The 144,179-nt window shown below is 43.0% G+C and overlaps 2 protein-coding genes and 1 long non-coding RNA gene across 4 annotated transcripts; 1 reads left to right on the forward strand and 2 right to left on the reverse strand.

Moving 5' to 3' along the window:
* Positions 1-1,676: 1,676 nt before the first annotated feature.
* On the reverse strand, positions 1,677-100,334 carry AATF (apoptosis antagonizing transcription factor). Of its 2 annotated transcripts, XM_004434829.2 has the most exons (12): positions 100,118-100,334; positions 98,945-99,136; positions 96,227-96,652; positions 95,644-95,781; positions 66,012-66,126; positions 64,323-64,524; positions 63,618-63,782; positions 62,142-62,225; positions 35,617-35,684; positions 33,717-33,797; positions 24,809-24,880; positions 1,677-2,022 (listed from the first exon to the last, which is right to left on the reverse strand). In XM_004434829.2, the coding sequence occupies exons 1-12, from the start codon at positions 100,206-100,208 to the stop codon at positions 1,959-1,961; spliced, it is 1,698 nt and encodes a 565-aa protein (XP_004434886.1). In that variant the 5' UTR covers positions 100,209-100,334; the 3' UTR covers positions 1,677-1,958. The 2 variants fall into 2 exon arrangements, with proteins under 2 accessions (XP_004434886.1, XP_087296983.1); XM_087440857.1 differs by lacking the exon at positions 24,809-24,880 and having other exon boundaries at positions 100,118-100,326.
* Positions 100,335-104,741: 4,407 nt separating this feature from the next.
* LHX1 (LIM homeobox 1) lies at positions 104,742-112,507 on the reverse strand. The gene is made up of 5 exons (XM_004434828.3): positions 110,968-112,507; positions 108,846-109,072; positions 108,472-108,749; positions 106,923-107,088; positions 104,742-106,589 (listed from the first exon to the last, which is right to left on the reverse strand). Exons 1-5 carry the CDS (start codon positions 111,135-111,137, stop codon positions 106,210-106,212), a joined length of 1,221 nt encoding a protein of 406 aa, XP_004434885.1. The 5' UTR covers positions 111,138-112,507; the 3' UTR covers positions 104,742-106,209.
* Positions 112,508-112,710: 203 nt separating this feature from the next.
* LOC147914962 (uncharacterized) lies at positions 112,711-121,554 on the forward strand. Its single transcript, XR_015554587.1, has 4 exons — positions 112,711-112,758; positions 120,095-120,261; positions 120,821-120,935; positions 121,387-121,554. It is a non-coding gene; the product is annotated as an uncharacterized LOC147914962 (long non-coding RNA).
* Positions 121,555-144,179: the final 22,625 nt, after the last annotated feature.

A 144,179-nucleotide genomic window follows, 5' to 3' on the forward strand; every position in this document is an offset into this window, starting at 1 on the left:
AGGTCTTCAAGGTCAGCGGTGTGCGAGTGTCGTGTGTGAAGTCATCAGCTGGGCAAGAAGAAAATAAGCAAACTCCACACAAAAGGAGGAATGCTTCAGTCAACACTGAAAAAGGGCTCTGGATGGAAACTCTCAATAACAGTTCTCAACTCATTTAAAAATCAGCATTAGCTACCAAAATGTAAAGTATTAGTTTTATTAAAATGCAAATCAATCAACTAATCTGTCTTTCTAGTAACAGTTGAATTACAGTATCCGTGTCAATTAAAATACTTTCCAATTTATTCTTGGCTGGAAGGAGGGTGGTCTTCTGAATTTTAAAATGCAAGCCTCCCTTTACTGAAAATTGTCTGTTCCTTCTCATCTCTCCTGATTTTAATTCATTTATTTAAACATGTTGGACTCCAAATATTTTGAAGTACCTGTTTAAATCTTTTTCTTCATCAGATAAAGAGTGACTCTGACAAAGGTTCTATCTCTTCAGGAAACAAGGGTTAGCATCAGGCCCACTGGAAGTTCCATATGGAGAGATTACCTACTTGCTGTTCTAACGTACATTATCCAAACCCTCAGGCTAGATGGACAGGATTGGATGTTCTCTATTTTAACAAGTGATCATTTTGAAGGGAATGAATGTGGGGAACTCTCCTATTTCTGTTGATTGGTTTAGGTAACTGGAGACACACTGAAAATTAAACATTTCCCTGACAGTTGAGCCCAAGAGGTAACCACTGAGACAAGAAAAACAAATCACCATGTACCAAGGTCCAATTAATGTGAGGTGGAGAAACCCTCCTCCCCGTATGTGCCCCGCCCTGCACTCACAGACACACTGATGTTAGCACTAGACTGTGCTGCACGTTACATTCAGGACTCCCTTCGTCTGCAGCCCAGGCTTCAGGCACCAGGCCGCAGTCCCCAGACACCAAGTCAATGATACGTGGGACTCCTGGGCACAAAATCTGTCACTTGGTTTTGACATTTTAAAATAATATCAAAATCTGACTTTAAAAACAATGACTAGATATTAACTACAACTGCACTCAGTTGCCTGGATGCAACGTTTCTTCTCCAATCTCATAGCCCTAAAAAAGGTTTGGGCAAAGGACCTAGGAGGTGGTCAGTCTCCTATGCTGGTGCGCACGCATTACTTATGCAAGATAATCTCCATTGCATATTGACCACAGCAGGCCAATAAATCCCCCTTATGGGGATTTAATTTCCAGCTTTTGACCTTTGGATGAAAAACAAGTGAATCATTTCCTCCTGCTAGATTTACACCAGAGCTAATCTCAATAAAGTGATTCAGGAATGGTGAGAAGAGAAAAGGACTCTGGGAAGTATCTTCATGGGTGAAAACAGGAAACAAAAAAGAAGTCAGAGATTTGTACCTAGCAACAAAGAGGCAAATACCACCAAGTTACAGAGTCTCCTGGGCAGAGCTTATAGGTTTTCTGGGATCCCTGCTCCTCAGAGCCACGACCAATCACTAAACATTATCCCCCCAGAAAGCAGCACACCAGTGGCCCCAGAATTGTTCCTTCTGTGAAGTCTGATATTGGAAGAGGAGACCATTTGGCTAGAAAAAAATGAAAACCCTCCCAACAAACCTGTCAGCCTCCTAGAGCTCTAGATCAGATTTACACCGTGCTGCTTAAGAAATCACACGCGGCGGCGGCACAGTAACAGTACTCTTTATTTGTGATGGTTGAGAAACACAGGGGACGGGCCCTTGGCGCACGGAAGCACCGGAGACACGACACTTGATTCCAGGCTTCCTGGGCTTTAGTAGGCACATGTTCTGAACAGCAGGTCTTCCCAGGGATTTCCCGACTCGCTCAACCCCATAGGCCAACAGGCTCATCCATTCCAGGCAGGAGCAGCAGCCAACCAGGCCAGGGTGTCATCGGGTGTCCCGAGGGCCTGCCTCAAGGGCTCGCAACAGCAGAGACTCTCGGTCAGTTCCTATGACCTTCCTCAGGGGGGTTGAGTTGGCCAAAAAGTGATCGATACAACTCTGTCCTAGAAGACAAACAAAAGACATTGGTTAACACACTGGTTAACTTTTCAAGGTTAAAAAAGAACTAAGGAGCTGGGAAATACCCTAATCTGTGTCTTCAATTGAAAACACAGCCATGTAATTAAAAATGCATCCTGCAGCTCGTATTCACAAATATAAAGGAAGGATGAAACCAAGAAGCAGCCAGTCAAATAGTAAGATATGTAAACAGTCCAGTGTGGCTGGATACCCTGTGTCTAGGGAATGAGTTTTCTGTAAGTTTGCCCTTTACAGACAGGCTCTTCATGTAAGAAAACAAGATTGAATATTTTAATAGGATGTATGAGACTGCCACACGATGAGGAGGATTCAATCAGACATGGGATGGAGGGGATATAATTTAGTTTTCATACATTTTCTTGGACTTGGCAGTACTTGACAAACAATGAAAATGACCCAGCAACAAGAGTCCAATTACTATCACACATGCAGCTGTTCAGTCGTGAACCACGGTTCTTCCCACTCCCCTGGCTCCTTTTCTCTAGTCTCAATCTAATAATTTGATTAGCTAATTTATTTCTAAAGTTAGATTTTGACGTTAAAAAAAATCGTAACACGCCAGGGTCTGGGTCCTTAAAAATAAAGTTAATTATCACTTCCGACCTCTGTTTCTGCTATCAGATGCAACATATACACAACCACCTGGCCAAAGTCACCTGTCAAGGCCCGGAAAACCTATAAAGGGGTGGCATGGGGAAGGATACTTCCCATCATTGTGACAGAAGCTCCGGACCCTGTGCATAGAGAACAGAGTCTCCCTGCAGAGATATGAGGAGCCACGAGGGTCCAAGCAGGTCAAACCCACTAGGGAGGTTGGGCCATGGAGGACACACAGCCAACTGAGGCAGATGGTCCGTGGCTGCGCTCTGCGTGAAGGTCCAACCACCAACCCTCAGGGAAGGAGGGTGGGCACACACAGGCTAAGGTCATGGGCCAGCGAGTAAATGACCCCAGAAGAAAGCTGTGCCTGTTCTGTTCCATATTTTCAAGATCTAACCATAAAATATAGCCTGCTGTCCTTGTTAAGAAAACTGGCTTTTAAAAGTGCTCTCATTATCAGCAAATCTGACTTTCAAAACAAACAAAAAGCAACCAACCAACCAAAACCCACCATTCAAACAGCTGTTTTGCTTCGGCAAGACTTCCACACAAAAACGCATTAGTCTGTTTTTGAAGTCACCCTGCTACAGTTGTGGGTAGGAAGAGAGGTGCTAGAATTAGAACACCCAGCACTAGGAACAGCATATTACAACTTTTTAAAAAGGAAAAGCCTTAAAGAGGAAACTGCAGAAGCCAAGAATGTAAACTAACCTTGTCATGCTGGGGACCCCAGGGCAGGCAGGGACAGTGCAGGCCAGAAAACAGAGGGTCTCCAGATTATTACAAGAATTCTATCGCAAGGATTTGCCGGTACCCCCAGCCAGAACTACCGACCAGCCCCTGGGCCTACAGACAAAGGAGGCAGGTTCACCCTGAGCTCCATCTTCCCTTTTGTTCCTCTGCTCTAGATGCCCGCCTGACTCGCCCTCGGCCCAGACTGGAGTACAAAGGTGGGAGGCAGCTTCAGACCAGATGCAAATGAGAGGCTGGAGCCTCGCTTCGAAAGCACCAGCTCCATCACATGCAAGACAGCAATGCCCTGCCCAGGTTTCACTCCATCATGCCGTGGCCTGCCTATCTGCCAATAACTACAAGTCTCTCCAGCCATTTCAACAAAAAAATTAAATGGCATTAAGGGGAGAGTCGCCGTGACAAAAAGGACAGTATGACTTTAAGGCTGCACTGTCTGATGAGAGGGAGATGCGCAAGCACGATGCTATTTAGCCCCTTGCAATCATACCCTTTCCAAGCTCGCCTTGCTTGCCTGCACCAGACCCCGTCATTACCACTGAGCAAATGCTTCCACTCGGCGCTGCACTATCAGCGAAACGCCGGGGCCAGGGCAGCAGTTACTGTCCGCAGCAGGGTCCACGTGTCAGGAGCGGAGTGAAATGCTGAAACCCATGTTTCGATAGAACATCATTTCACACTCAGGTGGGCAAAGCTGACAAACATGCAGCTGTTCACAGCAAAGCAACCTGGAAAGCTGAGTGGTCGGGGTTCTTAAAATATTTTGAGAGAATATGAGTAAGGGACTATTCCAATCTAAAAATCCCCAAGTAATTTCAACTCTACGTCCTTCACCGACCACCACCCGTCGGTGACCGTTTTTACCTTCCAAGCCTCTCAAACTTCCCTGCTCCTCCAGGCCTCCACGACTGCAGCCCGTACCACCTCTGACAGGAATCTGGCGACAGACTCCTAACAGACTTTTCTGCTGCCTTCTCCTCCTCCCCCCTCCACAGCCCTCAGCCCCAACTCCAGAGAGGACAAAGCAGACCCTCCTGGGGTCCAGAAGCACCCCCAGGATGAAGAACCCCAGACTCCAACTGCTCAGTATGGCCCACGCGTCTTTCCCCACAGAGGCTTCGTGCTGCCCGCGCCTCCCACTCGCTGGCCGCCGCGCGGAGCTGCGGCAACCAGGCCACCACCGGGCAATCTGGGGGCCTGGTCCTTGAGCCTCGCTGCACACCCCCGACACAAGTTTACAAAATCACGCAGCCCCCTTACACATTTTTAAGCTGACATATAAAATTTTTCTCAATAAATTTAATCGTCACAAAGGATGTACCAGAATATTGTGAATACTAACTTTTAAAATAAAACTCTTACAACCCTTTTGTAATACACCCAATGGAATTTATATACCGTACCGATTTGACACCCATCATCATTCATTTAAATAACACATAAACGAACTCTTTAACTTGGAAATTTTACAGCATCTTTTTCTTTTTAAACTTGTATTTCCATCTGATTTTTCCCTACAGATTTTTGTCCTAATCTAATTGTTTCATGCTTGAAAGTCTTTTATTAATCACCTGATCATACTTCTTGGCCACAAAAATAAGTATGCAAAGTGAAACACTTTTTGAAATTTAGAAAGTTGAAATGAAAATATTTTAATTTCTTGAGACCATAAGGCTCTAATTAAAAAAAAATGACTTCTGGATTGTATTATCATTACAATTATTAGTAGGAAACAATCAAAATATGCAATAATATAATCAAATGTATTATAATTTTAGTAAAAATTTAATATACATAAATATGTAAAGTTCCATTTCCAGTGAAATGCATCTCTGAATGATACAGATGAGACCTTCCCTCCATTCGTTCATGTATCCATGGAGGAATATTATTTACTGCTAGAAGGAAAGAGCGTTCAGCATCGATTCTCTTCCTACTTTTTGGATTTGTAGACTTAAGTGCTGAGAAACCTTGTCATGTAAACAAGTAGATGGGAATGGGAGAGTTCTGTTACAATAATGTCACTCAATTCTTTTAATTCCTTCTGAATTATATGCCCCCTAAAAAAGTCACATAGTGATCTACCACCCAAAATTTGTTTTAATGATCTACCAGCTGACAACTGAATTAGGTTCTCCTGCAAGTTTGTTGCAAATAAAGAGCCAGGAACCATCTGAGCCGCAGGGACTGTTATCCAGTCCGGAGGCACTGCCCTCCTCAGTCCCCGCGCCAACCTCCGAACTGTCCTTCTGTTTGGTGCCCTGGAGGTCTTCCCACTCCGGGGCCACGTCCCATGTCAGAGTAAGGAGGGGCTCGAACTGGGCTTCGTGTCAGGTGGGAGACAAATGTGAAAGGCCCGGGGAAAGGAGAACCTCGGCTGCAGCCCAGAACATTCTCAGCAGATCCACTTCAGGAGCGAGCACACATCTGGAAATGGACTCCTGACAACTCTGTGTCTCCCTTCCTTCCCCCGGGAAGTGTCTGCGCTCCCCAGGCTGAGGATGAGGCCTAGGGAGAACTGAGGTCTTCCCTAAACCCAGACAGGTGCTAGATCTGGTGCCGATGCTCTGGGCAAGGTAAAAGCATCTGAAGAGATGCAGAACATGTCCACACCCTTTACCCCATCCTAAGGAAAACAAACTAAAACTGAAACTAGGTAACAAAAAGCCATGTGGGACAGAGGCTCAGACTGCCTTCCGCAGCAGGACACCCCCCCCCGCCCCCCCGCCCCGGCAGCAGCACTCCTAACCCCGATTTAGCCACGCGGAGAAGCTCAACTATCAATCCTTCAGGTTAACCTTGTCTCCGCCTGATCTTCCAGGGTAAGTGTATAGTTTAATACTTGAGGTCACCCTAAGGCTATGCATAATGAACTTGGTTTTTTTAAAAAAAAATACATAATTCCTGCTCCCTATCACATTAAGAATCAAGATTTGAATCACTGAGCTGAAATGCCTTCCCCTTTCCTACCCCTCCCCCACACTTCTGGCCTCGATGGCCAGTGGGAATGTCCACTGTAGAAACGTATTAATGTTGGTATCATGCAGGAGAACAGCCTACGGAGTAATTAACACTACTTGGACCTAAGGTAGAAGGTCGATAGCAGGGGCTCTTCCTTGAATTAAAATTTAACTTACCCTTTATTGCAACCTACAAAAGCAAGTAATGAGCACTAACATTTTTATTTCTTTTAAACTGTCATTTAGGCTGTAGAGGGGATAATTACCTATCTCTAGTGTAGTAAGGTTTTATAACCCTTAGTGAGGCATTTTCTAATTTAATATTTTTACTATATTATCATAAAACCTGTTTCTGGAAAAAAAAATGATCATGGATTAGGAGCCATTTTCCATAAAGACAGAATGTGCGAGTGTGTGTGTGTGTGTATTAGGATTCGGCTTATTTATTATGTGATTCTTCTGAAGAGACTTCAAGTCTGCAGTCTAGCTGGCTGTGAAATGCAATCACTTGATGGCGGGCAAGGCTGTACACAGCCCTAAATGAGAGGAGGTGGACGTGTCTGACAATGCAGCCCAGACGTGTGCACCCAGACGTGTGCCCTTTGGCTGCACACGTGCACCTCCTCACCGGCCACAGCCCACCCAGTGTCTTTCACACTGCTATTTGGGCAAACAGTACAAAGGAGCACACTAAACCTGCAGATGATCTGTGTGGGGCTTTCAATTTGCTAGGTCAGTAGCTTGCAGCATCTGGGATACTGAGGAATTGTACCGGCTGTGCTCCAGAACACGTGCCCCTCCTGCTCTGGCCCAGAAATCCCAAGCCTCCAAGACATCCCTGAGCTGCACCTACTGGTCCCTGTGGCCAAAGGCAGGCAGAGAGCAGAAAGAAAGCAGCAATGCCACCACTCCCTAAAGAAACCTGTACAGCCTCCAAAAGTACACCACGTTCTCTGAACAACTACTACACGCAGGAGTTTTGAGCCAGTCTTCCAATGTGCCAGTGGAGACATTGCTGCTTTCTTGATTAAAATTATACACATAGGGCCGGCCCCGTGGCTTGGTGGTTAAGTGAGCGCGCTCCGCTGCTGGCGACCCGGGTTCGGATCCCGGGCTCGCACCGACGCGCTGCTTCTCCGGCCATGCTGAGGCCGCGTCCCACATACAGCAACTAGAAGGATGTGCAGCTATGACACACAACTATCTACTGGGGCTTTGGGGGGAAAAATAAATAAATAAAATCTTAAAAAAAAATAAATAAATAAAATAAAATTATACACATAATTTGCCCTTGATTAATTTGAAATTGTTCATTTGTTGCTTCATGGGGGCAGGTGTGTGTCTCCAGAAATATATAAGACATATCCTGGCCCCTCCTCCATTCTAATCCTCTCCTCCCTGCACACCCGAGGACCCTCGTGCTGCACACACAAGGGGTGGAGCATTTGTTTCTGCTGAACTCAATCCCTCAGACATACATTTAAGAATCAGAGGATGAAGAAGCACACAAAGGGGAGGGGAGACTGCGGGTTCCAGCTCCAACATTGCTCATGTCTAGCAGAGTCTTGATTAAATCCGAATCCTTATGAGTCAGTATAGACGCAGCCCGAACAGAAATTCACACTGACCAGCATGGTCACTGGTTTTTAAAAGCATGGTCACAGACACGTGTTACTGATGCCTGCCTTTTTTCACACGTTGGTGTTTTTGAAAATTTATTTATTAATGCTGTGGAAGCTCACAGCCACACATGTATGGTGTCTGGCTTCAAAGTATAACACCAAGGTATAATAAATTCATAAAAAATATTTGAATGCCTATTTGAACTTTGTTAGATTTGGTGGAGGATTATGAAGACATGAATGACCCAGCAGAAGCTGAGTCGGGAAGGTGAACGTATCCAGTAAATCTGTCCGGGACAAACCACTCTGTTCAGAGAGACACATGAACATTCTTCCTCATGCTGGACCCAACTCTGCTGTTCCAGAGCTAGGAGGGGAACCGGTCAACTGCTCTTCCCTGGGGGCGGCACTTCAACAATCTGATGTCTTCCCTTGACTAAATCTGTTCTTTTCTAGGTGAAATGAAACAGTTCACTCGGGTCCTGCCATGACAAAGCCTGGAGTTCTCTTGCCATCCTTACTGAACTCGGAGCCCTCCCGTTTGCCAAAGAACCGACAGTAAGGCCCTCAGACTCCTTGCTTCCCAAGACACCTGAGACAAAATGGCACCTTTCTTTTATCTTTCATTCCTTCTGCTTCTTCTGACCCAAATCCATGCTACTCTTTATCAATGACTTTACAGGCGAGAGAAAGGTGTTTAAGAAATATTTCTATGACCTAAAAGGGGAAATATATTGATCCAAACGGCAAGCCACTGCCCGGCACTCCTTGGGGGCTGTGTGGTAGAGGACAAAGCTACGTATGGCATAGGAACGAGATTGGAGGCAGATGACACACGGAGAGCTTCATCTCTCAAGAAGACTGGATTGTTAGGGACACAACGCAAGGGAGGAGACAGACGCAGTTCTTCACTTAGGATGACACACAAAAATGATGACAGCAGGAAACTGAGGATTCCTGAATGCAGCCGAAAGTTCAGCACTTAACTCTCCTTTACTCTCCTCCCAACACTCCCCAGCAACAAAATGTGGATCACAGGCTTCTTTCCTGAAATCTCATCACAATTCCATGCCAAGAAACAAAACACAAAAACAAAGAAATGAGGTAAAAAGAAAACCAACCTTCTCTCACATAACACTCACTTCTTAACGGGATCAAGTTAGCAAAGTAACAGTGACTCAGAGAATGCCTCATCACTAATTACCTAAATCTGGGTACGAGGCGTGTCTCCTATCAGACACTGGCTGCACTCTTCAGGAGCTCCCAGCCAAACCGCAGCTGCCTGAGTTGGCCACGAGGTGGCAGTGCACGACGCCTTTCTGAGTGGACCGGGCAACTGGCATGGCCAGAGCAAACTGCGCCCATAAATTACCTCGTGTGTCTGCTCTCATCACATTCTCCCCAGTGCTTGAAGGAGACTCTAGAAGGTCTGTTCCAATTCACTCTTTTGGTCAGGTCAGAACCAGGTCCTTCAAACCTCTGCAAATGCTTTTAGCCCTACAGCCTTAAATTACAGATGGTGACGTGCGGCCTTTGGCCTGTCTCCTAGAGATCAGACAGACTCAAGATTTATAAATGTTCCAAGAAGCAGGTTCAGGCCCCAAACAAAGGAATGGAAAGGCTGGGGAAAGAAGGGCAAGGGAAGAGGGGTAGAGAGGTGAGAAGGGAACTAGGGCCACACTGGGGCAGGGTTTCTCTTCTCTTGCACGCCTTCCTCATCCCCAAGTCAGTTACAGATCCACTCCCCTCAAACAAAGGAAGACAAATACTCAAAAGTTCCATCATCCCTACCACTAGCTTCAAGTCTTTCCAATTCTTTTAAAGAAAAATAATTTACCTTGGTGGACTTGCAAAAAAAGTGTGGTATGTGGGGGGGAACAGGAGCACTCCAGACAAAAGGGATGTGGCCTCCTCTCCTGTGCATTAATATTCCATATTCCTGGGATGATTTCCACTTTCACAGTTTGTTTTATAACAGATTTGATGCGAGAGAAGACAAATGGCCTCACAAAGGAAAGACGACAAATCATCTCACCGCTTTTAGCAGGGTTTTCTCTTTATTTTTATTTATTTTTACTCTGTAGCTGGGCTGCGGAGCTCTCTGCCTTGCTGGAGATGTTTAATATTAACGTCAAGCCACCGCGATCTGGCAATAGAGTTGGCCGGTGTCGTGTTTACGGTTTTGTGACTGCTGGCTTCAGGAAGATGAAGCTCCTGTTCAAACAGCAGCCCCGCTAACAGCTTCTGTTAAAAGCCAGGGGATGCTTCACTGCTTGGACGTGAATCACTTCCTTCAGCCGCACGGAGGTGAGACTGACACTCGAGTTACATTTGTATCCCTATCCAGACCGCTGCCTGACGACTGAGCGCCCGGGGGCGGCGGAGGATGCAGCTCTCAGCTCTAGTTTAACTTCTACTTTTAGGGGGTGGAAATACACAGAAATTTGTGAGGGTATTTATGGTCAACCCACCAAGTTTCAGCAAAGCATTCTATTACTTCTGGTAATAAGTTGGAGGACTTATTTTACTTAAAAACCCAGTACCAATCTAATCAAAACAGCAGCAGCTATGGAGCAAACAAACGTAAGGCACCACCCCTGCTTGTCACTGACTCGGCTTGGCCAGTGACACAAAGGAGCCACAGGATCCTCAGAGCGCGTGCTCCTAACTGCTAACCAGCCCGCTGTCCTGACACCCTCTGCCCTGGAGGGACCCGCTCCTGTGTTCTCCTCCTGTCTTCTTGATCTTCCTCCCGGCCTGGAGTAGACCTTCTCCTGGGTTCTGTTCCCGCCCCCTCTCTTCTCTCGACATCCTCCTGGCACTCGCATCCCTGCCCTCAGCTCTAACAATCTCCTCTGTGCGAAGGACGCCCACAGCCTCACCGAGACACTGCCACCGACTCACGCACCCCCGATGCTGCAAGGCCATGCTGTCACCTAAACTACCATTTCTGCTAATAATGGCAGCAAAATCTTTGTTATTCAGGTCCCACACTTAACTGCTTAATGCCAGGAAGCTATAAACAAAGTTACTGGTACCAATACCACATTTTCTGATTAAAAAATAAAATCTATGCTGAGAAGGGGCTCTTGTTTAGATAGTTTACTTATATTAATTGATAAAATGCAAATTGATGTCCTTTATCTGTCAATCTTTGTGGTTCTCAACAGTATTCTTGAGAGAATTTCCTCTACTCTGTAAATCAGAGAGAAATTTGGAAAAAAGGAAGGTTTGTCCCAGACACATGCCAAGTAAACCTTTCCCAGGAGTAGTGACCAGGACCCCTCAGCTTCTGGATGTCTCCAACGGGGCCATCTCTCCCCCACTTGGTTCACCAACTAGTCACTGAAGTCAGCAATTTGATGACCTTGACCAGTTATATGACTGGCTTTAAAAAGCCTGATTGCTGGGCGGCCCTGTGGCTTAGTGGTTAAGTGCGCACACTCTGCTACTGGTGGCCCGGGTTCGGATCCTGGGTGCGCACCGACCCACCGCTTCTCCGGCCATGCTGAGGCCGCGTCCCACATGCAGCAACTAGAAGGATGTGCAACTGTGACATACAACTGTCTACTGGGGCTTTGGGGGAGAATTAAAAAAAAAAAAAAAAGCCTGATTGCTAAGTGGAAAATGAGTAGTTTGCATTTCTGCCCCTGAAAGCTGGTGGGTCTGTTTCGCTGCACAGCTGTGCCTCCCCTGCAGGACCGGGAGGTGAAGAAGGAGGCAGAGAGCTGCCAAGTGCATGTAGGAGAAAATGTGTATTGATTTCTTCTTTTTTATAAAGGAGCACAAAGCATTGAAGAACAATTGCTCGTCTTGGCAGTATTTCACATTCCACACGAGACAAAAGGCCCAACCCCCAACAGCCTCTGAGAAGCAGAAAGGGGAGCTGCACAGAGCAGCGTCTCCTGGGCGTCAGCGGCCACCACGCTGGCCGGGTCCACTGCTGGGGCTCCAAACACCCTGGGCCACGAGTGCCTCGCCTGCCTCTGATCAAGTCATTTCCCTCTCCAGGCTGATGTTGCCTCATCTATATTGGAGAAGAAAGAGCCTTCAGTCTTATTTACCTTTTAAGTGCAGGTGCCCAGAGGGTAAAAGAGTTAATGTTTATAAAGTGTTCTGCTCCCCAGAGGGAGACGAGGGATAAAACACAAGGTGTGGTTATGGCTCATTCCAGAACTCATTTCCAGGGCAGTTAGTAATAGCTTCCCGTTACAAACGCTGTGCTTACCAGCACCTTGAACTCAAAGTACAATGAGGCAAAATGCCCTTTACCTAAATATCCTTTTTTGGTTTGACACTTAATACCAACACTAAAAATAACAAAAGGTAACCAGAGGCTATTATGCCTTGTTAAGGCACATAACAGAATCCATTCCAGAACTGTCTCCTTAAACCAAACAAATCCTGAAAGCCCAAAAACCTGATCTAAAGCTATAATTGGTCATCACAGAGCCCTGTCTGTATTCCTCATGTTTCCACAGTAACTAATAATTTGTAGGAGGGCCACCAGAAACCAAATCCAGTCTAGATATCACAGCCAAGATGGGCAGGAGAAAACCTATGGTAAAATCCAAAGTTTGTGGTGTACACTCTTGGAAGGAACGGAAATGCAAGAGTGCTCTTGACAGATCTTTTCCCAGGGTTCATTCTAAGTAAAAACGATCTCAAGAACTCTCTAAGTAAAGGGTTGGGAATGAGCAGTCCCAAAGCTGGACTCTTCGTTTCTGGGGCTTTTCCAACATGGCCAAGAGCTAAGAACAAAATATGGAGCGGGCCCTCAAGCAGTGCAATGTTCTAGCATGGAAACATAACCCACAAACAATTAGGACATGACGTGGTAGGGAATGCTGTACATAACATGGACGTGTAGAGTGCCACGGGAGCAGGGGAAAGTACATTAGAGGAGTTAGATGATTTGGAGAGATTTCAGTAAAAGAGGCCTAAAACCTCCGTTCATCCATCTTATAGGACTGTTTGCAAAAATAATCTTACCAGCAAATTGTAAATAGACTTATAAGCTGAAGGCCTTTCAAGACATTTCAGACAGGAGACCTACAGCCAACTTTGTTCAGGTTTGCACCTGAAATGGATATGTCTGTGTTGCAGGCAAAGGGACAATGACATAATATATACATACATGAAAACATAAATTTTATTTAAAAATTATCTGTACAGGTTACATTTAAAATAGTTCTTCTCAGGAACAAAACATTTAAAAGAACATTTCATTCTCAAGAATCTAATGAGCAAGAAGGACTATTTTCATTTTTTAAAGAAGAAACTAAGGCACACAGAGAAGACTTCTCCAGATCACACTGCACATGAGCGCCAGGGCGTGCCACACGCTCAAGAAGCCTGAATCAGTTCTCTGTCTTAGAGGAGGTGGACAGCAACTGGGAAACAACCCTAAATAAATTGTTTTGCAAATAATACTTGTGCCACAAAAATGCTATATAATAACGCAAGATACAATTGGAATCAAAATATATTATTCCAACTGTATGAGCATAAAACCTTGATAACGCCAAATACAAGATCACAGTAAACATATGCATATGACTTTGACTTCCAAGTTAAGCATTCTTAGTAAGGAAAAAAACCTAAGAAGTGCTTTTGTGAACTGTAATAAATTCTGTTAGAGAAGAACAAATAAAATAGGGGTTCAAGGAAGAACAAGCCCCCCAATTCAGTGGGGGGTGGGGAATCATAAAAGTCTCTCTGGAAAGGCTGGTGTCGGCCAAGGACTATGAATATTTCAAGGACAGAGGGGAGGCTAGGGTGAGATGTTCCAGGTTAAGTGAGCAACAGTAAGAGACACAAGTGGGAGGAGCATGGGGTGTGTTCTGGGGATCGCAGGGGCCAGTCTGGACGGTGTGATGGGGAGAGAAAGGGAGCAGGGCAACAAATCACCGCAGGCCTTGAGTGGCAGGTTTGAGAGCATTTACTCCACAGGCAATGGGGAGGAGCGTGCACTAAGGGATATTTCAGGGAGGTTTAATCTGGCAATGATGCACAGAACTGATCAGATCAGACTGGTGGTTAAGAGGTGGTTAGTGCAGTAGTCTACGTGGGAAGTATAAAAAAAGATCTGGACTCAAAAAGAGGCAGCAGAAATGGAAAGTAGAGACCACTGAACAATATATTGCAATAGAGTTCCAAGCAGGTTAAAAGAAAAAAAAGATATCAGACAAAACTAAGAGAAAATACAGGGGAATAACTGATCCTGGGATACAGGAGGGATTGCCCAAGCATAAAAGCTATGAAAAATACTTAAAAGGAAAAAATTTTATATATTTGATTACATTAAAAAGTAAAACATATGTGACCAATAAAAATCATTAAATCAACAGGCAAGCAAAATGGGAAAAATCTACAAAAAAAATGAAATATGGTGTATAACCAAAATATAAAATATATATAGAATTCATGTAAACTGCAAAGAAAAACTAAAACTCAAAGAGAAAAATGGGCAAAGCATAAAAAGAAGAAATACAGGGGCTGGCCCGGTGGCATAGTGGTTAAGTTCATGTGCTCTGCTTCAGAGGCGTGGGGTTCACAGGTTCGAATCCTGGGCGTGGACCTACGCACCGCTCGTCAAGCCATGCTGTGGCAGCAACCCACATACAAAATAGAGGAAGATGGGCACAGATGCTCACTCAGGGCCAATCTGCCTCACCAAAAAAAAAAAAAAGAAGAAATACAAATGATTTATAAATATACAGATTCTCCAAGTTCACTATTAAAGGAAAAAATAATTATTAGATACTTAGCCCAGCGCCCAACAGATTGTAGGTGCGCAGTAAGGTGTTATTTGTTATGAACTTACAAATAAAAATAAATGATAACTGTTAGCATATCAAAATAGAAAACATTTTTGGAAGATAAGTCTTCATATTAGCAAAGCTGCAGTGACACAGCCTCAGATGGCAGGGCGGCGGGGTGGGGCATGTAAAGTGCAACCCATTAAGAATCATTAGAAACTGAGCCAGGAATTACCCTTCTAAGAACCTATTCTAAAGACAGAAGCAAAACTTAGGATACAGATTTTTGTATAAATATGTTCATTGCAGCATTACTTACAGAGAAACAAAAATAATCAGAAACAACCTAATGTCCAACAATAAGTATTTCATAATTGAATATTATGAAGTTATTGTCTTCAAAAATGGCATTAAAATGCTTATACTATAAAGTTAACTGGAAAAAGGGATTTAAACAAATATGTATATATCTTTATAAAATATACACACAAAAACTTCTGCAAGAAATCATATAAAAGTATTAATGTTCAACACTTAATAGCACATAGATGAATTTTTGTCTTTTCTGGATTTTCCAAATTTTCTTCCATAAGCATGTATGGTTTTTATTATAGGGGAAAAAGATATTGTCTTTAAGGACAGTAGGTGAGAGGCCGTGAGTAGGGCAGAGGCAGAACTATAAGAGCAAACTGATGAATATACTGCATCAGGTTTCAAAGGTAATTATGAAGTGTAGGGTGTTTGTAATCAGAAGAATGGTACAACCATCAGAGCAGGTCTGGAAATTCAGCGATTCACACTAAAATGTGAATGACCTGATAGGCAAAAACTTTCTATATAGAAAACATCTCCATTATAAAAGAAAGAAAAGGAAAAAGAAAAAATTTTAATCCAAACAAGTTTTTTTGTTCCCCTCCAAGCAAGTTTTTAATTGAGAGAAAGGCTCTCACATGTGTACTGGAGGTGGGAGAAAGCAGCTTTCCTTCAGCACATTATTCCCACATATTTCTAAAAGCTTGCTGATTTCCTGGAAACAGTGGCAGAGGTTAGGATTCACACTCCTAAATGCATATACCAGCTCCACTACTTACTTCCCGTTGAACTTGGGCAAGTTACTTAATTGCTCTATGCCTCAGTATTCTTATCATAAAATGCAGATAATGTCAACCACCTCAGTAGTTTCTTATAAGGATTGAATGTGCAATGTCTGGGATATAGTAAATGCTCAATAAGTGGAATATGATGTTATTATTCTATGTCATTTCATTGCCAATCAGAAATAGGGCGGCAGACTCAGGGTGGATAAATCAGAGCAAAGGATGAACGCACTTAGAAACAGAAACGGTCTTCACATATTAGCAACCTAATGTCAGCTCAGTGATCATCGCAGGAGATGTATTAACAATATGTATGAACGACTAATCTAAATGAAGGTGAAAAATATTTAGCTATTGCCTAACCCCCTGCAAGTTACTTAGTTGTGATTAATAGAATATTTGTAACATATTACAATATACTTTAAAAGACAATAATAATAAAATACAAGAACTTAAAAACAGTAAGTCTTTAAGAGAAAACATTCACACACATTGACTTTAAAGAACATGAAACATCCTTTTGGGGGAAAAAAAGGATTCACAATCCTTTGAAGAAATGATGGGAATTTGACTGCAGAAATGAGAACTATAGTCAAGAAGCCCCATTCTGAGGAAAGATTTATCTGCTCAGCATCTACAATCTCTTTCCAGAAGATGTGCTGTTATCACTCCACGTGCTGCTTGGAACCAAGGCTTCAATGTGAGAATGCAAATTCTCTAGAACTGTATAAGACTGAACAGCAGCCAATCAGAAGAAAACAGAAGAAACAACAGCAGTGCTTTCTTTTCAACCCAGTTTTAAAATTGGCCCAAGTCTCAGGTTTGAACTTGAGAATGTTTCCTTTGTCCTTTCTGACGTTACTGGACGAGGAGGCCCCACGCCTCCTATCTCTGTGCTGGACACCATCTTTAATGATGATATATGGGGGTCCTTTCCCCTCAGCACTGCCGGGGGCTCAAATGTGTGGTGCAGCCTGCCTGAGCATCAATAAGCGAATTATAAACTGTGTCAATCCGAGTTAATGCAAAGCTGTAATCCTCTTTAACAAGAGATCAAATCACTGCCATGAGTTATGTTCATTCTGTAATCTGATAAGGAAGAGAGGGGACCTCTAATAAAAGAGTAATGGGAGCCTTTAATGACGCTGGTAAAAGGCAGCCCCGGTGAACATATGGCTCTGTCCCTGCTGATCAGATCAATGCTGCATATTTGCCCGGACTTGTTTCACCTGTCAGAATCACCTGTGTCTTTTAGGAGATAAGAAGCCTCAGAGAAACATCTGTATCTTAACCATTCTTGCTTGCAAGTTTTTAACCAACAAAAAAGACTCTATGGAGATGGTATTTCTGGGGTTATTAGCTGATGTGCTCTCAAACGCTGAGCAAACTATACCAGAATATTCACCATGACCCAGGGCATATTTCTATTAAATAAAGGGGTAAGTTGGCATGGGGGAGTCAAAAATGGTCTAAGTAACCTCTAGGTTACCAATTAGGGGGAAAGAATATCATCAGTAGAGTGGTAGAATGTGCCCATATTTAGGGTGCAGACCCACACACAAAAATGGCAAGCCAAAGATAAATTGCGTGTACAAATTCTATTATACCAAGGCACCTCAAGAACGTGGCAGTGATGTTGACAAAGCACTTTATAAGGCTGGGTTACATTTGTATGTTTCTTTTTTAATACTCCAGATGTAAAACAATAATGTATTTGGAGCTTAGTAGTTATTAAAAGATCCTCTCCTTGTTCTGTTTTAATGCCAGCAGCTTTATAAAAGGGGAGGGAAAAGTGGTTTTCTATTTTGGGGCAGAGAATCGGGGGCTGAAACGGAAATTCTTGCTGTTCTTATTGAGAATTTCTTTAAGTTCTTTGAAAAAGAATGGAGTACCTATAAAATATTAATATGGCTACCATTTTTTTAATAAGGAAAAAAGCTTCTTAGGAAAATACAATAACCCACTCTTTTAATGAACAGTACCAGAACTTGGTTTATCTAATAGCTGCTCTCTGAGCAGCAGTTAACGCAAGGCAAACACGGAGTTCCCTGCTGTACATCGAGCTGATGGTTGCCACTCTGACCTGTTCCGTGCCAACAACGAAACCCAGGCCAACAGCGGAAGCAGTTCCCACGGCCTCCCTCTCCCACAGCTGAGGCAGGGCCAGTTCTGAGGAGCACATCTCAGCCTGTCTCAGGTCTTAGAATTTGCTTCTCCTGCTTGTCACTCTAGCATTTTACTATCTGACCTACATCAACACAACAAATGAGAAAGAATTAACTTCTTTAAAAGAAGCCTCAGAGGGTCTTTCAAAAACACAGGCAAAAAACAGATGATTATTTCCACAACCTCCAAATTCTTCATTTTGTTAGAATAAGATCATCTGAATTTTTACTTCATCCTCCCTCTGCTCTAACAGCACTCCAGGGGTGAAACACCATGTAACCAAGCTGTTCTAAAACATCCTTGATAAGCTTAGAATAACTTCAGTAGTCAGAGAAGTGAACAGCAATCCTGTATATCATGCAGGTAACATAGCGACCTGTTCTTGGTGGTGACAATATGCTTAGAGGGATTCTCTACCAACGAGACATCAGGCCTCCTCCCCCTCAGCCCACTGATAACTCTGTCTCTACAGTATCACACAGGACTTGGCCCTAGTAGCAAAGATGACTCTGAAGGGCAAACAGTAGCTCTTCTGGGAGCTGAGCTGCCCCGTGCCGAGAGTATTGAGGGTTTAACAAACAGCGATCTAAAATTTTTAGGCTTGTGGTAATCTCCTCCCTTGCATGCAGACACATAATATCCGGGCAAAGTGGGATTTCTTTTGTTTTCCCTCAACACTGGGAATGTTCATCAGGCCTGCAACAGAAACCACCTGCCTGCCTCATAACAGAGTGAAGATCTACTAGACAGGCACACATCAAGTATCAGGGGTTACAAGAGACTTTCACCAATAAAAGAGACCTGAAGGCACCTAAAAGCATTTAAATCAGTATCCAAAATTTATCTAGAAAGAAATGCCCCTAAAGGGGAATTTGTTAACACAGGGACCCAAACGGGGCTCCTTTGCATTTAAAAAGGGTTTTTTAAAAAATAGATCGCTTGAAGAGAAAAATTCCTAGCATGAGAAAAGAATATGTATCAGCAGAAATTAACTAAATAGGTAACACTATACAGACCACACCACAGGAAAAACAAAATGAAGACGCCAATAGCTTTTTAAAGATCCTTTTAAAGATAGTACTTTCTCCACTATCGATATTTTAATACTCTGTGTTAAAGATCTCTTCTCTCTCTCTTAATGAGAGCTATACTCCAGTTTCAATTGTATTCGACCAAGTGCAAATTTTTTGAGCTCAAACTGGATAAAGGATATGGGGGATTCAAGGATGAGTAACAGCACTCGGATTCCACCCCCACTCCAAAAAAACCAAACACTGGGTATTAATCCAACTTAGGTGTGGTATGGAACAATAAACTGGAACCAAGAAACCAAGCAAGAAAAGAGAAGGGCTTCTCTCTCCAGATCCGGGTAAAGTAGGAACCATAGGCAGAGCTGCCTCTGGGAACAAGAAATCAAAAGGGCTGGAAAATTTATGTTATGTCTATTTTACCATGATTAAAAATGGGGAGGAGGGAAGCTAGTCAGGTATTAAAAAGCCAGTTTTATCCATATGGTCCGTAGGGCAGAAACCATAAGGAGAGAAGATCTTTCATTTATATACTTCAATAGAGAAATAATTAGGAGCTTTCCCACCTCTTCTCTACTATATACATAATTTTCAAAATGAAAATGTCCTTTTTTCTGTTGATAAAAAGCAATACAAGCTTATTGTAAAAAAATCCAAACACCACAGAAAGACATAGACTAGAAAGTAAAATGTGTCTTCTGCTCCACCCCACTCAGCAATAAACAGAGAAGAGTTTGGGGTACACTGTTGCAGCGCTGCTTCTTTCTTATTTTGTGAGGAGACCAGCCCTGAGCTAACATCCATGCCAGTCCTCCCCTTTTTGCTGAGGAAGACTGGCCCTGCTAACATCCGTGCCCATCTTCCTCCACTTTATATGGGACGCTGCCACAGCATGGCCTGACAAGCGGTGCATTGGTGCGCGACCGGGATCTGAACCTGCGAACCCCAGGCCGCCGAAGTGGAGCACGCGCACTTAACCGCTGCACCACCGGCCGTCCCCCAGAGATTCTTATTTTTTTAACGACAACTCACACAAATGCATGCATTCTCATGGCAGAAGATTAAAGCAAAATAGAAATATAAAAAATAAAACACTGAAAGTCTCCCTTCATCCTGTTCCTCATCCTAGTCCCTTCTACGTAGGGTTATTTATTTATTTATTTTTTGGTGAGGAAGATCAGCCCTGAGCTAACATCCATGCTAATCCTCCTCTTTTTTTTGCTGAGCAAGACCGGCTCTGAGCTAACATCTATTGCCAATCCTCCTCCTTTTTTTTCCCCCCAAAGCCCCAGTAGATAGTTGTATGTCATAGTTGCACATCCTTCTAGTTGCTGTGTGTGGGACGCCACCTCAGCATGGCCAGAGAAGCGGTATGTCAATGCGTGCCCGGGATGCTAACCCGGGCCGCCAGTAGCAGAGCACACACACTTAACCGCTAAGCCACGGGGCCAGCCCGTAGGTTTATTTTTAATATTATGACATATGGTCTTCCCAGGCATTTTCCTAAGCACTACAACATATACATACATATGTGTACGTATATATCTGTTTAATTTTTATTTTAAAAACATAAATAAATCATATTATAAGAACTGTTTTTACTCAAAAAGTGGGATTGTAATATAGCAGTTTGTAGCCTACTTTTTCCTCTTCATATTATGTTAATACATAGAGCTCCACTTCCTCCTTTAACAGCTACTTAAAACTTCATTGAATGATTTTTTGTGATTTATTTAATTAGTTCCCTACTGATGGTCATTTGAATTCTTATTTTTCCCTATTATAAACAATATTGCAATAAAGATCCTTGATAGGAATATATTTGCCCACATGCTATTTCTTTAGGTCAATTCCTAGAAGTAGATTTTTCTGGGTCAAAAGATACACATACATTTAAAATGCTGAAACACATTGCCAAACAGCCCTCCAAAATGATTTTGCCAATTACATTCCCAACAACAGTAAATGAAAGTGTCTTTCCTCACACCGATTACTAATCTTTTAATGTTTTCCAATTTAATAAGGAAAAAATGAAATCTCACTGTTTCAATTTGTGTTTCTTTGATTAATGAGGTCGACAGACTTTATGTTTTTTGGCCATTTGAGATTTTTCTTTTATGATTTCTAAGTTTGTCTGTTGACATGCTTTGCACATTATTTTCATTGGGATATTCTTAGAGATTTGTAAAAACTCTTTACATAGTATTATTACATAGTTAAGTAATATGTCATATATTGAACTTTTTCTTTCCAGTTTCTCATTTACTTATAACTTTTTTTTTGTCTTTTTCAATGTGACTTTTATGTAGTCAGATCTATTAATATTTTCCCTTATGCTTTCTGGCCTTGGTGTCGTGCTTACCAAGTCCTTCTCTACCTCAAAATCATAAAAAATTCTCTATTCATACATGCACACCAAGAATGCCATATCTGTAAGTTAGCAAAACCAAAACTATTCACATGAAGAAAAGCAGTATGTGCTGATATTGACACTCTAACAATTATGAAAAGTTCCCCTTCCTCAGTGATATTTTGTGGTTTACAAAGTGGGACACAAAATGTACAGATTATTTCCACAAAACAGTACTGGACTATTTCCAGTTATGGAATTAGCTAAGGAAAAAAAAATAGGCTAAGCTGTGACTGCCTCCTTCTTAAGATAAAGTAACCATACCTACTGGCCCTGGAAGTTTTGGTACTAGAAGTAGAAAGAGCTGATACTCAGTCACTCTACCCACAGTTAACCTGGCCTGTTCAGAGCACGGAGCATGAGCAGTAATGTGGATGTATACCTCTGTACCCTCAGGAAACACAATGGGAATGGAGTGGACTTTGGTAAAAACAAATGCTCAGTTCTCCAGCTGCCAGACTTTTATTAAATTCCTTGTTAAGTGGCTAAAGTAACTGGAGAATAATGCTGATAATTAGCAATCAGTTTACAAAGGATAGTCTTTTTTGCCCCAAATACTGAATGCTACAAGGACTGTTACTCAACAAACTTCTCCCAGCCCCTTCTCCCCGCCTGCTCTATCTGAAGGGGCAATGTAACACAGTTCTGGCCAACAAGATAGAAGAAGTTTGTTGGAGAGGATTCTGGGGAGCTTTTACTTTTCTGACAAAAGAAAACAGGTATGGCTGACACTTCTCCTTTCTCCTTCTTGCCTCAAAAGCATGTTTGATGGCTGAAGCTGCAGCAGCCGTCTTGGGACCACAGGGGAAAGACCAAGAGACATTGGCCCTAATATCACTGAGAAGGGAAAACCATTGCCAATAATTGCCTGCCACCCCTAGAATTATTCTGTCAGAAAAATAAACTCATTTGCTTATGCCTCTGTAGTCAGGTTTTATGTTTCTTGCAGACCAAGCCCAACATAATCCTACATAATACAGTCATTTTCAAATAATCTTTATGTCTAACATGTAGTAGACCCTCAAAAATTATGAATGAATAAATATAATTCTGGAAAACTAAGTGCCCCTGGGGTATTAGGTGATTCAAGAAAAATCCTGACTAAGAATGACAAAAACTTGATTTCCAAATGATCTAGTAGTATTCAAAATAATTTGATTCAAAAGATGTTACTAATATTTAAACTAGGTTTCACTTTATGCCTGGGATAAAAATGTTACCTTAATGGGTTTGTTTTAGTTTTTAAGCATCTAGTTTTCCTTTCTTGCTGAAGTAATTTTTTTATGTCATCCTAACAGAGAATCTAAGATGTGCTCATTTTACTCTCTAATTTTTAAAAACAGACTAGATCCGGAAATGAATGAAAAAAAACAGCCAGGCGTAAGCATTCACTTGCAAAGCACAGGAGAGCATATGAGGTCACGAAGTTCTGAATATAAATGTACTCAGAACCATCCATAAGCTGTTTTGTAATCAAAGCACTGAACAAAAGCAAACAAAAAATTAATAATCGCTGTGGTCACCTAAGCTTTCAGATCTGCTCCTTTTTTAAGCAGGGTTGGGGGTGGAGAGGAGTCTGATGGGGTTTAGTAGCAAACCAAATACTCTCAGACAAAAAGGTTAAATGTAGCTTGACGGATAAAACTGGCAAAACCCATATATGCCTACCTTACGACCAATAATTTCACTTGGTAAAGAGTTATGTTTAAAAACGTCTACCACAACATTATTGACAAATATAATTTAAAACAATCTAAATTTCCAACAATTAGTGAATGGCTAAATAAGTAATATTATAAAAATATTACATAGTCATTTAGGGCCAGCCCCGTGACTTAGCGGTTAAGTGTGCGTGCTCCGCTACTGGCGGCCCGGGTTCAGATCCCAGGCACGCACCGACGCACCGCTTCTCCGGCCATGCTGAGGCCATGTCCCACACACAGCAACTAGAAGGATGTGCAACTATGACATACAACTGTCTACTGGGGCTTTGAGGAAAAAAGAGGAGGAGGATTGGCAATGGATGTTAGCTCAGAGCCGGTCTTCCTCAGCAAAAAGAGGAGGATTGGCACGGATGTTAGCTCAGGGCTGACCTTCCTCACCAAAAAAAAAAAAAAATTACAGTCATTTAAAATTTTTGAATAATTTTAATGACATGAAAATGCTCACAGTATACAAAATATTTAAAGAAAAAATTCACAACAGTAGAATATAATTTTAATTATATAAAAAAGAAAAACAAGAACATAGTGACAGGGGACTCATAAAGACTGAAAGGAACTATTCTGAGATGTTGACAGTGGTTCTCTCCTGTGCATGTGTATATGCACACACACATTTCCTAGCTCTGTACCCTGAGAGGGCCTACAAACAACACCCAGTAACAGAGAGCACCCCAAGCACCCAGATCTTGGTTTCTAAACACCACAATCCACTAAAAAGAATCAAGGCTCCTTGCAAAAAGACTGATTGATTCCAGGGCTGGAACAGGGAAAGTATAAGATGAGCCTAGAATACCATGTTGTGCCAGAAAGTAAGGAAGTACCCAAAGAATGATCACAACATCTCAAAAGGATACAACCCAGCTTGAAGGGGCTTCCATTAATCTGGGACAATTTTAAACGAAAATAAATAATGACAGTAACAGATTATGATTAATTGAATAAAACAGGAAAGCATGAGTCTATACCAATATAAATGAATGGTAAATAAATGACGAAGGGATATGGCTACACAAGTAATAGTATAAAAATATTATGTTGTAGTAGAATGCCAACTAATTAATATAGAAAGAATTAGTCTTCAAAATATGCTTATCTCTGAATTGTAACATTATGAGTACACTTTTTTCTGTATACATTTCTATCTTGTTTCAGCTTTATAAAATGAGCATGTACTTCTTTTATAAAAATACTCAAAAAAAAAAAAAGAAATCCTCAACAGCAACGTGAACAAACACAACCTAATGCACATCTCTAAAGCAATCTCTAGAGCCATTTGAAAAAGGAGAGCATATGCATAAAACCCCCAAACACATAAAGCAAGTGCACGTGCTGTCCTGACCCATCTGTTTAGAGAAGAGCTCAGATGTCCTAGGCAGGTGGCTAAAGTTAAAAACAAAACAAAACAGCAAAAACAAAAACAAACCACCAGAGGCACGCTGAGATTTATGGAAATTTTGTTTTGGTTTTATAGTAATTATGGGAGTGAAGAGATGTGACAAGGACCCTTGCTATGATGCCAATGACAAATGGTCAACTGATAAGAAGAAATGGAGAGGGCGACAGGCCATAGAACAGGTCAATATCAGGCTGTCATGAAGCCATTTGAGACATACAGTTAATCTATTACCCACCTGGCATCATCATTCATTGTCGTATGGTCAATAGGTGCCATGAAGCTCAGTAGCTTGCTAAGGACATGAAACCTAAATAAAGCAGGAAACAAACAGGCAGCAACATTAGTAACTATTAACCTAGAAAAGGAAACACATTCTGCTAACAAAGTCCAGAACCGATCACAAGAACATTTGGCTCCAGAGTGGAACAGGGAACAATTCACAGGCACGCACCACTCACAACTATATTTCCCCCTTTTCCCTCAATGCTACAGGAGAAAAGTCGGATAACAGCACATTGTAAATGACAGTTATTCAACACAGATCATCTGTATCACAGCGCCCAAAAAGAGGAGATACACTTGTGCCTGTGAGCAATATACTAACCCTTAAACATTACTCTAGGCAAAAGACAGTGAGGACCTGACTCCTCCATTTTCCTCCTCTACATACATCTTAATCATTTTTTAGTCTCATTAAAGCCACCTACCGGCAGTAGCACAGGCAGAGGTATAACATTCGAACGCAAAACCTCATCACCACCATCACTCACTAGCACTGGTTCCCTGAGTCAGAAAAGGCTTCCAGAATTCCACATCATCTTTCCTCATTAGCTCCACTGGGTCTTTCATTTCCCTCCTCTTTAAATGAAGGAGCACAATGAGTGCATAAGTTTGATCCCTAGATCTACAGTCAAGGTGTAATGGAAATCACCTCCACATTCTACCAATAGAAAAAAAAAGGTATTTTTTTTTTTTTTTTTTTTATAATTTTATTTATTTATTTTTCCCCCAAAGCCCCAGTAGATAGTTGTATGTCACAGCTGCACATCCCTCCAGTTGCTGCATGTGGGACGCGGCCCCAGCACGGCCGGGAAGCGGTGCGTTGGTGCGCGCCCGGGATCCGAACCCGGGCCGCCAGCAGCGGAGCGCACGCACTCAACCGCTAAGCCACGGGGCCAGCCCCAAAAAAGGTATTTTTGTATGAAGTGCTTTGAGATCCTTTGGTGAAAGGGGCTGAACAAACATGTGACCTTGCACAGACCAATAATACCAAAGAGAATTTAAAGAAGGTATCCATTTCTGTTCACTATAATAGAAGAGGCTGTATGACAGTACGCATATTATAAAATTCTAACCAAAAAAACTCTTCTTGGGCAAAAGACTATCCACAAACAAAAACATGATAAATATTTTCACGTGCATAATGTTTTACAGTTTTAAAAACACTTTCACACATATCAAATTTGATTCTCTACTCTACCAGCCACCACTAAGCCTCCCAAATTTCATTCTTGTTTTTAGCAAATGAATTTTACAAGAATAACAGTGATGACATTTTTCACATTACTAGAGTAATAGAAAAAGTATAAATTAATTATAGAAAATTTGGAAGACAAACCAACTAAGCACACACAAAAATGCATGAAGTTCCTCCACCTACAGACAATTGTTATTAACATTTTGGTTAGCTATGTTTGTTTTACATAGTGATCCTGTTATATACACACACACACAATTTTGTATCCTCTTTTTTTCACTTAGCATTGTATCTGAATAGCTGTACACAACTCCAGGAGCGGAAGTACCATAATATGTTTTCATATTTTTGAACATTTATATTACTTCCAATTCTTCACTTTTTATAAGATGCAAAAACAAAATCTCTGTGCATCGTATTTATTTTTATAATAAATTTTATAAAATTTATTATAACATTTTATTATAATTTTATTATAATTTATTATAACATTTTATTATAATTTATAATTTATTTTATTATAATTTATTATAACATTTTATAAATGTCTTTATCTCCTAACTAATAAATAATAAATTATTATTTATTATTTATTATTAATATCTCCTAATTAATAAAAATATATAATTTTTATAAAAAGAATTCAAATACAGAAATGTATAGAGAACTAACATGTCCCCTGTAGTCCTATCTCCCAGAAACAGTCACTGTTAAGTTTGACTGCAGCATTTTCCATATAAAGACAAATATAAACTTAAGACATTTTTCACATAAAAATGAGATTGTAATATACTTAATATTCTGCATTATGCTTTTTTCCACTGAACCATATGTCATATTCTATTCTTTTTCACAGTTGTAGAGTATTCCATTGTGTCAATATAATTTATTTAATCTCCTATTGATGGGCATTTATACAGCCTCCCCCTTTTAAAAACCATATTTAACAGTGCTCAAGTGAAGATTTGTATATGTAGATTATTGTATATTTGTTCACATATTTCTGTGGGATAAATTCTGAGATATGAAATTGCTAGTAAATCAAAAGGTGTACACATTTTTTTTTTTTTTTGTGAGGAGATCAGCCCTGTGCTAACATCTGCCAATACTCCTCTTTTTTTTGCTGAGGAAGACTGGCCTTGGGCTAACATCCGTGCCCATCTTCCTCCACTTTATATGGGATGCCGCCACAGCATGGCTTGCCAAGCAGTGCGCCGGTGCGCACCCGGGATCCGAACCGGTGAACCCCAGGCTTCCGCAGCCGAGCGCACGCACTTAACCACTTGCGCCACCGGGTGGGCCCAAAAGGTGTACACATTTAAACTTGAAAAACTGAGCCAAAATGCCCTCCCAAAGGTTAATGTATAAGAATATAAGTATTCACGTAACCTTTCTACTTAAGTATAAAGCATAAGTATTGTTAATAAATGCATTTTATTTCATTTTATTTTTTTGCTGAGGAAGATTCGCCCTGGCCTAACATCTGTTGCCAATCTTCCTCTTTTTGCTTGAGGAAGATTCACTCTGAGCTAACATCTGTGCCCATCTTCCTCTATTTTGTATGTGGGTTGCCACCACAGCATGGCTGCTGACGAGTGGTGTAGGTCCACTCCCAGGACCTGAACCCGGGCTGCCAAAGTGGAATGCACTGAACTTAACCACTAGGCCACAGGGCTGGCCCCATTTTAACATCTTTAGACTTCACCAAACTTTGTTGTCTACATGAAAAAATGAGTACTATCCTTGGCTGTGTCCAAAGACAGGTTTAATTCACCTTCTGGACAAAGACTACGAACTATACTCTACAGCTGTGTTGTCTAATCCAGTAGTCACTCACCACATCTGGCTACTGAGCACTTGAAATGTGGGTAGTCTGAACTGAGATGTGCCAAACTGAGATGTGCACCAGATTTTGAAGACATAGGATGAAAAAAAGAATGTAAAATATATCATTAATAATTTTTAAGGGGCCAGCCCGGTGGCTTAGCGGTTAAGTGTGCGCGCTCCGCTACTGGCGGCCCGGGTTTGGATCCCGGGTGCGCGCTGACGCACCGCTTCTCCGGCCATGCTGAGGCCGTGTCCCACATACAGCAACTAGAAGGATGTGCAACTACGACATATAACTATCTACTGACAACTATCTACTGGGGCTTTGGGGAAAAAAAAAGGAGGAGGATTGGCAATAGATGTTAGCTCAGAGCCGGTCTTCCTCAGTAAAAAAAAAGAGGAGGATTAGCATGGATGTTAGCTCAGGGCTGATCTTCCTCACAAAAAAAAAAAAAAGAAAAGAAAAATTTTTAAAATAATCAATTGTTAAAATAATATTTTTATACATTGTGTTAAATGAAGCATATTATTAAAATTAAGTTCACCTGTTTTTATTTACTTTTTAAATGTGGCTACTAGAACATTTAAAATTACATATGTAATACATATTTTTATTGGATGGCACTGCTCTGTGGAATACCTTTACACTTTAATACAATATATTCAATAACTATTAACTGCATGATGAAAGACAGGCTTTAAGAAGTTATCAGATTAAAGACAATTTAGTAATGTGTACTTAATGCACTGCATTTCATCTATCTCAGTGCTGCTGAGGATGGATGCATGTTTTAGCATTAAAACACCTTTTCCCAAACATACTAAGAAAAGATAAATGCAATTTTGTTGTGGAAGAATAGAAAACACAGTAAGACATCTCATTATGAAAGGCCTGAGAGCTTAATTCATTTACATTATGAAGTCTGATTAAATCATGATCAGATCTACTTATATATAATGCTGAGTAAAATACTAATAATCAATAGTTATAATTATGTCTAGAAACCAAAATATTTCTTTTTTATATAAATTATTTTCTAGCATCCAACTAGCAAGTCTCATCAGGCTGATGCCACTGACCCGCTATCATTTAAACTAATGTTTCCACAAGGTAACGTTCATCTTTGCTGTGACATTTCTGGAAATCTTATCTCTCCAACCCTATTACAAACCAAGAGCAAAACTTGCTCACTGGTGAAACCTGGTGTCAGTGACGACAGCTGGCACACCCTACCAACTCTCCCTGAGGTCTAATTTAAGGAAGTTATTTATAATATTCTCATGCAGCTGGGGCCATGTGTTTAATTCTTCAGGGCAGGATTCTAACGCAGCCAAGATACCATTTTGGTGCCTGTGTAGGCCAGGTGGTCCTGACCGGAAAAGCAACTCAACAGTCACAGGTTAGAAGCATGGGCTCTGGAATCAGACCAATTAGCTCAAATCCCAGTTTGCCACTTAGTAGCTCTTTAACACTGTGAGTTACTTATCTTCTCTAAGTACTTTATATAAATTAGCTAATTTGGGGCCAGCCCGGTGGTGTAGTGGTTAAGTTCGCATGCTCTGCTTCAGTGGCCTGAGGTTCACAGGTTTGGATCCCGGGTGCAGACCCATGCACCGCTTATCAAGCCATGCTGTGGCGGCGTCCCATATACAAATAGAGGAAAACAGGCACAAGTATAGCCCAGGGCTGATCTTCCTCAGCAAAAAGAGGAGAATTGGCAACAAATGTCAGCTCAGGGCTAATCTTCCTCACCCATAAAATAAATAAATAAATAAATAACTAGCTAATTCAATCTGCATAACAATCCTGAGACGTAACTTTTTATTATACTTTTTCACAGATGAGGCAATTGAAGCACAGAGATGTAAAGTAACTTGCCCAAGGTCTCAAGGCCACTAAGTGGAAGAGTCAGATTTCAAGCCTCAACAGTTGAGCATCAGAGCCTGTGCCTTTTCTACCTCTGCAGGTAAACTCCTTAACAATGCTTGACGGAGAGTTTTATAAATGTTAGTTATCACTACTGCTATAAATAAAGATCACTCTGATTCTGACCACATCCCACACATTCATGGTCACAAGGAGAGCCAGGCAAATACGGATGACACAACTGCAAAACAATTTAAGACACATGACCTTTTATTACCTTTCTCTTTACTTTTTATTTTGCAATAATTTTAGACTTATAGAAAAGTTGCAAAAACAGTGCAGAGACTTCATGTATACCCTCACCCAGCTTCCACTAGTGTTAATAACTTACATAAATATAGTGTAATTATCAAAATCAGAAAATTAACATTGGTACAATGCTATTAACTAAACTATAGACCTTATTCAACTTTCACTCATTTTTATCCTAATGTCCTTTTTCTTTTCCAGGATACAATCTAGGACCCCACATGGCACCCAGTTGTGTTGTGATGTCTCCTTAGTCTCCTCCAATCTGTGACGGCTCCTCAGTCTTCCTTGTTTTTCAGTAACTCACTACACTCTAGAAATGAAGTCCAAATTCTTAGCATGGCCATGATCCAGCACTCACTCATTCATACAGCCTCCCCTCCTGCCATTCCCCAATATCCTCTCTAAGTCTCTGCCAAAACAAACGAATTGCAGTTCCCAGAAGGGCCATGCACACTCTCAAGTCTGCATTTTTGCAAACGTTATTCTTTTTGGACCTTCCCTAGGCTAACTCACTTCTTCCCAGCCTGCTCAGTGTAAAGTATGAATGTCGCACCTTATAGAAAGTCTTCCAGAGCAGTCTGCATTCCCCGAATCAAGTAACCCGACACCAGGATGATCTCTACCACAGCACTTCCCCCACAGCGTCACTGTCTGCTTATTGTCTGCCATCCTCTCCAGACTACATGCTCCTTGAGGTCTTAGCCAGCACCTAATATTGTTTCCAGAACTTCAGAAAGAAACCTTCTTATATTTTAGTAAACCACTTCTTATATTTTACTGTTTAGCCCCTGTTTAAATAGAATGTCTCTTTCCTTCTTGCCTGTTGCCAGAATAAGATTTTAAATGCCTCTGGATTTACGGGGATATGGGAATCTAAATCACTATCAAAATGCTACAAAAACAGAAGTATATAACTGCAGTGACACACACCTCTAATGAACAGTTTAATGAGGCTAGTTCAATAAATTAATATAAGACCAGCAGTCCAACGGCTAGGAAAAGAGGCTTGCAACCACCTAACTTGCTCTCTATTAATGATGTCTCTCCCTTTAAACCTTGTTATGGACCGGGAGAGGCAGAGCAAGCCCCAGAGCCCACACCTTGGTGGTCATTAAGACGTTAAACTTTGTGCTGAAAATTCCTGGTGATTTAATCAATAAAGTGTAATTTCTAGAGAAAGAAATAAAAAGACTTTGTTGAAAAAAAAAAAAAAGTAGTTGCTATTAAAACAAAATCTTTTTAATTTCAACCTGATAAATAACAACTCTCATAAATTTATTTTGATTTGGGAAACAACAGACTCACGTTCTCCTCGCCATGTTAGAAAAGTACTCACTTCTCCAACACTCATCCAGATTTCTTTATCTGTGTTATGTTTAAAGCTACAGCCATTTCTCATCACCTGATGGGCATATTAATTCTACTGTCATAATGATCCAAAAACATTTTCTGGGGCCGGCCCCGTGGCTTGGCGGTTGGGTGCGTGTGGTCCGCTGCTGGCGGCCCGGGCTCGGATCCTGGGTGTGCACTGACGCACCGCTTCTCCGGCCATGCTGAGGCTGCGTCCCACATACAGCGACTAGAAGGATGTGCAACTATGACATACAACTGTCTATGGGGGCTTTGGGGGAAAAACAAATAAATAAAACTATTAAAAAAAAAAATTTTCTGGCTGACTAAGGTCTACAAGGCACCACAGTAGATAATAAGATAGGAACTGTCTTAAAGGATAAAGCTGCACAATTCTTGCCCTCAAGGGGCACACAAATATAGCTACTTGCCCCAATAGTTTTAAAATTCATAACAACACAATAATGTGGAAAAGGCATTTTTTCCTCTCTCAATTCTTTTGAATACTGTATATTTGCAACAAATGCCAACAGATAAACACAAGAGAAACCAAAGAAACTAACATTTCCGAATGTTTACTATGCACCAGACATTTACACATTATTTTAATCTTCAAACCAAATCTATACACTAGGGCTTATTATCTCCACTCAGTAAATGAGAAAGTGAGGCAAAGAGAATAAAGAACAGTCAAAAATCATACAGCCAGACAGGGCCAGTCTCCTGATTTGAAATCCTGGCTCCTCCCTCGAGAGAACATGTATAGCCTTATAAAGCTATAATTTTAAAAGTACAGTATTGGAGAAAACTTTGATCTCAAAATTAAGGAATAAAGTACTCATTCAGCCCGACCAATTATAAAGTACTATTAGTAACACTCTTCTTTAAATCCTTACAGGGGTGGGGGTGTAGAAGAGACAGGCACAAAAGAGGCATGTATGAGAGTGAGCAAGTAAATGAACACTAGGCCAGGAGGCTGACCTGGTCTTGGAATAATAATAGCAACAATAATGATGGTAATAATGGCAACAAATACTTCTATAGTGCTTACTGTGTAGCTGGCACTGTTCTAAGAGCTGCACATATACTTACCCACTTAATCCTCACAGCAACCCTATGAGTCTGGTACTATCATCACCCCCATTTTACAGATGAAGAAACCAGCACAGAGAGTTTAAGGGTCTTGCCCAAAGTAACTACCAGCCAATGTCAAAGCTGGGATTCAAACTCAGGCAGCAGGGCTCTCGAGTCCATGCTCTTAGCTATTACACTGCAACGAACCTGGAGATGTACGAAGATTGGAAATTTCAACATATAAAAAAGTTGAATTATAACAATTTAGGCTGAGATTTAAGAAAAGTGACTTTGAATCAAAAGATGATGAAAAGCTACTTTGCACTTCCGCAAAGTTAAAGAAAAATAAGCATTTCCTGATGAGTTTTGTTAAATACTAAAACAGGTTAATTATAGTTGTGAAATCTGCTTCTCTGAAGATATTTAAAAATGAGATAGATCCACATTTGTCTAAAGGGAATTTAATGACAGGCAGGCTCTAATAAGGATGTGGGATTAGCTATCTGCCTAAAACCGTCCTAACACAATGAGTAAGATTTTTTTTAACACGCACCTGAATTTCAAGTAGTTTCTTTGACACTGAGGCTTTGTGTGAATGATACCATGTAATATATATATAGTCACAAGGAATCTAAGTCTAAAAGCATCACAATGTCACTTCCTACTCTTGCTCCTTTTTTCGTCTGCATACCTGTAAGACTCCTTAAAGAGCTCACAGGGTTGAGGGGTTTCCTACAATCAGAAATTTCTCTTTTTTCTCACAAAAATTGTATTTCTTGTCTCATTTAAGCACATTGTTAACCTTCTCTGGAATCCCTCATTTATATCTTTTCAGCATACTGTGTACATGTATGGCATTATGAAAACAGACCAACATAATCCTATTATAAATAAGACTCCAAAATAAAAATTTTATATTGTTCTACAAAAATCACTTTTTAAAACTAAGACAATTTCAACTCTCATCTTATTTTCTTATTATTTCTCTTTCAGGGAAATGCAAATATTATTTAACCCATCCATTCACAACAGGAGAAGAAAAAGTAACTGAAACTCTATTTCCATTTTAGAATAAGAAAAACTGAGTCTCAAAAAAGCCTCAAATATTGTTTTAGTTATTTTTCTGACCCTTAAAAATAGAATCATCAAAAGAAACAGAAAAATGACATAATAGCCAAAATGCAAGAGAAGAGATGTAACATATCATGTTAACATTTTTCCTAAAAAGTTACTCACCGAAGTTTCCTTCCTTTGCTGGCTTTCCTATCTACTTTCTTGTGGATTTTGCTTCGTAACTTCTGGATTGCAAGCCATTGCCTGGGAAATTCACAAGCAATGTTATGCATCATCACTAACAGAAATAGTTATACGTATTGACAAATTGGAATTTTTCTCACTAACAACCTTGCAGGAAGAAATCATCAACCTATATTAAGTTCCTCAAGATAGTCTGAGGCCAAAGTGACTAATCAATTGAAGAGGATTTGTGCAATGGTAAAAAAACAAATGGCAGCTGGGAAATTCTACAGCAAATTTGGTTAACAATGCTCCTTAGATTTGGAGTTGCTGTGACAAGCACTAAATCTACCAGTCTGCAGGAAAACACATCAAATTGAGTATAGCTGCTTGGGTTTGCTTTTAATGTTTTAGCTATGCAGCATGTTCTTTTACTAATATTGCAACTGCTGCATGGTTTGAACAAGTGAATCCTTCAAATCTAATTTTCCCTTTGTTAATATCTGCTTTTGCTTGTGCTTTCCAAGTTTTGCTAAGTTTTAATAATTATCCACTACTGATACTAGTTTTACAGTCATTTTATTTATTTAATTTTCATTTCGTCTATAATATTTCAGAATGTGTTGCTAAAAGGTAAGGGCTCTTTCCCCCCAATATAATCTCAATACCACTGCCACATCTAAAAAAAAGTTAACAATAATTCTTTACTATCAAATATTCAGTCAGTTTTCACATTTCCTGCATTGTCCTAATTTTACAGTTGGTTTGTTTGAATCAGGATCCAAACAAGATTCATATATTCTGCAGTCATTTTAGGTTAAATGGAATTAATTTTTCAAATAAAGGATACTGGGCTAAGAAAATCATCATAAATTGCTCATATGAACAAATGTGAAAAAAGAAGAGGAAACAGCAGCAGCTAGTCATCTTACCTGATTTATACAACGAAAACTCAACATCAGAAAAGAAAAATCTAGGGAAATCCAATTACTGTAATCTTAATATAATCTTAATTACCATAATCTATTTTATTGTAAAGTCAGATAAATGTACAATATAATCACCACTTAAATGCAATTTGCTCTATCACATTAAATTTATAGTGAACAGCTCTCTATAGCATTCCAGAGACATACAAAATATCAACAACATCCTATCCTAAAATTCAAATAATGTTTTACTCAAAATTATTTCATCAACACAAATTTTTCACTGCATTCTCAAAACGCTGCTCTGCCCAGAATCCCATTCTGGCACGTGCAGCTTTTGTTTCCTTTCATGCTTTTGCAAATTATGGCTCATGGCTATTTAAATGTACACTATTCATTAGGTAGCACTCTAAATGCCCTTTTTATTTTCCAACCACAGGATGAAGCATACACACAAGAGCCTTCCTTCACTACTTTACATTCTACCCTGACATCTGGGTAATGCTGCCATGTTCCATTTCTAATTGTGCTGAAGCTTTTACTGAAGGGGTGGAGGTCTAAATTAGGGCAGACTCTAACAAAGCAGATTCGACTGTGAGCAAGGAACTTGTTGTGCACAGTGCCACATTCTGACAGCTGAGAGCACACATTTGGATGGTTGCTTTTTATCCACTGGTCAGAGATTGATACAGATACAATCACAACCGAAACCAGAGAGCAAAGAGCATAAGAAGGACTTTCTAAAACAAACACATATAGGTGTTTTATAATCTCTTATTCAAACTGCACTTAAGGCAATGTAGGGTAAACAATAAGGATTTCCATCACTTTGTCTTTCTAGTTTTTATTATCTTGCTTAACTTTTATAATTATAGAGCCAATCTCTGCTTTGGAGACAGAATTAACGAGACTCAAAGGGAGAAACTATTACATAGGCTGCTTGCATGAACAGAAAGCCATATCTAAATTACCTTCCCATGGCCACCTGATCATTGGGATCCAAGGAGCTGGTCTTCCGTTCTATGAGTTCTCGAAGGAGCTAGAGGAAAAAGGAAAGCCACTGATTTATTTATCATCTCCCAGCACCAACCGACTTTAAAAGGGCACAGTAGGAATTCTGAATGGCATAGTGACAGCTCTAAAACTACAATCAATAAGGGACAACCCGGTGGCAAGAGCACGACTGAATTCCCATTAACCCTTTCATATTTATATATCTTTAAAAAGGTGGCTATGGCAATAGCTGAGCACAGAAGTCCATTTGGAAGACTTATTGTACTGCAGTTCATTTCAAATGGATCAATGAGTGTGCAACATTCCCTTCATTGTTTTTATGATTAGTTTTGTCCACCTCATCGATATCAATGGAGAATCTTTAAAAGGTCAGGTGGGAAGGGCTGTGTGGCAAAAAGAAAAATGCATCAGCTTCTCACCAACAGGATAATGGTACATGGTTAACTTCTGACCTATAACCTCTAGCAGTCAGCAAGGTCTTCCGCAGGCAAAAGCCTTTATTATATATAATTAAAAGTGTGGACTTCATCCTCTTGCTTTCCATAGCTGGTACTCTACCATGCTTACTATTAAGTGCTTTAACCATATATGACACCAACACATTCACAGCCACAACAATTTTGAGACGGAACTTAAAGAAAGTTGTATGTGCGTACTGCAAACACAACACAGAGGACCAGTCTCTCATCCTATACAATTAACTCCATGAGAACTCTAAATTACTCTCCTGCTCTCCTCTTAATCCTGGGTAGTCCACTGCACGCAATCGAAGTCTAAATCTATATCTTTCACAGAGACTTAAGAATTTGCATTGGATCTTAAAGTCCCAGGTGAACAGAAGCAATGGATTTAAAAGTTAAACATTAAAGGAGAAGAATTTTAAATTACAATAATAAAACTAGATGTCATCTCTCCTGTACAAGTGGTATATGCAGGGAAATGGCAGCAGAGATTAAAATTCCAAAAATCTTCTGAGAGAAATCTAAGGGAAGACACTAAAACTAGTTCCTGCTAATCATCTGTCAATAACACAGGTTTAACTCTAAACTTGTTTCTTCACAAAAATAAGTAATTATTTTGTGGGTAAGGCATGATAGCAATATAATTATCTCACCACGTTAAACAGCTGAAGTCTGTGGGAGGATAGAGAAGAGGGAATAAATTCCTATGAAAGTAGATCACTCTCTAATTTTCATTTGTTTATGTAAGTAGGCACTAGAAGAAGTAAAACAAATGTATAAAAATATTCATTTCCATATAAGATGAATCTTTATTGCAAAATGGAAAAGGATATCTCAGTTGCAATTAAGAAATCTCCTGTGATGTTTTTTCATTTGCTTATTTTGGACATTACTACAGCAATTACGTTTAAAAATGCGGGGACCAGAGGCCACTGGTTTATTATCACTAGAAAACAGCAAGCTATTTCTCTACCCTGTTTATCTGATTGATTCCCAACATCTTTCTGGCAGCCAATCTATCAGTTTATCTCTCCTACTTCATCACAGTCACTTCTGACAGCTAAATACAAGATCCAAATCCAGTGTTACACAGACACACGACACAGTAAACCTGTGTAGCACTGCTACTCTGTGAACACCTGCCCTTAAGGCTAAGCAAAAATGGGCTTCTGGTTCCTAGTCAATGTTCTGTCAAAAGCAAGGTTGGGAGGGAGAAGTGGGAGAGGTTAATAAGAAAAGAAAAAAAAAAAAAACAAACCACAGAAAAAGAAGAGAAAGCAAATAATAAAAAGGAAGGAAAATAATGGAATGGCTGCGTCTCAGTGCCCTTACATCGTTCCAGCCCCATAAGAGATTTTTTACAACAACTGTTCCTGTTTTCCTAATTGTCTCTGATCCCTGGAGACTGGGAGCGTCATGGCCACGGGGAGCAAGTGCTCATGGAAGGCTGCCCCAGCACAAGAGGCTGACCCTCTGAAGAAAGCCCCATGCGCCCTTCCCAAAGGCTGGAAGCCGGAGCCGCACACCTGCAGCCCATCTCTTCCACTTGCAGTGGCCTCTGCATTCAAACACCAAGTTGCTGTGGCACTGACTTGCAAGTGCTCTGTGTACTTGACATATTCTCGGTTGCATTTCCACTGCCCAAGTGCCTTGCACAGCTATTCTTAGTCACTCATGATTAGGACAATGGTTTTATTAGTGTATCTGGCCAAGTCTAGTTTATTCAGTCCAATGTTTCAGAAGATCCTGTTGTGTACAAGGTAAGAATAAAAAAGTAGCAAGAAAATACAAATAAACAAACTAGTCCCATGGTGACCGCTATTTCCTACAGCTATCACTATCACTGGGGTCAAATTTAATTAGGAAAACTTTCAAAAAATTTGCTGAAAAATGAAGCTTTAGGGATACTGCTCAAGAATTTAATTTTTCTTCTCAGTTCAATTTTTATAGCTTAACTTTACGAACAAACTTTTCCATTAAAATTCAGGTTTCTGTTAGTTATTAGAGTTTTTTATTTCGACAATGATGACACAATACGTTTAATTTTCTATGGGACTCGGAAAATGGAGAGATGTATGAAATATTTTTGTTCCAGTCTGTTATAATTCCTCCAGGGAGAGAGTTAATTCAGAAAGGCTTGATTGTTTCTCTAGTTCTAGGGGAAAATCATAGATAGATGTAGTTAGGTTTCCAGGTCAGCCCACAAAAACCTATTTAACCCATAACAACATATGTGAGGAATAGCACTGATAGCTCTATTCAGCATCTAATCAGCATTTATAATACATTGTCTAGAAAAATGCGTGCCAGAATAAGTTAAAAATGGCAGCTTGAACACATTAGTTTATCTCTTCTCCCTTCTCAACCCCTCTATAAGACAGTAGAGGAATAAAATAAATGTATTAACCCACAAGAAAGAGGAGAAAGGGAGAGCTAATGAGAGCAGATTTTCATAAATTTTTCAAAGACAGTCAGGAGACGGAGGAGTAAAAGGAAGTTATCACCCAAGTGCCCAGGGGGAATAAGGTGAGGGTGGAGCTAATTAGACCCACAAAACCCTGTGAGGACGAGCTCTCAGAGTGGCAGTTACCACGACAAGCGGAGAAGGGGGAGGGAGCAGAACCACCAGGCCTTCTCCATTACCCCACAGCCAAGTGACTAACCCCCTCTACCACCTCCTCTCACGGCAGAACAAGTTTTATTCTCTGGAACAACTGAGCCACAGACGCTCCAGACTGAGGGATATGAGGCAGAGGCTGGATGGCGTACAAGGGAAAGGCGCTATGCTCATCTCTGGGGCCTTCTGCCTCCTCCCCCACCCTATCCAGTAGTCCCTCCCTATCCACGGGGGATACATTCCAGGACCCCCAGTGGATGCCTGAAACTGCGGATAGTACTGAACCCTATGTATACTATGTTTTTTCCTATACATACATACCTAGGACAGAGTTTAATTTATAAGGTACAGGAAGAGATTAACAACAATAACTAATAACAAAATAGAACAATTATAACAATATACTATAATAAAAGTTATGTGAATGTGGTCTCCCTCTCCCTAAATATCTTATTGTGCTGTACTCATTCTTCTTTGCTTGTGATGATATGAGATGATAAAATGTCTATAGGATGAGATGAAGTGAGGTGAATGACATAGGCATTGTCACGTAGTGTTAGGCTACTACTGATCTTCTGATGATACCTCAGAAGGAGGATCATCTGCTTCTGGGCTGTGGATGACTGCAGGTAACTGAAACCATGGAAAACGAAACCGCCGGTAACAGGGGACTACTGCATACAGAACGCTAGCACCCAGATACAAAATTTCCTAGGCAGGAGAGCAGAGGAGTCTTTTCTGGGGAAACAGCAGGGTCAATCCTCCCTCTCTCGAAAAAATAAGATTTCCAAGTTCTGACATTTCAGAGTATTCCCAACCAAGAGGTTAGTTCACAGCATAATTACAGTTAAAGGAGCCAAAAAGCTCTGCTCAGGTTTCAGAGTTACTTTTGAATGCCATACTCTTAAATATGAAGAGACAGTTAAGGATCACCAGCATCTGAGGAAAGCCTCAGACACAGACCAAAACAAACAGAAAAAAGAGGACTCAAGAAAGCAATGCAGAGAAAGAAAAGAAAAGAACTTAGAATGGACACCCTTAGAGAAGTGAAAGACGATATACTTCCATAAGAACAGGATGTTATGAGAAAAGAGTAAAACAAGAAATTAAACACAAAACAGAAAAAAATTTAAATTTCAATAGAAGAACCAGAAGATAAATATACGAAAATCTTTCAGATATAAAACAAAAAGGCAAAAAGATGGCAAATCTTTGCTTATTTGTGAGAGAATGAAAAAATTTAGAGGACAATCCAGAATGTCAAACATTTGACTAACAAAGGCTGGGAGAACTTGATCAAAGAAATAATAACAAAAATTTTCCCAAATTGGAAGGACAGGAATGAGCCTACAAAGATCTAGTACAACGAATGAAAAAAGACCTTTCAAGACACATCATCATGAAATGTGGAACACTAGAAGTAAAGAGAAGATCCTAAATGGTTAGAGAAAAAATAGGTCACATATAAAGAGGGTGACTGCATATCCCAGTTTACCCCAGAGTCCTGGTTTACCCCCGCTGTCCTAGTATTCTTTCAGGCTAGCACCTTATATTTTGACAGTAAATTATATAGTCACCCTACGTATTAAGGAATGAAAATGTAAATGGGATTAGACATCTCAACAGCAATAGCAGATACCAGAGGATAGCAGGGTAATGCCTTCAAAATTCTGAGGAAAATGATTTTCAACCTCAAATTCTATACACAGCCGAAGTATTAACCAAGTATGAGACTTACATAAAGACATTTTCACACATGCAAGGACTCCACAATTTACTTTCCACACACTCTTTCACAGGAAGATGTGCTTCAGTAAAACGAGAGCATATAGCAAGAAAGAGAAAGACATGAGATGTCAGAAAACAGGTCTAACTCAGGAAAGAAGCAAAGGCAAGTCCCAAGACTGACGGCAGAGGCCCAGACAGCAGGCGTTCCAGAAAAGAACTGAGTCCAGGGAGCTCCAGGAGCGAGGTCCCTGGGTAAAAAGGCAGAGGGAGGAGGAAAATGATAGGTTAATTTTATATATTCAAGGCATTTGGTGTATGTGGGGAAACATTAGCAAAAGATACACAGAAAACTAAGCAAATCTTAATTTTTTTATTGAGGTCACACTGGTTTGTAACTTTATAAATTTCAGGTGTACATCATTATATTTAAACTTCTGTACAGACTGCATCATGTTCACCACCAAAAGTCTAGTTTCCATCTAGTTTCCATCTAGTCTAGTCACCGTACAAATGTGCCCCTTTACCCCTTACCCTCTGGTAACCACCAATCTGTTCTCCATATCTATTTATCTTCCACATATGAGTGAAATCATACGGTAACTGTCTTTCTCCCTCTGACATATTTCCCTTAGTATAGGTCCATCCATGTTGTTGCAAATGGCAAGATTTCATCTTTTTTATGGCTAAGTAGTATCCCATTGTATATATCTATACCACATCTTATATATCTATACCACATCTTTATCCATTCATTTGTTGACGGGCACTTAGGTTGCTTTCAAGTCTTGGCTATTGTGAATAAGGCTGCGATGAACATAGGAGTGCATATATCTTTTCAAATTAGCATTTTCCTGTTCTTTGGATAAATACCCAGAAGTGGAATAGCTGGATCATATGGTATTTCTATTTTTAATTTTTTGAGAAATCTCCATACTGTTTTCCATAGTGGCTGCACCAGTTTGCACTCCCACCAGCAGTGGATGAGGGTTCCCTTTTCTCCACATTCTCTCCAACACTTGTTATTTCTTGTCTTTTTAATAACAGCTATTCTGATGGATGTGAGGTGATATCTCATTGTAGTTTTGATTTGCGTTTCCCTGATAATTAGTGATGTTGAACATCTTTTCATGTGCCTGTTGGCCATCTGTAGATCTTCTTTGGAAAAATGTCTGTTCATATCCTCTGCCAATTTTTTTTTTTAATAATTTTATTTATTTATTTTTTTCCCTTCAAAGCCCCAGCAAATAGCTGCATGTCATAGCTGCACATCCTTCTAGTTGCTGTATGTGGGATGCGGCCTCAGCATGGCCGGAGAAGCGGTGCAAAGGTGCGCGCCTGGGATGCGAACCCGGGCTGCCAGCAGCGGAGCGCGCGCACTTAACTGCTAAGTCACGGGGCCGGCCCATGCCAATTTTTTTTTTATTGTGAAATTTTTGTTGTACATTATTGTTTATCAGTCACCATATAAGTGCATCCCTCCACCCCTTGTGCTGACCCCCCACCCCTCTAGCCCCTGGTAACCACCAAACAGTTCTATCTGTCCATGTGTTGGTTTATCTTCCACATATGAGTGAAATCATGCACTGCCTGTCTTTCTCTTTCTGGCTTATTTCACTTAACATAATACCCTCCAGGTCCATCCATGTTGTTGCAAATGGGACAATTTTGTCTTTTTTTATGCCTCTGTCAATTTTTTGATCAGGTTGTTTGTTTTTTTGTTGCTGAGTATGAGTTCTTTATATACTTTGCATATTAACCCCTTACTGGATATATGATTTGCAAATACTTTCTCCAAGTTGGTGGGTTTTTGCAAATCTTTTAAAAACAGGCATTAGCTCAAGCAAAAAACAAATTTGTAAGGAAATGTAAGCATAGTACATTACTTGTGAACAATATTTATTTAGTCATAATATTGTAAACGTGACTTGTTTTCACAAAACTGTGACAGTAAGTACATCAGGAGAATAGAGAACTGAAGTGTGGGGGTAGGGGGTATAGGAGCACTAGGGCCTCACTACCATAATGGGAAGTGAAAAGATGATTTGATAAATGACTAAAATTGACAAATCAACAGTAGTATAAACATATAAACATCCAAATATGCAAGTAATTAGAAAAAAAACTAAAAATATTGGCAGTTTTTACCCTCCAGAAGTTCTCAGCACCATAGTACTTTAACATTTCTTAGGTAATAGAGAACCCAAGAACATCAGTATTTATTTGGCAATGTCCCAAGGACAGAGTACAGATGTTTCTAAAAAATCTTCCCAGTCTGCAAATGCACACTGAGAAATTTTACAATCCCTATAGGGAAAAAAAGGGCAGGAGGATCAAGGATCTACTGATTAAAGCCCTTGGGAATATTTTTGTGTTTCCTAAAATAAAACACAGCAACACACTAGAAAATAATACCAATGACATTTATTTTGATTTGTTGCAGATAATGCCAAGTAACTGTTAGCAGCTTTACTGACAGTGTAATTCACTTACCATACAATTCACCCATTCAAAATGTATATAATTCAGTGTATTTTAGTTAATTCACAGAGTTGTGCAATCATCACCACATTTAATTTTAGAGCGTTTTCATCACCTAAAAGAAACCCCATACCTATTAGCTGTCATCCCCAGCACACGCCAGCCACATCCCCCACAGCCCTAAGCAACCACAGGTCTGTCTTTATGATATGCTCCTTCTGGACCTTTTACATAAATGGGATCATACAATATATGGTCTTTTATGACTAGCTTCTTCCACTCAACATGTTTTCAAGATTTATCTGTTATAGCATGTGCCATTACTTTATTCCTTTTTATGGCTGAATAATATTCCATCGTACAGAAATACTATATTTTGTTTATCCATTCATCCGTTCAGGGACATCTGAGTTGTTTCTACTTTGTGAATATTATGAATAATACTGCTATGGACATTCACTACAAGTTTTTGTGTGGACACATGCTTTCATTTCTCTTGGGTATATACCTGGGAGTAGAATTACCAGGTCATGTAGCAACGCTACATTTAACATTCTGAGGAACTGCCAGACTGTTTTCCAAAGGTAGCTGCACCGCTGTACATGTCCACCAGCAGTGTTTGAGAGGTCCAATTTTTCTACATTCTTTTCAGCACTTGTTATCATCTGACTTTTTAATTATAGCCATCTTAGTGGGTATAAAGTAGTACCTCGTGGTTTTGATTTGCACTTCCCTGATGGCTCATGAGGTTGAGCATCTTCCTGTGCTTACTGGCCATTTGTATATCTTCTTTGGAGAAACGTCTATTCAGATGCTTTGCCCATTCTTTAATTAGGTTGTCTTTTTATTACTGATTTGGAAGAGTTCTTTATATATTCTACATACCAGTCCCTTATTAACTCCCATTCTGTGGGTTGTCTTTTCACTTTCTTGATAGTATTATTTGCAGTAGAAAAGTTTTTAATTTCGATGTAGTCCACTTTTTTCTTTTGTCATTTGTGCTTTTGGTGTTGTATCTAAGAAACCACTGCCTAACCCAAGGTCATGAAGATTTACTCCAAAGTTTTCTTATAAGAGTTTTATAGTTTTAGCTCTTATATTTAGATCTATGATCCATTTTGAGTTAACTTTTGTGTATGGTGTGAGATAGGGGTCCAACTTCATTCTTTTGCCTGTGGATATCCAATTACACGATTTGCAGAAAGACTATTCCTTTCGCCACTGAATTGTTTTGGTACCCTTGTCAAAAAGCCAAGTAATTTTTAAAGCATTTGGTTTTATGGCCATGTATTCCTTGGCTTTCTGAATTTGTGACCCACAGTTATTAATTCCTACTTCTCAGGCTTCCATGATTCATAGCCACAGATGCTTGAGATGGAAAAAAGCTTGGGGCAACTCTCTATTTAGAGAGTTAACTTACTTAGCCTAGCTGAGTCAGGATTTTTCAAACTCCCACCCCAACACATAGAAAGCACGTGAAACAAGTACAGTCAACTCCTCTTACAGATGTTTCAGTCCCTCTCTCATTGAGACAAAAAGCAGACACACAGGCTTAGGTTTATTCTTCCTTCAGCTTCCTCTCTAGCTCCCACAAGAATTCTTAGTGAAAATATATCTATTTCTGCTCTGCCTCCTGCTTTACCATCTATTTTGTTCTCAGCTCTCCAGTCTTTTAAATTATTCCCCAAAGGAGTCACTTGCAATTTTTATATACTATATTTAAAGTATACAAAAAATAAATCCACATATACTATAATTTCAAATAGCTGGGAAGGAATTACTGTACATGCTGATAGTATAAAATTGCCATAAAATGACCCATTCCCCATAGGTAACTATTTTTTCTCTGTTTCCTTCCCACCTGGCCCACTTACTCCTCAACTAACTCTGTACCACCTAATATTTCTGCCTCCATTATTCTACTGAAACAACTCATGCAAAGGTCTCAAGACCTCCACGTCTACTGGATGTCTGTCATGACTCATCCTACTAGATATCTTGAAGCAGCAAGTGACACTGGACCTTCTCACCTTCCTAAAACATTCTTTTCTTGGCATCTTTGAGGCACCTTCCTGGTTTTACTCCATATTCTGCCAGCTCCTCTACCTAAACATTAAATGCTAACATTCCTCAAGACTCAGTTTCAAGCGTTCTTTTCTTCTCACTCCATATGCTTTCCCCAAGAGTTTCATTCTATTCTCAAGGCTTCAATGACCTAAGAGTTATCCCTGGAATTCCTTTTTCCCTACATGCAATATCTAATCTATCTCCAAGTCTTATATATGTGATCCACTAATTCATGAACCTGTTCATTTTTTCCTATCTACACTGCTTATACCCTAGCATAGGCTATTATCATCTTCATTCATTCCATAAACATTGAGTACACTGGGAAAACAATGAAGAATAAAACACACCTGGTCTCATGTGAGTTAGTATAATGATTTCCTTACAGTTACTCTTCCCCTCCTCCACTTTGCCCTCCTCATTATAGTCAGAGTAATATTTTCAAAATGCAAATATGCCAGAGGATAAAATTCTTATTGCAGCCTAAAAGCCCAATACAGTCTGGCCCCTTATCTCCCTCTCCAGCCTAACCTTCTACCTCCGTGCGCCAGTCCCACCAGCGTTCTTTCTGTACCTGAAATGCTCCCAGGCTCACTCCCATCAGGGAGCCCTTTTTTGCACATGCACTGCCTGGAACATGCTTCCCTAACCATTTACCTGCTAACATCCCACCTCCTTCTCTACTCATTTGTTAAATCTCAGCTTAATTATCTCTTTCTCAGGGAAACCTTTCTTAGCTGCACCCCTCCACACACATACACACTATGTCTTTGTTGTGCTTAATTTACATTTTATTAGTGGATTACTTGATTAATGTCTATTTCCTCCACTAGCTGACTGTATGTTTCACAGAGAGCAGAGAGTGTATCTGACTGTGCTCACCATTCTATCCCTTGCACTGGCCCAGTGAAGGAGCTCAATAAATATATTCAGAGAGGGGAAAAAAATTGTTTCTGGGAGTAAATACCAAATTTTTGTTTATTTTATCATACACGCACTCCTCTTCATTGTTTTTAAACAGAAGGAATCATACTATATAATACCCTGACTCTAATCTAGGCTACCACTATCTACGTAAGCAATTGAGGAACCTACTTGTTTTTGTCATTACCATTATCAGCAATTCCTCCTCCCTAAACAATATTCTCCTTCTCACACATCTTACAGAGGGCCTAGAGAACTGGGTGGTTTGTTTTAAGTGGATGAACCCACTCCCTTTTTTTTTTTTACCATCTCAAGAGTACCTGAATTAAAAAAACAAAAACAAAAAATTATTTAATCCAAATGAATGAAAAGATCTTACAACACTTCTCATTCTTTTACCGTTAAAATGATGTATATCTATCCTTTCTCTTGGGTCTCATTTCCCAAAGGAAAAAAGCTGGTTCTTCTCGGGAAAAGAGAGAGAAGAGATCTTCTGTGCTTCCTCTAACCCTGCATACCCTGACCCTTTCTGTAGTATCTTTGAGTTGGTCCTTTTACTGCAAGAAAGGTGTCCTGACATCTTTGTAATAAAGATCTGAATTAATTTCAATATAGTGATTTCTATTTAAATATCTTTTATCTATGAAATAGGTTTGTCCAATCCCAGTCGCAGGTTTCCATCTCCCATTTTCTAAGATCTAATGCTTCTAGATATGAGCTTCAATTACATGAATGCGTGTGCTGCATGCTTCGGTATAACTGTAAATATCTGCCAACGAGTCAGTATAACACCATGACTTCGGAGTCTGACATATCTGAGTTTTGAATTCCAGCAATGCCCCTTACTAGCTACGTAATTTGGGACAAGTTATTCAACCTCTCTGATTCAATTTCCTCATCTATAAAGTGGTAATAATTATACCTCATAAAGTTGATTTGGGATTTTAAAAGATGATAAAAGCAGGGGCCAGCCCCATGGCCTAGGGGTTAAGTTCAGCACACTCTGCTTCGGCTGCCCGGGGTCAGTTCCTGGCGGCCATGTTGTGGCAGCGACCCACATACCAAAAAAAATAGAGGAAGACTGGCACAGATGTTAGTTCAGGGCGAATCTTCCTCAGGAAAAAAAAAAATGATAAAAGTAAAGCACTTGGCAAAATGTAAGTATTCAATAAATAGAAATATTGTCAACATTAGATAATAATACTCATAGATAATCCCAAAACCCCATTTGGGACAAAAAATTCAACACCTTCCATAGCTAAATCCCCACAGCTGCTAACAATGAATAAGTGCAATAATTCAATTTTTCTTTCTACTGATTTTCAACAGTAGATAACAAATAAGATATGGAATGAAGGAAAAGCAGAATGGAAGGAAGAAAATGTAAAAAGCATAGAAAATTCACAAAAATGGTAAGTCAATACTTGAAAAGTATGCTATTATTTGCAGGACTTTTCCAAACTAGATCACAATAAATTGGAGCAAAAGTGATCCTTTCCTTTACCATTTATTCTATTTGAACAACTAACTGCTATTCCCTTTGCATGACCTGCAACTACCCCCACCATCCTCTGATCTCACAATCTCCCCTAGCTGGAAGCCCTCCCCTAGTCTCATCCTATCTAAAATCCTATCTATCCTTCATCGAAAGCCTAGAGCAAAGGCCATCTCCACCTCCCTGCAGCCTTTTCTAATTCCCCCAAACTGTTATTAATTTCTCCCTGTTCTGAATTCTTTAATACCCTCTCACCAAGCATTCTAGTTGTTTATGTTTATGTCATCTCCTTTGCTTGGCTGTAAGTTTCTTGGGGACAGGGTATAGTCTGACTCAAATTCTCACCTCCCATAGAACTCTGCACACTGCCTTGCACACAGTGATTATTCAATAATATTTCTAAAATGAAAGAGTTAAGTAGCAAGCAGTCTTCTAGATCTTGTGATCAAAGATGAAAAGCATCCAACTTCTGCAATGGCAGGTACAATACTGACAATAACAATAGAGGGAAGAAAGGAGGGAAATCAGGATATGTGAATAAAATCTAAGCGCATCTTAATACTGAAGTTACAAATAACCCACCTTTGGTTACTAAAATAAGAAAATGTACAGCTAGAGGCTACCAATGAAAAAGTCAGCCTAAACTCTGCTTCACTGCCTTTGGTCTTTAAGGATTTGATTAGTTTTTCCACTTTCTGATTCAGCATTGTACCTTGCCTCCACTCCAGAGCTAGAGCTAAGGCCTGTGATTTGGAAGGGATGATAAATTCACTCACTGAATTAAAAAACACTGGTTTCTCAGCACAAGTTCTAAAATATTTCAAAGGCCATAGTATTTCACTAGGTTTGGCCATTTGGGTTAAAATTTATTAGTCAAAACAGAAAACTTTCTCATCAGACCCCATATATTCCATTAGGCATGATATATAGTGTCTCCCAATGTCTAATGATTAACTAGAAGTGTAAGTAAATCTATCAGTATTAGGCCTTGATGTGTGAAGCCAGAGTAAGAATTAGGCAATTCGAATGCTAAAGAACTTCTTTTTCCCATATTGCTTTTCCTTTCTTTTTCCATCAAATAAAAAGAATTTTACAAGGACTAAGTGACTGAATTAAGACATTCTTCCTAACCCATATCAAAGGTAACAATATACAGACAGTGCTATTGTTTAGAATTTCCAACAGTCCCCATTTCCAGTATTCTGCCCTTTGGTCACCAGACAGATATCTTGGTGTGTATCTTCTTTTTTTTTTCCTATCTATAATAAAGGTAGGGAGAGGGGTTATATATCCTTTGAGACACCAGCTCAGTCACTGACTATTTCTGGGCATTCTTTGGCAATGTTTCTTTTAATGGCACCAAACAACATATCATTTGTATTGAAAGAATAAAGAGGAAGTCATTCAGAACTAGAGAAGATTTTACTAAAAAGGATTCACAAGAAAGAAACCGGAAGGGTAGCACTAACTTGAATTCTCTAATTGTGTCCCCTAAGGATTAAATGCCCAGCTGAAATAAACCTCAACCTGTCTTTCCAGCATTGTCCCTCTAGCATTCAGACTCCAGTAATTCTTCAGCCCCACCAGGATCAATACTCCATTGATCCTGCCACCTTTTCAGCACCTCTCCTCCTCTCCTCACATGCTCACTTCCCTCCTTACTCAGGTGGATGCGATTCCACAGTTCATCAGGATAATCACTCCTGGTAGACATCCTCAACTCCCCTGCATGCTGTCCCTGTGTCATAAAGATCCACAATCACTTGGGGATTGATGTATCTTGGTATTCAGAATTTTTAGGATTTTAGGAAGGCAATACAGTATATATACCATAAATGCCCTAGCAGAGTCAGGGGGCAGCACCCCAAAGTCAAACACATTGATATTTCTGCAACAAAATACATGAATATTCCCACTAAGTGGGATAAATAAAGCCTTATAGGTTTACATAGCTTCATGACCATTCAGATCAAATGTTGCCACTATAGTGGTTTGCCAAACTTACCAAAACAAACAAACAAAAAACTATGAGTTTTCAGGGGCCGGCCCCATGGCCTAGTGGTTAAGTTCAGCATGCTCTGCTTCTGCAGCCTGGGTTCAGTTCCCAGGCACGGACCTAGACCACACGTCGGCGGCCATGCTGTGGTGGCAACCCACATACAAAATAGAGGAAGACTGGCACAGATGCTGGCTCAGGGCAAATCTTCCTCAAGCAAAAAGAGGAGGATTGGCAACAAATGTTAGCTCAAGGCGAATCTTCCTCAGCAAAAAACAAAACAAAACTATGAGTTCTCAGAACTTTGTTAATTTCAGAATTGCAGATAAGGGATTATGTACCTGTACTTCCTTGGGAAAACCCCAAACTGTATCAAATCTCAGTACCTGCGTCCATGCCGCTGAACTGACTAGATAAAAAGACAAGATAGAGTGAACTGGTCTCACTCACTTCAAACTCATTACCACTAACCTTATGTGAGTCTTTAGTTCTACCTGACAATTCCACTACAGCTTCCTCATCCACTCACCCCCCGACACTCTCTTAGGTGACTCTGCCACACCTTCTCTTTTCTCAAACCTCCAGCCCCTGCCACATTTTCTCACTCTCAGCTTATTTCATAAAATAAAAGCACTCACATGAGAATTTCCACAAGCCCCTACCCACATCTACCTGCAACTGTACCCATACACTCTGCCTTCTCTCCAATATCTATGGGTGAACTGTCCATCAGACCAACCCCTCTCTACTTGTACACTCACCAGCAATTCTCTCCTCCTCCCTGAAATATCCATTTTCCCCTCTCTCCTGTATCATTTCCACTAGCATACATAGTACATCTCCTATCTTAAAACAAAAAACTCTCTTCCGATCCTCCACTTCTTCCAGCTCCTGCCCCGTTTCTCTACTCTCTTTACAGCAAACCTCTTCGAGAACTGTCTATACTCTACTGTCTCTAATTTTTCTCCTTCCATTCTCTCTCTTTTTTTTTTTTTTTTGTGAGGACGATCAGTCCTGAGCTAACATCTGCCAATCATCCTCTTTTTGCTGAGGAAGATTGGCTCTGGGCTAACATCTGTGCCCATCTTCCTCCACTTTATGTGGGATGCCGCCATAGCATGGCCTGACAAGCAGTGCCTCCAGCAGTGGAGCCAGCGCACTTAACTGCTACGCCATGGGGCTGGCCCCCTTCCATTCTCTCCTGAATCCACTCCACCACTCTACCAAAACAGTTTTTGTCAAGGTCACCAGTGACTTCCATGTTGCTAAAACAAATGGTCAACTCTCAGTCCTTATCTTACTTGATCCATCTGTAACATTTAACTAGTAGATCACTCTCTTCTTTAAAAAAAAAAACTTTATTCAGATATAATTCACATACCATTCAATTCACCAATTTAAATGGTACTACTCTGGTTTTGTATATTCACAGAGCTGTGCAACCATCACCACAATCAATATTAGAATATTTTCATCATCCCCCAAAAGAAACCCATTACTCATCAGCTGTTACTCCCCATTTCACCTCCAACACCCCTAGCCCCAGGCAACCACTAATCTACTTTCTGTCTCTATACATGTGCCTATTCTGGACATTTCATATCAAAGGAATCACATAATATGCGGTCTTTTGTGAACAGCTTCTTTCACTTGGCATGTTTTCAAGGTTTATCCATGTTGTAGCAAGTTATCAGTACTTCATTCCTCTTTACAGCTGAATAATACTCTATTATACGGATATACCACATCTTGTTTATCCATTTATCAGTTGAGGGACATTAGGGTTGTTTCCTTTGTGGATATTATGAATAATGCTGTGAATATCCATGTACAAGTTTTTGTGTGGACATATGCTTTCATTTATCTTGGCTATACACCTAAGAGTAGCATTGCTGGGTCATATGGTAACTCTGTGTTTCATGTTCTGAGGAACTGCCAAACTATTTTCCACAGAGGCTGCACCAATTTAGACCCCCAGCAGCAATGTATGAGGGTTATGAATTCTCCATATCCTCCCCAACACTTGTTATCATCTGTCTTTTTGATTATAACCATCCTGGTGGTATAAAGTGGTATCTCACTGTGATTTAGATTTGCGTTTCCCTAAAGACTAATGATGTTGAAATGAACATCTTTTCCTGTGCTTACTGGTCATTTAAATATCTTCTTTGGGGAAACGTTTATTTAGATGTGTTGCCTTTTTTTTATTGGGTTATTTGTCTTTTATTACTAAGTTGTATTGAGTTGTCTTTATATACTCTAGGTACCAGTCCCTTATCAGATACATGATTGCAAATATTTTCTCCCATTTTGTGGGTCTTTTCACTTTCCTGATGGTACCTTTTTTTTTTTTTTTTAAGGCAGTTGAGCATTTCTAATTTTATTTATTTATTTCTTTTTCCCCAAAGCCCCAGTAGATAGTTGTATGTCGTAGTTGCACATCCTTCTAGTTGCTGTATGTGGGACGCGGCCTCAGCAAGGTTGGAGAAGCGGTACGTCGGTGCGTGCCCGGGAGCCGAACCCGGGCCGCCAGCAGTGGAGTGCGCACACTTAACCGCTAAGCCACGGGGCCGGCCCTGATGGTACCTTTTGCAGCACAAAAGTTTTTTATTTCAATAAAGTCCGATTTATGTGTTTTTTCTTTTGTCACTTGTACTTTTGTTGTCATATCTAAGAAACTATTTCCTAACCAAAGGTCATGAAAATTTACTCCTATGTTTTCTTCTAAAAGTTGTATAGTTTTAGCTCTTATATTTAGGTATATGATCTATTTTGAGTTAATTTTTGTGTAGGCGTAAGGGAGGGCTCTAACTTCACTCTTTTGCATTTGGATATCCAGCTGTCATAGCACTATTTGTTGAAAAGACTGTTCTCTTCCCATTGAATTGTCTTGGCCCCCCTGTCGAAAATCAATTGACTATAAATGTTAGGGTTTATTTCTGGACTCTCAACTGTATTCCATTGATCTATTTGCCTAACCTTATACTAATAGTACAATATCTTGATTAGTGTAGTTTTGTACTAAGTTTTGAAATTAGGAAGTATGAGTCCTCCTACTTTGTTCTTTTTCAAGATTGTCTTGGCTATTCTGGGTCCCTTGCATTTCCACATGTATTTTGGGATCAGCTTGTCAATTTCTATAAAAAGGCAGCCAGGATTCTGATAGAGATTGTGCTGAATTTGTAGATCAATTTGGGGAGTACTGTCATCTTAACAATATTAAGTCTTCTAATCTATGAACATGGGATGGCTTTCCATTTATTTGGGTCTTTTTAAATTTCTTCCAGCAATGTTTATAGTTTTCAGCATACAAGTCTCTCACCTTCTTGTTTAAATTTATTCTCAGGTATTTTATTCTTTTGGATGCTACTGTAAATGGAATAGTTTTCTTAATTTCCTTCTCAGATTGCTCACTGTTGGTGTATAGAAACACAACTGATTTTTGTGTATTCATCTTGTATCCTGCAAGTCTGCTGAATTAGTTTATTAGATCTAGTAATCTAGATCTAATATTTTCGGTGGCTTCTTTGGGATTTTCTATACACAGGATCATGCCATCTGCAAATAAGAGATAGTTTTACTTCTTCCTTCCCAATTTGGATGCCTTTTATTTTCTTTATCTTGTCTACCTGCCCTTTCTAGACTCTCCAGTACAATGTTGAATGTTAATGGCAAGAGCAGACATCCTGGCCTTGTTCCTAATCTTTTTTTTTTTTTTAATAATTTTTATTTATTTATATATTTTTCCCCAAAGCCCCAGTAGATAGTTGTATGTCATAGTTGCACATCCTTCTAGTTGCTGTATGTGGGACACGGCCTCAGCATGGCCGGAGAAGCGGTGCGTGGGTGCGCGCCCGGGATCTGAACCCGGGCCGCCAGCAGCGGAGTGCACGCACTTAACCGCTAAGCCACGGGGCCAGCCCACCTTGTTCCTAATCTTAAGGGAAAGCATTCAGTCTCTCACCATTGACTAGGATGCTACTTGTGGGTTTGCATAAATGTTCTTTATCCTGAGTGTTTTTATCATGAAAGGGTATCAAATGTTTTTTCTGCTTCTACTGAGATGATCATGTGGTTTTTTTCCTTATTCTATCAATATAGTGTGTTACATTAACTGATTTTTGTTGTTAAAACCAACCTCGTGTTCCTGGGCTAAATCTTACCACCTGGTCATAGTGTATAATTTTTTTTACATGTTGCTGGATTGAGTTTGCTTATAGTTTGTTGACTTTTGCATCAATAGTCATAAGAGATATTGGTCTGTAATTTTCTTTCCTTGTGATGTTTCTGCCTGGTTTTGGTATCAGGATGATACTGGAGTCCTCCTTCTTGAAAGACTTTTACACGGGACCTGGGAAATCAATCTTTCTTTACTCTCTCTTACCTCACTGGTTGCTCCTTTTCAATCATCTCTGCTAATTCCTCCTTATCTCCCCAACCTCTAAATGTTTGAATGTCCTAGGACTTTGAATCTCTTCTCTTTTTCTCTCCACCCTCATTCCCTAGGTGATCTCATCCAGTCTGACAGTACTGAAGACAATCCACGTGCTGATGGCTCTCAGAGTCATACCTTCAGCCCAGACCTTCCCACGAACTCCAAAATTATATACAACTACTTCTTCAACAACTCCATATGAACGTTCCAAAGGTATCTTAAACTTACTATAACCAATTTGGAATCAAAATAATTAAAGCCAACACAGGTCCATGGGGCAAAAAAAAAGCTTAATGTAAACAAAATCAAGTTCCTGATTTCTCCTCCAAACCAGCTTCCCTCACTCTTTTTCCCCATCTCAGTAAATAGCAACTCATCCTTCCAAATGCTCAGACTAAAAACCTTCAAGTCGTCTTGGACTCCTCTCTTTCCATACCCCACATGCAATCCATCAGCAAATCCTGTCAGTTCAACTTTCAAGATTCAGAATCCAACCACTTCTCAGCACTCCCTCCAAACAACCCTAGTCTCAGCTACCACCATCTCTTGCCTGGATTATCACTAGAGTCTCCTAACTGGTTTCCTCTTTGCCACCTTGCTTCCCTATAGTTTATTCTAATGAAGCCATCAAAGTGATTCTTTTAAAATGTGAGCCCAATCATGTTACTCCTCTGTTCAAAACCCTCTAGTAGTTTCCCATCTCAGTCATAGTAAATGCCAGTCTTACAGTGGCCTACAAGGTCCTCCAGGATCTGGCCTCCTATGACCTCTCTGCCTCTCTCCTATCATACTCTTTCTTGCCTACTCCACCTCCGTGACACTGGCCTCCTTGATTTTCCTAGAACAGACTAGCCTCTGCTGTGCCTCAGAGACTTTGTACTTGCCATTCCCTTTGTCCCCAACACTCTTCCCCCAGATACCTGCATGGCTCTGTTGTTCTCTTCCTTCAAGTCTCTGCTCAAATATCACCTTATCCCCCGAATGTGCCATATAAAAATAGTAACCATTCCATCCCTACCCTAGTATGTCCTTTACCCATACCCAGTTTTATCATTTTCTATTGCAGGGTCACAATATACTTCCCCACTTCATCCTACCTCTCAGCTAGAATGAATGCTCATGAGGGTAGAACTTTGCTTTGTTCTAGCCCCTAAGAGAGCTCCAACAGAACTTTCTGTGACGACAGAAATGTTCTATATTTCCACCGTCCAATACAGTAGCCACTGGCACATGTGGCTACTTAGTATTTGAAATGTGGCTAGTATGACTGAGAAACTGAATTTTTAACTTTATTTTTAATCAATAAAAATTAAAATTTAAATAGTTACATGTGGATAGTGTCTACTGCATTAGCACAGCGTAGAACAGCAGTTACTCAATAAATACAGTCATGAGTTGCTTAATGACAGAAATACATTCTGGGAAATGCGTTGTTAGGTGATTTCGTCATTGTGCAAACATCATAGAATGTATTACACAAACCTAGATGGTATAGCCTACTACACACCTAGGCTATACGGTACTAATCTTATGGGACCACTGTCGTATATGTGGTCCATTGTTAACCAAAATCATATTATGCAGCACGTGACAGTAGTAGGTACTCAAATATTTGCTGAATGAATGAATGGAAGGATGAAAGAAATCTGAAGGCTTTTCTTCTCCTTAACTTTTTATTATAGAAAATTGCAGAAATACACAGAAGTAGGCGATAGCAAAATGAACCCTCAAATAATCATCACCAACCTGAAGGCTCTTCTAACTTGAGATAAGTTTCAGTGGATACTGGCACCTCAATCTGGCTTCTAACAATGACTCTATTCTTGGAAAATAGGGAATTTATACTATCCAGAGTTTTTCTCCCAGCATCTCTTAGGGCCTTTTATAGGTTATAGAGAAATGACTTTAGGAATTAGACCAGGTGTATGTTGAAGGAAAAACCAGTATGCTAACGAATGCTTGAGGCATATCTATGATAAGGCAACAGTAGAGAACTACACCTATGTTTTTATATCAAGGAACTCATTGCTCTCTTTCACCATTTATTTTCTCTATTTAAATTTTAATAAAGTCATATTCTTTAAGAGGAGCTATGTGACTATACGAAATTGAGAACCTTACTCTTGTTAGACGACAAATTTCTTGGGCAGGGGTTTTGTCGTAACAGACTTTATAAACCTAGCATCTGGTATAATACATGTTAATTGAATGAAGTTCATAACTGCACAAAAGTGATACATGTGAATTGTCAGAGTGCAAAGAAATACAGTGGATCTCCAATTTCCTAAACAGATATAAATCTGAAAAGGAAACTCTCAAATGGATTTTTAAACATGTCAGGTCAAAATGCATTATAATATGCTGGAAAGAAAATCAAACTGGGAGCAAGAACACTTGGGTTTCAATGTCCTAACTCACTAAGTGAGGTGATTCTATACTAGTCATTTACTTCCTCTAGGCTCCAGTTTGCAAAAAGACAGTTTGGACTTAACAATCTTCAAAGATGCTATCTAACTTTAAAGCAATTATGTTCTATTCTAGATCCACAATACAAATACATTTTTAAAGATGCTTATTAACTTCTCATTTCTGTGCTAACTCACTGTCCCCATAATTTACTTTACAGAAACTATACATTGAATATGATTTAATAAGAAGACATCATGCCTACTTTAGTGAACTGGTATTGTTCTCCATTTCTTGAGGAGTGCCAAATTCTTCACTAGGGGCTACTAAAATACTGCTGGAGTCCTGTGTTTAATTTACACTCAGCCAGCTGACATTGTGCTTATTAGTACAGAAAAGGCAATTTTGGCCACATATTTGCCTAGTAAACTCCCAAGGTACTACTTGTGTTTGAAAAAGTTTCTTCAATAGTTCTAAGCCAATTCCTACCTCTTTCTTAGCTGGCTCCATAAAATTTACTGTTTTAGGCTTTGTTGTGAGGTTTTACCTTTGTTTAAAGGAAGTAGTAGTACTGAAGTCATGCTCTGATGTTTTTTAAAGCAAGGAAACTGAAAGAAACGAGAGCCAGTGGTGGGTACCTTTCCTTGACGCTGCTGTTTGATGAAATTTCTGGACCTTGCATTTAAAATGTGGCTTTTGGCCCCCTGTTCTGTGCAGCCTCCACAATAGTGAGCCCACACTAGCGATCAAATGCCAATATTGATGCCATATTTGGGTCTAAACATTGACAGATAGACAATGGCAGCACAGAAACTAGAATGTATCTCAAATACAATTCTTACACATGGTACATACAATAATCTCGTAATGATTAAAACTGGGGTTTAACTGAACATTGGTATTTAGTTTGGGGTTTGTTTTTTTTTTTAAACACCTTTACTATGCCTCAAGAAATATGATTCTCTACTTTTCTTTAACCATAATTTCAATTTTCAAATTTACATACTTCATATATATGTCCTCTCTAAAATCACCATACAGGTCTATGCGAATGAAATAAATTTTACCCAACTTTTAAGAAACACTATCCACATCTCAAATAACAGCAACATTTTAAAGCAAAACTAAAACAAAATACTGCTCTGAACAGTAGGTATGTGTTTTCCAACAACTAATTAAAAGGAGCAGGTTCAAATCAAAACATATTTAAAACATACTATTAACCATCAACTGAACCACTGGAAAGATACATGCCAACAGTAAGAATATTGTATTGCCATTGTATTGTATTGCCATTAAGCATAGCAATGGCTTCAGATATCTCTTATCTACACTAAGATCTAAATGCATGCAAGTAAAGCCACCACATAACTGTCCGTATTAATCACTCACCAATTTAATTAAGGTAAACCATCTTGTCAGAAAGCTTGCCTCTTCTCTATTTCTTAACATTATTGACTTTTAATAGTTCATCACATTAGTAATTACTTGTTTATGGCATTATCAAATGTCTTGGATACAAAATCCAGCATGTGGCAAGGTCAGTTATAGACACGTCCTGATGGCAAATGAAAGGAGAAACTTAACCCATCAAAGTGTCACCCAAAGAGCAAAACCTATTATGCCCTTCTCTAGACACTCCTGGTTAAATTCAAAGTGACAGGACAAACCAGATCAAAACTAAACAGAGCTAGAAGCAACATACAAAATCCTAATGAACCCTTAGAAATCCAGGTATTGATCTGTCAATATCTAAGCTCAATTAGTCCTTTCAGAACAAAATACCTCATGAGGTGACAAGAAACTAGTTTGAGGTCTGGGATATGAAAAGAATAGAACCAGTCACTTTATATAGCTCATTGCTAAGTGTAGTCATATCTCAATATGGAGATCTTGTGAGAATTAAATAAAGATGTGTGTCTAGTACCTATCTACTTAGCCCCAGGGCTGGCACATAACTAGCGTTCAGTTCAGTAAATGTTAGTCCTTCCTCAATTCTTTAAGAACTCAGGCTTATCAAGTCAAAGATCAACTGATGGTTTAAAAAAAGCAAAACAAAACAAAAGAAAAACCTTAAATGGTGATATAGACAACACATCTTAAAAGAACTTAATGTTAAAAAGTAGCAAATAGGATTATGAAAATGAAAAATAGATACTGAAAACATTTCTGAATGGCTCATCCTTCATGGTCATTTACAACCTTCATGTTTTGTGAAATTGTCTTTAGGGATGAGGTTTGACAAGAAATTGGCCAAATGCAAACTAATTCTATTTGGGAATAAAACTCTGCAATGCTTATAGCAGGTGAACAGTTTCCCTCACAAAATCTTCACCACTGGGTATACTTCAAGCTTTCAGCAATTCCAGTTTCCAAACAAACCAGTAACATAACTATAAAGCTAATTTTTTCATTAGAACTGTTAAGAAACAGGAGTTCAATAAATCATTTGCCTTCTAAGGAAAAAAAAATTATTTTTTTTTTTTTAAAGATTTTTATTTATTTTTTGCCCCCAAAGCCCCAGTAGATAGTTGTATGTCACAGCTGCACACCCTTCTAGTTGCTTTATGTGGGACTCGGCCTCAGGATGGACAGAGAAGTGGTGCCTCGATGCGCACCCGGGATCCGAACCCGGGCCGCCAGCATCGCAGCGCGCGCACTTAACGACCAAGCCACAGGGCCGGCCCAAAAAATTATTTTCTAACATACATTATATTTCTTCTGGTCCTAAGAAAATGAGGCTTATTTATTTACAAACTGAAAATTGTAATACTATAGTGAAGTCTTTGTATGGCTCAAGAATGAAATATTTAAGAAATAAAGGTATGGAAAGAACAGGACTTTGTCTAAGAAGTCTTGAGATCAAGCACTAGTGTTGCCATTTACTATATGACTCTTAGGAAGTTACTTAACTTCTCAGGGATTGTTTCTTGTAAGGTTTTTTTCATCCTAAAAACGATATGATTACTTATGGTGTCTGATATTCTTCAGTGCCTCTCTCTCTGTATGTATATGTATATATACACACACATACATACATATATACATATACATCCTTTATTAAATAATAGAGACATTTTTAAAGTCGTAGTAACTTAAGGCCCATTATGAAACAAAGAGAGTGTGTGTGTGTTGGTTGCTCTGACCCTGAACATCATTCTCAGTAGTCAGGACATTTTCATAGCCTTGTGACACCTGAATTAACCAAGTAAGCCTTTAAACCCTTACAATGAAACATTAAAATTCAGTGTGGCTATAATCTCCTCCTTACAAAACACAGACCCAAAGAGTATGGCTTTAAGTATGGTTTAAAAAAAAAAAAGGTGAAATGTATTATATTCACCACCCAGCTCTTCCATATGACCACATTAAAAAAACAAACAAAAACTCACGGGCCCATTGTAATACACTGTACCACTTCTGAATGAAACACTTAGCTCAGGCTTACTACCCTGACAAATAAAGGAAAGCACTTTATGAAGCCAATTTAATTGGGAGGTGACAGAAAACATACAGCCATTTTCTTTAGCCTTATCATGGAATTGGCTTCAGCTCCAATCTCTGGCAAATCCCACTCAACAGAAGAAATTAACCAGGTCAGCAGAACAGGTGCTACGTTGTATCTGTCAAGGGCCTGGCATCGCCACAATTACTTGCACACAATGAAGCAGTAATCTTTACAGATCATCTCTCCCAAGAAGCATACTGGGGACCAAGAGGAAAACTGAAGGGAGGCGGGGGAAAGTGGGAAGAAGACGAGGAATAGGAGGCAAAGAGAAAAGGCAAGAAAAGAAAATGAATGTGCAGCTGCCTTCCAGCTCAGCAGATGTCGGGATGTGATGTACGAGGCTAGGATAAGCTGTCGTAGCCTGCTGCCAAAGAGTGGTAAGTGATTAAAGCCTGCACAGTTCTAAGCACCATATTTAGAATCTGCGGGGTTTCAAGACTCGCACCCATTCCTTGCTGTGCTGCCAGATGTTGGCAACTGGTCCAGTTCCTACTGACTGTGCATGGATGGCAGCAGTTGGTACAGCAGCAAAGCAATCTGGAATTCTTCCGGAGATGCTGTACATTAACAAGTGTCACCCATCATTCACCTTTACAGAAGGCTGAAACAACTCCAATTTGCTGCCACTTCCCCCTTGGGAAACAGCCAAGATAAAGTTGCGCCTGGCAGCCCCATTTGTTTCACTCAGGTGTTTCAGCTGCCTTGCTGACCTCTATTAGTTTAAGTTTTAATTTAGATTAACCCCAGCACCCCAATTAACCAGCAAGGGGAAAAGCTAAGATGTGACTAGCCATAACTCTGAAATCAGAATTTATCGAAGTTAAAATTATTAATTGGGATGAAGGGCCAATCAAGCAATGCTATTTCTTTTTAAACAGACCTCCAGGCCAAAAAAAAAAAAATAATAATCTTTTAGACTAAGGATTGCCAGTGGAAGCAACTTCTCCCCAGTAATTTCAGTTTATTTTATTAAGGCTATTTAATTTATGATGCACTTTCCATCGAACAATGTACATTTCAATTAATAAAGACTGAAACATTTTTGATTGTCTCCCATGATCTCACACAATTATATAACATTAATATCCCATATCAGGTACTTCCTTAGACACTCTAGAACAAAATAGAGTTCCCAACTCTTCTGACAAATGGATATAATAAGAGAAGAAAAGGAAAAAAGAATCAGGACCTCTGACTAGGAATACCTGAGGCCACACCAATCCTCTTTCCTATACCCTCTCACTGTTACTTTTAAGACTTACGGCAATAATTTTATTGAACGTTATAGAGTGAATAGAAATATTAATAGAAAGTCTCTTTCTTTTTTTAGGGCAAAGCCTATAGAGGTATCCCCTATATAGAATCACTTGTACTCCTGGCTTCACAGTGTAATTTTCCTAAGTTCCTTCCTTCATATTCCATATACATAATATAGCTGTCATGGCTAAACCTTCACAAGCAGTCGCAAATTCTTTACCAAAAGTTAACACACTAAAAATTCAGCAGAGATAAAAAATTATCTTGATAAATAATGGCTCAACAAAAACTGGTATATCACTGCTGAACAGCACCCTCGATTCTCCAGAGCTAGAAAGGGTACATCCTAAAGTACATTTCATTAAGTATGACTTATCAGGAGACCCAGGATTACAGGAAATTATTTTAGTTCTTTAGAATAGCCCAAATGTTTAGTCTACCTTAACAGTCACCTGAATCATTAAAAAGAGCAGCATGCCAGCAGATAATAATGTCAGGGAAAGAAGTGGGGGATGTTTTGTGAAGAGATATTGAGAACTGGGCCATATTTCAACTTCTACCAATTCTTTCTGTCTTCAAAGCACTACACTATTATTATAATCAACAGTAGCAGACAATCAGACATACTTAACTGATTTGAACAGGCACAAAAAAACATTAAAGACAAGAGACTTAATAGGTAATAGAACTAGAAGTGCAATTCAAGAACTCTGGGATCCCAGTCCTTGAGCTCCATATCCCAATCTTATAGTAATAGGACAAGAAACCAAATAACTAACAAAAAGTCCTCCATTAACATCATCAAAAATGGCTGAGAAAGAATAAACCACCTGACACAAAGAAGTCGAAACTGTTTCACAGATAATTTACACTCTGTAGCAACTAACAAAGTAGCCACGGGCTGTTTTCATTTCAAAAGGAAAAATATAAGACAGAAGAAAAGCAACAGATGCAGAACTACACAGTAAGGCAATTGTGAACACAGGAGTTCTAACTCCCTGTCTGACTCTATCCTCCTTCCAAATTAAGCTACCTTCTGGTCAGAGAATTCTATTAGCTGTTTTAAAATGCTAAAGCCTAATTCGTAACAAAAGAGTGTAAAAATCACACCTGGTGGTAAAAGTCATCATCATCAAAGATTTCTTCATCCAAGTCCTTCAGGTGGGCATTGGCAGGGGCTTCAGGAAGGATCTCCTATATCAAGGGAGAAGAAAGGAATGAGTGAACCCAATGGGGTTATCAAAGTAATGTAGCTACTATAAATAATGTGTATAACAGTCAAAGCACTGTTTTCCTTAAGACATAAAGAGCTCTCAAAATCAAAGAACAAAAATAGTCCAATCAAAAAATGGGCAAAAACATTAACAGGCACTTGACAGAAAAAGAACCACAAACAGTCAGTAATCATATGAAAATACGTTTAACCTCATTCTAATTAAATACATGCAAATTAAAATTAGAAGACATCATTTTTCACCTCTAATATTGGCAACACTCAGTATTGGAAAACACAGCTGGTGGGACAGGAAATTAATGCAGCCTTTTTGGAGGCAGTTTGGCAACATCTATCAGGATTTAAAATGTGTCTTCTCTTTGATTTAACATTTCCACTTCAAGAAATCTATCCATATGTTCACACAAATACACAAATATAAATGCTCAGGAATACTTCCTGTAGCACTGTTTCTAAAACTGGAGACAACATAAATATCCATTGTTTGAATAAATTATAGTACACATCCATACAATGAAATACTCTGTAGCCAATAGGAAAAATGAGGCAGATCTCTATGTAATGATATGGAAAGGTGTCTAGGATATATTAAATTTAAAAAGTAAGTTGCAAGATTTTATATATAGTTTATATATATATATATATATATAAAAGTAAGTTACAATATTTTATATAGTTATACATACACATACTTATCCATCCTATTTAGACAAAAAAAAAAGAGACAACCATATTTTTATATGTGTTATATGCAAATATATATATATATATATATAGTTATAAGAATAGAAAATACCTGAAAGCTTGTTACAACTATGAAGATTGGTTGAATGTGAGGAGTGGAATTTTCAGACTAAGGGGAATTTTACTTTTCATTTTAAATTCTTCTGAACTTAAAAAAATTATTAAGTACATATTTCTTCCATAAATAAAAGAGTTTCCTTTAAACAAAAAAATTTGACTATTCCAATTTTGGATCCCTTTCTGGAGTATTTAAACATCCAACATAAAGCCTAAAGTACATACTTGCTTCAATACTGACATTTCTAAAGAAGCAGCTTTAAAACTGAATTTAAAAAATTGGATTATGAATGCTTCCATCACCAGACTCATATCAAACTCAAAATTAGAGAAGACTACACACAAGTTAATAGCTCCATTCTTTATAAACTTTCTCCTCCTACATACTCCCAGTTTCTCCACAATCTAGTAAAGTACGTAGTATTTTTTTCCTTTCTTTCACTAACTCCTTATACCAAGAGTAATACCCACAAGTAGGTGATCTGATTCTTCAGTTAATTAGCCTCATAGAAACTGCTCCCCATAATCACCCTACAACACAGAGTTCTTACCGGTTGTCCTGGCAAATTCTCTGGGACAGGCTGTGCTGTCGGTTCAGGTTTGCCGAGAACTCGGTAGACAGAGCGCTTGGTCTGTGTCCTTCGAAGTAATCTTTCTTTGTCCATCAGAATATGATCGATCTGAGTCAAGATTGAGCGTTCAAAGGCACCAAAACCCTGCAACAACATTAACCAGTGTCAGATAATGCAGAAAGTCTGTACTGAAGGCAGCTACATTGGTTTCTCTATCTTTCTGTGTCAGCAGAGAAAAAGACAATTCTCCTTTCAGGAGGGACTTTCTGTTAAAGACTGCATTTGTGAATGGCTGTAATTGTTCTCAGAAAAAAAAAAATTAGTTTTAAGCAGGTCATATTACTTTCCTATACCCAGAGATTAACTTCTGCTCCTTTAATAATAATTGTTTTAAGATCCATTTCTTTAAAGTAATTTGTTATTTCCAACACTTGAATACTTACAAGGCCACAATTTCCAGAATAAAATATTCTTTCTAACATAGTTAAAATCCTAAGTCTGAATGGTATAAACCCCAATGGGAGGAGTTCAGTAAATTTTTCTACAGAAATGACTGATTACCATTATATCATGACATCATCCATATAAACAAGCTACAGTTTCAATTTCTTATAACTGCTTCAGGTTGCCACAATCTATATCTTACACATACACACACAAACACACACACACACACACACTTGCCTTCCCCAGTTTTCCAGAAGCCAGCTTAGTTTTATCGTGCCACTTCTGAAGTGTGCGGTTTCTATAGACTGTGAAGTCAGCAAAGCGCTTTGCCATGAAGCTGGGATAGTCATCCATCTCCAGCTTCCTCTTTGGTGGGGCCCTTCTCTGCTTCTTCTTCTCTTCTACTAGCTCTTCATCTTCACTGGAAATCTCCTCCTCACTAGAAAACCAATAAGAACATTAAGTCCAATGTAAATAAACATTAGCTAAATAAAAAGCGAGGCTCACATGAAGTTGAGAGTATTTAGGCATTTCTTATTCTGTCTACATTTTAAATAATACCACAGACGTGAGGATGGCTTTTTTGGTTTGAAAAGAATGTTCACGAGGTCAATCAAAAACTTATGTAACTTTTCAAATAAATATAAAAATAACTGGTTTCAAAATATTTTTTAAAAGGTAAGCAAACCATAAAAATAAATGAGGTTGTAAAAACATTATTAGAAATGCATATGAACCAGGCCTGTACTGTTACAAGAGGGTCTTTAAACATTAAACACATAATCATACTTTTATGACATTAATCCCCAAATCAATAAGGGAGATGTGTCTCCTTGTAACCAATTGTTCAGGAAAGCTGAATAATATTAGTCGAACCAAATGAAGAGAAGCTGAGTAGGAAGAAGACTCAAAGGGGTAAGCAACAGAATCTGTGTTAAACTGCAACATATGCAACTGACATGAGAAAGTAATACAGCTTCCAGCTATACAACCAACTGCACTCACTGGACTACCGACTCCATCACACAGTAGGTCCTCAATAAATGTCAGCTTACTGTTTATCCCTCCAACTGATTCAGTAGAAAAGAAGGGAGCAAAGGATAAGCCCAAGGGAAAATAGCAAGCAAGTAATCGTATACAGCAGGCTCAAACAAAGGGATGGGGGTGGGGAATTCTTCATCCAAGGTGATAATTTCAGTAAAGAAAAAGGTTTACTCTGATGTTTTATGAAATCTTTCCACCCTTCAAAGTAACTGCTTCTTCCCTCACTGAAAAGGTGATGGTTGTGACCAGTGATTCCAGGGTATGGGCACAAAGCACTTCATAAACATTAATTAAGCATTAATACTAAAAATATACTTTAATCTACTAATTTCAACAGATCTAAAGAGAAGGCAAGTCTTTTGCTGAAGCCCAGAAAGAGAACTAGGCATAAGTATAAAAATCCAAAACCTAATTCCCAATTTATGTGCCATCCTCGCCACCAATTAAACGTAAGAGGCTCTTTCTATTTTACTATTTACTCTTTCTATTTCTATCAGACTAACATTAAGTCTGATACCTCCCTGGAAGGATTTGGCTTTCTCTTTCATAAATGATGGGAAACTATTCAAATGAAAAGACAATCGGGGGGGCCGGCCCAGTGGCACAGTGGTTAAGTGCACGCACTCCGCTTCAGCGGCCCGGGGTTCGCGGTTTCAGATCCCGGGCGAGCGCCAAGGCACTGCTTGTCAAGCCATGCTGTGGCAGCGTCTCATATAAAGCAGAGGAAGGTGGGCATGGATGTTAGCCCAGGGGCCAATCTTCCTCAGTAAAAAGAGGAGGCTTGGCATCGGATGTTAGCTCAGGGCTAATCTTCCTCACAAAAAAAAAAAAAAAAAAGAAAGAAAGAAAATTAGGGAGTCCGTAGTTCCATTCCTTCCTTACCTTTCCACTTTGGGCTTTGTCCCATCTACTAGATATCTAGTGTCTGGGTACTGGAAAAGCAACTCTTCCTGAAGATCTACCAACGACCTCAACAATGCTTTAAGTGCCTTGTGACCTGGGAAATAAAGCACAGAAGGAACAATTAACTATCTACAATTCTCCAAAGTAGGCAATGCCTTTCACTCCTGAATCCTGAGCAGTTCTGGCTGGAGTGGCAGGCACAGGGTACATAGGGACTAAGAACTCTCCGAAATACAGAATTCCTGAAAGGAAATACTAACAGTGACTACTTCATATGGTTGCTGTGAGGGACGAGCAAGATCACATGTGTAAGGTGCTTAGAAAACTGTCTGCAATAAATTCTGAGTTCTTAAATTTAATAAAATTGACAAAATCCTTCCCTGCCTGTCATAACCAATCATTTTTTTCCTTTGGTGTTAGTTTCTCAGGTATTTTCTTTACAGGTAACCCACCAACTTCTTGGATTTATCCCTCTATCAATCAACTCCTTAAGCAATTCCTTCTCTTCTAAAGAGCACAACTTAGTCCTAAGATCTCCCAGGAGATCTCATTTTCCTCTGGTTTGAGCTGCCATCTCATTCATTCAATCTTTCAATAAATATCCTTATGGAAAGTTCCTATTCACGTATGAAAACCCAAGTTAACGACTTACTGTTTGCAGTGCTGAACTGTGTATTAAAAATTTGCATGTCAAGAATATGGTCTCACCTGGTTCTCCTCATAGCCAACAGGATGTACTTGTAATAAAGCAGTCAGGATTAAGTTTACAGTCTATGGCTAAGAACTTTCAGAATAAACACCGGCCCTCTGAGAACTGAACTCTTACCTTCTTTATCAGCATAATCCTACGAAAGGGGCTAACCAGACACTGATAATCACTAGTAATGTGTTGACAGCACTCAGACATCTCTCCTATAATCAAACTTTTACATTTTCAGCAATTGCAAGAAAATCTTCACATGGATGCTCCACCACTCCTTCAAACATAACCACATCAGAAACGGAACTCTTTTCTTTCTCCCTAACATTTCTCCCTTGTCTTTCTCTTCTCTGTTTAATGTTTCCATAGGAGATCACTGACATTCTGGTGCCCTTATTCTATATATTTAATTGGTTGCTAAATCTTGTATTTTCCATTCTTATTATTACTAACTGTTGTCCATTTATCTGTGGCCATGCTTCTATCACTCCTTCCCTCTCTCTCTTAAGTCATTGTAATCTTCACACAAGCATCCATCCCTACTTTCATTTAGCTACCCCTACCTTCATTTTTATTTTATATTCCACACTAACTTCAGCCCACACAGACTTCAGTTTAAGTCTGAAGTCTGTGTTTTATGAGTCTTATTCTATCTTTTCTGCTTCTATCTGCGCAACATAAGTGGCCTCCTCACTATTTTACATCCCAACCTGTTTCATCAATGGGACACCAATACACGAGTCGGACAAGCTCTCTATGTATATTGTACTAGAGGATTATACCTCAACATAAGGCTAAGAGCTAACCTACCTGAGAAAGCTGTCTCAGATTGGTCAGAAGGAACTCAATGACCCAATAACTACCTTGCATTCCTTCAACAATCTGCATATAAGCGATATAAATACAACTTCCTTGTTTAAAATAATATAAGACCCTTGATCACATCTTTCCTAAATTCTATACTCCAATCCTTTCGTAATCAGTACATATCCATACCACTTGGGAGGATCTGCAATACGTAAATATTACCTAAAAAATCCAAAATGCCTTGTGCTCCAAATCAAGATTCTCAACTTGTTGCTCTGAATCTTAAACAAAAACAAAAAAACTTTCCACCAAATATGGAGATGAAAAGTTACTTCTCATGAAGAAGAAAAAAGTAATACAGAATTATTATTCTGTCTGTCAGCTTTTGGGAAATGGATTAAATATAAACAAGATGAAAAGCAGGCAAGAAGAAAAAAAAGAATAAAGATATAACAATTTTAAAGGCAAGAACTATTCAGTCGAAATATGCTAAGTGTGTCAGGAGAACAATGCAAAATTATGTAAATGTATGGAAAATTTTTAAAGAAATGAGGACAGCAAAAAATACAAATGACACCTACAAATTTTAGGTTACCACAAATGATAATCTGTGAAAAGAGCTGAAGATTGCAAACAGGTATCCCACAATAGCCAAGGTTCTGAAAGTATATGTTGTAGCAAGAACCCTAAGAAAATAGAAAAGATACTAATACCTGGAAGGAAGCCCATGAAAATGCAGAAATCCCATCTCATCCAAATTCTACGTAAGTCTTAACCATTGTTTTTACCTCCTTTTCTAGAAATGGCTACATCTTAAGAGACAGAGCCCGTGTTTTCCAAAGTGAAACCACAAATCAATTTTGCATTAGCAAAGTAATCTTCAAACTTCTTAAGACCAAACCTTGAAAATATAAGGCTAAGTGAAATAAGCCAGCCAGTTGCAAAAGGACAAATATTGTATAATTACACTGATATAAGGTACCTAAAATAGTCAAATTCACAGAAACAGAAAATAGAATACTGGTTACCAGGGGTTGGGGAGAGGGGAGAATGGGGTCTTACTGTTTAATGGATATAGAGTTTCAGTTTGAATGATGAAAAAGTTCTGGAGAGGGACACTGGTGATGGTTGCATAATAATGTGAATGTACTTAATGATACTGAGATCAGTATCTTAAAAATATCAGTATCTTAATGATACTGAGATCAGTACACTTAAAAATGGTTCAAGTGGTAAAATTTATGTCATGTCTATTTTACCACAATTAAAAAACATGCTTAAAAAAATCCTAAGACCAGAGTATAGTAAATAATTCTACCATCCCAGTCATCTCTATATAGAAGAAATCACCTATAATCCTTCAATCTGGACTCTAGTCAAAAAGAACAACAACAACAAAAACAAATGGAATATTGTTCAGCCTCAAAAAGGGAGGAAATTCTGACACGTGCTGCAACATGGATGCCCCCTGAGGACATTATGCTAAGTGAAATAAGCCAGTCACAAAAAGACAAATACTGTATCATTCCACTTACACGAGGTACCTACAGTAGTCCAATTCATAGAGATACAAAGTAGAATGGTGGTTGCCAGGGGTTGGGGGAGGAAGAAAAAGAGAGTTGTTGTTTAATGGGCATAGAGTTTCAGTTTTGCAAGATGAAAAAGTTCTGGAGATTGGTTGCACAACAATGTGAATATACTTGACACTTTTGAACTATACACTTAGAAATGGTTAGGATGGGAAATTTATGTTATGTGTTTTTTACCACAGTAAAAAATTAAAAGGAACAGGAAAAGCAAGTGTCTGTCCTGGACTCCCTCCAGGTATCATGTGTCCATGATCTGAAATATGAAATCAAGAACCACACAGGGAAGAAGCTGCACAGCAGCCCATAAAGTTTATAGCTTCTTGCCCCCAACAAGCAAGTCATAATTTGACTCTAACGTGTAGCATAACCAAGAATTGTGAAAACATCCAACGAGATGACTACTACTTTTAAGGGCCCTTTCAAGTAGCCATATAAGCCCTTTTATTTTGTTCAAGTCAGTTTTAAAAAATCCATTGCAGATATATTAGACAGCATATCAATCCAACAAGAAAGCAGAGAGCCAATATCAGTAAATCAAAGTGCGCCTTTCTGTTAATACTCTCTCATATGTTCTCATTTTATACACCCCTTCACCCAGTCAGAAAGTAGCCCTGAAGTATTTAAGCTCCATTCAGGGAGAGCACCACCATGCATCAAAGTGTCAGGAGACCCACCAGAGATGAAATCTGTAATTCTGTGCTTCTAACCACCAAAAAAAAAAAATGTTTATCAAAGTAAAGTCACTAGTGGCCAATACATGGACAACTTTCCGTAAAGAGATTTAGAAGACGGAACCCACTTCCTATTTCTTTGCAATATTAGGGCCTTCTAGTAAGATTTTATGTGCAGCCTGAAGAGACAATGTGCAGTCCTTTGCTGGATGTGGTAGGCCTCCTCAAAGCCACAGCTGACAAGAGTGAGGAAAGGCTCCCTCCCTGGGGCTCAAATCCAATAGTGAATTCTTCTCAGCCGAAAAACAAAACAAAATAAAAAAATCCCTCTTGGGCCGGCCCTGTGGCTTAGCGGTTAAGTGCGCGTGCTCTGCTACTGGCAGCCCAGGTTCGGATCCCGGGCGCGCACTGACGCACCGCTTCTCCAGCCATGCTGAGGCCACATCCCACATGCAGCAACTAGAAGGATGTGCAACTATGACATACAACTTACTGGGGCTTTGGGGGAGGAAAAAAAAAAGGAGGAGGATTGGCAATAGATGTTAGCTCAGAGCTGGTCTTCCTCAGCAAACAGAGGAGGATTAGCACGGATGTTAGCTCAGGGCTGATCTTCCTCACCAAAAAAAAAAAAAAAAAAAAATCCCTCTTTATCATTCACACAGGGCTGAATTCTATTTGTCCAACGCTCTGAATAATAAAGAGAATGGAATCTACAGTTTATAATTCACCTCCAATTTTTCTCCCAATTACTGTCAGAGTTAAAAGCAGCAGAGATGCACATACTTTCTTGTGTCTCCCTCTTGGCACGTGGCCACAAAACAAATGGAGAGACTGCCAAGGTATATATGCTTATTTTGTCCTACATGGTCCATTTCCAGAGGCCTTTCTCTTAAGAGGAGATTAAAAAGGACATATGCCTCACCATAGTACCAAGATTCATCCTAAGCATCTGGGCACCAGCTTTAGGAAAATTTTCCAAGTAGAGAATAAAGGGAAAAGAGTACTTTACTAAGGGTCAGAAGCCTGCATTCTAACTGACACTATCACTAACCAGGCATTTTATACTGAGTGGACCAATTTAATCTCTTTGGGTCTCAATTTCCTCATCTATAAAATGTAGATAATCCTTTGCTTGTTTATCTCACAGAATTAAGGCGAAAAATAATAAATGTTTTTATATATTAAGGTATTTTGCGAATTTAAAAATGCTACAGAAATAGCAAAAAATCATCTTTCACATGTTGTAAGTCTTAAACTCTGCTTGTACTCATCTACAGAGCTAGGATTGAACTAGTTATTCACAGATTCCTGTATTAAGTATTCATTTACATGCTACCCATATGCAAGCATTCCATATATAAAATGTCACCAATCTAAAAACCATTTTCACCTAACAGCTTTATTTTTTTCCCTGATTCATCTAGGTTGTTCCACATAAACAAAATTGTAGGCAGAGAATAAGTTTGGAATGGGCACACAGTTCATTAATTAGATTATAAACCAATAAGTAAAACTTCTGGCAAGGGATGGAGGGAGAATGGAAGAGTAAATGCACAATGTAAAATAAAGCTTACCTTATCAGTTTTTAAATATCTATACAGTTATTTCTAAAATAAATATGCAAACATACAATTATTTATGTACATGGATACATAAACTCCCACATTCCTATTACCCCAGATAAATATATTGAACTAGAATGTACAGGATACAAGAGCATTTTTTTTCTCCTTCAAAAGTAACTCTAGAGCTAGAGCTAAACTATAGGTCAAAATGACACACGATATATTGGCCTGAGAACAATACTTTTCATTCAAATCCACACAAGCCTGCCACTTGCACTAGTCATCCCTGGCAATTAATCCCCCAAGAAAGACGTTTGATTAAATCTTTTCAAGCAAATCCTTTGCTTTGCTTTTGTTAGTTCACTTCTTGTCAACATCTATTAAAATATGCCTTTAATTCTCCCACAATCTTAAAAAACACCGATTCCACTGTCTTCAACTTTAATCAACTGTATGGCCGGCATTTTTCATTTCATAATAATGTGCTGCTTGGAATTCAAGAGGCAGGCTCAGCATCAATCATCTGGTAAGAATTTTTCCACTGCAATAAATATGCAAATGAGGAGAGCCAGTCAGTCGTATTTCAGGCCCGACTTGCTAGTGTTTTAAAAAAGACACAAATTTATTAATTGCCGGTGGCCAGAGGAATCCTATTACTTTGGGCATTGATTACAAAGCTGTGTGAGTGATTATTGTGCAACTCGCAGGCTACCCAGGCATGAGGAAAAATTATTAAAGCAAGGCAGAGATTATCAACTCAGAATAACAATAAGCCTTAACATTTAGGCCCTAACTTCTTCAACAAAGAATTACGTGAAGGCTCCACTGTATCATAATTCCGAATTCTGTCAGTATTACTGTTTGGGCTTGTTCTATATTCCCCAAGCAGAATGGCGTTACCCGTAAGAAAGAGGACTGCAGGTTACAAATTCCTTAACACCAACCATATGGATGAGTTGCTGTCATTTCCAGTGTGTGTCCAACTAGGACTGTTATATATCCATGTATGTATGCATATATACAGGTGTGTGCATTTATGCATTCCCAGATTTAGATAAATGGATGTGCTATTCTGAGGACTGCGGTTTTAAATGGAACAGTGTAAGGAGCTCTATCCCAGTGTGTTGGTTGGTTCTGTGGACCTAAAGTAGAATTTTTTTTAATGGTACAAAATAACCACCAGGATGACTTTTCAAAGCAGAGCATGGGGACTTATATTCTAAAATCATGATGGCTAAGCCAAAAGCAGACTTGGGTTTTCACACCTCCGAGGGCACCACAGTAGAAGGCGTGCAATCTACGGAGGGGTCTGTAGAGGAAACGGTTTGATAGGCTAATTCTGAATGCAAAGTGTTTTTGTGAGAAACATTCAACCCAAGACATATTAAATCAAATAAGAAAGAGGACTCAGTGGACAAAACTTATTTTTTTCTCTTAAGAGAATGATGTGGGGAATTGGGAGAGTAAGTGGAAGCTGAAATAAGGGAGAGATGAAGAGACATATGATAAAATACGTTGGGTGAGTCCCCTCACAGAAAGAAACAAAAAGAAAAAAATCCTTAACATTTTACATTACTGCCACACTAAGTAACATGATAGATGGTGTGCATTTGAGTTCTGTGAAGGGACATCCCACTCAAGCTGTAATTTCTGACCAGGCATGAATTTATAAGGAAGGGAAAAGAACTGCAGAATTTCTTAGGTTTCCCTGAATACTCTCTCAAATACCTTGATGAAGTGTGTCAATAAATCCTTAAAAAGCCCTATAGGACACAGCAATCTAACTGATCAATGTACTTCCTGAAACCCACGACAGTTACCTTCCACTTCACAGTTCCTAGACAACCTCCACTGCTCTGGAGTACTTCCCTAAAAAGGGAAATTTATTTTTCCCCTTTAAACAGAGTAAATGCTTAGAATATGAAGTACTTAAAATCCAAGTTTATTTACAAGTAATTGTTTAAACTAACAGGAGTTACCCAGGGAGAGTGGAGATCCATTCATTTTTATCCGATACACTTTTGAACTGTGTGAATATTTTATAAGCATATATTACTTTTATAATTTAAAATACTATTAAAATTTAAAGTAAACTCTGAAGTAAGGAAACATTTAAAATAAAATTAGAACCACAATCCAAGTAACCCTCTTTATTTCATATAAAATAGTCTGATCCTTTCATATTAAAAAACCTCTAAATAAACAGCCTCTTAGGTAGTGAAACTGTCCCTAACCAAATGCCCCAATGCTCTATTTAGTATGGGTCTGGAAACAACTCCTCTGAAAACAGAGATTCCCGCGAAGAATTAATCACTCCTCTCTCAGTATCACTCATATCACTGCTACAACACTTGTCATACTGAACTGGGAGTCTGGTTTCACTACACTGTAAGCTGCTTGAGAGCAGAGACCTTGTCCTGTTGCTCTAGCATCCAACACATCACCTGGGCTATAAAAAGTATTCTACATATATTTTAGTCCCAGAGAAATGATTCCTAAGTCACATGGCAGAACATCTAATTACAACACAATTTCCAAATCTAAATGCTGACAAGCAAACAAAATGTGGAGTACGTATGTGCTAACTTCAATAACTACGTATCCTCAACAAACTGACCTTTGTTAACACAAGCAAAGTAACCAAACTTTTCCTTATCACAACACACCAACTATAAGATGTACAGGCAACGCCTAAGAGTCTCGAAACCATTTTACCAGATGTAAGAACTTACAAATGTTACAATGCATTCTCGTGAAGGTTTAGTAATTATCACCAATTAGATGGAAAAATTGAGGCTCAGAAAATAAAAGATTGCTTTGTGTTTCTCTGAATATTAGTAAGACTAGCACTGTTTATTTGCCAACCCAAAATGAAACACTTTGAGAGGTTGCTTTCATGTAAAAACACTTAAACAATGCTTTATGCTTTAAAGGTGGTGTACCTATCTCCACACCTTACTAGGAGCTCCCTGAGGCAGGGACTGAGAACTATTCACCTTGGTGTGCTTGGTCGTGGCAAATGGTAGACTCTAGCTGTTGAATGAATAACTGAATAAAAAATGACATCCTAATATTTTCTTGGCATGTACTTTTTATATGTGCATTTCAAGTCTTCAAACTAACTGTAAGGACAGTTCTAGTATTTATTTACATAACCCTTTCAAGAAGAGGGAAAAAATACTGTGGCCATAAAGCTATAGCCTAAGAAAAGACTGTACTCCCATGATTAAGATGAACAGTTAGGGGCTGGCCCCGTGGCTTAGCGGTTAAGTGCTCGTGCTCTGCTGCTGGCGGCCCGGGTTTGGATCCTGGGCACACACCGACGCACCGCTTCTCCAGCCACGCTGAGGTTGTGTCCCACATACAGCAACTAGAAGGATGTGCAACTATGACATACAACTATCTACTGGGGCTTTGGGGGAAAAAATAAATAAATAAATAAAAATTAAAAAGATGAACAGTTAGCACTTATTGAGGACCTACTAACTACCAGGCACTAGCCTAAGCACTTTATATGCACTAACTCATTTAAATCCTCATAACAATCCTTTGAGGTAGGTACTGTAATTATATCACCATTATACAGATGAAGAAAATGAAACACTACTACAAGCTTAAAAACCACTGCGCATTTTTCATTTTCTAGATCAATGTATCCTTATGCGTTACATATCAAAACTATCTGGAAAACAAAGTGTAATGAAATTTTCAATTTTTAATTACTAAAAAATGACAAAACTGCCCTCCCCAATACCACTACATGGTAACACACGCTAGTGAGGCTCTGGTAAAATGTCATGCCCAAATCTGTTTCCCACGCTTGAAAAAACAAAGTGGAGAAACTAAAGGAAGCCCAAATCAGGTAGAGGGAAGGCAGGTCCAGTAAGACAAAATAAAGGAATGTTTGCTTAATTGGAAAAAGAGAATGTTAAGAAATGGATTAATGGTCTCCAAAATTCAAATGGCCAAATAAATCAGAACAGATGCTTAGCCTCACTAAAAAAACAAAACAAAACAAAACAATGTGATGTTTTTCTGATAATGCCTGGGGCTGGCAAGAATATGAGGAAAGGTGCACTCTCCATATACAACCAATAAAACTTTAATTAGCACAACATATCCAGAAAGGAATCTGGCAAAATGTATCAAAGTTTTACACATGCATACCTCTTGACCCTACTATTCCACTTCTAGAAAGTAATCCCAACGAAATAATCAGCTAAGAAGGCAAAGAGGCAGGTACAAAAACATTATTTTTAGCATTGTTTATAATAGGTAAAAACTGTAAACATCTTAAGTGCTCATTTATAGGGGACTGGTTAAACTAGTTTAGTCAGATAACTTTCTGTGCAGCTGTTGAAAAGGATAAGTATAAAAGGAACTTGGTTTGAATAAACTAAATCATAAAATACTTTTTTGGGATAACTGAAGTAATCTGAATATAGAGTGGACAAATTAGATGATTATTAGGAAGTATTATTTTGGTTAAGTGAGATGATAGTGTTATTTAAGAAACATCCTTATTTTTTAGAGCCATTTACAGAAGTATTTAGAGGCAAAATGGCATGATGATTGCAATTCACTTTAAATTACCTCAGGAAAAAGAAAACAAAGGTAGCAAAATATTTTTTTAAAGAAAGGAAAGGTAGATTTATGTTCAATAACATGGGAAGATGCAAAGCATGATCTCATTTATAGTTTAAAAAAAGTTTGTATTGACATAAAGTATCTGAAAGGATATACACCAAATTGTTAAAAATGGTAATCTGTGAAGAGCACTATTATGAGCAGGGAAAAAGAGCACTTTCACTATCCAGGTTACATGTGTCAGTACTGTTTGGGGGGAGGGGTCAGTACTGTTTGGAAAAAAATATTTTTAGTACAATTTTTACTTTTATGATTATTTTTAAAAAGGTAATGAAGATTAAATAAATATATTCAAGGGTCGGCCCTGTGGCTTAGCGGTTAAGTGCGTGCGCTCCGCTGCCGGCGGCCCGGGTTCAGATCCCGGGCGCGCACCGACGCACCGCTTCTCCGGCCTCATGGCTGCGTCCCACATACAGCAACTAGAAGGATGTGCAGCTATGACATACAACTATCTACTGGGGCTTTGGGGGAAAAATAAATAAATAAAAATTTTAAAAAAATTAAATAAATAATTTCAAGAATACAAAGCAGTCTTCTGAGGCAGATGTAATTCTCCCCGTCAACAGAAATCAAACAAGAAATAGATTAAAATAAGAGCAGGAGAAATTAGAGGTGGCCATAAGGTTGACTGACAAGGAGAGCATCTATCCCTAGAACTAGTTTAAAATTTTCCCTGTATGATTCACCAAAGAAATACCAAGGACCGATAAACGTAAGGGAAAAAATGTTTACCCTTATTAAACACTGGGAAATGTAAATTAAAACAAAAGTAAATTAAAATAAGCAGAAATCATTTTCTATCAAAGTGATAAAGATGAAACAAAATTATGATCTCCAGTGTTGACAAGGATAAGAGAAACTAACATTCATATAAAGAAGGTGAGAATGTAAACTGATACATTTCTGAAGGGCAACTTCGTGATACAGATCAAAAGCCTTAAAATTTTGTATGTTCTTAGAAAACATACTAATTCCACATCTAGAAATTTCTTTTACACAACAAAGTAATCATGGATGTGAATCAAGATTTAGTAACAATGATGTTTATTGAATTATTTATAAAAATGAAAAACAAAACAATCTAAATGTCCAACAATAAAGAGCTGGTTAAACTATCCATATGATGGAAAGTCTATGCTGCCATTAAAAATAATGCTGTAGAACAATATTTAATGACATGGAAAAATATTCATGATCTCTAAGTAGGAAAAAACAGAATATAGAATATGGTTCCATTTTTGTTCTAAGGATGCACCCAAAGGGGAAAAAAAAAACATATAGAAAAGGTACATACACCATATACCAAAATATTAAAAGTACTTAACTCTAGCTGCTGGAATTAGGGAAGATTATTTCCTTACTTTCACATCGCCATTTTCTAAATTTTATAAAATGAATATGTACATTTATAATAAAAAAAATCTACTTATCAGGGCTGGCCCCGTGGCGTAGCGGGTAAGTGTGCATGCTCTGTTGCTGGTGGCCCTGGTTCAGATCCCAGGCACGTACCGAGGCACTGCTTGTCAGGCCATGCTGTGGCGGTGTCCCATATAAAGTGGAGGAAGATGGACACGGATGTTAGCCCAGGGCCAGTCTTCCTCAGCAAAAAAAAGAGGAGGATTGGCGTTAGATGTTAGCTCAGGGCTGATCTTCCTCACACACACACAAAAAATCTACTTATCTATTTCTTTATCACTTAAAAAAGGTCTTACCTGCCTACAGGGGAGGGACTAGATCAGCTGATCTCCTGGTGCCCCTCTAGATCTCTTACTGAAAAAACAGTATGTAGGATAATCTTCAGACAAATGGAAGGATACATTTACTACTTGCACTCTAAGCCTTCTGTTTTACAACCAATTCATCTCCATATCTCTCCCACCTTCATTCCTTTAAGCTTTGGCATTTATTCCATTTCTTCATTCCCTCATACTTTTCTTTAAGAAGAAAAAAAAAAAAACCCAGATAAAAGAGTTAAACTACATGCACAGAGACTGGGCGTTATGGCCAAGAGCAGAGGTTGCGAAGGGGTCAGAAGTCGGTTTCCGCACTGACTTTGCCTCCAACTAACTGTGTGACCTGAAGCAAGTTCCTCAACCTCTCCAAGGCTGGATTTCCTCATATGGACAACATAGTTGTTAGCACCTATTTCACAGGCCGCTGTGAGAACCAAATGAGACATTTGTAAATAACTTAATACAGTGTATGGGGAGTGGTGCACAATTAACAACTGGGAGCTACTTTTATTATACTGGCATCTAGCACTGTACTTGCACAATAAAAATACCAAGATAGAAGCAAACTGATCATCCTGATTCTCAAAATGTCACATTTGATTTCTTTTCACTCACGTTCTTAATATCTTATGAATCTTACTGAGGATACCGGAAATGCTTTCTAATTACTTGAGTTGGAACGTTTGCCGCGGCTCTTCCCCCCAGCCCTCACCACTGCTGACATTTATGTAGCAGAGATTATGTACCATCTTTAGGATGCAAGACTCTCTAAGACTGTCTTTTTTTTTTTTTTAATGAATTTATTTTATTATTTTTTTTGTGAGGAAGATCGGCCCTGAGCTAACACCTGCCAATCCTCCTCCTTTTGCTGAGGAAGACTGGCCCTGAGCTAACATCCGCCAATCCTCTTCCACTTTATGTGGGATGCCGCCACAGCATGGCCTGACACGCGGTTTGTTGGTGCACGCCCGGGATCCGAAGCTGGGCCACCAGCAGCAGAGCACGCGCCCTTAACCACTACACCATGGGGCCGGCCCCTACTCTAAGACTCTCTGAACAGCTTCTCTACCTATAAAAATTTTCCTTGCATGAAATAGCATAAATAGCTAGTAAGAACTCTTCTCAAAATAGTAGCATTTTGGATTTATCCAGAGGCAAATTTACTCAACTGCCCCAAGAAAAATACAATCCAATAGATTTGAGACTAAACACCAAGCAAAACAATCAATATTATATGAAAGGTAATTAAAAATTACCAAAGAACTCAAGCTAAAGTGAAGGATAACAAACTTTCAAAGCAAATCATACAGGCACACTTATTTGGGATCAAGTTATAAATACAATAATTATAATAACCAAGAGAGAATTATATCTTAAAGTTGTCACGACATAGACTTTCTCTAAGATAATTCACAAGTAACATCATAGCCTATTTTTTTTCCTCACACCACCCCCTACCTCCTCTCCTTGTCAAACTTCCATTAAAACTTAATGGAAAAATACATATAGTGGAAGAAAATATATATAAATTAAAATGCCTGGAAGAATACACCCCACATGGTTTTCTCGAGAAGGAGGTATGGGAATTTCGGACAGTGGGAGAACTTTTACTTTTTCTTTTACATACATCTATACTGTTTATACATTTTTTACAGTGAAGTTTTTATATATATATGTATCACAATGGAAGAGCGTAAGGACAAATTAAGCTACGACCCATAAAATCCCTAGCAAGTTTCATAAACATCAGGGAAAAATGTCTCTACTCTTTTGAAAAATGCTTTGCAGCTTCACATAGTATTTTTAAAGATACTATTAAAGACACTAGGGGGGTCAGCCCAGTGGCATAGTGGTTAAGTGTGTGCACTCTGCTTTGGTGGCCCGGGGTTCTCGGGTTCGGCTCCTGGGCGTGCACCGAGGCACCACTTGTCAAGCCATGCTGTGGCAGGTGTCCCACATATAAAGCAGAGGAAGATGGGCATGGATGTTAGCCCAGGGCCAATCTTCCTCTGCAAAAGGAGGAGGACTGGCAGGTGTTAGCTCAGGGCTAATCTTCCTCACCAAAAAAATAAAATAAAATAAAGACGCTAGGTACTAATAGGAAAACACATTATGAGTAGGTAAGCATTAGCCATGGTTAACACTGGAGAGGAGGGACCTGCTGAACCTGTGATCTGATTTCATGTGTCCAACTGCTTTTTTTTTTTTTTTTTTATAATTTTTATTTATTTATTTCCCCCAAAGCCCCAGTAGACAGCTGTATGTCATAGTTGCACATCCCTCTAGTTGCTGTACGTGTGACGCGGCCTCAGCATGGCCGGAGAAGTGGTGCGTCGGTGCGCACCCGGGATCCGAACCCGGGCCGCCAGCAGCAGAGCGCGCGCACTTAACCGCTAAGCCACGGGGCCGGCCCTGTCCAACTGCTTTTACACCTGCTTACACGTCAAGATGGCTTAGACGAGGCTTCCAAAAGAAATGGTAACAGAACCCACACACTCTGGAAAGTGATTTCATGAAAAAGCTACTCAAAACAGGAAACAGCTTACTCGACATAAGCATAGGAATATGTTTGTCTAAATTTCTGGGATTATTTGGGTTATGAAAGGCAACTTCATTTATCAGTACAACTACTATTATGGAGAGAAAAAAATATGCAAATTCAGAGTAAACAAAATTACAACTCAACACTACTACACTTCCTACATTTAGCCAAGTGAAACAACCAACAAAAACCAAACACATAAATTCTCTATGTCTTCCAGGGGAATTTTCCCTTTTAAACAAAGGATTTACTTTCTACTCTTCCACTGTGGCCTCCTCATTTGGATCACTTGTTCCTATTTTGGTACAATGTATCCCTAAGGAGTTTCAATGAGTTGTGAGTTAATTGTTATTCACAGGCAAAAAGAAAAAAAAAAGAAGAAAGAAAGAAAAAGCAGGATTACTTGCAATTGCCACTACAACTGAGAAACTTGCATCTTGCACTTTTACCATGTAAATAATGCACAGATCCTGCGGGAACATGCCAAACACCAGGATTCTTAATTAATGGAGCTCTTTAATGTGCAAATCAGGAACAAATTGCAAGTTCTGACTTGCATTGATTATGAAAACATTAATTGAATGAGCAAGACCCTAAAAAAGGCAGAATCCTAAGTCTTCAAAGAGACCAAAAGAATACAAAGCTCTGGAAACCAGACAAGTCTGACCAATGTCTAAAATGAAAACCTGAAACAGAGGGCTGCTCACTAGTATACAGTGAATTTAAAAACAAGAAACAAAAAATCACCAGTTTGATCAGAAAGCAATCACTATAAAAAGCATCTATTCCACCAACATCTTGCATTAGGCAGAAAAATGAGTGTTTACTCCAGAAGCTCACAGACACTGCTTTAAGGGAAAAAAACACTTTCTATATATACACACTTATATGTATATAGGTATAACAAAACAATGCTGTCTCTTTAAAAAGAAATTCATCCCATATAAATTATAGCCATAAACTTTTCCTGCAGCGCAGCCTAATTAATTCTTGTTCTATACACAAAGGGAAATGCTGGGTGACAAATGGGTGTGAAGCCAGAAAGCTGCCAGGTCTGCAAAACATTTTCTACTTCAATTTATAAGCAATTTTGCAGTAAATCATCAACCAGAACCTGGAATCTCAGGAATCTCTGAGTGTCCAAACCACATTATATCACTTATCAAAGAGAGAAGGAAAAAGAGTTTAAAGACATCTCATTTTTCAGTTCTAACCCACATCAAATCTAGAAGCACTGTGCAATCTATTATTCTCTTCTGGGTAAGGTTTTAGTACCAAAGATATATTTTTCAAGCAAAAATGACACCATAGGTTGATGCAGCCCATTCTTCCATTCCTAGAAGTACTGTATCATGTATCCATTACCATAAGAAATATTCCCAGACTTATCTGGGAATAAGCACACAACTATTTATATATCACCCTCCCAATCCAAGCAAAATGTTCGTAATTGAGCCAAGCTGAAGGGTTCAGCAGTGAGCCACTGTGGAAAAACAGGTGGGAAACACTCCAAGGAAATGAGGCTACTGAAGAGGAAAATAGAAACTTACAGGAAACAAAGAAGAAAGCAGGGCTGCCCCTTTGTAGTCAAACCCTTCCCCCACCCCTAACCTCTACCAGCCACTGATCTGCTCTCCGTCCCTTTAGTTTTACAGAATGTTATATGAATGGAATTTTAAAGTATATAAACTCTTGAGACTGGCATCTTGCACTTATACCTTTGAGATTCACTCACGTTTTTGCCTTTATCAAGTTTGTTCCTTTTTATTGCTGAGTAATGTCCTACAATTAGTTTATCCATTGGCCTACTGAAGGATATTTGGGCTGTTTCCAGGGTTTGGTGATTATGAATAAAGCTGCTATAAACATGCATGTACCAGTCTTTATGTGGACATATGTTTTCACTTCTCTAGAGTAAATATCTAAGAGTAGGACTGCTGGAACTCGTAAATATATGTTTAACTTTATAAAAAACTGTTGAACTGTTTTCCAAAGTGGCTATACTATTTTGCATTCCCACCAGCAAGGTATGCAAGTTCCAGTTGCTCTGCATCCTTGCTGGCACTTGGTGCCACTTGTTTGTCAGATGTGTGTTTGTTTTTAGCCATTCTAATAGTTAGGTAGTGGCATCTCATTGTGGTTTTAATTTGCAATTCCCTCAACACTAATGATAAAATTAAACATCTTTTCATGCACTTATTTGCCATCATATATCTTCCTTGGTGAAGTTTCTGTTCAAATCTTTTGCCCTTTTTTCTACGGGTATTTATTAATGTTGGGTTTTGAGAGTTCTTTATATATTCTGGACACAAGTCCTTTGTCAGCTGTGTGATTTGCAAATATTTTCTCTCGGTCGGTAGCTTGTCTTTTTGTTCTGTTAACAAGTCTTTCACAGACCAAAAGATTTTAATTCTGATTTACCCCAATCATCAATTTGTTCTTTTATGGATTATGCTTTTGATTCGTATCTAAGAATTCTTTGCCTAACCCAAGGTCATGAAGATTTTTCTCCCATGTGTTCTTCAAAACACTTTATAGTTTTATGTTTTACATTTAAGTTGATGATCTATTTTTGTGTTAATTTTTGTATAAAGTGTGAGCTATAGGTTGAAGTTTATGTTTCTGCAAATGAATGTACTGCTGTTCTAGCACCATTTGTTGAAAAGACTATCCTTTCTCCACTAAACTGACTATGCACCTTCATAAAAAGTCAATTGCCCATATTTGTGTGAATCTATTTCTGAACTCTCTGCTCTATTCCACTGGTTAAAGTAACTTTTAAAAGGAATAAACCCACAAGAGAAGGACAAAGTATGAGAGAGACAACAGCAACTCTGTTTTGTGAGCTAAAAAACCAATGGACTACACAGTTATCAGAATGCCTAAAATTAAAAAGACTGACCATAGTAAGTGTTTATGAGGATGTGAAGCAACTGGAACTCACACACTGTTAGTGGGGCTGTAAAATGGTATAACTGCTTTGGAAAACAGCTTGGCAGTTTCTTTAAAAGTTAAACATATGCTTACCATGTGACCCAGCCATGCCATTCTCAGTTATCCAGGAGAAGTAAAAGTGTATGTCCATACAAAAACACGTACACAAATGTTTGTCGTAGCTTTATCTGTAACAACCAAAAACCAGAAACAAAACATATTGTGCTATATCCATGTAATGGAATAATACTCAGCAATACAAGGCAATGAACTATTGACATATGCAAAAACATGGATGAATTTCAAAATAAGTACACTGAGTGAGAGACAAAAATAGAGTTCAAACTGTATGATGCCATTTATATAAAATTCTAGAAAATGCAAATTAATCTACAGTGACAGAACGCAGTTTAGTGGTTGCTTAGGGACAGGGAGGGGCAGGAAGGAGAGATTACAAAGAGGCTGACGAAACTTGTGGGGACGAGGAATATGTTCATTTTCTTGATTGTGGTGATGGTTTCATGGATACAGATGTCAAATTGTACAAATGCTGCTGACAGGTTAAGTATGATGAGGATTGAGAATTGACCATTTAATTTAGCCATATGGTGGTCAACTGTGACCTTTAATGAGCAGTTTTGGTGGAGTGGGAGGGATATGGGCTTGACTGGAATGGGTTTACGAGAGAATGGGAAAAGGGATTTGAGATAGTGAGTATACACAACTCTTTCCAGGGATGTTGCTTTAAAGGGGAACAGAGAAATGAGACCTATAGACAGTCTACTGTATGTCAATTACACCTCAATAAACCAGTTTTTTTAAAAAGCAGATGGACAAATTAATAACTGACTTAGCAAACCTGAGCAGGCTGACTCTAGCATTAGCAGTGAAGAAAAACAAGAAGCAATCCACTTACAGTCCGTAAACAGAACCCAGAAGATCGAGGAATTGGCAGCGCTAGGCACCTCTAGAAGAGGAGAGGGAGGCAAGGCTAAAACCAGTCAACATCCCAGATCCTGTCCCTTAGGCAGAAGTTGAGAGGTTTACCCCTATAGAGTTAAACGTAGGGTCTCTGGACAGGGGACACCACAAACAGCTGAGCGCAAAGGTATAAGATTAAAAACAGAGGGAATAAGTTGAAGTTACTGATTGAATGCTGAGCTCTCCAGCCTACTCACCTCCTAGAATGTCGGCAGCCAGGCAGGAGACTGGAAGTCCTCTAGCAACTATGATCTCCTAAAGAGCAAAAATCTAAAGACACTGACATTAGGGTCTCCTGAAATATGGACTACATAGATCATTTTACAATGGAAACCATACGCAAAGAGCTCTACCTAAACACACAGAACTTCTAATCAACTTTTTGGTGCCCTACTCTTAATAGTCAACAGAGAGCAAAGGATGACTAAATACCTAAGGAAAACATCTACCACATCATACGAGGTTAAAACAAAAGAAAAGAAAGCAGCTTGGAGGAAATCGTCTATGTAGGAAGAACACTTAAGAAAATATATATCATGTATATCCTCAGAGAAATAAAATTCAAATGACAGAAGAAATAAAAATACTCAATAGAAGGATTTGAAAATAAAACTGAGGAAATGCCTTAGAAAGTAGAACCCAAAAAGAAAAGAGAGAAAGAGAACTGGAAAAAAGAAGAGAACCAGAGGAACAGTCTAACACCAAACGATAAGCCTTCCAGAAAGAGAGAAAACAGAGGGGGTTAAATCACTAACAAAATAATTTCAAGAAAATTTCCAGGACGGAAAGATATGTTCCAGATTGAAAAGGCCCTGCAACTCTCTGCACAGCAGATGAAAACAGCTCTACACCAAGGAGCAGGAATGGAATTCAGAATTCATGGAATTTCAGAATTCTGTGGACAGAGAGAAGTCCCTAGCTCCCAAAAAAAGAGGAAGAAACAGTAAGATCAGAAATCAAAATGGCTTCTGACTTATCAATAGCAACTTTAGAAGGTGGAAGGCAATGGAATATTCTATAGAATGCTATACACAAACAGCCAATCAACTGTGATGATAGAATGAAGATATTTTCAGACAATCAAGGTCTAAAAAAAAGTTTACCTCTCATGCACCATTTCTCAGCAAGCTACTAAAGAATGTGCTTCACCAAAATAAGTGAACAAGCCAAGAAAGATCCTGGAGAAGGAGATCCACAGAAGCGAGAAGCTAAGGTAATCCCCAGGATGATGGTGAAGGGAGATCTGGGCACCAGAGAAGGTGGACAGTCCAGATTAGAGCAGGTCAAAAGGCTCTGGGAGAGACTTTTTCAGGAAGATAAACCGGCAGAATATCTGATGCAACTGAATATCTGGAGGGGAGATTTCGGCAACCAGAGAAAAGCTGGGCTTGAATTACTGCATAGAAAACAAAATAAACGAAAATGTAAGAATTATAACTCTAGAAACAAAATGATGTGTGGGAAAGGAAAAATAATCCTAGCATGTATATTACACAGCTCAGCTATGAACAGTGTTTACAGAGACATAACAACGTAAACACTGACTATTGATCTAACCAAATTACAATACAACTATGAAGGGACAGAAAGTGTGTATGAGTGTAGTAGGAACAAGAGCTAAATCCTCATTTTCATAATGAGGAGTCAACAGATAATGCCTAAAACCGAAAAGTCAAGTAGAAACAAAACATGTTAATTAGGAGATGTGGCAATAAATCCATGGATTCCAAAAAAATACAATTTAAAATATAATTGTTGCTTCGCAAGAGTGGGTTATGGCAAGGCGGTGGTGTGCACAGGCAGCAGATACTGGTTTTCATAACAAGCATGGTACAATTATTTGACTTTTTAAATTATATACATGTATAACTTGGATAAAAATAAAAAAGAGAAGAAAACAGTCAAAGATAAACAGAAAAGCTGGTGGAGACAGGAACAATTCAAGGAACTAAAGTGAATATAGAACTAAGTGAATATAAAAACAAAAAAACTTTAAATGCACATAATATTTTCTAAGTATATTAACTATATAGAAAAGGAACATTCAGAAAACCAAAGACCTCTTAGAGATTAAAAATATGATTGCCAAAAAAAAGAAAACCTGGAAATCAAACTTAAAATCTTTCAGAACACAGACATGGAAAATCACAAAAAGATGGAAAATGTTAGAGAACAAACACATAAGAGATACAACACTAATCCAGGTTTAATACCTAAAAGAGAGTAGACAAAATGGAGGGAAGGAAATTATCTAAGAAATATTAGAAGAAAATTTTCCCAAAATTGAAGGATCCCAGTCTTCAGACTAAAGGGCAGTGTAAGTACTCAGTACAATGAATGAAAAAAGATCCATACCTAGATCTCTTCAGGCAATTTCAAAAAACCAAAAATAGAGGATCCCAAACATTTCCAGAGAGCAAAAACATGTCACTTACAAAGGAATGAGACTCAAACCAGCAGCTACCTTCTCGTTGACAACACTACGATGACAGAAAACAACAGGGCATGTGGCAGGCTGAATAATGGTCCCCCAAAGATGTCCACATCCTACCCCAGAACCTGTGAATATGTTACCTTACATGGCAAAAAGGGCTTCGCAGGTGTGATGAAGTTAAGGATCTGAGACGGGAAGAGTAGCCTGAATTAGCCAGGTGGGCCCAATGTAATCACGAGGTCCTCATACGAGCGAGGCAGTAGGATCAGAGTCAGCAAAGGAGAGGTTGGAGTGATGGGACTGCTGGTTTTGAAGATGGAAGAGAGCCATGAGCCAAGGAATGTAGGAAGCCTCTAGAAGCCGGAAAAGGCAAGGAAACAGAAGCCTTAGAGCCTCCGGAAGGAGTATAGCCCTACTGACACCTTGGTTTTAGGACTTCTAACCTCCAGAACTGTAAGATAATAAATTTGTGCTGTTGGTGTAGCAAGCTTGCGGTAATTGTGCAGTAGCAACAGGACACTAATACAGGGCTGTACTTTCAAATTCTGAGCGAAAGCAGTTTTCAACCTAGAAATTTATACCCAACCAATTAAGAATATATCACTGAAGAAAGAGGGGCAGGGTATTTTTAAATCTACAGGAACTCAGATAATTTAATCTCCACACGTTTGGCAACAAATTGACAAAGTGAACTGAGATAAAGGAAGACAACAGAGCCCCAGAACAGTAGCTCCATCCTAGAAGAGCAATGAAAGGAAGTCCCACGAGTACAACCAGGCACTAGGCCCAGAGAACAACCAGGTCAAACTGGAAAAATACAATAGAAGAGATGGCATGATTTAAAGTTTGGGGAAAAAACTGAAATGATAAACCAAGCTACAACAGGGGAGGAAAAAAAAAGAAATTAGAGACCTTAGGAAAAATCAATACAGTACAATAAATTAATAGTCCAAATGTGAAGCAAACTAAAATACACCATGATTTTAAGCAACTGATGGAGGATAATACAAGAGCTACTTGAACTAGTAACTTGAATTAAACTGGGAACATTCTCCAGTGAGTGGCCTAGGAGCCATGAATCTGAAGACACAGCAAAGAAAATGTAATTTTCCAATTCTTCCCTGCCTTGGTATTATGCCTTATTTACATGGTAATAACACTGTAAATGCAGTTTATTGGTTTTCAACTTCTAGGTCAACATATGGACAAAGCACTGAAATCCTGGTTGTAGCTGCAGGGCAGAATGTCAAACTATAGCGGAAAGAAGACGAAATGACTATTTGATACCTTCTCCTCAAAATTTCTACCTCCTCCCCCATTTCTCATTCGCAATATGACCTTGGTTTCTATTTCAAAGAAAATCGAACAATCAAAAGAGAATTTTCATAGACTCCTACCTATCTATGTCTGTTTATATACTCTCTTCCCATCTGTCATTATGGTTAAACTGTCCACGCTGCCACTGAAGGCCACCCTTCTTGTGCACTAGTCCCATCTCCTACTCAAGGACATTGCTACAGCAGATTCCTCCCCTCTCCTGCATCATCAATTTCCCCTCCCTGCTGGATCATTCTTACCAATACAAACATGCTGTTATTTCTCCCATCTCAAAAACAAACAAACAAAACACCTCTCTGGACTCCACATCCATCTCCATCTAAAGTCCCACTTCTCTGCTCTCATTTAAAGCAACATCCCTAGAAAGAGTTGAGGATGTTCACTATCTCAAATCCCTTTTCCCATTCTCTCACGAGCCCATTCCAATCAAGCCTGTATCCTTCCCACTCCACCAAAACTGCTCATCAAGGTCACAGATGACCACCATGTGGCTAAATTAAACGGTCAATTCTCAATCCTCATCTTACTTAACATGTCAGTAGCATTCTCATCTTTCATATCAGAGAATAAATAAATCAAGAAATAGAGATATAAACAAGTTAACTAAAATTATAGAAGTAAAACAGAAATAGAATGAGACTAAATATAAGGCAAGAGACTGTTGTCTTCCTGAATCCTTCTGTACTACTTATCATATTCATGTATGATTTCAATAAAACGATTTAAGAATAGTTTTGTTTTGTTTTGTTTTTTGCTGAGGAAGATTGACCCTGGGCTAACATCCGTGCCCATCTTCCTCTACTTTATATGGGATGCCGCCACAGCATGGCTTGACAAGTGGTGCGTTGCTCTGCACCCGAGATCCGAACCTGCTAACCCCGGGCCGCTAAAGCGGAGTGCACACGCTTAACTGCTACTGCCACTGCGCCAGCCCCTAAGAATAGGTTTTAAGATATAAATAACAACAACAAAGTAGAGAAGCATCTTACACAGTGGTTAGGTTCTAAAGTCTGAGCATAAAGCAAAAATCAAGTTCTGAGAAAACTACTTTAAAAATCCCTAAAGCTGCCCATAAAGTACAGCACCATGCTGTCTCTCTGCAAGGTCAACGCAGCCAGTTTCTCCCCTCAAACACTACTTTGCTGATTAAACACAGATGATTACATTTAGGGACCACGATGTACAGACTGTATAGTGTAACTCTGAACATGAGACTCAAGTCTGTCTGATGAGATGCTCACTGGAGAGGTCCCCGGGAACAAACAGGACCTGAGGCAACCGCAGATTCTGCCTGCCATCTCTGCTTCCTTCAGGGTGCTCTCACTGAATGATATGGCAGGAAGAATTACTGGCACTACTGAAACTGTTTCTCTCTCCCTTTTCTTCTTTTGGCCAGGCACATATAGTTAAAGGTGAGGTAATTAGATGTCCATATACAGTAAAGAGGTTCCAACATACAACGATGTGTACAAGTTCCCTGTGAATACAGTGGACAGAGTGACCCTACTATGGAACTACTACTGCCACTAGCTATTACAAGTCAGAGTTGCTTCCTTATCTAATTCATCACTACTAAAGATTGTTTCTGAGGCTGAAGACAACCCTAATTCCTAAGAAACGCAAAACAATGAAACAAATTTTCTGACTAAATTGGTTTCAGCAGTTTTCAAGCTTCCACAGCTCATGACCCATCTAGGGCTCCATCTTTTCAGAACAGGTAGAATCACTGCACAAGAATCTGACACTCTCCTGGTTCCACCATTTGGTTACGTTGGAAAACCACTTGCTCTGTGACCCAACTTTACCCTATACATAAAATAAATGCCTAACCAACCAGGTTGGACAAGTTAGGTAGTAGTTCAACAGGGACCGAAAGTCTCCCTACACAGAACTCATTCTCTAATAAAAACACAAAACATAGCATATATTTCAATGCTAAGTCAACAGGTATTATGTAAATATCAAACAGAAAGTTATCAAGACATGATTGCCTTCATTTCCCACCTACAGTTTAGGAAAAATAAGAGCTCAATAATACTCTGTGGTGGCAGGAGTGTAGGAAAACAACTGTTACAGATGAGAATTTCAATTGTTACAATTCTTCTAAGGGCCAATTGGGCAATATATTCCAAAAGCCTTAAAAAAAAAAGTACAATCCCTTTGTCCCAGTAATTGTATTTCCAGGAAAATGTAGATCTGTGCTGTCCAATACAGTATCCACTAGTCACATGTAGCTACTGAGCACTTGAAATGTGGTTAGTCCAAACTGAGGTGAGCTGTAAATACAGAACACATTCTGGACTTCAAAAACTTAACATAAAAAATATTCATAAAATATCTCATTAATATTTGTATACAGACTACATGTTAAATTATAATATTTTAGATATAGTGGGTTAAACAATATATTACAAAAATTAACTTTACCTGTTTCATTTTACTTTTTTAAAAATGTGGTTACTAGAAAATTTAAAATTACATATGTAGCTTGCATTATATTTCTATTGGACAGTGCTACTTTTAGACAAACTGCACAAATATGTATGTACAAGGATGTTTATCAAAGCATGCTTTATAAAAGTGAAAAACTAGAATAAACCTAAGCATCCATCATTATAGATTGGTTAAATAAATTGCAGTAAATCTATAAAATGGAATATTCTGTAGCCACTGAAAATGCTGATGTACATCTAAATATACTGACATAAAATGATATATTAAGTAAAAAAAATAAGCTTACAAAATAGTACATATTTATAAGATTCCATTTCTGTTTTAAAAGGGTGTGTGTGTGTGCACGCATGTGTGTATAGGCACAGAAAAAGTCTGAAAGGATATTCATCAAAATGACAACTGTGGTTACCTCTGGGCAGTAGGATTACAGGTAATCCTTATTTTCTTCTTTACGCTTTTACGTATTTTCTGAATTTTTCAAGTAAGCATGACATAATTTTATAATTAGAACAGCAAAGCTATTTTAAAAAATGATAGCCATTGGCTGAAACAGAAAGATCAATCTTACTCACATAGTCTTGGCTAGGTGGAGTCCACAGTAATATGGGTCCTCAGTCCTACACAATGCTGCACTTGGAGAAGCTTGCAAGTGCCTTCGTCCCAAGCAATACTTAAACCTATCCCTAGTAATTAAGAATATTTCAGGGTTCTACAGATCATTTGTGAGGACTCTGCCATGAACCCATAAAGTGTTAATTGAGAGAACACTGAAATAGATGTTCATGGATTTGTCACCTAAGGCAACTAAGTAATTAAAAAGGGGGGGATTTCACTGATAATAATGGTTGCCTATGGGATAGGGAACTGGGTGGTAGGGGTACATGGGTGGGAAGGAGGATTTTCTCCACATAGTCGTTAGTATCTTTCGATTTTGAGCCATGTGAATGTACTGTCTACTTAAAAATAAATAAAATTTAAAAAACAAAACAGAAACATAAAGTATCAAGACTCCATGAGTGCCCATGACTTACCCAAAATTTAAAAAGTTATTCTTTAAGGTGTCTATTAGTGCTGAGGTGAAATTAAAATTTTAGTCTATTCAAGCCAAAACAGTTGAGGGGCCGGGAGAAGGGCCACAGAGAGATAAAAGGATGAATGTGAACTACATGTGGCAACATGAGGAGCAAACAAAATGTAATTTATTAATAGTGGAATTTGTTCTTATACTCTTAGGCAAGTAAAAAATTTCAACATTTCCTCTATACTTGTATTACATTATACTGTGTTCTTGGATTTTTTGCTTATGGGAAATATCAAAATGTCAACCATTGTTTCTATTGAAGGTCTTTAATGATATTGCATTTTAGATCTGTAATGAAACATGGTGCTCACTGCAGTTTGTAGTGCATCTCATTAAATACATTTAATAACATGCATTTCACTAAAAGGTCAACTTATTATGGCTGAAGTTTGGCTTTCCTTTAATCACTTCATTTAAAGCTATAGAGCAAACTGAAAAAGACAATAGAGAGTGCCTGTTACAGAAATGCTCTCTCAATTCTCCCATCCATTCAAATCAGTTATGCTTATTAAGAAATCATTGTTAATATTCTTACGTGGGATAACGGTATTGTGATTTTTTTAATTCTTTTCTTCTAGAGATACATGCTATTTACTGATAAAATGACAGGATGCTTGTACTTGCTTCAAAATAATCCAGAAGTAGGGGGAGAGTTAGTATAAGTATAGATGAAATAAGATTGGCCATGAGTTGATAATTGCTTAGCTGGTATTGGTATATGGGTTCATTATACAATTCTCTTTACTTTTATACAGGTTTGATACATTCCATAAGAAAAAGTTTTAAATAACTCATGCTGGGGTTTCCTTAAGTAACTTGCCTTCTTCCTTATATAGCGTTGCCACCAATATAAAAGACCCGCCTCCTAAAACTGTAGAATTTTTTAAAAGAAAATCAGAGAGAAAAAGCTAACCTTTTTAAAGAAATGGTTTTGTGCATAGAAAATCCCTTAATTTTCCTAAGGTTACTTCGCGACTTACCACTTATGCAGCTACTAAAACATAAAAAAAAGTCATTGAAATTACTTCACAGTTTAAGAGTTACCATTCCCAACACGTAACACCAAGGTGACTGGGGACTAAGTGCATGTGTGTGTTGGGGAAGGAAGGAGATATTTGTTTAGTTTCTGAAAAGTAGAGTTTAGGGTGCTGAAGGTACAAAGGCATGCTGCTCAGGAGTTTACCGTCACTGGAATATAGCTGAAATCGGCTGTTTTAGAGGCTATTGTTAGGACTACGAGAGTAAATGACAGTGCCAAGGAGAGAACATATCAAGAAAACACAACCTGAGAACAGGATCCTAAATGCAATGAAATTGACATTGAGAGGATAAAAGAAGAGTCTGAGATGAGAAGAATCTGAAAGGCAGGAGAACCCAAACAGTAGATGCAGTGTCACCAAAGCCAAAGGGAAATATTTCAAGGAAAGGTTGAACACTTGAGGGAGGCAGTAGCTGAGTTGGGCAGTAAGGAAATCTCCGGTCACCTTTCCATAGTTATAAGAGGCAGAAGCTGAATTATAAGTATTATAGTGACTATACCACTACCCACTCTCCAGAACAAACAATTAACCTAATCATATAGGGAATGTGAATACTAATAAAAAGTCAAAACACACTGAAGACAGTGGGGATGATGGTTAGTTATACTGATGACCATCATTCACATGGCTGAACATTGCCAAGTGCCTCTTTCAGCAGAAAAAGATAATACCCGTCCCTAACATTTGTGGTGTGCTGTGTGTCAGACACTGTGCTAATGCCTTATATCAATTACGTCCTTTAATCCTCACAACCATATCATCCCCATTTACTGTGAAGTTAAGTAACTTGCCCAAGGTGACACACTGAATCCACTGCTGAGATGGAACCTAAACTCAGGCATTCTAACTACTGTAAGACCAAGCAAACTGAACAGAGATTTAATTAAAGACAGTAAGTTCCAGAGTTTGTTCTGGGGTCAGTACAAATTCAGCCTATACTCCACACCAGCTACGTAGTACAGTATAAACTGTTCATCCAGACTAATGTAACCAAGAAATTTTCCTTAAATTCTGTTTACCAAGACAGGGAGATATACAACATATTATATCATATTGTCATAAGAAGGTTGGAAACAAAAATTAGCTACCTTTCAGATATGCAGAGATTCTAGTTACTAGAAAACTCTCCACCTTCCCATCTTAGAATATGTGATAACAAATAAACGTTCCTTTCTTCTCCCTCCTCCACAGCATCCCACCCTCTCAGATTAATAGACATCTGTCAGATTAACTGGAATTCACCAATGAGGCAAAGAAGCAACTGATTAAGTATGAAAAAGACAGATTAAAAAGATCAGAACTGTGGCAAAATAAAACTTAAGTAACATTAAAATAGCTAAAGACACTAAATTGTATCAAAGAATAAGAATGTGTCCACTATACTTGACACTGACTAAACCTTAAAATATCAATATTTTAAGATGAATCAAAAAAACAAAAAAAGAACAATGGAAAGGCTCAAGCAAGAAGAGTAATGAGTAACAAAATAAAAAAGGCTGTATCATCCTGAAACATTTCAGACATTTAATCTAGAGCAGTCTAGGTCTCATTCCAAAGCCATACCAGGAATTAGGGCACTAGGGCATTAAAAATAGCAAAGTGCTCCAAAAATCTCAAAAATGTTGAAAACTGCCTATCTATCATTTATTTAAGGGAGGAAGGGGAAAAACTGGGGGAGCAGATATAAAAGACCCATCCTCCCAGTATCTGCAGCTTTTCTGAAGGATTGTCCAGGCATTTCACATCAGAAACAGACTTCAAGCATGGTAGGACAAAATTCTAAAGACTGGCCCCTGGGAAATAATTCCTCATTAAACCAGGTATTCTTCTACAAGAAAGGTTCACTGAATTCCCTACCCTAGAAATCTACACATTTATTTTGAATGGTTTAAAGTGATTCTACCCAGAGGCAGACACCAAATCAGATGTCCTCCTTGGGTCCCTTCCAACTCATAAAAAAAAACTTATAAAAATAAGTTTTAAAGAGCAAACGGAAACACTAAGTCTCAGCATGCAAATAAGGAATAATGATTCCAACCATAGTGCACTCACCCCAAATCTCCCTCTGCCCCAGTCCTTTGGTGCCACTGGGCACACAGGGACACAGCACACAGGAAGTAGCATGGTGCAGAGAAGACTCCTGGATTGTAAGGCAGAAAAGCTAGAGTTTGCTCTCTGAAATGTACGCCAACGTCTCTGCGACTTTGGGCAACTCATTCTCTCTGGACCTCGGTTCTCTCATCTGTAAAATGAGGGGATTGGGAACCAAATAATTTCTAAAGTCCTTTTCTCTTCTAAAATTCTCTTCCAAAACTTGCTCTCCCTCTGCAGTCACCATCTTTTCTCACTATATGCAACCAAAAGGAAGATATGATCAAGATCATCTTAGCATGTCATGCTAGAAACCTCCCAACAAAGACAGGCACCTTTTAAGCATGTGATACAACCAACTTAAATGAACTGAGTTTAGTCATTCATTCTTTCTCTTTTGTTTGATACCAGTGGGTTTTCCAATAGTGTTCTCTGAGCATTAAAGAAATAACTTTCTTTTTTCATAAAGAAACATAAAGGGGAGAGGGAGAAGTAATGAGGGCAGGTGAGAAAAAAGTGGAATAGACACGACTCAAGCACCCAACCCATTTCAATCAAAGTTGTCTTCATTTGATAAAAGAGTTATATTGCTATTTTTTTTAAAGTTAAAAACCACTATTTTGGGGCCGGCCCAGTGGCGCAAGCAGTTAAGTGCATGCGCTCTGCTGCAGCAGCCTGGGGTTCGCTGGTTCGGATCCGGGGCGCGCATCGAGGCACCGCTTGTCAAGCCATGCTGTGGTGGCGTCCCACGTAACGTGGAGGAAGATGGGCATGGATGTTAGCCCAGGGCCAGTCTTCCTCAGCAAAAAAAGAGGAGGATTGGCAGATGTTAGCTCAGGGCCGATCTTCCTCACAAAAAAAAACCCCCCACTATTTTATACCATATTATCAACTAAAACCAAATCTTCTCTCCTTCAACTCAGTGGTGCTGCAAATACAATCCCAGTGTATTCGAACGTACCCCAGTGGCTCTAAGTATCCCAATATGGCATAAGTATTCTTACTGTTTTTTAGGGCACTGGCAAATTCTGGGCCACCTTTGTCCTTGAAAATAGGGAAAACATCTGGTTGAGGAAGCTGATTGGTGGTTAACAAAGCTTTTTGTAGTTTGATCCTTCCTTCCAAGAGCTGGTCCCACAGCGCTGAGAAAGAAAAAAGGAGAATTCCATTTCTCAGTTATAAAACCTTTCTGGGGTGGGGAGTGGGGGAGGGACAAGAAATCATACCAGTCTCTAAGCAGCACAGCTTTATCACAGTTTCATGCTATGGAAACTCTCTATTATAGAAAATAAATTCAGTATCTTAGAAGCAAATATTTGCTACATGAGAGAGAGAATGCTAAAGCCCAATGAGAGGAGAAGACACTCTTCAATCTTCCAGAAGTACTAGAGCAGAACTAAGCAGCTCAGTGTAGAAATGGCTGGCTAAGCATAGAGGGTTGGGGCTTTAGGCCTCTAGGTAAGTGGGGCATGTCACAAACTAATTGGAAGGACACAGGAGAGAGCAAACAGCCAAAAACAAACAAACAAAAAGGAGATCAAACGCAGACACTCCAAAAAAGAAGCAAACAGTGAACCATGTACAAACCTATCTGGTTCTTCACAGCTCTGCCTTTCTCCACTTCCTCAGAAACTTTGACACTGGAGAAGGTCATCACCACGCCATCATCTTCACTGTTCCTGTCTTCAGCCCTGTCTTCCTCACTCTCACCCTCGAAGTCTTCCTCACCATCCCCTTCTTCCATGCCACTCTCCTCTTCATCTTCCTCCTCCTCACTGCTACCAAGGTCATCCATTCCCTCAGTAAATTTTTCAAAGTCACTGATGCTCTGGACACTGAAGCCTGGCATTTTCCCAGAGCAGCTTCTATTCTTCCTCCAGGCCAGACTACTGTCCCCATCATCACCACACTCCTGTTCCTCAGCAGTACTCACGGCATCCTCATCAGATTCCTCCAGACCCAGCCCCTCTGAATCTCCACCTCCAGACTCTTCCTCATCAGATATTTCCTTATCTAAACAAAAGGAAGAAGGAAAAACTGAATGTTACTTTGAGAAAAATACCGGGCCATATCTTTCATTTCAACTAAAAGACTTTGGCATCTATCAAAAAATATATATATATACTATTGTACTCAATTCAAGTCAACAAATATTTATCACACATCTACTATATCTAAAATGCTAAAAGAGAAATAAAGATGAATAAAACATAGGTCCTATCCTAACATAAGCTTCTAGTGGGAAAGACAGAACCATAAAAACTATAACATAGAGAAGAATTAAAAGTGCCTTGACAAAGTTTTGATAACCCAGAGGAGGGAGAAATTTTTACTGTAGGGCAAGTGGATTTATGCAAGACTATAAGGAAGAGGCAACTTTTGGTCTGGACCTTGAAGAACAGTAAGATTTCAACTGGTGTGAGGGAATTACTAGTTTTCTCAAACCTGCATCTGAAAAAATATAGTTTATCATTAACTACCCCAAACGCACAATCTCTATCACACCAGTGTGCCATATTTATTAAATACTCATTAAGCACCTATTATGAGCCAAGCATAGATAAAAGTTTAGGAATGACAAATAGAATGTAATACCTGTGGGGAAGGCTTCATAGTCTGATGGGAATGGGAGATATGCATACCAATGATTATGTTACACTGTCATCAGTACACCACGTATAGGGAAGGAACCATCTAACTCACCTAGAAGGGTGAGGGATGGTTTCCCGTGTAGGAGACATTATAATTTTACTTATTAAGCATAAGTAATAGCTGACCAGACAGAGAAGGGGGAAGGAAAAGAGAAAACAGCATATGCAAAGGTCCAGCACCAGAAAAGTGCACTGGAGCGCAGAATGGTGGGAACTGAGCCTAGAGACGTGCTCAAGGAGCAAATCAGGAAGAAGTTTGCATTTGATCCTAAAGTAAATGGAATGTTAGTTGGTTAGGCTCCTGGTTTTACTTATGCTTAGGGTATCACCTGATACTTACAGGTTTTTACTGATTATTCAATCTGTTCCATGGTAGAATATAAAGGTCTCATGTACAGCAAGCACAATTATTAGATACAGGGATCAATTACCAATAATTTTCTTCAATAAAAGATATTATGAAAACGTCATAGGTCTTCAGTATTTTTTTAGAGAACTATACATAAACTCAAGACAGAAGGCTGTCAAAAACATAAACACAAAAATGAAGTGCAAAAACGGTAAACATAAAATAATCCTTTCTTTAAAAGTATGCCATTTCTCATATTAAAAAACATTCATACAGAGTAGTAGTTAAGAGTACAGATCTTAGAGTCAGACTGCCTTATTTGAGTCCTGGCTCTTCCCACTTACTAGTTGTATGACCTTGAGCAAGTTACTTAACCAATCTGCCCCTCAATTTCCTTAACTGTAAAATGGGAATAAACGGTACCAACCTCATAGGGCTATTGGGAGGATTAAATGAGATGATACACCTAATGACAATGGTGATAACATTTTTTGATGACTTACTGTGTCCCAGGCTCTTAGAATTTAATTTAAAGACCTTACCACAGTGCCTGACACATGGTGAGAGTTCAATAAATATCATAATATTTGTCTCATGATTGGTCTCTATCAGTCGCTAGGCAAAGAATATGAAATGAGCTTATCAGAAGCCCCCAGCACTATATTAAGGACTAAATCATGGAGATCATAATCTGAATGATAGTTTCTTTTATATCATCTGTGGATTCTCAACACAGCACCTCTAACCTCTCTAAAGGAAAACAGATGGCATCCACTCAATAATCACCATATCCAGCTCCTTCTTCCACTCTGAGAAACTTATAATGCTTTAAAACTATAAGCTCACATCCTCCTAACTCTCTTGCAGGGAAGAGGGAATAATTATGTTACATTTATAATGGCAAAAAATTAGTTTCGCAAATTAATATTACACAGTAACTCAATGCAAGACTTGGAAAACTGAAGGAAAAGAGTCAAAATCTATGAGTAGCATGCTCATCAGACACAGTGCTTTTTCAACACATAGGTTTCTCCAGTATCTGATATGCACTGCCTTTTCTCTGACTCCATTTTAGGGTGAACCATCTAACATAAGGAGCATAGCAACTTAATCTCTCTGGGCTTTAGATTCCTTATGAAGCAAAATTAAGTACCTCTAAAGCCCTTTCTAATGCCAAATCAATGGTCTCTCCGAAGATAAGAGGTGGGGACACACAGACTAGTTCTGCAGAGATCATCAGAAAAAAAGGATTTTAGCCCTAAAAAATTAGGGAAGAAAGAGGACCATGCAAACATGCCTACTCACCAGACGAACCCGGCAGAGTGTGCTCCCAGTGGTCTTCCTTCCAAGCTTTTCTAGAGGTGGTCTTGCCAGAATACCTTTTGTCTGTGTCCAAGAGGGAGGCTGATGCCAGTTTTCTAATGCTACCCACTGCCAGGAAATCACCTTCCCCATCTTCCCCTTCATCAAACCTGTCAATCACTCTGGCAGCAGTGGCTGTGGGGAAGGGGGGAAAGTAATCAGAATCTCTAGGTTAGAAGAAACTTTAATGACAACCCTGTTAAATCCTTTCAACTCACACATGAACGTCCTCTGCAAAATCCCCAACAACTTCCAGCAACAGGGAACTCATTACCTCCCAAGGGAGACCACGTACTACCTTGCTGCCGTTCCTGAAGAGAAAGCTGACTCTCTGCGACTACTAGTAGGCTATATTTCTATGCCTTGGATCGTATAAAACCAGGCTAAGTCCTCTTCCATGTGTGACAGTCGCTCAAATACTGTTAGTCAGCCATCATCCTATTCTATCCTCACTCTATCCCACCTCTCAGGGAGTTTTCTTCGCTTATCCTAGCTAAATAGCCCTAGTTCCTTCAACTGATATTCCTAAGACACGGTCCACAACTCACGTTTATCCCTCCTATTCTCCCTTCCTCACACTTCCTGACTCAAGTCTAAAGCAGGATTACTCCCAACTAGACCTTGAACATCAGCTTACAGAACAGCAGTCTCATTCGTCAGCCCCTGAGCAAGTGTCTTGAGGCCTAAAGAGGCTTCAACAGCACCACGGAAGCCTACTTCTTCCCTCATTCTCCAAGTAAGCTCTTAGGGGCAGGCAGAGTTTAAAAACGGATGAGACTTCCTCCTCGTGTCTAACGCAATACCAGTAAGGGCATCCTAAAAGATAACTTCCAGCCTGCTACCAGACCGGCTGCCTGCAAGGGCCCTGGACCAACAGCTACCCCGAGGACGAGCTCCTCGCCAGAGTCCTCGGGATGCTCCGCCCACCCGAGCACCAACTCTAGAGTGCGTGTCAGAAAGACGCCGAAGCCCTCCTCCCGAGCCCGGGGGCGGCCCTCCCGGGAGGCAGTTTTCCTCCGCGCAAGGGTGAGCAGTAGGCCAGGCTGCGCGGCCCAGCTGCCGGCCCGTCACATCCCGCCGGGGTCCGCACGTGGCCTTGCCCCAGTCAGGCCTCACCCTCCTCCGGGTCGGCCTCAGGATCCGCCTCGCGCGGTCGCGGGTTCAACAACTGTTCCAGCTGCAGCGCCAGGGGCTGCGGCCCCGCCATGGTCACCAGGTCTCGCTCCGCGCCGCGCACGTGAATGTGCGGCCCCGGCCCCGGCCGCGGCCCGGATGCTCTCTCCCCGCCGAGTCCTCTCGCCGGGAGACTACTCCCCAGACAGCGGTACCGCACGGAGCCCTGCGCCCAGCTCCGGGCCGGCAACTTCCGGGAGGCGCGCGGGAGGGGCGGGGCCTGCCGCGTCACTGCGGGCGTTGCTAGGATGAAGGCGGAAGCGCCCGGAAGGCTGAAGAGAGATCGTCGCCGTGCGGCCGCGTGTGCGCGAGCGCGTGTGCGCGAGCGCGTGCGCCGAGGGGGTGTGTTGGGTGGCGCGGGAGCGCGCAAGGGCACGTGGCTGCCTCTGGCGCTGAGCAGAGATTGTGTTGCGCGCGGCCTGTGTCCCCTTGCTTAAACTATACTTCAAGATTTCCCCGAGATTTGCTTAGAAATAAAGTGTAGTGTAGCCGTGACCCATGGTGGCTGATTTGGAAAGGAGAAGCGAGTATAGGGTAAGCGTCTCGAGCCTCAGGTGCGCTTTCGGGCACGCACAGACTGGGACCAAAAACAGGTTTGGCATTTCACAATTTGGAGGAGTCTGGGGCAGGTACCCCGCGGCGGCCAGGGTTTGGGAATCCTACGTCAGGTATGTGCGTAAATTTAAGTGTGCAGCGGACTGCTGGCATCTTTATCAACGGGAATAATTAGAGGTCGCTATGGCTGTGCATAAGTAAAGATTGATTCTGTACCTTCTCCAAGTTGCCTTGTCTGAGCAGGGAAAAAGGGAGTGGAGTGGGGATTACTCTACTGCACACCCATCGGTGTTGATATCCTTGCTGTTCAAAGATGAGGGCATACTAGACACTTGAAACTGATACACAAATGCAGAAAAAGTCAGGTCTGCTGTTAGTGAGGCACAGGTAGACTCTAAATATAAAGATGATATGATCAATTTAATTGCACCCAGGCACATGGAGAGATACAATCGCTTTATATTCTCTTTGCTTCATGAAGCATTCCCTGACTGCCCACTATGTGGCAGGCACTGCTACAAGAGATACAAAGATGAGTAAGTTAGATTCTCTCCTGACGGTGATCAGCCTAGAGGGGCAGACAGACATGTAAACAGAAACTGCAGTAAGGGATGATAAGGGTGAGTACAAAGTAGTCTATCCTTCCAGTGTCTGTTTGAGGTCACCTGTAGAGATTTGGAACCCCCTAACCAGAAACTGCCTCAAAAGGATCCAGAACACGGACATTAAGGGTACCCTGTGACTTTCTTGGGTACAGCCCAGGCCAATTGGATCCCACAGCTGAACAGCCTGGGGAACCCTCAGCTCCCCAGTGTCTCCTGTGGAACCTGGGGAAAGTGAGGGTCCCTGGCTTTCACAGTTATCATATACCCTCAGCGTCAAGAGCAATGAGAGACGACCACGTTAGTGTGGCTTGTCCCATGTCCCCTTCCTAGGTGGCTGCAGAGGGAAAGAAGAACCTGTCTTAGGGTAGCCGCCTTCAGACATGGAAGGGAAAGAATGCCAGGCTAGGGTAGGCGCCCTAGGCAGGGTACTGAGGCAAAAAAAAAAAAAAAATCCCTGCTTTTTACCATCTGCAAGGAAACAGCCTTTTTTTTTTTTTTAAACATATTCCTGGTAATTGCAGTCTGGGGTCGGCGCCGGGGACTCCAGAGCAAAAGCATGCTCCACAGGATTCGACGGGGCCATTGCCCTGGGCTTCAAAGGACAAAAATGTTTCTCTCACCCGACATTTAGGAAACTGCTTCCCCCAATCCTCTTCCCTTCCTATTTTGGACACTACTGATGCTTAGAAACCTGGCCTTGGGGTAAAGAAAAGGGAGAAAAGGAAGAGGGAAGCAGGCAGGTCAGAAACTATTTCTAAGCTGTCATGAAAATTGGATACTGCTGGATAATTCTGGGCAGAAAATGCCCTATGCCTGCTTACCTACTCTTCCTTCTCTGTCCTGGTCCCCACTGACTTGGGAAGCCTTTGGAGGAAGAAACCAAGGCCTCTCTACTCCTGTCACACACACACCCCAAAATGCTTTCCCTGCTTTCTTACTCTATACTGAGAGCAAGGAGGGGACTCCAGGAGTGGAGGAAAGAAGAAAGAATTCTAGGACTTAAGATGCAACTGAAAAAGTTGAGGGTGGGGCAGGAGAGCAACCTCTTAAATGCTCTCTCTGGGGGGCCCTCTTTACTTGCATTCTAGTTTCTTGAGAAGGGAGGAGGGGTTTCCTGGTGGAGATGGGGATGGAGATGGAGGGTGGACCGTGGGAGGGGATATTTCAAGACTATACCTCCTAGAAAAAATTTAAACATCTGAGGGCTCTAGAGATGGCAGCAGATGAGAAGGGGAATGAGTATAAAGTGGAGCACTCTCCCAAAAGAACAGCCCTCTCCAGAGAAGGTCAGAGGGTCTCCCCATTCACAGTTCCTCTGCCTGCTGCCCAAGGGCTGCAAAGTGGCAGACAGATCTAGGACTAGCAGAGGATGGGCAGGGGTGACTTTGGATACCCCTCCTCATTGTCCCAATCAACTGTCTGTTCACATGACTGGGAGTTTCAAGAGCTTAGGAAAACCAGGTTCTTACCTGCCTCTCCTCTCAGGTGCCATCAAACCCCAGGTCCCAGGCCCCTGCCAATGTTTGTCTGGCTCTCCAAGCATAGTGCTCCCTCACCTTGTCTTACCCTGAAGCAGCTCCCCCCAGCATCCTCCAGTCTGGAGAAGTTGGGTGGGTGAACTTCACCTCCCTCTCCCAGGGCAGATGGCGGCTCCCTGCTGCTGGAACCCTCAGGGAAGGTGGCGAGAAGCACAGAGGTGGTGGCTTTAAGATGGCTGTGGGGAGGCTGCCAAGCTGGCCAGAGAGGAGACTGCCCTCCTGGGTGGGAGGGGGCCATGGCAGTCTCCTCCTGCCCTGGAGCCTCTCCCAGGAGCTCCCAGCCAGGCCTCATGGGGATGGTGCAGCACTTCTCTGCACCTCAGGGCCAGAGGTGGGCAGTGGGGCTCTCCCGGGATGGAGAACAGTCCCTGACAATTCTAGATCTCCTCCTCTTGGCTGCTCCAAATTGGACTGCTAAGCTTTGCCACCTATTCAGGTATTCGTTAGGGTTCAGGATACAGCACCAAGGGGGAGAGACCGCGCTGCTGCCACGGAGCCAGAGAGAAGAATTAAGTCCACACTGAGCGCCCAACTCTAAAATGCTTCTTATCAAGTACCCAATTCCACAATAAAGCTGCTAAATAATTCAGCAGGCTTGATAGGAAAATGCAGCTTCCCAATGAGCGTATGTTCAGTTAAATGAATGTCTTTAAAGGAGGTGGCTATAATGAATAAGTTGGCTATGATTCAATGTATATAAACATGAAAAGGGCAAAAACAAGCCGATCCGCTGATTGCATACAAAGCAGATAAAGAAATGTGCTGCATGCAAGGCTAGGAGTTTTAAAAGTCTCCCCTCTATTTCATAAATTTGGATTTCTGAAAGAACACTGTCAGGTTCCTCCCTGATAATCCTCCCCATTAGATAAGCCGTCATATGGATGCAGTGAAATATTGCTTATTTTAAAGCTTTCTCTGCAGGAACGATACACTTGGTTGTGTCTTAAAATATGAAAACAACACTAGAAATTACATACCATTTAATGTAGAACCTTTGGTTTTTTAAATAAGGAAATAAATAATCCAGACTGAAATCTAGGTGATATGGAAAAGAAATTCTGCAACTCTAATAGCATCTGATATTAAAACACACACACATGCTTTTCATAGTAGATAAAATATTTAAATTCCTTCCATGTTTAACGAAGGCTTGGAAAAGACTGAAGTAGTTTTCAGAACCTATTGGCAACTCTCAGTTGAAATTTGATTTCTATATTGGTTATTTTTGCTCATCTTTCAGAGAAACGTAATATATACCTTGATCCAGGCAAAATAGTTTTCCTTCTGGGGAGCTTCAAATGTAACACATACCATAAAACAACTATTTCATATCAGTTCTGTGAAAGGGATTAAAGTATTTCATTTCTAGCTGTACTGTACATTCATTTTACGTTATCTTTCAAACCACTAAATTAGAAAGCAGGATTATCTATGGGAAGTGAATTGAAACTGAAAAGGACCACCTCTAACTATGTATTTACAGGTAACTGACATTCACAAGTCCAGTTTTGCATGTACAGGGAGCTGGAGAGAGAGTGCGTGGGATCTCATGTCTAATCAGAGACTGCGACTACTCATTTTTAGCCATGGATTTGATTTCTATTTCAAATTCTATATTAACTTATCAGCAAATATCTCTTCAACTGTATCAGTTAAATCCACAGAATGCAAATCTGTAGTTAATAACAGCAGGAAGCCAGGGAGAAAAGCTTGGCTGGTTTTAGCAAAGGGGGTCAGCTATAGCCAAGGTAAAAACAGACCCTAGTCCTGCCTCTCTTTCTGGCTTCTGAGGGGTCCTTCAGCTCCGCATCAGGCCTCCCCTCCAGTTGTTAAAGCATCAAATAACACACCAATTATCTAAACATCAGATTTTCTATTTTTATTAAAAACTCACAAATTTATTCAACATGTTTTCTTTCATACAGTGAATGGTCTAATATGCACTGGAGGTCACACAAGCTTAGGTTTATCAGAACAATAAAAGACATATGAGAAATTTAATATATAAAGAAAAAAGTAGCAGCTGTTGACTGCATATTTGACCATAAAATTTAAATATTTTGGACTTTTATTTTAAAGACACAAAAATAAAACCTGTGTGGGTCTATATAAGTCATATTAACAATTCCATGAATGTTCAACAGGACTAAAAATTAGCAAAGATGTTTTTTTTAAACCTTGTAACACTTTTTTTTTTTTAAAACACTTTCTCAGGTTGTGGTGCCAGGCACCTTTACAGTATTTGTGCTATAATTATTCTATTTGGCAAGTGTCTGAATATCGTGTTTTCTCTCTGCCTTGTGTAAACAACACCTTTTTACATACTAGCACAGTGAGCTGCGAGCCCTGCAAATCTGTCAGAACATCTACAGGAAAAGAAAATGAACAATTTTGGTTGATTGCTCAAAACATTTTGTTTTTGAACAAGAGGTTTCAAAATAGGATATATTAGTAAAACACTGAACTCCTGAATTTAACATTATACGTAAACAGTTGACTGTTTTTAGTTCAATAGTCTTTTTTTTTTTTTAACATTTTGTGTGTGAAGGTAGAATACTTTTCTTGTACAGCTGATGTTCAAGTCATTTTACTGAGAGGTCTGGCTTGAGACCATCCTATGGAGTGTGTCTGTGTGTGTATCTGCGTGTGTGTTGAGCTTTGTGAAGGTAGAAGAGTTGATACTGAGGGCTTTACATTTAGAATTTTGCAATTTGGCAAAAACAAAAAACAAAAAACTCAGACAAAATATATATATATAGTCCCACCTGATGCGCAGCAGGTCGGCGTTTCTGAAGCTATACGAGTTTGTTGTCGCTGTTGCTGAACTCTGAGACAACACTAATAAGAGATTTCCCAGAGCCAGAACCCGCCTGGCTGGCCAGGAAGCGCCCTGGCGACTTTCACCTCCCTCACCCGGCTGCGCCTCTCGGCCTCTCTCCCCGCGGCTCCTGGCGTCACCATTGGCTGTGCGCCCCCGCGGCCGCCTTGGGTGTTTCTTTGACGCCCGCTGACCAGGCGCGCACACCCGAGGAGTCTGTCCGCGGATCCAGATCCAGGTGGGAGGTGGGGAAAGGTCTGCATTTCCCTTCCGGAGCCCCAGTTTTGCACCTTGCCAGCCAGCTCGCGGATCCCAGTCCTACCTCCAGGCGGATTTGGATCCTATTTCGTGTCCCCCTTTCCCATCTGGTCTCCCCAGACGGAAAATGGTCCCCGAGGCTGGAGGAAGTGGGGGCGGGGGGGTATTTGCTTTTTAAGTTTTTTTTTCTTTTTTCTATTTGTCTTAAATAAAGGTTCATTTCTGTACAACCACGAACTCTGCGGACCGTGCCAGACCCCGCTACCACACGGCCGCCTCGTTCATTTCAGGGGGGTGAGACAGGTGGTTCCCGTAGCTCGCCCCGCCATTGACGGACAGCGACGAGAAAGGCGGGCTGGGCCCGAAGACCTCAGCCGACATTGAGTGTAGAGGCCCCGGTAGGCTGGGCTCCGGACTGGGCGAGTCCCCGGGGGGATGCGCCAGGATGTCGGTGAACCGCTGCGCCTCGCTCGATGGGTGGTGGCCGGGCAGCGGGTGCTCCAGGCCGCCCAGGGGCGTCCCGGACGGCCCGGATGACGGGACAAAGGGCAGGTCCACCGGCGTCTGAGCCTGCGAGGATGGCGGGCCTTGCGGGAAGAAGTCGTAGTTGCCCCCGGGCCCGTAGTACTCGCTCTGGTAATCTGCGGAGCGGCAGGAAGGAGGATGTCAGGGCGGGGCCCTGGGTGGGGCGGGAAGGCAACGCGGGGAACTCGCCATTTTGGGGGCTCCCTGTGGGCCTGGGAGCAGGGACGAGGCTTGGTGCAAACACAGGAGCTGCTCCCTACCTGCCCACCCGCCTCATTCAGGCTCGGGAATTTGGCCCTCGGTCTCACTACCTCCCCTAGATTTACTCCTCATCCTCCCCCCATATCTCCCCCACTCTCCGCTTCTCTATAGAAAGCCAAAGCGCCTCCTGCGCTGCTACCCGCTTCCAACGAAGCCAACCCCGCCAGGCCACTCGGCAGCACACCCACCTCCGTAGAAGGAGAAGGGCCCGTTGGGGATGAGCTCGCCCGGCTCCAAGCGGTCCACGAGCGGCCGCATCCGGCGCGGACTGCGGAAGAAGGCGTGGCGCCGGGCGCCCAGCGCGCTCAGCTGCTTCATCCTCCGTTCCTTGGAGCGACGGTTCTGGAACCAGACCTGAAGCAGACACGCCGCGGGGTGAGGCCACCGAGACCGCACCCCCTACTTCGGGTGTGCCGGGCCTGGCCCCTTACTCCTCCACCGCCTAGCTCACCTATTCCGGGCTCCCAGAGTATGTGCGTGTGTGTGTGTGTGTGTGTGTGTGTGTGGTGGGGAGGTGCTCTGAGTAGGACAGCGCAGGGCTGCCCCTGAGCCAATGGTGAACAGGATTCCCTACAGGGGGACCTGGGCAAGCCGCCCTGCTCGACGTGAGGCAGTTGGAGTTGTTTCTAACAGTCACACTGTCACAGTTACAGCTTCTCTGGGGCTGTACACACATATACATTCAACCTCCCCAAATAGTGTCAGACACACAAAGCTTCCCTTTTCACATTCCTGGCAGCCCCGTTCCCCTCATGATAGTGACAGAGACCCAAACAGCCTCCTGTTGACACTCAGTCTCCCACCCATAGTGACACAAAAAACCCACAATCTTTCTCACACCCACACACAATCTCCCAGTGCCAAACACACTTATCCACAGCCTCTCACTGAGAGTGGCACAGACATGCAACCTCCCATTCACGTGCGCAAACGTTGACACAGTCTCCCAGAGGCGGCAGGGACTTCCGCGGAGGGCAGCCTGCACATGTGTGTCCACGCACACAACCTCCCAGGCACATCCACCCACACTCTCACAGAATCTCCAGGCACGGTGAACCGCACACCTAACCTTTGGCCGGAGACTCGGGGTCCGAATCACACGCAATCTGAAGTTCTCACAACGCACCAGCACAGGCGCCCAGATGGCCGCCTCGCTCCCCGTCCCATTAGGGACCGCCGAGGCAGGGCTGACTCCCGCCCCGACCACTTCTCCTTCAAACCAGGACGCCCCACCTCTCTTCGGAGGCAAAGTCTCTGCTCTGGGGCTTGTCTAACTGGGACAAGAGACCCACAAACTTGGGGTTGGGGAAGCAGAGGGAGATCACGTTGTGCAGAGAAGCTAGCGGAACTGATTAACCCCCGGATGCACAGTGACCTCTCGGCTCCTTCCGAACAGGGGTGGGTGGTGCAGAAAAAGGGTCCCAACTTTGACCGCGGGGTCCGACAGTGTCCCCTCCTCCAGCCTCATGCTGAGCTCCCCCTCCCTCCCCCTCCCCCATCACTATCACCTGCGTTGGACCAAGAAGAGGAGCCACAAGGATTTCTAGAAACACTACATATCAGCGCTTCAAAGGTCGCCTGGGACAGGGGTGTGTCTGGACCTCTCCTCTCGCCGTTCGCTGGCCTCCTGGGACTCGCTCCCTTCCTCGAAGCTGGGCCCCCGGGCTCGGCCTGGGTGCCCGCCTAGGGGAGCCATGTAAGCCTCGTGGGAACTGGGTGGCACGCCCGGGTCCTGACCTGGATGACGCGCATGTTGAGGCCAGTCTCCTGAGCCAGCTGCTCGCGGATGTGGCGCGTGGGCTTGGGCGTAGCTGCGAAGGCGGCCTTCAGCGTCTCCAGCTGCTTGGCTTTGATGGTCGTGCGCGGCCCCCGCCGCTTGGCGCCCAGGTTCTGGTCGTCATTCTCATTGCTGCCCCCTTCCTTGTCCGATACGTTAGCGCTCTCCGAGTCCTTGGCGTCATCCTGCGACGGGTCTTGGGAGTCTGGAGACAAACTGGGGTCACTGCCCGTGGTGGCTGGGGAGAGGGAAGGGACAGGTGAGCAGCGGCGTTGGCGAGCTTTCCTCCCCCAGGTCCCGCCCGCCCCTAGCGAGCCGGGAATTGGGGCCTCACCCGAGTGGAGGCTGTTCTCTTTGGCGACACTGCTGTTGCTTAGGTAATCCTCTTTGCAGACGAACTTGTTCTCGTCGATGATGTAGAGCTCCTCGCCAGTGGAGAGCTGCTTGTTACACATCATGCAGGTGAAGCAGTTTAGGTGAAACACTTTGCTCCGCGCTCTCCGCACCAGGTCGCTGGGGGAGATGCCCTGCGCGCAGCCCGCGCATTTGGTACCGAAACACCTGCAGGGGGGCGGGTTGGCGAGGCGCAGGGGAAGACAGAGGCCGGGAGAAGGACGATAGAGAAAGAAAAGTAGAAAGTGGAGGAAGTGGGAGAAGAGGAAGGGGAAAAAGAAGAGAGACAGTCAAAAAGAAAGAGGCATAAAGCCGATTAAGCAGGCAAGAAGGCAGGAGGAGAGAGCGCGGAGCACCAGTGAACAGTCAGGGAGGAAATACACTGGTTAGACTGAGAGAGCGAGGGGCCCAAACTGCCTCCACCCCTATCCTCACGCCCAGCGTTGTCCCAGAAGAAGAAAGCGCTGCCAAGAAGCGGCAAGGCGGCGACGGGAAGAGGGAGGGAGACACTTATTTTCCTATTAGATTCAGAGAACAGTCAAATTCGAATTAGAGTTCCATATAAATGCACCCCGTACTCTGCTTTTCTCTCCTATGGTCGCCTCTCTTGCACCGCAAAAAGACCCGCGCACAGGCTGGCGGTTGGCAAAGTCCAGTCCCTCCGCGCGTAAACAAACAGCGGCGGAGAGCCCAGACGGTCGCAGCAGGGCCGCCGCTGAGTTCAAGCCCGGCAGCTTGGCGCAAGCTGGAGTCGCGGCGGGGCTCTAGGTGCCGGGCCGCGCTTCGCGGGAGCCAGGCCTCTTGGGCCCGCTGGTAGCCCGAACCGTTCGCCGCTCTCCGGCTCGGCTCCCGCCAGAACCTGGAAACCCGGCGCGGCGGGCCAAGGCTCAGAGGCTCAGCCTGAGCTTCCTCCCGGCTTTGCTCCACGGTCCCCCGCAACCAGAGCCGCGCGTCCCGGCGAGACATTGGGAACAGCGCGTCCCGGGCCTCTGAGCAAAGCGACCCGGGGGGTTTCCAACTCCCACTCCGTCCCCTGGTTTGATCTGTCACCACAAACTCAGAGAAAAGCAGAGACCCATTCAGCCAAGTAAACTGGGAGATTTCTAACTCCTACATGGGAATTACAATTCGCTTTTGCTCCTGTTCTCTGTTGACTTGTGTGTTGGTGTGGATTTGTTGGAAACATAGTGAGTTTAAGAGAATACAATTAAAATGCTAAACGGAAGAGGGGCGTCGGGAGAAGCCGCCTGGCTTACACGAGCCAGGTCTTGGCTTTTTCCCGGGTTTCGGCAAGGAGATGGCTGGCCGTGGCGGTCAGTGTCCAGGAGAGCTCCGAGCAGAGCCCGCGCCTCACAGCCGAGGGCAGAGTTGCGCTGAGGCCCAACCTCTTGCCAACCGGGGCAGCCGGGGAAGCAGGAGGAAAGGTCTTCGCGGAGGCTGCAGCCTCGGGGCACTTCAAAGGCTGCGGTGCAGCAGTTTGCGCAGGCCGGCGCTGAGAGGCCCATCTGGGTTTCGGGAAGACCCTGGGGCGTGCAGGATAGGCTTCAGGGCCGAGCTCTTCCCTGCCGCTGCCACGGCACGCAACTCGGACACTCCATACAAAAGGCTCGGTTGTTCCCGCCAAGACCTCTCTGAGACGGAAAAGGCAGTGGCATGGAGCTAGCCTGGGCTTCTAAGCTCAGCCTGGAGGGCGAGCAACCCGGGAGGCCCAGAAAATGCAGTTGCTGGAGAGCTCCGCGCGAGGAAAGACAGGAGCCCGGGCTAAAACATCGGAGGCTGCGCTACCGCCTCCAAGCTTGGAGGGGCTTCTGGCTCTGAGGCGGGCTCAGACCCTTTCTTCCCAGGCACGTGCAGCGAAGCGCGGACCCACAATTTCCAGGATGCGAGCAAGGCCGCCTCCCGGGCGTCCAGCGCGCCAGCTGGCGGAGAGGCAGGCGCCCACGGGACTTGGCTGCCCTCTCCAAAGGCAGCTCCTAACGCGGCCACGCCGACCTCTGATCCGAAGCCGGCCGGGAAGGGCCCGCGGGGAGGGAGCAGCAGAGGGGCGCGAGGGAAGTACTCACCGGAAGAAGTCGTTCTTGCAGTAGAGCTTGCCTTCCCGGGAGAAGCACTTCTCGGTCAGGTTGCATTTACATTCACAGCACTGGACGCACTTGACATGCCAGGCCCTGTCCAGCACGTTCAAGAGGAAGCGGTCCAAGATGGGCCTTTTGCAGCCGGCACAGTGCACCATGGTCTTTGGTTTGGTCAGGTGAGGCCCGGAGGGAGAAGAGCAGATAGAGCCGAGGGGATGATTCCCGAAGACGACCGGCACGAGCTCCCCAGCCCCTCCAAAAAGAGGAGACACACTCGGCGGTGCAAGCCAAAACCCGCACCAGGAAATCAGAAGGTGGGAAACGAGGCTGATGGGGGGTGGGGGGCGCCTTGGTGGAGTGTGCAGCCCGGGAGTCCCAGGGCCCCGGGGCACGGCAGCGCCGCCGCACCTCCTGGGGCGAGGAAAAGACTCTCAGGCGGGCGAGAAAGCGACTCTTCTGCCCAGAGCCCGCGGAGGACTGAAGGTCACCGAGAACGGCGACGCGAACGGAAATAAATAAATAAAACGGAGACGAAGAAGGAAGAGGACGACGCGGCGAGTTCGGGTTGCGAGGAAAGCGCCGCTGAGTTCTCTCCGGCTTGAGGTAGAGCTGTCAGAAGTCAAAGTGCATCTGCTTTTGTCGGGGTATGAGGGCGAGTGTGTGTGTGTGCCGGGCTGCCTGCCGCCGGGATTTCCCCTCCTCTTTTTATAAAAGAAAAGAACAAAACGAGTAGAGAAGCTTTGGATCCTAAACTGCCGGCATCGCGCAGCGGGTCGGGACAAGCTGGGCGCCCGCGGTGGGCCTGGGGGAGGGGGAGGGGGCAGGCCGAGGCGGGAGGGAGGGAGGGGAGGGCGGGAGGAAGATCTCGTTGTTGATTGTTGTTGTTGCTTAGGTTTCCCCCCTTTTGGAGAAGTGTTTGTGTCGATCGAGAACGGAGAGGGACAACTCCGGGCGTACGCAGCCAGGTGCGCTCGCTCGCTCCCCACCGCCCTAGCCCCGTCACCTCGGCCCGTGGCCTGCCTGGCGGCCTCCGTGTTCTCGGGATGGCCCTCCCTGCGCCTGGACTCCTTCAGGGAGGTGATAAGGTCTGGCTCCTCACCGCGCCTGGCCGTGCATCGTGGCTCCAGTCTCAACTTGCGGCCGCCTGGGCGCGCAGCCCCGCATCGCTCGGCCCACGCTCCGGCTGCCTGCTTCCAACCCCACAGTCGCTCGACTTTTTCTTTTCCTTTTCCCCTCTTTTTTCGTTGTGGTGGCAAATCTGAGTTTCCTTTCTAGCCTCTTTCCTTCCTTCCTTTTTTTTTTTTTCCTTTTGCAGCGGGAGGAGTCGGGGGGAGGGGGAGTAGATTGGAGAGCTTTCAAAAAACGTCCTAGTGCAGCGGCTACAGTTCTGTGCGACTGGAACAGCTCCGCACAGGCCGCCGCTGTCGCTGCCCGGGCCGCGGTTCGTTGCTGGCTGTCCCCGGACAAGCGTCCCTCTGTCCCTGGTCTCCTGGCCCAGACCGCCGCCCCGGCGTGTCTCTCCCCAGCTCCTGCGGCTCGGTCACTGCTCCTGGCTGTTGGCTGAGCTCTGGAAGCCCCCTCGCCTTAATGCAGCGCCCGCCGACGTCACGGCGGCCTGCGACCAATCAGCGGCTCTCGGTCCCTCTGTAAACCATTCTGCATCCCCCGGCCGGGGAGAGTGCCGGGAGACCGCGTTTAGAGGATCAGTGGCGGCTACATCCACGGCCCGGCGCGGTGCGGGCGGCGGGCAGCTAGGTGCCCGGGCACCCTCCTGCTCTGGTAAGGTGTCGGTTTCGGTGGGAGGGACTGAGAGAGGGCGCAGGCTGAGGGCAGAGTTCTGCTGGAGGGTAGGAGTAATCCAGGATCGAGCCTTGTTGAAGGTTGGGGTGCAGCTGGGTCCGGGAGCCCCGGCGGCCCTGGTGCACTGCTTGACTTTGCAATTCGGAGGGTGTTGGCTTTTTTTTTTTTTCCTCCTTCTTGCTTTCTTGGCCTAGCAGTTTGCCCCGGGCACAGCGCACATCTTGGGGGAGTAGTTGGGAGATGGCGCTTGGCAGCAGAATCTCCCTCCTCTGGTCCCTCCTTCTGTGTGCCCTCCCTCAATCCAACCAAAGTCCACGGAGGCCCGGTCTCTGGCAGATCTGGGTGTCTGTTTCCCAGCGCGGTCTTGGAAAGTTGATTCCGAGGTTTCCTGGTGGGGGCGGGGGAGACCAGAGGCGCGGCGCCAGGGAGGGGAAAAGGAGGGGGCGGGGAAGCGCCTCGGGTGAGGAGTTGCAACCCCGGCGAGAAGTTGTGAGAAAACTGTGATCCAGAGACATCTTTTACACACAAAAACAAGCGACTAGGCGGGAAACCGCGGGGCATCAGCGGTGGCTGGGGGGTAGTGGTAGTGGCTGTGGAAAGGGGGCCATCCTGGAGGCTCCACAGAGAGGCTGCAGTGGATTGGGGTGTGCAGAGTGGGCCCGGCTTCTCGTCCTCCCCTTTTCCAGGCTCCGCGCTGGCACCAGCTTCCCCTGACACCCTCAGGCCACACCCTCGGTAGTTCACTCCTCAAGGAGCCATACCTCCCTAATTCTGCTTGGAGTATAAACTCGGGACCACTGCCCACGGGGGCGGATTATCCCAGTCGCGGGGGTCGGGTCCGGGAGAGTCTCTGAGAGCCTTAGCCTCGAAGAGTCATTCTAGATCCTTGGCCCCTGCCAGTTAAATACCAAATTCCGTTTGACGCATCATTTCCATGCTTAACCGGGATTTCTCCCGAAGTGAAGTCTGAAGATGGCAGGGCTGGGCAGTCGCCCTTTTGCTCCTCGTTTTTCTTTTTTAGGGGACGGGATGCTAGGAAGGCGCATTCGGCCCAAGTGTGGAAGGAAATAACGATGGGCGGCCAGCCAGGCCTAGCCGGTATTTTGGGATTGGCCTTTTGACCCCACTCGCGGTGCCGGGCTCAGACATCCCACACAGGACCCGGAGCTAAATTGGGGGAAATGCGCGCTGAAACGCAATTGCAAAGAACCTGGGCCAGCAGGGAATCCAACTGTCTGCAAAAGGAGTACCCTGTTCGGACGAACCCAGAAGACGCTACAGCGAATTTGGTTTGCGCTTTGTGGGACTGGGGTTTTAGGGCTCTGCCAACGCCCCTTTCCTGCCTCCAAGCTTCCGCCCGCACCGCCCTGCAACCTCGAGGCCCGCTGGCAGCCCCCGCCTTACTGCCCGCCACCTTTTCATTGGAAGCCGAAGCCGAGGCCGCCGTGCGCCTCTTTGGCGCTCCGCCCATCCTGATCTCTGGGTGCGGGGCCCTAACGCCTTCTCTGCACCCCTTCCACTTACACCTGGGCTCCGGCTGCTCGCTTCAGGGAGGGCGGCGTTGTGGCTGGTTATCTCTCTTGCACCAGCCCCCTCCGCGGGTCTCTCCTAGGCCGGGGCGCAGGGCAGGGCTGGGGATGGGGAGGGCGGTTTCCAACCCATCAGGCGGGATCGGACTTGGCTTTGTGCTCCTCCTGCGGTCCCGACACTTCCAGGAAAAAGCCGACCCGTACCCAGTACTCCAGGACCCGTGGAGGCGCCAAGAGCTGCGTGGCGCGGGCTCCTCTCCTCCTCCATCCGGACCCCGAGGCGCCTCCCCAGCCCGCTGCTGTGGGTGAGGCCGGCGGGGAGGGGCTGGTCCAATCGAGCGGTCCCCACACTCCCCCCCTCCCCAGCTGTCTCGGTTCTCGCCGCAAGCGCTCTCGATCCAACCGCCCCTTTCTGGAATCTATAGCGGACCGAGTCCCGAGTGGCTCGCCCCCGCCCCCGCCCCAGCTGGGCTCCTTCTCATGCAAAGCAGAGGGGCCGCAGGGGTGGGGGTAGTCGACGGGGACCTACGGGGCGACAGCTGGACCCGGCTGCCAGCCTTTCCTGAACCCAGGGCCCGTCGCCTCCTTTCAGGTGGGCAGGAGGAGATTGATCCACCCGTTTGGGGGTGCAGGGACCTCGGGATCTCAACGTGGGTGAAAGAGGGTCCCTCCCTGCGGGCGGACCAGCACGGTCAGCACGGTAGGGGAATTGAGGGCGAGGACAGGACGCGGGCTCTGGGGCATTGGGCTCTGCTTGTCCCGGTGTCCACATGGCTTAGTAAACAGGTCCGCGGGAACCAACCCCGGCGTCTACCAGAGGGTCCAGGAGCGCAACTCGAGGCGCGCCTCTTGGCTCCTGGTTCTAGGTTTAAAGTCCAGATTTAACGCCTCCACGGGGACAGCACACTAGATTAATGGTTTTTTTTTTTTCGTTTCCATTGAGCTTTTATTTTAAAAAGCAATTGGTCGCAGAGACATGGAGAGAAAATTGACCAGCTTTCCAAATTTGCCGTCTCTGAAGCCTCTCAGTTCAGCTCTGCATTTAAACCAATATCTGCTTGGCGAAGAGCACCAACCTTCCCTCCTCACCCTCACGGCCACACTTAACTGCCTGCGTCCTGAAGTATACAAGCGCTGCCCTACCCAACGCCCTCCAAGTCACACAGACCCACAACCACACACACCGCCCCAGGTCGTGTAAATTCTGGACAGCATGCCGTGAGGGTCAATTTCGCCGCCGAGTCATCGCTCAGTGGCCGCAGAATCCTCTCCACCTCATCCCAGGCACTCTTGGAAAAAGCCCTAGGGGGCCCAAGAACCGGCTTTCACGGTACCACAGGTTTCTCTTCCGAGAAGCGCCTTGAGGATCAGCCCAAGAGGAAGGACGCTGCCCGGGGAAACTGGGGATGCAGAGGGTTCTGCCAACCCTCCCCAGCCGCCCTGCAGTTTGGGGGGCTGAGGGCGCTCTCTCCTGCATCCCCTGTCCTCCCGCCGCCTCCTCGGTTCCGAGCCCCAAGTCTCCTCGCTACCCGACGTTTCCGAGTGGCTCGCGCAGCCCAAAGACCCGATCCTTCGCCGCACAGTCAGCTGCTATAGATCCCGAGAGCGGCGACCGCCCCTGGCCCCTTTCCTCCTTGCCCACGGCGCTCTCCCTCAGCCTAGGACCCCCAGAAAAGGGCAATGAGGCCGTGAAAGAAGGCGCTTGGAGCGGAGCGGACTCTTAGTGGTTACCTGCGCCGGGCTGCAGGTATGGGGCGCAACCAGCCACGCGGGTCTAGGAAGAAAGAGGAGGGAGGAAGCCTGCGCGTCCTGGACCCTGCGGGTCCCGGAGCCCACGCAAACTCCGCAGAGACGCGATGAAGACGCCGCAGATGCAACGCAGGAAACTTTTGGCCCGGGTCCTTCGGATCTGATACGATCTCCTGCTCTCTCCTTTTCCTCTCTCGTTCGTTCCTGCCTCAGGCTGCCTTAATCTCACTCCATCACTTTCTACTGGAAATCACCTATTTGTGTACAGCACTTTACAGTTTATATCACTATCTTCCCTGAATCGCGTAGTAAGGGGGAGGGGATCGGTATTATCTCCTTTTTCCTGGGGGAAGAAACCCAAGATCTTTCCTGGGGGAAGAGATCCCTGGGTCAGTCTACTATTGAAGATGAGAAGTTTGGGAGGCTTGTCACCTTGCTCCATTGTGTACTTTGCCCCGGCCACGTTTTTCAAGTCAGGGGTGGGGGTGGGGAGGGACCGCGAGGCCGGGAAGGGGCAGCATCCGGCCGGGCTTCACGGTGTGCGCTCGGGCTGGGTAAACAATGCTGGCTTCCCACGAGGGCTGGAGGAACCCTGGGCATGGAGGGTGGGGGGAGCGAGGTCGAGCGTGGAGATCTCAGACGCAAGTGAGCGCCGCGCCACGGAGCAAAGACAGGACGTGGACAGCCTCGGAAAGGAGAGGGTGAGCTGGAGAAGACAGGAGAGACAGAGAATCAGAAGTGTGGGGAGAGGGACGGGAAAAGGGTGTAAGGGCGGAAAACCAGACGAAAAAAGAGAAGGAATGAGGGAAAGTACGCGGGGATGAAAGGAGGAAAGACGTGTTGGAGGAAATGCGTGGAGGAGTAGAGAAAAAGAAATGGAAAAGAGACCCAGAAAGACACCCAGCGACAAAAAAAGGCGGCGGGGAGAGGCGCGGAGCCGAGGACCCTGCGGGCGTTGCGGGGCGTCCGGCGGGACTGGGCGCGGGGGTGCGACTGGCGCGTTCGTAGGCGGGAGGAAAGGAGGCGGCGTGTTTGGTGGAAGACTCAGCGCCGGTGGAAAAGCGTGTGAGCGGCTCTGGGCAGGAATCCAACAAATAAATAAAACGTCTAAGACGGCGTGACAACAATGTGTATTTGGGTGCGTGCCCGTGTTTCTCTGAACACACTCGCACCCGGTAAGGAAGACAAACGCGGCTCGTGCCTCGGAGTAATTAATCCTCTCACTAATTGACTCTCTCCCCTTACCTAATGGCGGTGGTCACTGTGGATATCTGGAGAGATATCAAGTGGAGGGGGAGAGAGAGAGAGACCCCTAAAGCTAACCACCTTTGGGCCTGGGACTAAGTTCTTTCTGGACTTGAAAGCTCTAAGCTCCCCCTCTTTAGGGGGGCAAAGTTCAATAGATGTTGCTGCCTCCCCAGCCCCTCCATGTTTGCATTAATAAAGCTCTCCTCAGATTAGGGGTGACCAGGAGCCCTCTACACACACCCTGAGGCCCTTCATCAATCTCTGAGGTTGAAAGCCACCCACTCCCCCTCTGCTGGACATTTCCTACCTCCAGGCAACACCACAGCTCCCCCTCTCCTGTTGTTCCCCCAGGAACCCAGCCTTTTAGTCACTACTTACTCTTCCCAGGACCTTGGGTGTGTCCTGCAGCCCCTAGTGGAGCAGGTGAGGTTTTGAATGGGTTGGGAAGCAGCCTTGGGTAGATGGAGAGAGAGCAGCCAGAGGCATGAGGTTCAGGCAAGAATGGGAAGAAGCTTCTAGAGACAAACCCCCTCAGACATGGGTGGAGAGATACGGAAGCACAGAGAAGAGCAATGCATACTTGGCAAGATGAGGCCTCTGGGGACAGAGGAGAAAAAAGGTAGACACAGTACACCGTGGGAGAGAGCATCAAGTGTGTGGGAGGGCAGGAAGGTGACCATGTCTCTGTGACTGTGAAGGGGACAGTTCTAGCTCTCTGTGTGAGCACAGGGAGGGGCCCCTCTTGTTTTTCCCCACAGCACCCTCAGTTCTCAGGACTGGGGAAAGAGGCGGGAGAGAGAGTGTTGGACTTGGAGCCATCCCTTAGTAGCTGAGTCCGCCAGGGAAGGGGCCCAAGGCCCCCAGGCTGTTGGGTGATGCAGCTTTGAGGCTTGGGTTTGGGAGGTGAATGTCAACTCTCACCCCTTCAACGTGGCAGCTTTGCTCTGGTGGTCTCCTCAGAGGCTAAATAAATAATTGCTGTGATCCATAAACCACCCAGCTTAAGGAGAGGAAGGTGGGGGGCGGGAAAGGGCAGCTCCCCAGGAAAAAAAAATCCACTCCCCCCACCCCCCCACCCCCCAAACACATTCTTAGTTGTCCCTTGGGAACATTTGTACATTTGACCAAAGCAAATCCCCAAGCAGTAACAGCAAAATTTGTCACAGGGGCTGGCAGTCCGGAGAGAGTTGGGGGTCTGGAGGAGGAGGGGTGGGGAGAGATGGGTGGGTGTGTTTGGGAAGGTGAGAAACTTGTCTCTTCTCTCCCTGGGTCTGTCATGCTTTAGAAAGAAAGTGAGCAGGAGGAATAAAGTTCCCGAGGAAAGAAAGAGAAGGGCATATAAAAGGCAAATGCAAACTAGAAAGGAAAGAAAGTGAAGAAGAAAGAAAAAGGCGGGGAGGGGGGAGAGACGCTAATAAAAAAGGGTGAAGGCGCCCCAGGAGGCTGGGCCTCATCCCAAACCATCCGTCTTCATTGTCTCCGTGTGTGCAAAGGCAACTCCCGCATAAGGAAAAGCCACTATTGGAGCCGCGGCTTTATTTTATATCCTATACATCAGGAGGGAGGCAAAGCTTTATTTTCGCCAAGAGACAGATATTTTATTTCTCTCTTACGGTTTTATGTGTGAGAGATGTCAGGTTGCCACAATGGATGGCTAATGCATAGGCAAGAGGAAGCCGTGTTGGCATGCTGTGTGTCATGGGGTCTTGGGGGGGTGAGCGGGCCTGGGATTTAGGGCTGATGGGACACTCTGGGGGATTTCTGCTAAAACATCTCTCTTCATAAATCCAGAAGCATGGTCAGCTCAACAGGGAGAAGAAGGAGTTTTAGAGGGAAAAGAGTTGGGCTTAGTAATAAATGAACACACAAAGGAACCGCTTACCTTCCAACAGGCTCGGGCAGCGGGGCAAGGTGGCCCTGTGGGAGCGCAGAGACCCACGTCCAACACACACGCCATTAGCAGAGAAGTGTTTTCCTATATCCAGTGTCAGTTTGCTTCCTTTCCCATTTTATATTTTTCTGCCCGTTTTTTCCCCCTTCACCAGAAATCTCTTTTCACCTCCTCAGAGCCTTGGGGGGAAAGAGCTATTAATTTGCAAATCATCTGATCTGTGAAAGGATCAAGATGCCTGTTTTTCTGCACTAAATCCGATGTCTTGAGTGGACACACATATGCACACACGAGCCTATCATGCTGTGAATCCTGGGAGCATAGGTGCCACATTGGAATCCAAGAAAAGCCTCCCCACCCATGGGACCTGTGGCTGAATTTAGCCTTAGATCCCGAACTGCATAATGTTCATGTTTTTAAACCTGGAGAGAAGGGGGAGATGAGGGGGAAAAGAGACAGAGGGAAGTGTGTTAATTAACATGTTCCATTCAGGACTTAGACTAGTCTCCCCCACTTCCAACCCTCTAAACCATTTTTTTTGAAATCTTGGTTTATATCCACTGTGGAGCACAAAGGTGACCATGCTCTTTCCCTCTTTTCAGGGGATCCGAGGTGGCACAGGATCTCTAGGCAATGAACGTGGGGGACCTGGGCACACCGTCTTTAGCTGTGGCCTTTGGGGAAGACATTTAATGTTTCTGGGCCTCAGTTTCCCCATCTGTAACACGAGGGGATTGGGCTAAATGATTGCTAAGGTCCCTTCCAGCTCCGACCTCCTCTGACCGAATGAGATAATGTGTTAAAACACTTTGTGAATGCTAAAGCCGGACGAATGCCAGGGATTATTATTACAATTCTAATCAATCCTCTTTTCTCCACCTGGATCTTGGCTGTTTAGCGCCAGCAAGCAGGCTAAAGAGGGCCAAAAGCGAGAAAGCTTAGCAGAGATGGAAAAGCTCTGTGGCGTGGACAGAAAAAACCCTGCATCTCCAGAAACATTCTGTTCCTGTGTCGCCCGCCCCCCCAAGCCCAGTGGGAAGGAGTGGGGAAGAGGAGGAGGCCTAGGTTGGTAAGACCCATTTTAGTCTACATGGAGGCCATTTGTCTCCAAGTAACTGACATAGGAACCTGATGCTAAGGCGATTTGCAATTGTTTTTTCCAAGAAGAAAGGAAAGAGCAAGGTGTAGCTGATTAGCAAGTTAATTATTTCAGTACCCCAAGGGTTCCAGTGTGGTGGTAAGTTGTCTAGCCCTGGTGTAATTTCACAGTCCATGCATTTCCTGGTGAGTACCTGGGGTGCCCGGGTCTGTCTCTCTCTCCATCCACCTGCCTTATGTCTTCCTGACACACCTGGGGAGATGGGTAGAGGCTGGGGTGGTAGATGGTGCAGCGTGTCTATTTGGCCTAGGCTGCAGGTGGGGGGCCAGAGAGAGAACAAGGTGGAGAAAGCCTCTACCTCCGCCAACTGTTTAATTATCTGGCCCTTCTTTCTTCTTTAAAAAAATCTTCTGTTTAATAAATATTAATGACCAGCATGGAAAGTAACTGGGTTTGAGGGGCCTTTTGCCTCTCACCTCCTCCTAGCCCCGGCCAGCTCTCCAATGTTCATATTTCCTTTCCCAGCTCTGGCCACCACTTGGTCTGCAGCCGCCTCCTCCAGTCTGACTTCCAGATCTGATTTCCCCTTGGGGGAGGAGAGGGAGGCTTGTGTGGTCAAACGGACACCTCCCTCAGAGAGGTGAGTTGGAGATGTGAACGTTAGTCTCAGAATTAGCGGCTTTTGCCGTTCTCTGCTCTCTGGGCTGGTAGGGCCGGCCCCCCGCCGCTCCTCCTGAGATGGATGAAGGGAGGGCTCTGCAGTTTACTTAAGAGTGGTCCCATCTGCTCAGACTGGCCTTTCATAAGGGGAGGGATTTATGCAGTGTCCTTGTGCACAGACCTGGGATTTGCCTGAAAACCTTGGGCCTCTGAGAATATTACTGAACGCTAAAATGTTCAGCCCTGGAGATGATTCATGATTTATCTGCACGGACAGAGAGAGAGAGGGGAGAGAGAGAGAGAGATAGAGTGTGTGTGTGTGTGTGTGTGTGTGTGTGTGTTGGGGAGGGGCACACACATTGATGGGTGCTTTTCACCATTCTTACTTATAATCCAAACATTAGGAAACTTTTTTTTCTGTATTTACTCAGGAGACAGCCCACGGCACCAGGCTCTGGAGAACCAACTTCCTAACTTCAGCGGTGTGAAGATGATACAATACTTTTTGGTGGTGACATTCAGCTGTCCCTCAAGCAGGTTGGCTGATATCCCTGCTGGCGGAGAGGGGCCGGGGACTGCCTGGAAATATAGCTCTGATGACTGGGTGGCAGAGGATTTGGGGAGTGGGGGTGGGTCCAATCGCTGTTCAAATTAGACTTGGCCGTCTTTACCTCGTAGGCCTCAGGGGTCTCAGTAGGAGAGAAGTTAGAGAAACTTAGAATGCAGGAAGGCAGGTATCAGGAGTTCCTTGTCTCAATCTTGAGACTGCCATGCCACAGTGAAGCCCAGGGATGGTAAAAAGAGATTCTAGAGAGCAGGGCGTTGAGGTTCCAGGTGGGATCTTTGCCCGGGCTCCTGGGAGATTAAGAAGTCCTTTGCAAGTTTTGGAAAGTCCTACAAGAACCATTTATTCATAATCTTTGGAAAGTAAACGTGACCTCTTTTCATTGCTCAGCGGCTGGTAAGGGAGCATTTTTAGCTTCTCTGACCCTCATTTGTGGTTCTACCATTTTCTTGCTCGTGTTCCAGTTTGGACTTATAGATGAAGACCCCAGCTTTCCCGGCTCAGGTGTTTTTCTTTTCTCTCAGGCCATTCATAATTTAGCTAACATTCTCGGCCATTGGCCAGCACACATTTTGAAAGGTGAGCCAGCAGGCCTGTAACTATGTGCAAGGTTGTTCTCATTTGGGCTCGAGGGAGGATATAGTTTCCCTTTAAAGAAGAGAAGCAGGGAGCCATTTCTATGAATCTTTTAATGAAGGATTTACTACTAATTTGGTAAGTTCAGTGCTCTTTTTACTCATTCTGAATGAATAACTTTTTCAGTCAACCCGAAGGGCTGTAGAACCTATAAACTTGCTTCCTTTGGTCTCTCTGTCTTAACACATGCAGGGGCTTGGGCCTGCCTCTGACAGACTGGGGAGGAGTAGAAACATTCCAGAGATCAGGTCTTGGAGTGTTATCTCTTCCCCCACCCCAAGTCCTCACCCTCCATTTTATCTCTCTTTGCTACAAATGCAGAGACCTCCTAGGGAAGTGTGAAGGGATGGGTTTTAATCAGGTTTGGAGAAGGAAGGGGCAGAAGTTGAACCCAAAGAAAGATGGTGACGGTTGGAATTTTTTGATGATGCTCCTCTGTTATACTTCTCATGTGTTGTATATTGTATCTTACAAATTACGCAATTATTGCAATCATCTACAGTGTATACGTGGCATTTGCCAAATGCTGCTTGGCCAAAACAGTGTTAAATAAAATTGTAAGAAATGCTACCAGGGTCTGGCATGCATTGTTTAATTCTATCAATGATAAACCATGTTAATGTGTAGCATCTCAGTTGGCACAATATCATGTTTCCTTTATATATGCCGAGCTATATTTAAGCATGAAAGATACAGTTTTCCAACACATATATTTCCCAATGATTACTTAGGAGAAATGTGATGGAAACAGCAAAAACCTTTTCTCTCTCCACATAAACTTGCACCCTGCATACACAGACTGCCAGTCACACGTATTCATACGGCCAGCCAGCCACGTCCATATTGTCATAGACATGCCTCCACTGGTTAAGTGTAAATGAAGATTCTGTAAATGTAGATCCAGCTTTCTGCACGTGTGCACAATTGTGGACACATGGACATTTTAGAATCTTTGGTCCGTTTACACACACACTTACCTACACTGCTGCATAGACAGATGTTGACATGAACACACATACCATCCAACACGTGGATGTTTATACATACACACATAAGTGCTCTCACTGCAAGGGCTGGTGTGCCTGGAAGGATGAGTACCTACGTGTAGGAGAATCCTCTGCACGGGCTCCTTCATAAGTGTGCATCTGTGTACATGTGCACATTTGCACACATGCACACACCCCTACACTCCTGCTCTGGGGCGTACACTGACACTCCATATGGCCAAGGTGAAATGACTGCTCTGTTACTCTCGGAGGCTCCAGACCTGTGGAGAGTATTTGAATTGGGTGTCTGTTCTGTATGAGCCCTGAGGCCTTTAGGCTGGGAAGCCAGGAGGAGCAGGGTCAAGGTGCCAGCCTGCCTGGCCTCTGATGAACGTAATAGGGAAATGTGGGGATGGGAGGATGGGGTTGGGTAGCTGGTCTCTGCAGACAGAAATGCCTCCAAGAGAGGATCAAACTTTTATTTGCTCATTTAACAAATAAGTCAGGATACCTGATTGGCTTCTGTGCTCCTGATTCTGCTGCCAGTTATCCCTGTGAGCCTAGGTAACCTGCTCTCAGGGCCTCGGTGTCTACCTCTGTAAAGCGAAGTATTGGCCCAGACCAGTGGTTCTCAACCCTGGTTGCCAATAGAATCATCTGGAGAGCTTTTAAAAAATACAGACACCCGGTCTTCACCTCGGACCAATTAGATCAGAATCTATGGAAGTGGGTGCTCAGCATCTTATTTTTTTTAAAGTGCCCCAGACGATTCTATATTCAACCAACTTTGAGACCCACTGGCCTAGATGCTCGCCAAGGCCCTTCTAGTCCTAACACTCTGTGCCATGGAGGAACTTTTATATCTAAAGCCCCATGCTGGGCAGCAGGGCACTCTGCGGAAAATTCGAATTCACTTGTATGAGATCATAAAGAGTCCTTAAAATTATTCTTTTTTCAGTTTAGGAAGAGGATAACTTTTGAACAAACTATATTTATCCTGGAAAAACTCATGCCTGCGTTTCCAGCTCTTTGTTCTCTTCCATCTTTGTTCCAATCTGCCATGTCTCTGACTCTGTCAAGCATTAATTATATGCCATATATGCAAATACTATAAGCAGGTACCTGATAAAATGTGATACCTTGCTACCTGCACATATTTCCTATCTAGCTCCTCACCCAACCTGTCGGGTAGCACAATATTTAGTAGGGTAAATGATAAGGCACAGATCTCCAGGGAAAGCTTTCTCCCTCCCCCGGCCCTGAGTCATAGAACACCAGCCCCGAGGCTAGTGCCCCAGTTCTGGAGGCTGGTGCGGTGGCTGAAGAGAGCCCTGAGCTGCGTGTCCTAGAAAGCTGTTCTCAGACTTGGGCCTTTGGGAATCCTGCCTTAATATTCTCCAACAACAGTTCCCCAGGCAGAGCCAGTCCCTCTTGAAAACAAATCTGCTCGCAGCCGCACCTGCCAGAGGAGGCTGAGCCCAGCTGAGGCGTCTCATCCACGTGCCAGCGGAAGGCAGAGCTGAGACAACGTGGGCTGCCGCCTGTGGGCCCCTTTCTCCTGCTGAGGATGCTGAACAGTGTGGGGGGAGGAGTTCTGCCTTTCACCTGGGGTGGGATGGAGGGGCAGGGCCTCCACTTCTCCCTCAGTTTTATCACCCACTAACACTGATGTTCCAGGCCTGCCAGAAAAACTCGGAACAGAGTCTGATTCTCTCTCTTTCCCACTCGCTCCCTCTCTCTCTTTAGGTCTGCTGGCCAGCGAGGCAGGCGAGGCTGGGTTGATTTTCTCCTGAAGGCATTTGGACTAGTTTTCTTTAGGAAAGTTGTCCCAAGGTGGCTACCGTTGCTCCACCACCCAGGTGGGCACTGGAGGTGGTGACGGGGCCTGATACCTCTGTGGTTTTGGCTCTCACCCTCTCATCTACTCATGCTTTCTATTTCTCCATTGGCCTCTTTATTTTTTCCCCATCTCTTTCTTGTCCCCTTCTCCCCTGATGACATGCCAACTCGGGTCTTGACCCCCTGGGGGGCCTGCACAGAGGGCAGGAAATGTTGCTGATCACAGTGGACACCTTGGGTCAGTCCCCTCCTCCTCTCCCCTCGCTTCCCTCGCAGGGAGGGTGGGGTCGGTGCTGAGTGAGCCCCTGACGCAGCACAGGATCCTCGGATTCCCAATCTAGATCCAGAGCCCAGTTTCCCACGCCTGCGCCCTTCCCAGGGCCCATCTCCCCTCGGGCCTGGGGAGCATCACACCCCAGGACGTGATGGATTCCCCAGGCACCTTCAAAGGGCTCCGCATTTGTTTGCAATGTGGACCTTGAATCCTGCTCTGGTCATAAATGTTGTTTATTTTGACTAGGACCTACTGAAAGGGGTTGGGGGTTAGGGAGGGCAAAGAAAGGATTCCTAGGGACGATCATAAAACCATTAGCAGGGCAGGGCTTTTAGGGGTCACAGGATCATAGAATTTTCTGGCTGGAAGGAACAGAGGCAATTATAAAGGTCAGAGATGACCACTTTGTCAGCAAAAGGGCTCTAAGGGCCACACAGGGCTAGGGTGGGGGGCTTTGGGCTTCTTTCTAGAAAGTGGACACAGGGTGTGGGGGCATGACCCCCCAATAACCTTACATCAGGTGGGGGAGGCCAGTAGTTGCTGAACATGATGGATTTGCCCTCCCAGTGAGAAGAACCAGTTGCTTGAATGTGCAGTGGCTCCCCTTGTTCTGGGGAATGGGCACAGCTCTGGGTAAAGAAAATAAAATCACCTCCAATTCTACTTCCACCATGATTTTGAGCAGCTATTATGTACCAGGTACTACGCGTGATGCTCTTCCAGTACCTTCAAAACAATTCTGAAAGAGATGTTACCTCCGTTTTGCAGATAAGACAAACAAGCTCAGAGAGGGGAGGTAGTTTGCCCAAGGTCACACAGTAAATTAGTGGTAAGGCTGGGACCTGAGGGCTAGACTTTAAGACTTTGGATTCTCTAAATCTAATCTCCTTTCCACCTCCCTTCCCCTCCACCATCTGCTATGGTCTGGTCCCCTGCAGCCTGAGAGACCGAATGGGAGCAGGGCTCCCTTCCCTCTAAAGCTCATATTGGGGCTGAGGAAAGCTTGGCAGCAAACCTCCTTCTGGTAAGGGAGAATAGCAGAGTCTTGGGCTCCTTCCAGTCCCTGGCATGGACCAGGCTCACTTTGCAGAGAACATGCTCCCATAAATCCAGCCACAGTCAGGAAACCATCTTGGTTGCCCTTTACTTGCTGTGTGACTCAGAGCAAGTCACTTTACCTCTCTGAGCCACACCTTCCAGATCCATCTCCAGACCTAAGGCCTTCGTGGAAGGTGAGGGTTGGTGGAACTGCTGACAAGTTGGTGCCTTTTGAGCCCTTCTTTGGTGTCATAGCTCTGGGGGGTGGGGGGTGATGAGACTTGGTTTTGCCCTCAAGACTGACTCCCATCACAAAAAGATACCTCAAAAGCAGGCAAGGCAAGGCTCGCTAAGATGCCTGCTGAGAATGCGGGAGGCTGAGACCCAGGGCAGAGGCTGGGCTGTGAAGAGGCAGCTTAAGCAGCGAGTCCTTCCCTGATCCCCTGACTGTGTAATCCAGTTGCTGGGAGAATGGAAAATCCCCTTCTCCTCCCCCAGCCCCCTCCCCCACAAAGGCCTCCTAATAGGCCTGGCAGCTTTGGGGCACTAATCTGCCCAGACATCGCTCTGGGAGCAGGTTGCCCAGGGTCCCAATCCCAGCCGCCCCTCAGTGGGAGATGGGGAAGGCTGGGAGGTGGCAGGGGTCTGGGGACTTGGGGGGGGGGTCTCCTGCTCTCTGACCTGCCCAAAGGATCAGGGACACTAATGGGCCTCTGTGCTGAGGGAAACTTCAGGGGCAGGGATGGGGGCACAAGACTGGAGGGAGGTGCAGGAGGGCTGGGCCCCGGGGCAGAGGTGCCTTGGGCGGGTCTTATCGTTCAACAGCCCCATTATTTCATCCACCATGCTCCTTTCATTTTTATTTGAAGATGGCTCCCTCCCCAACACCTTTGCCTCCCCACCCGCTACACTTTCACTCATCCATCCACTGAGCCGCTGACAGCTGCCCTGCGGGTGAACTCCTGATTCTCCTGCGACTGGAGAGATACTGGGGGAGCTCAGGCCAGAGGTGCCCCTTCTGGCCCCCCAGCGCCCCCACATACTCCTCTCTCAAGGTAGTGCCTCTTCAGTTCCCCTGAATCAGACCTAGAGAGAAGAAAATGAAGGATGTGAAGGAGCAGGCAGGAGAACCAGGAGGAGGATGGAAAAGGAAGAAATGGTGAAGAGGGGAGAAGAGGAGGAAGGAAAAAGAAGACAGAGAAGCAGGAGTGAAAGAGGAAAAGGAGGACGTGGAGATGGAGAAGAGAGAGGGGAAGAAATGGAGCCAAAGAGAAGATGGAAAAGGAGGATAAATGAAGGAAGGAGGAGGAGGGGAGGGAAGAATTCCTAGGGAGCCGTCATCCTGAATGGCTGAAGATGCTGAGGGTAGGGGCGGGGCAGGGAGCGACAGGCAGGGTTGAGACTGGTGGGGAGGAGAGTGCTACACAGGCAGGATGGAGGCCAGAGGTCTCTCCAGGTGTAAGGGATGAGGTTGGCCGGAGCCTCGCCCACCCAGCTCCCACTTTTGGGAATGTGGTCCTCCCTCTGGATGAAGGATAATCACTACGATGCCACAGACCACATCAGTGGCTATCCAGGCTGTTACCAGGGGAGTCTCTCACTTGGGATGGCCAGGGCTGTGAGGACTGGCCAGATGGAGCCCTTCAGTCCCTTCCCAGGATGGTGACAGCTTCTGCCTGATCTGCAGGCCCATGCTCACCTTGCCCGGCCTCAGAGCCTGCAGCCTCTGTCCTGCCTGCTCCTCTTCAGTTACAGTGCCCGCTGGGAATTGGTCCTAATGGTTGGGTTTTATGATGTTAGGATGGACCAGGCCTTAAAGACCAAGTACTTTCCATCCTCTCACTTTACAGATGGGAAACTGAGGCCTGGAGAGGGGGAGAAACTTGCCCACAGTCATAATGTGAGTTAATGGGGAGCCCTGCCTTTCTAAGATCGCAGGCTAATGCTGAAACAATGGCCGGAGGGGAAGGGGATAGCATGGTGTCTCTCTGTAGAGGGCTCGGCATTTGATCCCCTTTGCTGGGAACACTGCCACGGTGCTTTGTATCTTAGTTGAGGGAAAACATCTGTGATTACAAGAGTGACCATATTCTGAGTACCTACTATATGCCAGGCACTGTGGCATACATTATTCTCAATAAATCCTCACACATTTCCTGTCAGGTGGATATTCTATGTTCCGCATTTACAGAGAAGTAAGCCAAGGCCCAGAGAGGTTAAGTAACTTGCCCAAAGTCACATAGCTAGGAATTTGAGCTGGCATTTGCTCAAAGCCTACGCTGAATTCCTTATGCCATGCTCTCTCTTGGGTGATGATAGCTAATGCTCCTACCCTCACCCCATTCTCCATGCCCCTATACTCCAGGGATTAGATCTGAGACCCCACCACCCCCCTGTTGTAAGGGACTGATGTTGTCACAGAGAACCCAGCTGGGTGGAATCCTCTGACCGTGTCCCACTGACTCCCACCAAAGACCCCACAGAGACAAAGGTAAGGTCCCCCGAGACTCTGTGTGATTTATCTGGTGATATTGTTATTTTATGGGATGGGCCAAAGAGGTGTCAGGAAGCAAGTTTGCTGTAAATCTCTCTCTGCTCTCTTTCCCTCTGCACGTCCCCTTCTGGGATTTATGGTGGAAAATGTTCAGAGCTAGGGACTTGGGGCTTGGGTTCAGGCTTGGTGTAGGAAGGCAAGGGACAATACATCTTCCTCCTCTGAGTTCTGCCAATTGTGTGTGTACGTGTGTGTGTGCATGTGCATGCACTACCTCTGCTCCATCACAAGCCTGCAGTGGATAGTCCACAAGGTCTTTCTTAAGACCTGCACAGCAGTGGGATGGCTCTGCAGACAGAGTGCATTGCTTGCACTAGGGGTGTGTTATGGGGGCCAACCCATGGGCTGGTACCCCATGTGTGCCTTCCTCACTGGTAGGTGCGAGTTTCTCAATCAAACTATGAACCTGGGAGCAGAGCCCACCTGGGAGCATGTGTCTGACTCATATGCAACAACTCCAAGGACAGGAAGAAGGGGGGTGCTCCCCATGGGGCGGCAGATCATGGAGTAGCTGGAAAGGAACCTGCTCCTGGGTAATTTTTTTTTTTTTTTTTGCTGAGGAAGATTGGCCCTGAGCTAACACCCGTGCCCCTCGTCCTCTACTTTATATGTGGGACGCCGCCACAGCACGGCTTGATCAGCAGTGTATAGGTCCACGCCCAGGATCTGAACCTGCGAACTCCAGGCTGCTGAAGCAGAGCGTGCAAACTTAATCACTACACCACCAGGCCAGCCCCTCCTGGGTAATTTTTGAGATCAGGAGGATGGGTAGGAGGACAGCTTGAAGTTTGGTCCCTGTCCCCAGGGAAGGCAGGCTCCAGTTGGGCTCCTGGGGAAACCATCTTGGCCTGTCCTGCAGACACTGTCCGCCCTGGAGAGATGGAGCAAGATGCTGCGAATCTGACTGCCCACGTGTGCAGAGCCTGGAGCATGTACATCTCCTTACTGTAGGGTCTGTGCCAGAGGCTGAGCATGACGTCACGTACCGAGAGGGCTGATGGAGACTGGTGGACCATCTCCCCCTTCATACCTCTTCCCCTGTCGTGGGTTTTCAGGGCTGTGAGTGCTGGGCTGTTTGTTCTCAGTTGCGCTTGGCCAGTTCAGAGGCCAGCAGATGCTGGCTGCGGCTGGAGGCTTAGAGACAGCTCAGCCCAGGGAGGGTAGAGGAAGGGGAGGGAGAGGGGAGGAAAGACTTGAGTAGGGGAGAGAAGAAAGGGGAAGAAGAAAGGAGGAGAGGCTAGGGAAGGCCTTTCCTGACTTGTCCCCCTCTGTTCCCCCCACCTGACTTTCCCTCTTCTGAACCCTTTCTCCCATCACAGGGCTCCTTATGAAGGTTCTGGTGGCCTCCAGTGCTGGTCCTCTCTATTGCAGGGGAATCTCTCCAAAGAGCCTATGACACCTAGAGGACATGTCTCAGGCACCCCATAACTCACCACAGTCCCAAGTCTACTGTGCAGGACCTTAGGGAGGGCTCAGTGAATCCTGGCTAAATGAATCCAGGAGAAAAGAGGAGACGTCACCCTTTGAGTGAATGTCAGGTGACTCTCTCACCCCATCCTCTCCCTGCTCCTCTCCTGGCTGCCCAAACCAGGGCTGCACTGTGTCTCCAGTTAAATATATGGAATTATCTATTACAATACTTCAATATTTATTACATTGATTTCGCTTTAAATGCTTTGTAAATCATAGCAAAAAATAATGGCCTTCCAACAGAGAGTCATATACCGTAATCAACTGGAAGAAAGTCGGCATTGTAATTTAAAATAAAAAAAATCCTTATGTGAGTCTCTCGTTTAAATTAAGAGACAGGACGTGATTCAAATAATAAGACCCAAGTGAGGCTGGTTTTTCTTGGCAAATTAGTAGAGGTTTTAACTGGAACTGAAAAGGTGTTAAGGTGGAACACTGACCTTATTAGACCTTAATTATTTTCTGTTGTCACATTCCTGGAGCCGAGGGTTTTTTTCCAAAGTGGCTATGTTAAGCCTCATCGCAGGAACTTTGGCTTTGGAGAGATATCACTTCTCAAGAGGCATTAATGGGATAAAAAGCAGACACTTCGCCTGCGTCCCTTTTCTCCATCCTAGAGTTTCCAAGGCTCCCAGAACTCCTGGTTTGGAGGCAATGTTCTGGTCCTTGAAAGTTGAGAAGTCACCCTGCTGTGTTCCAGCTTCTAACCCTCAACCTTCTTAGTGGCAGCCTCCTCCCCCTGGATCTCTTCTCTGCCGACTGGTGGAGCCAGCATCCATCTAGCCAAGAAAGAGGAGGGGGTGTGAGTGTGTCCGTGCCTGTGAGTGTGTCCGTGTCTGTGTGAGTGTGTGCGTGCACTGGTTGTGTGGACACAGCAGCCAGCACTTTCCTCATCTTTCCCTGCAAACTTCCTGCTCTACCTTCTAAGGCCAAATTTGGCTGATTGTCGGTCCCAAAGCTAGCCAGATCCAACCCAAGATGCTCACGGCACCTGGAGATGAAAATGGAGCAAATGCCGTCCCCTCTAAATGGAAATAATGCGAGGAAATGGCCTAGCACTGTGCCTGGCACGTGGCGGGCCTCCAGTAGTGGTGGTTTTATTTTTGCAGGAAGGAAGAGCAGTCAGAAAAAAGTCTTTTCCACTTGCTTCCGGACTCCCCTCCCAACATGTCCCACTGGCCCTGGGGTGGGGTACAGCGGTGGGGAAGAAATACTGAGCCCCAAGAAGGCCAGTGCAGACTTCCATTCCACAGCCACACGCCCCGCCTAGAAGATAACCCAGCTGAGCTCTTTTTATTAACCGCAATCAGCCCCATTCCTCCCACTGGCCTCCAAATCCACTTTGGATTTGATCGGAGTGAGGGAGAACTTTTCCTGAGGTCTAGTGTCTTGCGGACCATGTCTGGTGTTCATTACTATTTAGGAGAAGGTCAGAGTAGGGGTGGAGGATGCTGTAGAGCGATGGGAAGGCCTGGGAATAGGTGGGACCCATTAGGCCATCGCAAGTGGGAGAGATCCCCAAAAGAAGAGGGAAATCAAGGCTTTCTTTGGTTGCCCATCGGCTGTGAATGTCAGGGCATATACTGTAGAGGTGGCCCTGTATTCTTCAGAAGACATCCAAAATCCTAGAACATCAGGTCTGAAAGGGCGTGAGGGACCATCTAGGCAGATTCTCTTGCTTTATAAAGGGGACACAGAGGTGATGTGAAATGATCAAACAGCCTGCCTGAGGGTCCAGGGGGGCAGAGTTGAGTTGGTGAGGGAGGGGACACAAAAGCGGCAGGTGCTGTGGTCTTTGGCCTGGGGGCGGCCTGGCTGAGCTGAAAGAGTCCTGGGCCCTGGAGTGCAAAGGTCCATCTTGGGCCAGGGTCGTCCCGGCACGGGCGGGCCAATCCCTGCCCCTGGCCCGCCGGAGCGACCCTATCTGGACCCCAATCAGGTGTCTCATCACTCAGAAAGGCCATGGGTGAAGGTGCATGTGCTGAGAGGAGCCGGAGGTCTGGGCTGCAGTCTCAGCAGCTGCGTGACCCAGGAAGCACTTCCCCTCTCTGAACCCCTTTCCTCCCTGCCCCACTGACTTAACACAGCATGGGGGTGGCAAGGATTAGCTGGGAGGCTGGTGGTGCAATAGCTCTGTAAACTGTGAAGTGCTGCACAGGTGGGAGGACTGTCGTGGCCAGCCTGGGTGGAGAGATCTGGATGTAGAGATGACTTAAACTTTCATTTGGGGCCTCAGATTGAATTTTGCCTCCCTCTCGCCTATCTTCCTTGTGGCTTAACTCCAAATTCCGTCCTGCCAAGGAATGGGACAAGGGAGGAAGCTTAATCCTCCCAATACATGACTGTAAGATAGGTAGATAATATTATTATTATACCCATGTTACAAATAAATAAATGGAGGCCTGGAGAGATTAAGCATCCCCTCCTCCAGCCGCCAGCTGCTGAGAGGCAGAACTGGGATATGAACCCAAGTCTCTCTGACTCTAGCTATATCAAGATCCCAAATGGGAGGGTAATAACACACAGTGGAATGTGAGCTCCTTGAGGGCAGGAATTTGTAGATATTTGTTCACTGCTGTATCCCCAGCCCCTGGAACAGTGCCTGGCACACACTGACCAATAAATATTTTTTAAATAATGAACGTCAATTTTAATGGAAGGTTTGGTGTAGCAAAAGTGAATTAAAAACAGGGCCAGCCCCACGGGCCTACTGGTTAGGTTTGGCGCACTCTGCTTCGGCGGCCCAGGTTTGGTTCCTGGGCACGGACCTACGCCACTTGTCAGAGGCCGTGCTGTGGTGGCGGCTCACATACGAAAAAAAAGACGAAGATTGGCAACAGATGTTAGCTCAGGGTGAATCTTTCTCAGAAAAAAAAAAGTGAGTTAGGAATAAACAACTTATTGGGAGTTATATCTTACCTCATAGTTTCATAGAAGGTTCTGTGTGGTGGAGAATTTGGGGTTGCATTTCATTTTCATGGTATCCCCTTCCAGCCATTTCTCCATCAGTTACCAATACGACAGAGGTTTGGACCTCAGATAGTGGTTGAGTGAAAAGGAAATAGAATTATGAAATGGCAACATTGGTGGTAAAGTAAAATCTCTGTAGACCTTTACAGATTATATTAAAATTATGTCATAGAGGCAAATACTCTTTTGCTTCTTGGTAAAGCCCTTGCAAGACCTTATGGAGAAAGAACACTGCATGTGTTTCTAATCAATGCATCCTTCAATTTTATATCTAAAGATAGTGGACCTTGATGCAAAGGAACCAACCTTTCATTCAGCCGCTTTTTACTGAGCACCTTCTATATGCCATGCACTGGGTTAGGCCCTGGCAGGTACAGAGGCCCTCGGGAGAGTGGCCAAGGCCTTGGGAGACCTCCCTTGGGGCAGCCAGGCTTGTCCAGAGGCTTGCATGGCCCAACATGGCTCTTCCTTCTCTCCTCCCTGGTGCCTGGAGAGTCAGCATCTTGCTCCAGGAGGTCAGCCCTAGGGTCTCTCTCTCCCCCTGCTCCCACCCCCACTTCCCACCCTCCACCCCCAGCTCCTTGGCTGGCTGAAAAGGTGCAAGAGGGAATCTGAGAGACTCTGTACTGTTTGTTTTGGGTTCAATGGAATCTCATTTACACGTGTTAATTGCAACTAATTGGCACTAATTGGATGAACAGGAAACCCCCTGGGAGCACTCATACCTTTAATTTGTAGTAAATATCATTAATTAACATATGCTAATTAGAGCCAATTAACATTGATTAAGGGTTTCCAGCTACTTGGAAAGTACAACTCTGTGTCCTCCTCTCTTGGTTGCCTGAAGTCAGCACAAAAATTGATACATGAAGTCTGGCCGGGAGAGGCCAACGCTTCAGGCTGCATCTGCAAGTGGGGGACGTCATGGCCTTGGCAGCCCTCATGAGCTGGGTGCTTGGAGGAGGGCATCCTGCCCTCTGGGCAGAGGGGGCTGCAGGGGAGGGGCTGCAAGGTTAGCAGTCTCAGGGAATGGGAGGGAATAGAGGGTAGCAGGCTTCAGGTGCTGGGATGATCTCCCCTTGGCCTGGCTCCCAGGGTGAGTTGAGAGAGCACTAGAGAGCAGCCTGGCAGGGAGGATGGGTGCATACATGCACATACACACACACACACACACACTCAGACCTCCTCCATCTGACAAAAGATCTATGGATGCTGACCTCCTCTATCTGACATGGATGTGTGAATAGGGATACTTCCTCTGTCTGACAGGTGCAAAGATGGTGGACCTTGGCACCTCCATCAGACATCTCCTTGGCCCATCTTAGGATGTTTTTTACTCAAGATTGGGATGCTGTTCAAATTATCCAGGGCATTGGTGTCAGATAAAAAAATCATTTGCCTGGGAACCAGAAGGCTTTTAGGTCTACTTTCAGTTCTGTTACTAACTAGCTATGAGACTCTTGGGATTCATTAAAAATATATATAAATTGTTTTATTTTAGTCCAATTACAAAAGAAATAAATGTTTATTGCAGACTCCTCCTCCTCGCCCCGAGGAATGCCTCTTTTTGTAATAGGCCTCCAAGGCCTGCTTTTCCTTCTCTGCAACATTCACCTCATTGTTTCATGTCCAATGTCCTTCTTCATCATCAGGCTGTAAGTTCACCGAAGGCAGGGGTCGAGTCTGGTGTGTTCACTGTGGTACTTCATGGGCACTAAAAAAGCTGCTATTGAGTTAAATACTATGTAAGATGAAAAAAAATTGTCGAACAAATGAACACATAAAACATAAAACACATAAAACAAAACCATCTGTAATTTCTACCACCACAGAGAAAATAACATTTGGTGTGTGTACATAAATATATATATATATAAATATAAAATATGTTATATATATAAAACACACATATATAACGTAAATATCTACACCAAAAGGCTTAGTAAAGTTTTTGCTATAATAACTTCAAAAGTATTAAGTGCTACACTATAGCCAAGAAGTGGATGCAACCCAAGTGTCCCTCGACTGATGATTAGATAAAGAAGATGGGGTATATATATGCAATGGAATGCTACTCAGCCATAAAAAAAAACAAAATTGTCCCATTTGCAACAACATGGAAGGACCTGGAGGGTATTATGTTAAGCGAAATAAGGCAGACAGAGAAAGACAAACACTGCATGATTTCACTCATATGTGGAAGATAAACCAACACACGGACAGAGAGAACAGTTTGGTGGTTACCCGGGGCAAGGGGGTTCAGGGGTGGGCACAAGAGCTGAAGGGAAGCATTTACATGGTGACTGACAAACGATAACGTACAACTAAAAGTTCATGATGTTATAAACTATTGCGACATCAACAAAAAAAAGTATAAGTGCTACAAACTTTATTTATTTATTTTTTGTGAGGAAGATCAGCCCTGAACTAACATCCATGCTAATCCTCCTCTTTTTGCTGAGGAAGACCGGCTCTGAGCTAACATCTATTGCCAATCCTCCTCCTTTTTTTTTTTTCCCCCAAAGCCCCAGTAGATAGTTGTATGTCATAGTTGCACAGCCTTCTAGTTGCTGTATGTGGGACTCGGCCTCAGCATGGCCGGAGAAGCAGTGCGTTGGTGCGCGCCCGAGATCCGAACCTGGGCCGCCAGTAGCGGAGTGCGTGCACTTAATCGCTAAGCCACGGGGTCGGCGCGCTACAAACTTTAAAAAACAAAAAAATCAGGGGCCGGCCCGTGGCTTAGCAGTTAAGTGCGCATGCTCCACTTTGGCAGCCTGGGGTTCAGTGGTTCGGATCCCGGGCGTGCACCAACGCACTGCTTGTCAAGCCATGCTGCAGCTGCGTCCCATATAAAGTAGAGGAAGATGGTCATGGATGTTAGCCCAGGGCCAATCTTCCTCACCAAAAAAAAAAAAAAATCACTTAAAACTTTATTAAGACTTATTATACACTTAATATTGTGAATTTTGAATAATAATTATTAAATTTTTTGAATAATACATTTTTAATTTTAAGTTTCTATTTTAGTCCCTCTGAATGAAGGTAGCAGTGACTCAAAAATGAAAACTAAAATTTAATCAATAAAAATTCACAAGACTAAATATGTGTAAAAGAAATTTAAATAATTAAATGTGCGATGGTATTTTTTGTAAGCTGGTAGCATTTATATTTCTTTCTTTTTCTTTTAAATCTTTTTATTTTTTAGGATGCTTTTTTTTTTTTGAGAGAGATTGGCCCTGAGCTAATATCTGTTGCCAATCTTCCTCTTTTTCTTTTTTCTCCCTAAAGCCCCCGTACATAGTTGTGTATCATAGTTGTAGAGTTGTAGCTCTTCTATATGGGACGCCACCTCAGCACGGCTTGATGAGCCATGAGCAGGTCCGTGCCCAGGATCTGAACCAGCAAACCCTGGGCCGCTGAAGTGGAACACGAGAACTTAACCGCTACACCACGGGCCAGCCCCAGCACTTATATTTCTGAGGTTATTAAAGCCTGTAAACTGCATGAAGCCTTTTGGAGCACTCTCTCTCTGTATGTGTGCTTTCTCTTTTACAAACATGTCCAGAGCATGCTTTTACAGGGTTGCGTGGTATTCCAGAACACAGATGCACTGTAATATATTTAACCTGGTTGTTGGACATTTACATGACTCCCAGTTTTTTGCTGTAACAAATAATGCCATGATGAATGTTCTTGCACTTAAAACTTGCACCCATCTTGGATTATTTCCTTGGGAGTAATTCCTAGAAGGAGAATTGTTGAAGCAAAGGCAATGCCCATTTTAAAGCTTTTGCTGCCTTTTGCCAACTTGCCCTCCAGGCAGATTGTGCTAATTTACAGTTCCATCAGCAGTGGAGGGGAATGTGGGTTCTCTGTATTCCTGCCAGCACCAGGCGTTGTTCTCTTTCAACCACTGGGTAAGTCATTAAGCTGATTTTCTCATCTGAGGAATGGGGCCAGTGACACCTGCACCACTTAACTCGCCAGGCCTCTCCTGTGGGAGGAGGTGGGTGATTTTGTAACCCAGGGAAAGGAGTATTCTCCCGGCCACCTGAGAAGAAAAAGCTTTATAGCCCCCAGATCTGAGCTACTGGCTGTGATGGAAAGAGATGGGGGTCTGGGTGGGAGAGAAGCTGGCAGAGACCTCACCTCCAAGGGATTTCTGTGGTAGATTCTTACTCACCTAATTCAGAGAAACAGGGCTTCCCTTGAGGGGTTTGGGGTTCAGGGGAATGCAAATTGTAAGGAATTTCAGCCCCAAGCAGGGGAAAGTGGATTAAAAGCCCTTGTGAGACAAGCCGTCTTCTAAATGCTTTACATGCATTTATTCATTCATTCATTCCTCCCACAGCCCCATGATGTAGGCACTATCATCATCCCCATTTCACAGATGAGGAAACTAAGGCTTAGAGAGGTTAATTAAGGGCCCCTAGCTCACACAGCCAAGCGGCAGGGCTACAATTTGAACTTAAGTTTAGAACCCACATTTTACCTGCTATATGCTGCCCCCTCCCTCCTTCCTTTTCAGTGCCTGCAGAATCGCTTCAGGAAGCTGTGGCTCCTGGGGTGGAATTCCCAAGGAAGGGAGCTCCTGGCCCTGCCCAGGTCTCAATAGCATCACTGAGTGGACCCCCATTCCCAGCTCCCTCCCCATGGACATCTGAGGTCTGAGGGAGAGCTGCTGGCGAGGTTCACAGCAGCTTAATTACCAAAGTGATTTTAATTTGTTTTTGTTAATTGAAATCTCATTAAGCAAGTAATTTACTCCAATACAGCTCAGGAGTCCACAATTCTACGGGTGAGGAGGCTAAAGGGGTTGTTAGAACTCGCCTCCATCCGGGGATTGTGCTTATTACCTGATCCTGTGGCCTGTGTGCGTTTGAGTAGGTGCGCATGTGCGCCTCCTGTGGAAGGGCCCTCCCAGCGGGCCAGGGGCACCCTTTCTCCCTCTTTGCCTATACTCCCCTGTCCCACCACCCTAGACCCCACCTGCCTTGTCCTGTACCCTGGAATGATGAGAAAGAAAAGAACCCAAGGCATCTTCTGTAGGGCGTGTGTGCCCCCAGGTGTGTGGCATGTGGTGTAGACACATACACAGACACCATTTGGTATTCATCCATCTGTGTGCCAAGCACTGTTCTAGCATGAGCTGGGATGCTGGGGGAGTGATGGGTCTTCCATTCCTGTAGCAAACAGCTCCTTCTCCCCGAGATTGCCTTGGGGCCAGAGGGGCCCCTTCTCCACCGCATCTCAGCCCATCTCAGCCTGTACAGTGCCGCTCACTCCTCAAGGTTGTGTCATGGCCAGTTCTCCACAAAGCCTTCATTCCCCAAGTCCTCCCGGATGCACTGCCTTCCTCCCTGGCCATGTTTTCACTGAGTTTTATTGGTCCCACTCTTTGGCCTTGTTCTACTGTGACCCAGGGAGATGTGCACTTGTGGCTTCTCCTGCCTGCTGGACTAAAGCACTGTGAGGTGGCGACCTGGCCTTATTTATCCAAACTAGAATGCAGAAGATAGATATTCTTCTAAACCTCGTGCACTCGTGGTGCTGCTCAACTATCGTGTGCTGAATGAATGAATGAATGAATGCATGAATGAGTTGTGTCCTGTCCATCCCTCAGAGTGCAGCTGAAACGGCACTTCTTTTATTGTAGTAAAATATATGCGTAACATAAAACTTACCATTTTAACCGTTTTAAAGTGTATAGTTCACTGGCACTACGTACAGTCACGTTGTTGTTCCGCCATCACCACCATCCAGCTCCACAGCTCTTCATCTTTCCAAACCGAAATACTGCACCCGTGAAACAATAACTCCCCACTCCCTTCTCCCCAGCCCCTGGCAACCACCATTCTACTTTCTGCCTCTATGAATTTGACTGCTCTAGGAGCCTCCTATAAATGGAACCATATAGTACGTGTCCTTTCGTGTCTGGCTTATTTCAGAAATGACGCTTTTTATTTATTTTTTAATTTTTTGTGAGGAAGATCAGCCCTGAGCTAACATCCGTGCTAATCCTCCTCTTTTTGCTGAGGAAGACCGGCTCTGAGCTAACATCTGTTGCCAATCCTCCTCCTTTTTTTCCCCCAAAGCCCCAGTAGATAGGTGTATGTCATAGTAGCACATCCTTCTAGTTGCTGTATGTGGGACGCGGCCTCAGCATGGCTGGAGAAGTGGTGAGTCGGTGCGTGCCTGGGATCCAAACCCGGGCTGCCAGCAGTGGAGCGCGCGCACTTAACCGCTAAGCCATGGGGCTGGCCCAGAAATGACACTTTTTAAAGGAGGTTTTTTCTGAACTATGAAGCTCTGAGTCCCCTTTCATTACTAGCATCTCACACATTGTAATCCTTTGCCATCGTCATCCTTCCCCAACTATAATCTCCAAGAGGGCAGGGGCCACTCAGCTTCTTTGTGGCTGTGGCCCTGGCTTAGCTGTGGGGGTTCTCAACTGGTGTTTGGGGTGAGCAATTCTTTATGGGGAAGGACTGCGCTGGGAATTGCAAGCCATTTAGCATTCCTGGGCCTTGCTTATTCAGTACCGGTAGCATCCCCCCAAATAATTGTGACAACCCAAACATGCTCTCTGCGTGTTTCCGACCTCCCTGGGTGGGGTGAGGTTTGAAACCACTGCAAGTGCCCACACACTGCCTGGCACACATTAGGGGCTCAGGGAGCATTTGCGGAGTGGGCAACTGAGAGCCTGTATGAGCCATGCCTCTGACGGGGTCTGTGTTTCTGTGCTATGTGTGTGTGTGCATGTGCGACTGTGAAATGCGTGTGCTGCTCCTCTGGCCTGTGCCCCTGGGTGCTCTCCAAGGTCCCCGCCACACAGCTGCCTCGTCCTTTTGCCCCTGACTACGGCCACTTGGTAGTTTTCCAGGCCTGACATTTCGAACATGCAATGCCATATGTATTGCCACTCTCAGGTAATTATCACGTAAAATTAAGCTAGTCTTGTACATGAAACCAGCAATTAGCCAGGGATTGAAGGTCAGGGAGAGCTCGTTTATAGAGTCGCTAACAAAATGTTAAGTGGAAGTGTGTGTCAGATGGGCCAGGAGGCTGGATTAGCAGGGGTCGCAGTGGTGGGACTGGAGAGCCATGGAGACTCCTGGCTCTGTGACGCTGGGCACAGCAGGAGGAGCTGGGGATTCATGGCTCACACGTTTCTCTTCCAGCTCTCGGTCTGGGGCTCAGCTTTGAAAGAAGGTTGCTAAGCCTGATAAATCCTAGCACACACCAATGCCATTTCCCTATTCAGCCGGAAACCTGGTAGGTCCTGCCTAAATCCTGGATGTCTGTTCCACCTCCCACCTGGCAGCCCACCACTCCAGCATTTTACACTCGAGCCTTTCAGATCTGCTTGGGTATCTGCAACGGAGGATCTCTCAGGGCTCAGAAACTTTGCACATGCTATTCCCTTTGCTGGGAATACCTTTCCATCTCTCTCAACTCCATTATTATCAGCCTGGAAATTTTCTATTTCCTTTCCAAAAATCTCAGGCCTCATTTCTCCAGGAACCTTCCTAGACTTACCCCCCTCTCTATATTCCAGAAGGAGCTATCTTTGCCTTTGTACCATGAGTATGTTTCCACTGTTGCATTTATACTCCATGGCAATTTATTCGTGATTTTTCTGTACCCCCCTACTGGACTGTGAATTATTCATCTCTTCCTGGCAACCTGGAGCTGCCCAATAAATGTTTGTGGAGTGAACATAGAAATTATTCTTGGCCGGCCCCGTGGCGTAGTGGTTAAGTGTGCTCGCTCCGCTGCTGGCGACCCGGGTTTGGATCCCGGGCATGCACTGATACACCACTTGTCAGGCCATGCTGTGGCGGCGTCCCATATAAAGTGGAGGAAGATCCGCGTCGATCTTAGCCCAGAGCCAGTCTTCCTCAGCAAAAAAAGAGGAGGATTGGCATGGATGTTAGCTCAGGGCTGATCTTCCTCACAAAAAAAGAAAGAAAGAAAGAAAGAAATTATTCTCTTTCGCTCTTTGTTCTTTACCTATTCTTTAAGCTCTTCTCAGAAGTCACCTCTTCTGGGCAGCTTTCCTGGATTCCCTTCCCTGGTAGAATTAATCATGCCTTCCGTGTTCCCTGGGCACTTTGTACACACTTTTATTATAGTGTTTACAAAATTGCCTCATATGTCATTGTAGGTCTACCGGGGGCTACCATGTTGCACAACTCCAGAGGGCACCATTCACACTGACCATGCAATGCAGAGATGGTGCCTGTACTTGCCCACTAGGCAGTGACCTTCTGCAGAGCAAAGACCCTGTGACTCTGCTAATAGCCTGTATGTAATGTGCTCTCATTGGTCGCATTAGTATCCATTCAGAGTAGGTATGCAATAGACATGCAATAAACATGTGTTTAATTATTGAACAGGAACAGAGGGTTCAGTGGAGAGAGCTCTAGATTTGGAGTCTGGGGACCTGGGTTCCAGTTCTGGCTGAGCAGCCTTAGGTGAATCACTCAACCTCTCTGGTCCTCATTCTTTTAAATCAGGTCATACGTGTCAAAGCGCCTGGGACAAAGAAGGTGCTCAATGCCTGTCAGTTTCCCACCCCCGTTTCTTCATCTGTAAAATGAGGAATTTTAAGATTCCTTGTGATCTTGTAGAATGATGGGCTCTCAGGATTAGAAGAAGTTTTGAAAGGGATCTGGTCTAACCCCTGGCATCTCCAGTAGGTGGTCATCCAGTTCTGGGTTGCACATCTCTAATGACGAGAAGCTCACTTCCTCACAAAGTAGGCCATTCTACTTTCAGACAGCTCTGCCTTAAAAAGAGCCCCAATATCTGATACCTGGCTTCCCAGAGCTTCCATCACAGGCCCTGGTCTTGTATCATGTGGCCAGTCCCATTGCCCACGAATATATATGTAGACTATGATCTGCTCCAGGATCCAAGACACCAATTCCATCACCATCCCTTATGTGACTTGATTTCAAGCCTATTCACTCTCTTGGTTACCCTCCTCTGAGCTTGCTCCCCTTTGCCCAAAGACCTCTTGAGATGGGGCACCAGAACAGGATAGGACTGTAACCTTCCTTTGCCTAGAATCTGTGTTTCTATTAATGGAACCCAAGATCATGTTATTGTGACCTATTTCTCTCTCAATCCTAGCAAGCATTTTGCCATGGGAGGCAAAGTTGAGAACGAGCAGAATTCTTTTTAAATTTTATTTTACATTTAAAAAGAAGTCTGCATTAAAAAAACCCAGCATAAACAAAGTTCAAATAGAAATGACAAGCTAGGGAAAAATTATTTGTAACTCATACCACAGGCAAAGGACTAATTTCCTCAATAAAGAGAACTCAAAAATCAATATGAAAAAGATCCACAACCTAATAGAAATATGAGCAAAGGCTAGCAGATGATAGAAAAAGACCTGAAAATTATTCTTAAATATATGAAAAGATGCTTAACCTCACTCATTATAAGAGAAATGCAAATTAAAAATGATTAAAACAATTGTTTTCACCTGTCACGTTGGCAAAGATCAAAAAGTTTGATAATGTTTTGTCGGTAAAAGAGTGAGGGAACAGACATTCTCCTACATTGCAAGGGTAAATCAGTACAACCTCTCTGGGGTGAAATTTGGCTCTATCTACTAAAATTTTAAAATGCACAGACACTTTGCTTTGATGATTCCACCTCTAGGAGCGTATCCTGCAGAGCTACTCACACATGCGCATCAGAAAGCATGCTCGACAGAGCAAGGACTTCTGCCCATTTCGTTCTCTGTTCTATCTCTGGCACCTGGACGGCTGCCCAACACATAGTAGGTGTTCAATAAATGTCTGTTGAATGAAAGAATGAATGAATGAATGGGTAGATGGATGCATATGTAAAATGACATATGTTCAAGATTATTCATTGGACAATTTTTGGTAAGAGCCAAAGACCCAAAATAATGTAAATGTCCAACTATAATGGAATAGTATACTGCTGTTAAAAAGATCAAGGTAGCTCTCCACTTACCGATGTGTAAAGATCTCCAAGATATATTATCAAATGAGAAAAGCAAGGGGCAGAAAAATGTGTATAATAAAAATGCAGCTGGATATTTGCTTGTCTATGCACAGAACATCTCTGGAAAGAAGCTCCCCAAGTGGCCATTGTGCTTGCTTCCAGGGAAAGGAACTGGGGGCCTGGAGCATGGTGGGGCTGGCTTTAACTTTCAGTGCATTCTTAGATTCCTTTTGAATTGTAGGTCATGTGACTATATTACCTACTCAAATAAACAAATACAATTCAGAATTTAAAAAGAGCTGGGCTCTGGAATTAACCCTATGCTTTTGAGTATGTATATTTGTGTACAGATGTATCTGCATATTTCTGAGGACGCACATGTATGTGTAGGTGTGCACGCATGCACATTTCCAATTGCTCACAACTGCGGATTAGTCTTCCTAAATGCAACACGGTTCCCGAGGCCTTCCCTTGCTCAACAGTCTTTGATGGCTCCCTATTTTCTATAAAGTTCAAACTCTTGTCCTGGGTCTTGGAATCTTCTGTCATTGACCTCGACCCACCTCCCACCACTCCCTTCACACAGTCTTTGCCACTGAAAAATGGAGCTACTTGCTCTCTCCATGAGCACCTGCCAATATCCCACCTGCACCTTGGACCGTGCTCCTTGGGAAACCAAGAACCTCTTCTCCTCCAGTGCCACATCAAGTTGTCCCCCCTCTTCCAGGCCCACCACACACCTCTTTCTCCAGAGGGGCCTCCTTGATGTCTCAAGCTGGAAGTAGTCTCTCACTTTTTATCTGCATCTCTCTTACAGCGTTTAGGCTTCTTTTAACCTTATATTAAAGCTATTTCTGCACCTGAAAACTGTTTTCCTAAGCTAGTGGAAGGAAGGCAGAGTTCAA

Source organism: Ceratotherium simum, chromosome 16, assembly GCF_057802395.1.
Source record: "Ceratotherium simum simum isolate JZ-2026a chromosome 16, ASM5780239v1, whole genome shotgun sequence".
Classification (NCBI taxonomy): Eukaryota; Metazoa; Chordata; class Mammalia; order Perissodactyla; family Rhinocerotidae; genus Ceratotherium; species Ceratotherium simum.

Excerpts from the sequence above, each read along its gene's own strand:
- AATF (XM_004434829.2), bottom strand. The coding sequence starts at position 100,208 with ATGGCGGGGCCGCAGCCCCTGGCGCTGCAGCTGGAACAGTTGTTGAAC. Across the intron at positions 24,881-33,716 it reads AGCAAAGGAAGGAAACTTCG|GTTTCATGTCCTTAGCAAGC; the intron begins GTGAGTAACTTT and ends TGCTTTATTTAG. Across the intron at positions 2,023-24,808 it reads ACAATGAATGATGATGCCAG|GACAGAGTTGTATCGATCAC; the intron begins GTGGGTAATAGA and ends TTTGTCTTCTAG.
- LHX1 (XM_004434828.3), bottom strand. The coding sequence starts at position 111,137 with ATGGTGCACTGTGCCGGCTGCAAAAGGCCCATCTTGGACCGCTTCCTC. Across the intron at positions 109,073-110,967 it reads TGCAAGAACGACTTCTTCCG|GTGTTTCGGTACCAAATGCG; the intron begins GTGAGTACTTCC and ends GCCCCCCTGCAG. Across the intron at positions 108,750-108,845 it reads AGAGAACAGCCTCCACTCGG|CCACCACGGGCAGTGACCCC; the intron begins GTGAGGCCCCAA and ends CCCTCTCCCCAG.